Source organism: Triturus cristatus, chromosome 5_1, assembly GCF_964204655.1.
Source record: "Triturus cristatus chromosome 5_1, aTriCri1.1, whole genome shotgun sequence".
Lineage (NCBI taxonomy): Eukaryota > Metazoa > Chordata > Amphibia > Caudata > Salamandridae > Triturus > Triturus cristatus.
This window is the reverse complement of record NC_140587.1, coordinates 450,688,152-450,832,330: the sequence shown is the minus strand read 5'-3', so window position 1 is coordinate 450,832,330 and position 144,179 is coordinate 450,688,152. Positions and strand designations below refer to the sequence as shown.

General features: G+C 46.5%; 1 protein-coding gene across 1 annotated transcript; it reads right to left on the bottom strand.

Annotated features, from left to right (window-relative positions):
* Positions 1-29,348: 29,348 nt before the first annotated feature.
* RBM12B (RNA binding motif protein 12B) lies at positions 29,349-92,489 on the bottom strand. The gene is made up of 3 exons (XM_085605280.1): positions 92,356-92,489; positions 32,457-32,496; positions 29,349-31,909 (listed from the first exon to the last, which is right to left on the bottom strand). The coding sequence occupies exon 3, from the start codon at positions 31,882-31,884 to the stop codon at positions 29,875-29,877; it is 2,010 nt and encodes a 669-aa protein (XP_085461406.1). The 5' UTR covers positions 31,885-31,909; positions 32,457-32,496; positions 92,356-92,489; the 3' UTR covers positions 29,349-29,874.
* Between the last annotated feature and the right edge of the window lie 51,690 nt (positions 92,490-144,179).

Below are 144,179 nucleotides of genomic sequence, written 5' to 3'. Positions count from 1 at the left end.
GCAAGACAATCCATCTGGAAAGGGTGCGCTTGTGCACCGCTCTGCCTTTGCTGCAGCCAACGAAGCCCACGAAGAGCTGGTCGTCCACTCGAAAGTCTTTAGTCCTATCAAGGTAGAAGCTCACCGCCCTCTTAGGGTCCAAGCGGTGAAGCCGCTCCTCCTTGGAAGGGAGAGGATAGAAGGTAGGAAGGTTAATGGACTGCCACAGATGGAAAGGAGTTACACCTTAGGCAGAAAAGCAGCCCTGGTCCCGAGTACCATTCTTTCAGCACGAATGGTCAAGAACGGGGGTTTTGAACACAGACATTGAAAAACCGTTTATAAAGACAATAGTCTTAAAGGGACACTTTTGTAAGGGCTCGAAGGGAGAACCCATCAGATAAGTTAAGACAAGATTTAAGACCCATTGAGGCACAATAAAAGGAGTAGGAGGAAACTTGTTTGTAAGGCCTTTCAGAAATCGTAAAAGAATAGGAGATTTGAACAAGGACGTCTGATCCGGCAAGCAAAGGAAAGCCGACAAGGCCGAAAGATATCCCTTTACAGTGGCTATAGCAAAGCCTTGCTGAGCAAGAGACAAAGCAAACTGAAGAATGTCAGATAAACGAGCCCTCAAAGGGTCAATAGACTTCGCTCCGCACCAAAAAACAAATTTAGACCACCTACAAGAATAGATAGATTTGGTGGAATGACGTCTGGCAGACAAAATTACATCTACCACATCTGGCGGGAGAGAATAAGAATTCAGGTTGCCCTGTTCAATCTCCAGGCATGAAGGTGTAAGCTCTGGAGGTGGGGGTGTAGCACCTGCCCCTGCGAGAGGTCTGCCCTGAGAGGGAGACGGACCAGAGGGCACGAGGAGAGGTGGAGAAGATCTGTGTACCACACCCTTCTTGGCCAATCCGGGGCGATCAATATGACTTGGGCCCGGTCCTGGCGAATCTTCCTCAGAAACTGAGGAATCAAGGGTATGGGAGGAAACCTGAAAAGGAGTTGTGAGCTCCAACCCAACTGAAATGCGTCTCCCAAAGCTCCCTGCATCAGATACTGGAGACTGCAGAATGACGGGCAGTGAGCGTTCTCGTGAGTAGCAAACAGGTCCACCCGAGGAGTTCCCCACAGCCGAAAGATGTGCTGAATTACTTCTGGATGAAGCCTCCACTCGTGGTCGGCGGAAAACTGTCGACTGAGACTGTCTGCACGCACGTTCAGAACTCCGGCCAGGTGATTTGTCATCAGACAAATCTGATGATCTTGAACCCAGGACTAGAGGTAGAGCCTCTCTGCAGAGACAATGCGACCCCACTCCTCCCTGCTTGTTGACATACCACATCGCGGTAGTGTTGTCCGTCAGGACTTGAACCGACGGACCGCGAAGGGAAGGGAGGAAGGCCTTGAGCGCCAAACGTATCGCCCGCAATTCCAGAAGGCTGATATGAAGCAACTTTTCCTCTGGAGACCAAAGACCCTTGATCTCCAGATCCCCCAGATGCGCACCCCACCCTAAAGTGGATGCATCCGTTATCACCGTGGCCACCGATGGAGGTAGATGGAAGGGCTTTCCTTGAGACAGATTGCCCTCCACGCTCCACCAAGACAAATCCACCGCAGCTTCTCTGGAGATCCTCACAGACTCCCTGAGATCTCCCTTGTGCTGATACCACTGCCTGCAGAGGCACCACTGGAGTGCCCTCATGTGCCAGCGTGCATGGTTGACAAACAGAATGCAGGAAGCAAACAGACCGAGCAGTCGAAGGACCTTCGGGACTGGAACGACCGCTCCATTGTAAAACAAGGGAATCATTTCCTGTATGTCGAAAATCCTTTGTGGAGGTGGGAATGCCCGACACACAGTAGTGTCCAGTACCGCCCCTATGAACAGGTTGCGCTGAGAGGGCACCAGGTGAGATTTGGGCACGTTTATCGAAAAACCCAATTTGTACAACAGCTGAGTTGTAAACTGCAGATGATGAAGCACCTTCTCTGGCGACTCTGCTTTGATCAGCCAGTCGTCCAAATAGAGGAAAACTGAAATCCCCGACCTTCTGAGATGGGCTGCCACCACTGCCATCACCTTGGTGAAGACTCGAGGTGCAGTAGTAAGACCAAACGGGAGGACCGCAAACTGATAATGTTGCGACCCTACCGTAAACCGGAGATACTTCCTGTGCGACTTCAGGATGGGGAAATACACATCCTGCAAGTCGATCAACACCATCCAGTCCTCCTGATGCAGCGCTTAAGAACCTGCGCATGGGTGAGCATCTTGAACTTCTCTTGCTTCAGAAAAAGATTCAAGATCCTGAGGTCCAGGATTGGACGCAATCTGCCGTCCTTTTTCGGAATCAGAAAATACCCGGAGTAGCATCCCTGACCCCTTTCCGCTCTGGAACCACCTCTATCGCACCTTTTTTCAGTAATGTCAGGACTTCCTCCTGCAGGTGGTCCTCCGGGCAAGCACCTTGGCAAGGAGGGTAATTTGGAGGGAATTTCCGAAAGGGAAGGGCGTACCCATTTTCTACAAGATCTAGAACCCAAAAGGTCTGTAGTAACAGATTCCCAATCTTGTAGAAAATGGTTAAGCCGGCCCCCCACATGACCAGCATGATCCAGAATGGTGGATCTAGAGCTGCTGTGCAGTGGTGGGAGGGGCTGAGGAAGAGGAGGAGGAGGATAGCTGTCGACCTCGAGTACGACCTCGGACTCTGCCTCTGTAGCCCTTCTACAGTGTTCTGCTGCTGCTGCTGCTGGGGCTGTCTGTATGTATGTACGAAAGGACCTTCCAAAGCCCCTGTACCTCCTGAACGAGCACCCAGGCTGTGTTTGCAGGCCCAAAGATTTGGCCGTGACCTTGCTCTCTTTAAATCTTTCAAGTGCAGCATCCGCTTTCTTGCCAAAAAGACCAGAGCCGTCAAAAGGCAAGTCCAGGAGTGTTGCCTGCACATCAGGGGAGAACTCGGATGACTTGAGCCACGCACTCCTTGTGGCAACAGAAGAGCCCATAATCCTTGCGACAGAATCAGCGTTATCCGAGCCACTTTGGATTACCAGACGTACAGCTGCCTGGGTGTCCGACAGTACCTCATTAAAGTTCAGTCTATCTTCCTATGACAGTTTCGGGGCCAGTTTTGCTGAATCCATAAGAGCATGGATATACCGGCCCAAAAGACAGGTGGCATTCGCCGATTTTAAAGCCATACTGGCAGAAGAGAAGACTTTCTTAGCCGACTGGTCTAACTTCTTTGCATCCCGGTCACTCGGGACTTGGGGAAAAGCACCTGTAGATCTCTTGGAACAGGCAGCCTGAACCACCAGACTCTCCAGAGAAGGATGGGATGATAAAAAGTCTGGGTCCCCTGGAGCCGCCCTATACCTCCTTGCAGCAACCTTAGAGACCGCAGGAGCAGAGAAGGGCTTACGCCATACCTCCATTACCGGCTCAATAATGGCATCATTAAAAGGAAGCAAAGGCTCCGATACAGAGGAGGGAGAGTGTAGAACCTCTGTAAGAAGGTTTGGCTTAAACTCTGCGGATGGTAACTGCAGACCCAGAAGCTCATCCGCCTTTTTAATAACAGAGTGGTAGGGAGCCATATCCTTTGAATGAGCATCAGCAGGAGGAGTAATCTCCCATTCAGGCGACAAGTCTAGGCCACTAGCCTCCTTCAATTCTTCAAATAGATCATCTGACTCCATCAGCTCACCTCCTTCCATCTGGTACCTCTGTTCCTCCAGTACCTCCTAGATCTGATCCTCACAGCCGAAGTCAGCGGCACCGTAACCGAATCAGACGGTGCCAGAGACTGCGTCGAGCGCGGATCCAAAGGAACAGCTGGCATCGAACGATGCCGAGTCGGCGCCGAAGGAAGCGGCGTTGATGTCCTCGGCGCCAGTAGATGTCAAGACGGCGTCGCCGGAAACAATGGCATGAAGGGAGCCTGAGGAACTCCCAAACTGAAAGCCATAGGACCCATGGGACCCGAAGGTGCACCAGAGGGGTACAAGCCTCTGGAAAAGACCCCATACATAGCATTAAGATAATGCGTCGGATCTTGACCTGGCCCTGGAAACTATGGATATGGCTCACCGAACTCGGGCCGGTCAGCGCAGACTATGGGATCTGCGGAGCCGAAGGCTCGCCCGGAGCTGGAAGCTCTTCAATTGGAACCAGAGACGAAGCCGGAGATGGAGCCGGCGTCGGAGATGGAGCCGGTGCCGGAGAATGCTCCGGTGAAGCCACAGGAGATGACAGGCCAACAGGAGAATCAGGAAAAGAAACAGGCGAAGGAGATACAAAGTCCTTACGATGTCGAGAAGGTGAGGTCGATCTCAGAGCCGCATCCCTGTCCGAGCGATGTCGCGATCCATGCCTCTTCTTTTTCTTATGCTTCTTGGACTTGGAAGCATGTCCCGAAGTTGACTTCGACCCAGACCTCGATCTTCTCCGACACCTCTTCTCCTTTTTCATCCTGGCGATGAATAATTTGGCTTTTCTCTCCTTCAGAGTCTTTGTGCTCATCTTTCGACAGCAAGGACATCGTGGTCCGATGAAAGGCACCATACACAGTCTTCGTGCGGATCCGTTATCGACATGTGCTTACCGCACTCCCTGCACGGCTTAAAACCAGACTTCGACATTTTCAGCTGCAGACAAGAAGAGAGAGACCAGCAGAAAACAAAGTATCAAACCAAAGCTACAGAGAGAGTCCCGAAAACCGTTAGCGTCGACGGCGCGGAAAAAAGGGAACTGACGTCAACACGCCAACGAGGTCTTCTTATGGATCTGGTGACGTCAGCGGAGTCGCGAGCGGAGCCGTGACTCTGTGACGTAGTCTTCGACCTCATCGGCGTGGACTGCTACAAAAGTTTCCTAAAGTTGCTGGTGCAGGGGATGTTCACAAGGTGAGGAATCCACTGGGATGTATCCATCAGAAAGTACACTGCATCAGTTCTTTGAAAGGGTGTAGTACAAATTGAGAATGACCCAATGAGTACCTTAGGTTACAATATGGATTATCTCAAATAGATCGCAACATAGAATTCTCTGCTCTGAACTAGATGGACTGAGATCTACTGCAGCGGTTAACTTTGCCGGACAAAAGACTGCACTACATTTTTCAGGCAATTCCCAGCAAAAACCCGCCGTTTCAAACTTACAAATGTAACTGTGGCTTACGACTCTCATCTTGAGACTTGATCAAATTCTTCACTGATGTGTTTGAGGAAAGATTTTGCAGCACCATCATTTCAGTGCACAATGTTCTTGAAATGAAGGATTCCTGGCATGAATAAAGTGTGCTTGTATGCCTAATGGGCTGTTCTTGAGTTATGTTGTTATAGGCGATAAATGTATGGAACCAACGAAATGCACATCAGTGAAGGTTAGAACATCGTTAGATTGGTTAAAGCAAAAACAGATTGGGGAAGACTCCTTTATGTCAAGGTTGGCCAAGTGGATCAACCTATGATTGGTTTAAAAGCGTATCAAGCAAGGAGATAACATTTACTCTGTCCGCTCTGGCCCTTCACTATTATCGCTTCACATGAGAGCCAGTGACTTCACTACATTTGAAAAGAAAGCAATCAATGTACCATGAAACCATACAACTTTGCATAGCATATTCTCCATACATCACCTTTCATGACATCCATTAGACGTTGGAGATCGGGGAGCTTGATGGGTTAAAAACACCCTAATGCAGTGCTTCTTAAAACTTTTTAGAACCAGAACCCACTTCTTAGGACGACAAACTTTGAATGGACATGTGGGCTGTTTTCTATTTTAATGTACTAAAGCATCCTATGGTAGCACAATGTCATTTACAGACAGCACGTTTCCCATTGAAATTTGCACAGACAGTTTAACTGATAACTATATTGCGCACACATGATGTGTGGAACAAAATGTATTCTTACCTGTAGGAGTAGTTTTGCAGCTTGAAGAATTATTTGGATTCACATGCTGTGCATTATTCTGCCATATACTGATTGGGTCTGGAATTCACCATTGACTTCGTAGTCCTCTTTTGTGTTGGGTGTTTTTCAGGTTCGTTATTCACTTCTGTTCCTTCATCTCCTGGGATGTGGGGCTGCCTATGAATCCAGAAAATTCCTCAAGCTGCAAACTACTCCAGGTAAGAAACCATTTTGTTTAGCAGTGTTAATCTTTTATATCTTCACATGCTGTGCCTTGATTTGGTAGATTTTTTTTTTATCCTTGTGGAGAATGGCCTGGAGAGGAGTTTGAACTTAATAAATGTTTTAATACTCTGTTCCACTTGCGCTTCCTGGTGCATGTTTGTCTATGCAACAGTGCTCTGTGAACATGTGCACAGATAACCAAGTGGCTACAATGCAAATCTTCTGCAACAGTATCTTTGCCAGAACATCTATTGCTGCTCCCTTATGTGTAGAGGGCGCTCTGTTTTGATTTGTAGTTGTATGTCAGCTGATGTATGACATTTGAATTGTTTGTGTAATCCACCTTGACACTAGAATTTGTTTTCCTTTCCTAACTTATTTTGTCTCCTCCATATAGTACATAAGTATTCTCCTGGCATTTAGCATATGCAGTGCTCTTTCAGCTCGTGTTTTTGGCTCCTGGAAGAATCTTGGGATTTGGATTGTTTGGTTTATGTGAAAACATGAGCTGGCCTTTGGTAGGAAGCGTGGGCCTGTCCTCATGACTATCCTGTCTTTGCGTGTATGGTTTTTGGATTGAGAGCGCTTGCAACTCACTCTTTGAAGAGTGGTCATTGCGATAAGAAAATCAGTCTTTTTTATACAACTAATTTTAACAAGGCTTTGTGAACTGGTTCAAAGGGTTTCATCATTAGTTGCAGTAGCACTACGTGCAAGTTCCAGATTAGTGCTGGCACGCTACATGGTGGGGCTATTAGTTTTGCTCCCTCAGGAATCTTTTGATTAAACTGGTTTGGATGAAACTTCCAACTATGTGACCTCGTGTAGGGCACTTCTGCTGCCAAAAGTACATTTAGTGATGCATATGTTAGTCTGCTGTCTAGTGTGTAAGGTATCGTAGGACTGTAGTGTTCTTTGTATTGTCTTGTAAGAAGTTACATTTGTGGCACTGTCTTGAGAATCTTTCCCATTTAGCAGATTAGAATTTCCTTGTTGTTGGTCTCCTTCATTCATGAAAACTGCCATGGTCTTCTCTGGAAAACCTAGTGTCCAAATATTATGCCGTCAGGAGCCCAGCTGCTAAACTTCGGGATCTTGGCTCTAGATGTAGAACTCTACCCAGTGCATGAAGAGTAGGTCTTGTAACCCCAGTAGTTTCTGCATATTCTGAGCTATCAGGTCAGAGAACCAGGTTGGTCTTACCCATTGTAGGTATATATGTATGTGTCATCCATGACTGTTTGCATTTGTTGATTTCTAGAACAGTGAGGGGAGGTAGTGGGGATTCAGTTCCCACTCATAGGAGGTGGTTGCCTGTCTGCTCAGTTTGTCTGCTTCTACCTGTTTTTTTTCCAGATAGTTGTATCATTGTTCTATAGATTTGTCTCTGTATAGCCCACCTCCAGATCTCTTGTGCTGGTTTAGAAAGGATTTTGTACCTCACTACTTGTTGAGACAAAACATTGTTCCTGTATTGTTTGGATTAGTGAGGTTTTTCGCCACAGCCGTTTCCGAAAGGCTTTTAAGGCTACAGTTTTTAGTTCTAGTACATTTGTGTTGCACTGCTTTCTGTACTTTCCATATTCCTCTAATTTTGCATCTCCCTATACAAGCACCCCAACCCATATGCAAGTCATCAGTGGTAATGGTTACTCTGGGAGTTGGAGGAAAGAACGGTCTTCCAGTCGCTATAATCGCTCTGTTCCACCATGCCATCTCCTCTTGTACTCTTTGTGTGACAACCACTAGATCTTCCCAACTCCCAGTGGCTTGTGACTATTGAATTTAAACCTATAGGGAATGATGGTGGCCAAGAGAAATGCAGCCAAACTACGGAGGTCGCTCGTACCACCTGCACTGAACACATGGGAAAAAGACATGGATTGGTGCATGGTAATGGAAAAAACGGTGTATGTGTCGCGAGGCTTCCCAAGAAATGGCTGCCGATTTGGGGTAAACGTAACACATACAGGGAATATTTGTTAACCCCACCCAGGCAACAAGACACTCTGAACTAGACATAGAATGACAACAGAGTAGATAGTAATTACAATAGACAAACAGATAGAAATGTGATGCAAGAATCAATGGATCATGTGGTCATAGTATTGTTTGGGATTGTATTTGGAATGTATTTAAGAGGTCATCAATAAAAAGAATTTAAAATAAAATAAAAATTGTACCTATACCTGAATTTGTCTCCTTAGTAGCCTTGCATATGGTAGGAGAGGTATGCAGGAGGCCTTTTCCCCCAACAATCCCCAATGTCAGACTGGCCCTTCTGGCATTGGTGAGTTTCCTGCAGTAATGATAGTGTCCTTTTCTCAAAGGGGTTAGCTTTTGCCTCTGTTAAGTTGATTCTTGCTCCTAGAAACAGCTTCTCTTGTTCTGGTTTGGGAGATGATTTATTTATTTATTGAAAACCCCAGAATGCGGAACAATGATATTACTGTGTTTATGTGGTCTTTGCACTTGTGTAGGGAGTTTGCTTTCACTAGCCAGTCATCTAAGTAAGGATATACATGTATCCCTTGCCTTCTTAGATGCATTGTCACTGCTCCCAGGCACTTTAACACTGGGTGTTGATTTTATTTAGAAAGCCAGCACTTTGAATTGATCGTGCGTTTCCTCCACCACAAATCGCAAGTATTTTTTGTGCCTGCAATTAATTGGGATGTGTAGATATGCATCCTTTAGATCTGTAGTTGCCATACACTTGTGCTGTAGCTGCAGTATAACATCCTGTCATTTTGTGTTTTTATGAACTGGTTTAAGAAGTGGAGGTCCAGTATAGAACGAAGAGATCGATCTTGCTTTGGTATTAGGAAATAATTAAGTAGTTTTCCTGGTCAATCTAGTCTTTGGGCACTCTTTCTATTGCCTTGTTGTAGCAATCATTTTACTTCTTGTAGTCAAGTTCTTACTTCCTTTGCGGGGACCATTTTCTTTGGTCCTTTTACTGGTGGTTGCTTGATCAGTTCTGTACAATACTTGTACAATGTTGAGTATCCATTTGTATGAACTCATCTTCTTCCACTCCTGGAAGAAATTCTTAACCCCCCCCCCCCCCACAGGTGTTGTGTGTGCAAGGCGATGCTGTTGTATTAAGTCATTTCCTGGTTGGTGCAGCTGACCATCTGTGGTCACGATCTTACTCTTACCCAAAAGTGTTGAATTAGTGGTGTTTGGTACTGCCTTTGTGTTGGGTTTGGCTTGTACTCTGAACCACTTGGTGTGAGGCTCCCTATACCTGAAGGTCTCCTTGTAGGAGTGGATCTTATCCTTATGTTTACCCTGAATTGTAGGGCTCCCATTGACTTGGCTGTGTCATTTTCCTTCTTGATTTGTTGCAGGGTTACATCAACTGCCCTGCCAAAATGTTGCTCCTCATTAAATGGGGTGTTAATTATGTTAGCTTGCACCTCATTCTTGAAGCCAGACACTCTTAGGTAGGTATGTATTCTTAGGGTGGTTCTAGTCATTATCTGTCTACTTGCTGTTTGAGGCATCTAGTGCTGTTCTTAAGCAGGAGTTTGCATTATTTTTCTATTAGGGGCCTGGTTAGGGGGGGGGGGGGGGGGGGGGGGGGAGAGATCCCTGTCCGTATATTCTCTGCTCTTCCCTCAATGGGATGCCTGGATACCTTTAATCAGTTGTGTTTTCTGGTTCTTTGACAAACTTCGGAATAAATCTTTCTTCCTTGCGGTGATAGGAGAGCCTTCAGCAATGCTGGGGAAAAAAAAAAGAATTTGAAGATGTCGACCACGCATGGAAGCTTACAGGGAGGGCGTATGGCAGAAGTAGAGGCTGGATTAGGCACCAAACGGTGAGACAGTCAACACCCAACAACCAAAGGAGGAGGACTACTAATACAAGAGACTTTCAGACACAACCACTAAATGTCACGATAATGTACAGCATGGGAATCCAAAAAAGATTCACACTGCAAAAATGTTTCAGTAAACACTGCTCTAATGAACTCCAGTCCACATACAAAGTTTGACCAGTATTCTAGAGGCTATAAACGGTTAGGGGAGAAACCTATTAGGCTTTCTTTGTTTGCTTACCACATAATCCATCTACAACATAAGTTTGAGATTTTATCAAAAGGTTTTGTACACCTTTACTGGTAACCACTCAGCTTTGCTAATACATAGTTAACATCCAACAGGAAATGGTCTTCAGCATGCAACAAAAGCCTTGCTGGGGGGCGTGGCTAAGCGCCAGCGAAGATGGCCGCTCAAGTGAGAGCTCTGCCGGAGCGACGTCTTCTCCTCCCGAAAATCCGGCCAAAATCACCTTTGAAGTGCGGTTGCGAGACGGGGAAATCCTGGGGGCAATCTGCGGTGCCGGATTCTGTGCTCCTGGGACCTGGAGATGCCTCCTCAGCGGAGATATGGTGGACGGGTTGGGAGGCGCCCGGGAGCAGCGAGGAGGCGGGCAGAGGAGCGCACGTAACACCCTGGCGCAGAGGCCTGCCACGAATCCTGCGGCCTGAACCGAGGGACCCTGTCGGCCCTGCGCCGGACGTGGCGCCTGTGAGTGCCGGGGGACGGGACCAGCTCTCGAGGGTGGGACGCCGCCTTCCCTGGTGCGGCCTGAGTGCGCCTGAAGCAGCGGGCCCGGACAATTGAAACAGCAAGTCTTGATAAGCCGCTGGAGCATAGGCGACAACGAGGTAGCTGGTTCTGTGGCCGGCGCCCGGATGGTGGAGGCAATCGGGGCCCCCGGAGTTGTTTGCTGACCCCTGGAGCCTACGCCATACTGAACTTGCGGTGGTGCGGGCTGCTGAATGAGGGGGAGGATCTGTGCTGCGTGGCTTGGGGGCCCCGCAGGGCCGAGGCGGAGATTGATCTGGACCGCCCCGCGGGACACCTGGGCCTCTCCTTCACGGGCCTCTGAGTGCGCTCCGAAGGCCCGGGACCATGCGGTCCAGTTGCTGGCTGGGACCGTCCACCCCATGAAGACCTGACTAGAGGGCTACGCAACCAGAGATTGATCCCGGCTGCCCCTGAGCTGGAGAGCCAGGTACGGACGGGGCACAATCTGTGTGGGGCGGCTGTCTGCGAGGCGAAATTACTCCAATACGCCCGGGGGCAGCCCCGTTGGTCCGCCTTCAGACTGTCTGCAAGGGTCCAGTTGAAGAAGGGGACCCGAGAAGAGCGCGTCCAACCCCCCGCCCCCCCCTTTTCGTACTGATCGTGGGGCGGCTGTCTGGCGAGGAGGACCTGGTTGGCGCAGGATAGACCTGTAATCCGGAGTGAGGCCTGCCTACAGATACCTACCTGCGACCGAGCGGTGGTTGGCATCGCGGGGCAGCGCAGCTAACCCCAGCGGAGGTGCACCGATCAGCGGCATACGACTGCAGTCTGCTTGCAGGACATTACTGGGCAAGTGGCCTCGATCACGACCTACCCTGGTAGCCGGAGACTTCACGCACAGACCCCATCATGAAGCCTAAGGGGGCGGCGTCCCAAACGAACAAACTGGATAAGTATGCAGTCCCGAGGTCGGCCCCTCGGACAGACCATCATGACCGCCATACATACCCTGGGGACTACCCTCGAGACGAAAATCGATAAAATGTCCATTGAAATGAATCTTTTGCGTACAGACCTCAATAAAACATCGGACAAGGCCAGAATTAATGAGACTGATATCGTGGAACTCAAGGCCTCCACTAAGAAACTTGAACAGAGGGTTAATGAGCCTGTCCATCAACACAGTCAGGTGGCCCTGAAGCTTGAGGATCAGGAAGTGAGGGCCCGGAGGAACAACGTCCGCGTGGTTGGTGTGCCGGAAGGTTCAGAAGGGCCTAGCGTGGACCTATTCCTCGAAGACCTGATCCTTAATAGCCTGAAACCGAAGCGGCTCTCTGCGATGTTCTCCGTCGAATGGGCACACCGCGCACCTAAGCCTAAACCCGGAGGCCCGCCACGAACCATTATCGCAAGGATCCATAACTATAGCGATCGGGACGCCATTCTGCAGGCCGCCAGACAGAAGGGGGACCTACAGTATGAGAATGCGACGGTCAGGTTCTTGCCCGATTTCACGCTTAAGGTGCAACGAGAGTGACTATCGTTTGAAGGGATGAAATCAGCGTTGCGGGAGAGGGGCATCAAATACATGATGTTCTTCCCAGCAAAGCTCAAAGTTCTTGATGGCAGCAGATCCCTCTTCACCACGCCTTCAGAGGTGCAGGACTGGCTGGACAGGGGAGCTTCGCGGCCGTCGCTGCTGGGGATGACTGGGGGGGGGGATGCCCAGACCGTCTCACCGGGGCCCCGAGTCGGCGGGTCAGATGCAGACAAGCTAAGTCAGCACTCGTGGCATTCACGTTCCCACAGTCCGGCCTGGATGGCACCTAGAGATCTCAGAGACACCGGCACTGATGGGAGGGCTTTCTCCCTGGAAGATTACGTACTGACCTGTAATGTATAATTTTTCTTTAAGATATTGGAGGGAGGGCATGCCCGGGACGGTGCTTGCAGTGGACAGTGATCGAAAACAACCGATAGGTGAGCGGGGCAGTACTGCAGGGAACATTGGACTCTCTTCATAACGTGCTTGCATGGGTTGGAAGAGACTCCATGAACATGGGGAGGGGCGCTCATCGGCTGGAGTTGGTGCTAGCGCATGCCCCACTTATCAGTTCTTAAGAGTGGAAGGGAGGGACTTTTTCTCTTTCTGGTTTAGGGCAAAAGGCGCTCTGCTAGTTGGGGATGTGGGTAGTTTTAAACCTACAAGGCAGGGTAGCGGGGAGGGAGGCGGGGGGGCGACAGTTTCTGGGGGGTTTTGGGGTGTTTAGTGATTATCCGGGGTGTGGCGGGGGATTCAGTTGGTCATGTGAGAACGGTCCTTGTGGGGTGGCGCGGTGTTGCATGCCACATGGACAACAGATTTGCATCATCTTTGGGAATGGCTATGAGGTGGGATAAAAGTATCAAAATGCTTAGCTGGAATGTCAATGGGTTGGGGAACAAGCTTAAGAGAAGTTTAGTACTCCAATTCCTCAAAAGGCACCTCCCAGATATTGTCCTCTTGCAGGAAACACACCTCGTCGGGAACACGTGCCAGGCCCTTAACAGATGGGGTTACAAACTGGCCACACAAGCCGGCTTCACATCGGGCTCCCGGGGGGTGGGCATATTGGTGCGCCATAATTTTCCAATGGTAATTGAACACACAAAAACTGACCCGCTGGGCCGCTACGCGGTGCTCACGGGAAAATAGGCAGGACGCACGCTTAACCTGGTGACTGTGTATATTCCACCTGGTCGCCAGACTCAATCCTATCAAGATCTGGGGCAACTCCTTTGCTCCCTCCCTGACAGGCAGCTTTTAGTTGGGGGGAGACTTTAACGCAGTAGTTTCGGGTGACTTAGATAGACACCTGCCGCGGAACATTGCATCGGGCCAAATGTGGCTCTCAAACCTTTTGGAGGCGTATGGGCTGGTGGACCTTTGGCGAATGTGCCACCCCACCCAACTGCAGTATACATTCTTCTCAAGACCACACCACACATTCTCCAGGATAGACTATCTCCTTACTCTCTTGCAGCACGACACTAGGGTTCAGGACGTCAAACACCTGGCAACGGGTATATCGGACCATTCCCCTCTGTGGACGCACCTAACAATCGGGGAACATAGGGTGTGATGTGTGGCACCCATGGTTCATGTGCAACCCTGAAATTAAGAAGGCAAATCACTCGGTCAATAGATCACTAATTCACTGATAACGTAGGGACAGTGGATTCCCCAACTACCCTCTGGGAAGCTTTTAAGACTGTGATGAGGGGGGAAGCCCTCTCAAAAATTGCCGGACAACGTAAGGAGAGGGAGGCACAGATGCTTACCATCAAGCGGGATCTTCTTGCACTGGAGGGAGAAGCGCAGGTGCAGGTGAACTGAATGGCCCAGCATCAAATGCAGTTGAAAGCCGCCGAGTATAAGGCACTAGCCACGGAGGCTGCTAAAAATCTAGCTAGAGACAGGGGAGGCTGGCTATACGACCAAGGGGACAAAGCGGGTAAATTAATCGCCTGGTTGGATAAAAAACAGATGACGCAGAGGGTGGTGGCAGAAATCTGCTCTGAGGGCCCCCCCCCCTAATCGACCCACAAGAGATAATTGGCGAATTTGCCACACATTTCAAAGGAGTGTACAGCAGAGGTTCGGACCGATCAGAAGAGGATTCCGCTGCGCTCCTAGCGGACATCAAGGTGCCCATACTTACTGAAGAGGATCGTGAGACTTTGGATGGCGACCTCACCGTCGCCGAACTGGTCAAAGCTATTAAGGACCTGCGGCCTGGGAGGGCCCTGGGCCCTAACGGCCTACCTATAGAGCTGTACAAGCTCCGACCCGACTGCCTGGGCATGCATCTCAAAAACATGTTTGAAGACAGCAAAGTGTTAGAGAAACTACCAAGGGACCAACGCATCGCCACGCTGGTTGCTATCCCCAAAGAAGGGAAACCTAGAGACCCCTGCTCCTCCTACAGGCAAATATCATTATTGAACGCTGAGCCTAAGATACTGGCTAAGCTCCTTGCAAATAGGATTAATCCGATAATCACCAAACTGGTCCACCCCGACCAATCGGGCTTCATGCCGCACCGCAATACAGCCCTCAACCTGCAACGGCTCCACGGCGTGATGGGCCGCCGCCACCTGATCCAGGAGGATGCGGTGGTGGTATCATTAGATGCCGCTATGGCATTCGATACGCTGGAATGGCCCTATATGATGGCAGTTCTTAAAAGATTGAGCTTTGGTCCCAACTTCGTTGGGTGAGTACGCCTCCTCTATACTGAGCCGTTGGCCCAGGTAGTAGTGAATAACCAGAGCTCTGCAGTTTTCGCACTCGAAAGGGGGACAAGACAGGGCTGCCCCCTCTCACCTTTGCTCTTTGCCCTCTGCCTGGAGCCTCTGGCAGCCTGAATAAGACAGGACCCCTCAATACGAGGACTGCGATGGACGGAGGGATGGGAGGACAGGATTTCACTGTATGCAGACGACATCCTGCTATACCTTGCCTCCCCCTCTAAATCCCTCCGAGTGGCCCCAGACATCTTTACCAGATTTGGGAAAAACTCAGGCTACAGCATCAATTGGGGAAAATCATTGATTTATGTACTGCACGGCGCCCCTACCTCCGTTCCACGTGCTTGCCCGATCCAGATGGCCACGGAAGGGTTCAGGTACCTCTGGATCTTTATCTCCGGTGATGCAAGGTTACGCTTTGAAAATAACCTCAAGCCACCTCTGCAGCGGTTCCAGCGGGATACGGCAATCTGGAAGAAGCTCCCACTGTCGCTGCTGGGTCGTGCGGCTCCGTTTAAGATGATGGCGCTGCCGCGGTTTTTGAACGCACCCCAAAATTATCCGGATCTGGTCCCAAACAAGTACTTCGCAGATATTGAGGCTACTCAGAGAGACCTTCTGTGGAGTGGCGCACCACGCATATCGCTCCCAAAACTTACACTGGGGTGGTACGACGGTGGTATAGCACTTCCGGACATCTGTAAATACTACTGGGCAGCACATCTCTCGGCTATCAATCAGGGCACGTACGGCAGTGGGGATGATCCCGGGTATGGGATGGACAGGTAGCTCATCCCCGGGGGAAACTTCGAGACCGCACTCTATTCAAAGCCTAATAAGTTCCACCTCACGGGGCCTACAAAGCACTTGGTTCAACTCTGGCACATTGTGAGCCAGAAACTAGGCTGGGCTGACAAACTTACAATGGCAACCCCGCTCTGGGTGTCAGAAAGGCTTGGGTCATTGGGTCGCACCAAAGGATTTCGTAATTGGGACCTGATCGGGATATCCCATATAGGGGACCTTTGGGGGTCCGGGGGAATGGTGACCTTTGCCTCCCTATAGCAGTCCCACGAGCTGGCGCAATCAGAGTTTTTCCGGTACATGCAGTTTAGGCACTCTATCCAATCAAACATCCCACCGGGGACAACGCTCCCGGAATCCTCCCCCTTAGAGGATAGGCTGCTTGACGGCTACTTGCCGGAAAGGGCTATCTCCCTAACATACAAAAAACTCGTACACCATGCCCCTGATCCACTGCGCACCCTCAGGAGGAAATGGGAGAAGGACGGCCTGGAAATTGATGAGGAATGGAGGGAAGCACTCTCTTCCCCCAAAGAGGTGGCGATATCGGCAAAGTTGCGGCTGATACAGCTCAAAATATTACAGTCTCAGGCACCAGGCTAATGTTGATGGGGAGGAGTGCAGATGGGCTCTGCCGGCCACGATGTGGGGAGAGGGGGACATTTCTTCATATAGTATGGGAATGCCCGCGAATTCAAGCATACTGGGCAAAAGTGCATGATTGTATGAGCGAGGTTTGGGGGGTAAAATTGCGGCCTGAAGCTAAGTGATGCCTCCTGAACATATGGGAGCCCACGGACCTGCCCGTAAAAGGCAAATTGTGGGCAACACTGGTGCTGGTAATTGCAAAACGGAACATAGTGCGCCTATGGGGAGCAGGAACACCCCCATTGATTAGCGCATGGAAGAAGGACATGGACTGGTGTGTGCTGCAAGAGAAGACAGTATATGTTTCGAGGGGGTGCCCCGGGAAGTGGGTAGCGGTCTGGTCTTGCTGGAATGCATATCGCGGTAACCTATGCGAACCTCCCATGTTCCCCCCCCTTGAAGAACTGTTAACGCAATAATGTGCCGATACGGTCTACCCCCGTATGCTGTTCCACATTAAACGACAATAATGTCTGTGAGTCCAGGATGCGACACCAACATCAATAACTGAAAACTGTGCAATGACCAACAAGTTTGTTTGTTAATAAAAAAGATTTGATAAAAAAAAAACAAAAGCCTTGCTGCTAAAAGCAGCAGGTTAGAAGAATATCAAACAAATGCATTTCTTTAAGGTCCAGCGTGCACCAGGATGCGCTACAGGACTCAAGATATAGGACCTAAAAGGCAAGGAAATAATCATTCTGTCCAGTATATCTGAAGTACACAAACCATTTAGGGTTTGTTTGCTGCTATTGATAAGCCATTCCATTGAACACAAGAACTGTCTGTCCATTATCTAATCAATATGGTCACCCTTTCACATACTGAATATAGCAGTCAATTAGCAGTGTGCAAGTCACTTCTGCAGTCGGAAAGGTGCTGCTACACACGTGTGGTTTACACCTCAACATTAAATCCATTTGAGTTAGAAATCTTTTTGCGAAAATCAGCACATTATACAGATCGCAGATTACATCACAGATTTCACAAAAGCATATTTACACACAAATGACTGCAGTGTCTTGTTTTGCAGAGACCATGGCAGTAGACTCAACCTGTACCAAGTTGGCATAAAGGACTGTTTAACAAAAAGATGTGCATCTGTGACAAGACCCGAGGATACACACTAATCCCCACATGACTGGTGCAGTAATGGACTGCTCGCACGTCATTGACGTATGTAACAAGACACATTCTGGGGTACAAGAATACACCTGCCATGACCTAGCCTGTGACACATAGTGAACTTTATAGGTTCCTGGCGAGATGGAGGCTGCCATACTATAGACATGCAATCTGGGAAACGTCCTATCTGACCATGCCCCGTATCATTGGAGTGGGGTGTGGGGTGATACAGGCTAAGGCCTCCCTATGGCATCTCCGTCCAGAGATACTTCGAGAGACCCTGCTCCGGAAAGTGACAACTGGATATTTTGAGACAAACTGGCTATTCACCTCTGATATAGAGCTGGGGCGGGACACGTTAAAAGTGGTGAAACGCTGTGAGTGCCTAGAGAGCTCACGGAGGCAGAGGTGGGTGGTATTTGGGACAGATTGGATTGCCTCACTAAGTGCAAATTCAGCCAACTATTACACCGGGAAGGTGCCAAATCCGGGAGGCTTTGGCGTGGTTACTGAAGCAGGAACGCCTACCCAGCTCATACAGACGCTCGCATCCCCCAACAGAGTGGAGGCACTCACCCGGCTGCAAGATCATTTAGCAGCAGTTAATAAACAAGGCCCATAAATTGACAAGAGCATGGACCGCTACAAAGCTCCAGGCTAATATGGGCTGCCAGTGGGGTTCTATCAGACATTCGCTGATCCTTGGTCGCCACGCTAACTAGATACACTCTGCGAGTCCAGCAGTGCAGGATCCCTGCCACCCTCCATGCAGGAGGGCCAAATAGTCATGCTCCCTGGATCCGCTAGACCTTGGGTAGTATAGTCCCTTATCAATGTTGGAGGTAGACGTAAAAATATTGGCTAAGACCGTGGCAATGTGCCTTGGCCGTGCAGTAAATCACATCCAGATCAGTGTGGTTTTATGGCAGACTGAGGTACACACATGAATCTGTGGCGACTTTCCCAAGTGGTTTGCTTGATGGTAGGTGTCAATGTCCCAGAAGCAGTGGTTGCCTAAGAAATTGAAAAGGCATTCAATACCATAAGCTGGGAGTACCTCTGGGAAGTGCTAGAGAGGATGGGACTGGGTTCATCTCCTGCATCCGGCTGCTTTATAGCCAACCAATGGCACGTGTTCGCAATGGGAGTATTGTATCTGAGGTCATCCCTATAGAAAGGGTCAGGAGGCATGGGTGTCTGCTGTCCCTGCTACTGTTCACTATGGAGCCCTTAGCGATACAATATGCCCAGGTGGGACAATGCGTATGCACGCCATCTCCTTATACATCGACAACACATTGCTCTATGTTTGCCACCCAGAGAGGTCAGTGCCTGCACTCAGAGGTGCTATCCTTCTTTAGGATGGCCTTGAGCTTACATGTTAATCGCCAGAAGTCAGTTCTTTTCCCCGCTGGACGGATTAGTTGCGAAAGATGCTACCGCTCTCCCGGTGACAAAACTCCAGTGGCAGTGTGACCCCTTTGACTATTTGGGTATACAGCTGGTCGTCCACACAGTTGAGGCAAACTATGCACTCAACATGGGAGCAGTCCTTCGGGTGTGGATGCTTCTGTATGATTCTGGAACCACCTCCCTCTTTCTATTACGGGGAGAGGGACCCTAAGCAAAATGGTTCTGCTCCTGCATTACCTATACGTCTTACAACACTCCATTTTCTGCATTCCACGTACCACTTTTACTACTATCAATAGTCTCCTGGTGTGGGCCGGCAGATGCAGTAGGGTGAAGTTAGAGGTGTTTAAGCTAAACAGTTTAGAGGTCTTCGCACCTCTGCCTCTATTATTTTGCAGGATTATTGCAGTATGTGGCACAGTGGTGCGCAGAGGGTCCAAACACCGAAAAGGCTTTATTAGTGCAGTGGGGAAAAAGTTCAGACTTCCCTGAGGTGCCCGATGTGATCACAGGTCACCTCCACTTACCCATTCATAGCTCAGCAGATCGCAAGAGTTTGGGAGCGGGCAGTTATTTTGGTGCTCAGCAGGGCCCCATACAGCTTCCCCTTTGCTGGCTCCACAGCTTCTATAGGATACAGAATGTGATGGACCTTACACTGTGGTATGCAGGGGGATGCTTGATGGCTGGAGATCTCTATTTTAATTGCACCTTCCTCTCACTTGAGGATGCGAGGGAGCACCATCAACCACCACTGGGTCACTGCTCCTCGTGGCGTTTGGGACGTTGAAGTCACAGATAGGTGCCATCCAGGCACACAGATGTCAGTTACTTATCACTTTTTCCACAACAGAAGCACAGGGCCGTGAAATGACTGTCAAAATTATGGCCCTGAAAAGGGAGCAAACACAGCCCTATAAACGAGTCCGCAGAGTGGGGAGGCATGGGTGGGCAAGTAAGGAATCTGCTGCTAGATATCATCTCTTCCAGATAACGAGTTACCGAAGGTAATTAACTTGTTCATCTGATAGAGACCTCTAGCTGCAGACTCCTTACCTTTGAATAGATACCCAAGCCATACTTCCTGGTGGTGGGCTGCAGACAAATTACTAGACTAGAAAGTCTAGAAGGATCAAATAGGCGAAATGCCCATACCAGCAGACCCAACTGTCCAGGCAGTAGTGTTTAGCAAACATGGGCAGCAAAGCACATGTTACAGACCGGCAGATGTCCACAACTAGCACTCCGCGAGCCAACGCCGTGGTCGCAGACTTCTCGCTGGTGGAATGGACTTGTAAGCCCTCCAGTGGCTGCTTCTTAGCCAGGGCGCAGCAGCTTTTAATAAAGATAACAAGCCAGCACAAAATGGTTTATTTCGGCACTGGCCAAACTTTTTTTTCTCTCCTACATGACCCATGAAGAGTTAGTTGTCTACCCGGAACTCTTTCGTGCAATCAAGGAAGAAAGCAACTCTCTTTTTGGGTTTGGACAATGGGGACGCTCCTCTTCCATAAAAGGATGCAGAGGAACAAAAAAAGGTGGGAAATGTGGCCTAGATGGAATGGGGTCACCACTTGAGGAAGCAAAGAGACTCTGGCGTGCAGCACAACCTTATCCGGGAATGTCATTAGATAAGGAGGCTTGGATGATAAAGCCTGCAGCTCACTGATCTTCTTGGCAGATGAAATATCTACAAGGAAGATTGTTTTGATGGTAAGCAGCCAGAAGGAACAATTATGAAGTGGCTCAAAAGGAGCACTTATGAGGAAAGTGAGAACCAGATTGAGATCCCACTGGGGCATATTAAAGGGTGTAGGGGGAAACATATGTGTAAGCCCTTCCAGGAACCTATTTACGATAGGGTACATTAAAAACGAGGGTTGGTCAGACAGCCGCAGGAAAGCAGAGCAGAAAGATTACCCTTGTGAGTGCCCAGAGTAGAGCCCTGCTGGGCAAGGGTAAAAGTGAAGAGAAAAGCTGTACAAGCAAGATTCAGGCTGATCCAATTCTGTATTCTACACAGGTCATATGCCTCAAGGACGGTGCAGAATCGTATCGGTCACTGTACGTCAGCGCAGTGTATTAGGGGCTGTGGCGAGATAGGAACTTTTCCCACATATTGTGAGCCTGCCCCAAGATTCAAACATTCTGGATTGGCTTGGCTCGAGTGATGACAATGGTAGTGGGGGAGCAGGTTCCAGTAGATGTGAGATGGCATACCCTCGGGGTGACAGGTGAAATTGTATGGCCTAAATGGGCCATGACATGGCTTGCCCTAGCAGGAGTGGTGGCAAAGCGCAACATCGCCCGAGCATGGGGTGCCAGTGCAGCCCACAAGGTAGACTCCTGGGACAACCAATTTGGATTTGTGCTAACGGGCTGAGCAGACAGTATACCAGAGTAGGGGAGGCCCTCGTAAATGGGAAAAGATATGGGGGGCCTGGTGAAGCTACAGAACTGGGCAGCTCCTAGTCTAATTAAGAGCCTCCGGCATGTTAGGGGTCAAATTGTATGATTGTACCCTATGTCAGATTGATTGGGTGGGCAGGCCACTGGGACGTTTTAATTGTGGTAATGTTACAAATCTGTATATGCCAAACTCACACCATGTATACTGTAATTTTTTTCTGAAGCATTTGTGTTTTTCCTTTTCTTGGTTAATAAAAAAAATATATTTTTTAAAAAAATGGAGAAAAATATCAGAGGCAGAAAGAGGATCAATAGACCTTTCTGTACAATATTAATTTTTTTTTGCTGAAGGCAGGAGTATACCGTTGTGGTGGATGGTCGCCTGGTCACCTAGATAACCTCACAGACTTGGAGAGGAAGGTCAACTTTCGCCGTTCAATCTTCACATAAGGAGGAGACTTGACAGGTTTGGGTGGAGGACCCCACCCTGCTGCTGTGACAGACGATCCTACTGAACAGGCTGCCTGATCAGAGGATCGATGCTCATTCGAAGAAGCTATGGATACCCGACTCTGTGCACAGTCCGTAGCCACAAGATTGACTTGGAACCAGTCGTTCTTGATCTTCTTCAGAACTCTGGGCAGAGTGGTATGGGCAGAAAGGCGTACAGGAGGCCTGAGCTCCACTCACCGCGTAAAGCATCACTAAGCAATGGTCACCTTGCAAACTCCAACGCACACGCATCCGAAGAGCCACCGCCGGAGGCAGATCCTTCTCCTACCTGGCGGCCAAGACATGGAACTCCCTCCCCATCCACCTTCGGCTGACCCAGGACCACCTCGCCTTCAGGAGACAACTCAAGACCTGGCTGTTCGAGCAGTAGCGGACCCCTTCCCCCAAGCGCCTTGAGACCCTTCCGGGTGAGTAGCACGCTATACAAGTGTTATGATTGATTGATTGGCAACATTGCTGCCAACGTGCGTTCCCTCTGGAGGCGAACAGATCTAACCAAGGCTCTCCCCACTGCAGCAAGAAAGCTTGCGCCACCTCAGACTGGAGACACCCTTCTCGATTTGATAGGCATCAATGGCTGAGTTAGTCCTCCCGGTAATCAGAGAACCTACTAGGTGTTGAACCACCAGGGTCACGGCCTGCTGTTCCAGCCATACCCAGAGGCGCAGGGCCTCTTGACAAAGGGTCCACGACCCCCAGACTGCCCGGCTTTTTGCAGTACCACATGGCGGTCGTGTTATCTGAACACCTGCAGCACCTTCCCCTTGACAGGGAAGAAAGGCTTTCAATGCTAGTCGGATCGCCCAAAGCTTCAACAAGTTGAAGTAGAGCCTCGAGTCCACCCGAGACTAAAGTCCTATGATCTCCACCGCTCCCAGATGGGCGTCCCATCCCAGGAGAGATGCCACTATTGTGAGCTCTGGCTCAATCGCTATTCGTTAACCACCACAGCAGGTCTTTTGCAGTTCCCTCTTAGATCTGGACCATATCGGAGAGATTTCCTTGGTGCTGTGCCTACTGAAACTTAAGGTCTCACTGCAGAACCCGCATACACCACCTGGAATGACTTACCAACAAGATGCACAAGACCATGAGTCCCAGCAGCCTCAGTCATACTCACCGAAACCAGGACAGGCTAAAACATCAGTATCATAACCTGAATAGCCTAGACTTGCTACTCTGGAGGATAGGCCCAGAACTGCACAGTCTAGAACAGCTCTGATGAGTGTCTTGAGAAGGGTAGGAGTGACTTTAGCATGTTTATAGTGAAACAAAGCAAATGCAGGAAGTCCACCATAGTCGGGAGGTGGGAAACGACAGTCTGGGGCCCAGGACACCTTCAACATGGCCATTGAGGTAGGAGAAGACTGACCCCCCAAGCCTGTGCAGATGAGCTGAAACCACGGCAATCACTGAGGTGCGCTGGTATAGCCAAAGGGTAGCACAGTGAGCTGAAAGTGCTCCAGGCATACCTTGACTGCAGGTAACTGGATGGGGGAATGTGAAAATATGCATCAAAATAGCAGTAATAGTAACCACTGCCTACTTCTGTAATCGGAACCCTCTCTATAGCCCCCTTGATCAGGAGAGCTATGACTTCCTCACTGAGCAAAACAGGATTATTCTCCACCAGCCGTTCTTGAGATGGGAGGAAGGAGGGAAAGATAGAAAGGGGGGGCGGTAACCATCCCGAATGATCTGAAAGACCAATTTGTCCGATGTAATAGACTGCCATTGGAGGAGATGTTGATTTCTCCACCGAACTAGACACCAATGGTCTTGCAGAACTAAATTAGGAAGGCTTAGCGCCTGCAGCTACCAGGGAGTAGGTGGAGGACTATTTCTGTCTACCATTTCCATGAAATCGTAATGTACCGCGTCCACGTCCTCGCACACCGTGGCTAGTCTGTGCAGAACGGAGGATGGGGTATGGCTGACGCAGTTGAAAACCCCTTCCGTTGCCACGAATAGGGCGAAAGGAAGACTGGAATGAGGAGTCACTGAGAGGCCTAGTGACCTGGCCATAGCTTGGGAGTCCTCAAAGCGCTACAGCCTTTCACTCTGAAAAGACGACTCCCATCGATGGGCATATACATAAGGATGGCCAGGAGATCACCCAAGAACCCATATGTTCTCAGCCAGGCATGGCGCTGTAAGGCCACAGTCAACGAAACTGCTCTACCCAGCGAGTCAGTCATATCCAAACCACAGCTAATGGTGAACTTTGCTGCATCTCTCCCATCTTTCACTGCCTGGGAAAGAACAGCCTGGGCCTCCTCAGGGACCTGTGGCAGCACTTGCGCAATGGTTTCTTAAAGGGTGTGCAGTGGTCGGGTGTTGGCTGAGGAAACCTGGATCACCTGGTGGTCCTGTTCACAAGCGCCCTTGTGCTAGGCTTGGACCACGCACCTAGAAAGACATCTGTCAGTACCTCATTAAAGGGCAAAAGGAGTTCAAATGAGGATGCCCTAAGGCTGAAGCACCTCGGTCAAAAATTAGTCTTGCCCTGCACTTAAGGAAGCTCCAGTCCAAGGACATCTGACCTCTTGACCACCATAGCATAAGATGCCCCCTACTCCGTAGCCACAGCAGGTACACTGATCCGCGACGGTGTAAGCACAATATTTTGGAGTCATGGATTCCTCTTGCATAGAATTGCCACCTATATGATTCAGAGGAGTTCTCAAACTAGAATAATCTTCCCAGCTTCTAATCTACACATCCAACTGCCCATGTGGATCCATTCTCATATTGTACTAATAGAGAACCACCTCAGGCGTACCATCCTTTAGGTGTTTCCAATCATTATTACTTTGTCCTGATGATGACCCCACTATGAATAACTGTATGGGGTTGAAATGTTATTATACCAATGAACAGTTTAATTTGTTTTGGAGCATATCACTGTTTCAGAATGTAAATCTACCACCAATGTATCCATATCAGTCACTATTCTTTTACATATATTGTATTCACCTATTTCACTTTCACTCTGCCGTTGCAATATTGATAGCACCAGTTTACAGTGAAAAGCCCTAAAAAGAAAATGTTACCCCCATCTTGGATTTTAACAGTAAGTAATTGACAAAAATGTATCCTTTTCCCTCAAAACCAATCTTTTGGATGGTTATTAAGCATTACAGAGATAGTTTAGGTTTACGCATATTTTTAGCGGCCCTGGCTATAGGATCTGAAATGGATCGAATCGCTGTCCAACTTTTAGAATACTCACACGCAATTAGCATACAAAGTTTAAAAAAAAAAATACACAAAATGAATGAAATGGAAGTAATTAACGCGGTCAATAATATCCTGTGTTTAACAGCCCTGCTATAGTCTATTAAATTTGCAAAATGTGCTACATAAATGGTCACATCTGATTTCAGTAGCCATCATATTCCAGATTGAAACAAACCAATGACAACTTTCCAAAACACAATCAGCATGTGGCATCATCAGTCCCCAGTAAAACTATTTATACGAATCCACATGATAGGAACTCCTTGGCCAAGTCCCATTAAGTGTGCTGGATAAGCACCCAAGATCATACATTTTCCTCCATCCCTCGATAGCATGTCGTATAGATGTCTGAAAATGCTGAAAGCGAAAGTTCTCCATGAAGAGAAAGTAAAATCCAGACACTGCACGAGCAGTCAGAGCCACCTTTAAAGAGCCCAATCAGAACTGGTGCTTCTCCCACAACAGAGACTGGAAAAATAAAGGAATATAAATAAAAAAAAATAAAAAACAAAAAAGGGGGCTCACAAATTGCTTAAGAACATTCCTTTGTGCTATATTCAAAGACGCTGAAATAAATAAAAATAAAGGGTGACAAATAGGAAAGCAAATAAACATATAAAGTTGGAACACCACACATGCTCAGGACCGGAACATGAAAAATAAAAATGTAACAGATATCAGACAAGAAATATTTTGCAGAGTTCAATAATGGTAGGCAAGCATACAATTTTGCTGCAGGATTCAGGAAATCATAATTACATTAATATTTTGCCATAAAGAATAAGCCAAACTTGCCATGTTAACATATGGCACTGTAAACATTCTGTAACCCACCCCAGTAAACATATCCTCATTAAAGGAAGACTCGAAGATGACAATACTGCATTTTCTCGAAAGGCAATTTAGGTGAGAAGTGCGAAAGGACAATAATAAAATAAACACTGAACTGCAGATTGGTCCAAAAATCCCAGCAACTGATTGTTGAGGCCCTGAAACGAACGATAGCCAACCATTAAAAACTACCCGAGAAATAATGGTCAGGAAAGCCAAACCATGTTATCTTGACCGCTTAAATATCCATGAAGGGTTGCTGTACAATCTTCAAAGGCATGTTATCCAGCTATTTTACCCGAAAAGCAAAGGATGTCCAATATTAACTGACAAGGGATCGAGAAACATGGACGTTTTAAATCTGAAGGGCTCCTCCAAGTAGAAATTGGACTCTTGAAAACCTCAGACATATTCCGACACCTAAGCGCGCTCCAGCATAAATCGCAAGTTTAAAGAAACCGCAGATCCAACGCAATTTTTAAGTGGCATTTCTTCAAATTACTAGTCAGTCTTCTGAGAAGTTTCTGATCCACAGGAACCCACTTCAACGCTTTTGATGAGAACAGAAAGAAGCTCCTTTACGTTGAACATTTGTCTCTCCATCACGAAAATTCGGCACTAGGTCCGTTCACTGCCCACAAAACCTCATTAACTTACCTCATTATCAGCCACACCTATAACCTCAATCAAGTTGACTGTGGCAGCTACTAGCAACAATGAGGCAAGCCAATAGCCAAGCCTGCATATATTGCGGCTTCTATCCTTCAACCCAGCTATGCAAGAAATCAACACAGGTGTCAAGAACCTAATAGCCTACTTAAAACCGCTCAATTCCAAGCAAGATATCAGAATGTAATATTAGAGGGGACTCTGACAGTTTGTAGGGGAAAGCATCCTGGCTCCACGATAGTCAATGCAAGTGCTGGCAGCCAGTGGCACCAAAATCAGTCTTTACACACATCCCAAAGAACTTTCTCCTGCCCTTGAAGCAAGCCAACCAGCTGAGCAAATCCACATATGAATCAGGTGGACAAATAATGATTTCCCACATAAGACTTTAGGAGGAGAGTAATTTCCAAACCAATATTGTACTCAACAGATGAGCACTTTCGCAGACTGTAAAGATATCTGATGCAAATGTATACATATGGTGCACAGTTTCCACCAGTGATCGGCGAATTCAACTATCATTCAGGTCTCCAGGTACTTTGAACCTGTTTGATGAAGGATTTTTTTTCTGTGTTAACGAATCAAAAACCAGGAGTTCTGAATTAGACCAGAACTATATAATCCACAGCTGTTCCCTTGGCTGCAAGCCCAGGAGGTGCCGACTCACACTGGGCCATTTTAAAGTCAAGAGGTTGTGAACCATTTTCAATGTTGGCTTGTCTTTAATTTTTGGCTGAAGAAGCAAGCTTTTGAGCCCTTCGGGCTCTTCACTCCTCCTTTCTACACTGTCATAGTCCATTCACTGATGAAGTAAAACTAAACCTCTTTAGGAAAATCTTCCTTTTTCTCGATTCTAATCACCAATAATACTTTCAGAGGGATTTTGGCTCTCCCAAGTTTGGACAGCTTCAATAAGGTTTTGGTTGGTCTAACCAAGAAGCAGCTCCAATGTACATTGAACAAGGGGGGCAACCTCACTCCAACCTGAAGCAGCATGACCATAGTGTTCAGGCTATTTACTAGCTCCCGGCAATAAAGCACATTTTACAAAAGTTTCTTTGCATCATCCGCATGGGTTTCTGGGAAAAGCGGTATCTATCTCTAGAACGTTACATCCACTATGAACTTTCGAGTTGGACTTCCTTGATCAAGCAAACAAATTTGAGGTGAGAGAAACACAGAAGAGGAACAACATGCCCACGATGCCGAGCCATGAAAAAACCTGACCCAAACTACTGTAATAACCAAATGATCAGAAATTCATGAGAGCTTAAAGCATGCTCTTAAAGGTCTTCCACCAACAATTCCCTGTACAGGACCACCAGGCTCTGTGCCAGTCCTACTGGCGGACTAATCAAAAATGACACTCCTCTACAACTAATTTATGCCGAAAAGAAGAATTGTATATTGAAGAGCAGTTGCACAAACAATTCCACTTCTCCATGCTGGCACTATAACAGCAGCAACCCAAAGCCTACTGTTAATGAGTTTACTTGGGCTGGTAAAGCCAAATTTCCCTGAGGCAAGAACCTGGAGGAGAAAAAAAAAAAACCTGTAGCGGCAGTTTCACTCAAATCTTGCCAGCATTGCCGATGCCCTAATGGCAACCAGCGCAGCAGACATCAGCCCTTTCTCAACTCAATGAGAAGATAAAATCAGCTTTAAACATAAGCCATTTTCAAAACTACCGCCCCAGGCAAAAATGCCACCAATGGTAAAACTGTGTAAATGCTTACCAAAACAGAACTAAAAGGGGGCCTTCTTCCACTGCATCCGCAAATCTTAAGAGAGCCAACATTTGAATGCCTGCAATGGGTGCTCAAGACTGTCAAAAATAGCCATCGCCACTATCCATCTGATTGAAGTGCACCAAAAGGCTTCACACTAAAAGCAGATTAAATCAATATAATCATTCTCTGCGTTTCAGAATTGTTATCACGCAGCAAAGGAGAAACGTTTTCCAACAAGAAAGTCAGAGGGATCCGAAGCAAATTGCACGCACTGGGCAGATGGCAGGAAAACCAATGCTCTGTACAACTCTGGTACAGCCTCTACGCAAGATTGTTTGACAAAAAATTAAGGGGTGGGGAAAACCTTCAAAGTTGTATGTAGACGTCCACTTTTCAAACAAAGTTGTGAACAAACACTGCACCATGACAATACTTCTAAGGGTGGGACAGATCAGGACTCATGAACTTGCTCAAGGTTGAATATGTTCCTGCCTGTTGCTAAGGGGTATGGTCGAGACATTTGAAAACGTCAATATGTCTCACAGGCTATCATATCAAAAGTGATATTTTCCATAGTGCCAGTAATCCAACAATGTAATCATTTGTTGGGCAGGGATTGTCAAAAGTGCACTCTTTCCGCAACATGCTGGGGCGAGTAATATAAAAAATTAAAAAAAACAGAAGAGACATGGTCCATTTAGGACGAGTGTTGTTCGTTGCCTTAACCCCATTTCACGTGAAGGGAACAAAATTTGACTTGTCTGCAGTTGGAGAATAATGAAGTCCTTAAGACATTTACAAAGCTGACAACTAATGCAAAAGCCAAACTGCAGATATTGTTAAAAGAAGAGAAACAGCAGCTGGCTTTAATGAAATGACCAAAGAGTGCATTAGCCACCTACATACAAATAGGCGCTTAATAGCTAAAAAAGGAAGATGTATGCGGACTTTCTAAAGGCTTCTTTTGAAGAAGAAAACAGACCAGTCGTTGAAGTGTGAGCCTGTGTCACATTTTACTTTTGGGAAATAAACCAGTAGAATTAACAGGAGTCACTTACTTTGTTACAGATGCTCCTGTATATTACACAAAACATAACATACATTGATAAAAAAAAAATACTGCAATGCATTCAAATCTATCCCAAGTAAAAAATAAACTGCTACAAAGTAGTAAAATGGTCTAGGTTTTTGTTTTTTTTAATAAACTTGGCCAATCAGCATACCATCTTAAACAATTAAAAAGTAAAACTGTATCAAAATGTTGAGCTTCACTAATAATGCAACAGCTAAAAGTGACTCAGCCAGAAATTGGGCTGAGGAGTACACATGAATTGGTCATAAAGGACAGTGCTGATATTTACAGTTGAGTTCAATTTGCATGAAACTGAGACAGCAAACAATTTGCTGTAGAGAACGTGCACTATTCAAAAAACTAGAAACAGTAACTTAAAAAAAAGCCAGTTAAACGAAAATTAGAAGTGCATCTTACAGCACCAATACTGGGACATTCAGTCATTCTTTTATGGATGCATAAATTCAGTCTCACTAAGCAAGCTTAAGTTAACTTTACGTGGCCCAATAGGTCTTTCATTTAGTTCGCGAATAGCAGCAATAGCTTCTTTATAACTTTCGACTGCAAGAATTGCAATTCCAGTTGGCAAACCTTGTTTTGTGTACGCTATGGTTACAGAATCGGGTATCACTCTATAACCATAAAAGAAATCTAAGATTTCATTAACTGTAACTGTGTAAGGAACATTCTTCAATCTTATTTTTGTTGCTCCGCCAGCAAAATCACCAATGCCCTGATTGGTGAACCTTTCTTCAGGAAACTTGCCCACTCGTGCCCTGCCAAACGTGTCTGCTTCAACTAAATTCATGGGTGGTCGGGGACTTCTAAAATGATCAGCTGGAGCATTAAAGGCTTCTGGACCACTCCTGAAATCGGGGCCACGTAAATCAACAGAATGCAAATATTCCTTTCCACCGTAAGGTGCCGGAGTGTGGTCTTGACCCTTGGATTTGAGTCCTGAAAAAGCCTTCAGACCAAACTCCTCCATTTGTTTTGAAGAGATACGTTTCAAAAGGACCTCTGTTCCCAAAAATCGACGTCTGTCCAGACATTCAGCATTCTTTGCCAGTTCTTCAGAAGAAAATTTCACCAATGCTTCTCCGAGCCCCACGCCTTTGTCATCAGTTAACAGGTAAATGTCATCTTCATGCACATTAAAGCCGACAAAGAACTTCTGCACTTCAGGCTTGGTCACATCAAAGGGAAAGTTTCTTGTGTATATACAGATTCTTGAGCCAGGATATTCATCAAAACGTGTTTCTGGCAAATTCGCTTCTCCTTGCCTTTGTTTAGCATCAGCCCGTCTCCTCTCGAAAGCTTCAAAATCTTCAATCATTTCCAACATAGACTTCCTAGAAATGGCATATATATATACTCGTTGCTCATTGAACATTTCCTTGTGAAACCCAAGAGCTCTTTTATAGTCTGACTCATTCTTAAACAAGACAAACGCATCCATTGTATTGTGTTTTGTGGTTATAATTTTGATTTGGGTATCTGTCAAATCGAAACTTTTAAAGAACTTTCTTATAGATCTCTTCTCCGTTTGTACAGGCAAATTTTTCATGTGAATGTAAAACTCCAGACTAGAGGGTGAATGAGATCGCCTCTGCTGTTTCCTCGGAGGGGAATGCGAACCTGTATGATGTTTGGCATAAAGGTCTCTCGGTGGTGTCCTCTCTCTACTTCTAATGCGAGAAGGCTTTGGGCGATTTGTTGCAAGCCCACCAGAATGTATCCACTGTTCTTCAGTGGATGGCCTTACTTTTACAAATCTTGCACCTATATACTCATTATTGCGCTTCAGTCCTTCAAAAGCATCTTTATTTGTAGCAAATTTCACTATTCCACTGCCATTTCTACGACCATCTGGGTGTCTAAGTAGCATAATGTCATCAACATGAAGACCTTGAAAGAAGGTACGTACTTCCTCTTCAGTAACCGTGTAAGGCATTCCTGCTAGATGCACATACTGAAGACTCTTTGAAGTGAAGGTCTTAGTTTCTGCTACATTGCCACCATAATTCATTTTAGATGCACTAGTGTTAATGGGGCGTGTACCATTGGTATCAATTCCCATCTCTTGACGACTTGGATAGTCAGTTGAATGTACTCCTTTTCTCATGGCAGTGACAGCATTTGAAGGAGTCCCGGCTCCAGCTGTACTGGATCCCCTGTGCATTCCTTTGTCACCTTTTCGATTTGATTCTACGGTGTGCTGCATTTCGGCCTTACTGCTAAGAAACAGTTGTATTGTGGATTTCTTGATGAACCCTCCAGTACGACCCATAGCACGCCTTGCATCTTCGTCTGTTGCAAATATAATGAAAGCTTCACCACGTTCGCCACCAATAATATGAACCCCTCCATCAGGAATATGCAATCCAGCGAAGAAATGACGAATATCTGCAGAACCCGCAACAACAGGAAGTCCCTGTAAACGGATGACTACAGCCATGTTGAGTGTAAACAGTGAAAAACACCTGCAGATAAGAAAAAGGCACATGAAAGTACACATCTTTAGTAATAATACTTTATATTAATAATACATTTGAACAATTCAGATTTTTAGAATAAGCTACATTTAAAATGGATCGGTTTAAAACATTGCTTTGGAAAGACATTTCAAAAGCTACAAGTCTGATTCAAAGAAACACTTGTGCCACTAAGAATTTTGCAATATGCAGAACACTGTTTCAAGTTTTAAAACAATTTCCCTATTTTAAAATGGGCTGCAACGCTCAATGTCTCGACACACACGTGAACATTTTAGAAAAGCGCAGACTCCGAGATATCAAATTAGGATTGTCCAAAAAAGGTTTTTAAAGAAAGCAGAAGCAAAGCTGGATTAACAAAGGTCATATTCTTGTTGCTCGTATATGGCCATATCTCAAAAACTTAGACCCAAGTGAAATTTTTAAAAGAAAACAGTAGAAAAGTAATTTGTCATGCGTAACTGTTCGAAAAAGTAGTAAGTACATCAGACATTCAGGAAACCACTTAACACCTTACCTTGATTAAAAAGCTTACCTTGATTTGAGGAGCTAGTAATCCTGTAAAACCAAATTTACTGCAAATAAATGGAAAATGAAATCAATGCCCAATAGATACATTATCATGAAAATAACTTTAAATCTCTACCTTTGAAACACTCTCCCATGACCAATATTTAGAAATGTAAGAGAAAAAAATAATAAAGTCATTGCAAATCCATTCTATTTAATGAAAAAGGGTAGATATGGAGATTAATGCTTCTTTAATAAAAGCTTAAAATCACCCACCACCTTTACAACATTTTAGCAAATTAAGTTTTTGAATGTCATTTAATATACTGGTTTAAAATAACAATGCCATAGCAGGCCATAAGAAAAGAGGTTGTGTATACACATTACTGAACATAAATAAAACCCCTTCGAAAGATTTCTGGACCCTGGTTGGTCCATTCATGGTCACAAGTCTCATCAATCATCAGCACTAATTCCATAGGGGTACTGTGTTCTGAGAAAATGGGAGTAAAGGTGTCAAAAACGATAGAAAACACACAACACTATAGCTCAACACAAAAAACACACAATTCAGCACATTCATTGAAAACGCAGCACAACACATTAAGACACAACTAAGTAGGTGGTGGAGCAGAGGTGGTGGACGCACCCCAAAGGAGCTCTGCAAGGTGTTTAAATATCCTGCATCATACTACCACAAAAACAAAGGTTTTTGCCTGAACTGACCCTCTGCCTGACAGGAAAGTTCTACTGCAGGAACCAATCTGCTGGTAGAATTATCTTTGACCTGCATGACCCTCCTTGCAGTCTAGACCGTATCTGAAGCCCAACCTCCTCCTGAAGTACAGACGCGATGGGCCCCCCAAATGCACTTTCCTGGTCAGGAGCTGGGGAAACCTCAGGACTAGATGGCTTAGTCAGTGCCGACAGGGGACCAGCTCTCTAAAATAATGGCAACCCTGCGAGGATAGGAATGTGCAGGCGAGAGCAGGGTGACTCCATGAAGGGGGTAAAATTGTTTCTCCACACTATTGAAAGGGCCCACAGACGCAGGTGAAATCCCTCTCTTTATAAGACTGGTTGCAGTACATGCTAGTCCCCAGGGCCCTAAGGAAGAATGCCAGAGTGTCAAGCATGAGGTGTTGGCCAGCTGCAAAGAAGGAAAATGTTGGTAGTGTTAGGTGACTTAAAAGTGAGGCCAAAAACAAAACAGCCGCTCACAGGGCAGCCCTTGAGTAACCGATCTTACTGGCTCAGTACTGTGAAGAATCCCGCACCCCTCCCAACCCCATCCCTATGATCAACACCGGGCCAGATCAGCAGGAGATGGGAGGCTAGGGACTATTGGAGACCTTCTAGGTCGAGGTCTCTGTGGGGGCTCTTTGCTGAGCTAATGAGGGGGGAAAATTCTTATGCCTCCTTCATGAGTGGATCAGCTGACAGCAGCACTCCTACTGAGGTTCGGGCAGATGTGGGCAGCAGAGAGGAGGTGGACCAGTCTTACGTGGGGAGTGACTGAACCAGTCAGAGGATATAGGAGTGATAGCTGCAGACTGGATGCAAGAGGAGAGCACCATTGGTTCATTCTTTGAGGGCCTAGGCTGGCCTTAGAAAAAGGCCTTGAGTCAGACCAACAATCAACTGGCCTAACCAGAAGGGTCCTCCCTCCACCCTGAACTAGTACTCTAAGGTAGAATAGATTTAACAAGCAGAATGGGGTGCTTGGCCAGTTGGCTTAGCGCTCCCACACTGGGGGAGACTTCCAGTCAGAAGGCGAGTACCTAAACAGTGACTGCTCGTGTCACCAGCAGAGAAGCATGCAGCTATCGAACACAAAGGCAGGTGGATTAAACAAATGGAACTCACTCAAGGAGAAAGCCAGGTTATACAAGCAGCACAACATTGAGAAACAATAAGTCAACTTAATGGCAGCTGCAGAGGAATGGCTCCCCCACATAGTGAGTGGGTGGCCCAAACTTGTAGCTACACCACATTCGACAGAAACCTACATCCAAACTGGTCCTCGCAACACCAAGGCATGGATGCCTGTACCCCAGGTGAGCCTCATTGTGCACTGCTAAAGGCCATGAATTTATAGAAGTTGGATATAGTATATCATAAAAAGATAGGGAAAAACACTGAATACGAGTTTATGGTGGTCTTTAGTCAACACCTCGAAGAAGGTTTAAAATGAATTACCTCTGAAATTCCCCAGGTATGCCTAGCTCCACAAACCACACCTTGCGTACCAAACGCAATGTTTAAGACTTCACAATTTTTGTAATAACAATTTCATACCACATCTTTTTATAACGCAAAGATCATACTATATTCACAGTTGTGTAAAAACACAATATTACAGACTACCCACTCCCCAGTTTATATGAGGCATGGTTTAGAAGATTTTTCAGCGAACTACTACAGCACTGTTCTATTGACAATCATTACATTTAGGACAGTATGATCCTGTGGTTTAAGTTAGTGGTAGTAAAGTATTATAAATCGTTCACTAATCATTTACAAAAATGTGCTGCATCATACAAACTGCTTTTAAAACAAACGCTGGCACAGCCAATAGGTGTCGCTTTGCTAATGTTTTTTAGCATTACTTCTTCCGCTTTCCACAGCCCTCTGATCTTCAGTTCGCCCCATGTGTGCTCCCCAGCTGTGGTGATCTTAACAGTAGGAGTTGGTTGCGTGAAAAGTCTGCCCACTGGTATGATATTCCGCCAGACCACCCAAATCCCCTCTCCCCGCCCCTCCCCCCCCACACACACACCAGTTGCCTGGGACCCCTCATTTTGGATCCACTCGTTTTCTCATGTGTAGTCTTGCGTATGGTAAAAGGGGAATGCATGAGGCAATCATGGCCATTTTCTCCACAGTCCTCACTTGCAGAGATGGACACTTGCAGCAGAGGCAAGCCTGTTCTGTTATTGCCTCATTCCTCTTGAAGGTAGAGAAAGCTCTTGCCTCTATGTGGATTGTTGCTCTCAGGAAGATTTTACCTTTCTGACTTAATGGACTACTTTTCTAGGTTGATTGTGAACCCTAGTCTGTGAAGGGTATCTAGGACTATCATGTTGCGCCTCCTGCATTGAAAAATAACTTACTTTAACTAGCCAGTGGCCTAGAAACATGTGAATATTCTTTAGGTCTCGCCTAGCTATTACGTTTATCGCTATGCGAGACTATAGTAAGAGGGGCATTTCAAAGTGCTCCCAAAAGTGGATTGCATGGCGAGCACACGCACAATCACGTGCATCGTGCCGCCATGCAATCCGTTTGGGGAAGTGCTTCAGCCCACTGGCGCGTGCACGTGTAGCCACAGCCTCGGCATCATACTTCAAAGGGTCCGCTCCCCCGCCTGGAATGCGCTTCCCTGCCCCCGCATCATCAAGGTACTTTACGAGTGCGCAGAGTTTCATTCTAAGCGCGAGAGATTATTCTCTGAAGCCGAGCAGTAGGCTACTGGTGTTCCAATTCAGCTCAACTCACTTTAACAGAGCTGGTCGATGGCACGGTTCTTCCTGAATGTGTTTAATGTCTGCTTCTATTTCTCCTGGGCTTTTCGAAAATTGTTTTCTTAGTTTCCTCATTTTCTCTGAGACCTGTTAAGATATTTGAACATGCAGTGAACTCTGCGAATGTGGTGGTATAGTAGTTCTCAGTGACAAAGAGCCCCTGCTCTGCATAAGGCTTTCGAATATCCATGAGCTGCTAGTGTCTCGGCCTCTTAACACACTGTTTCCTGTAACTGGGAATACATTCCAGCATTTGCTTTTTGTCATAGTTCTGTCTTTTTTTTGACTTTATCACTTTGATGTCCCCTTTGAATTTGCTGTGCGCTCTCTTCATATTCCCCTTACTCTTGCGCCGAGTACTTGTATGGTATAAGTTGTGCATAATAAGTAAATAAATGCAAACACATGCCATCACGGCACTGTTGCTTGCAGCACCATTGAAATGGAGGTTGTACTTTAATGCCATTTCAGTTTACTTTTCTTGCGAGTAAAGAATATTTTGAATTTCTGTCATTATCTTGCAAGGTAGGGTAATGAGAGTTTTATTAGAATGTATCAATTGGAGTGTCATTTTCATCATTGAATAGCTTTAGCCCGTCTTCAGCTATTTGAGTTTCAAAGACCACCTTGGAACTGCTTCTTGATCCTAAAAGCGAATCGCATGAGTCCTCTACGCACTTAGTTGACTCAGACTGATGAAAGCAAAGAGTGCCTTATTTTCTTTAGTTGCTAATCACAGGCGCGGTTTACATGCAAACCTTGTGCCTGGATTCAGTTCACTAGAGCACACACTGCATTCCCCCACACAGTGCTTCTGTTGACACACCTCACTAAGCACTAAGAAGAGCCCCCCTATTTCCCTCCCTGCTCCATTAAGGAGCCCTGCCCCTACCTTTGTTGGCCTCGCTCTGCTTTCACTTCCGCTCTTTTCTTTCTCGCCAGTTTCCTGAAAAAGGAATTGTGAGGGATGCAACTGTATTACATCCAAGTATTTTAATCGGACAGTTGCCTTTATCTGCTCACATTAGCATACTTTAATTTTTCAGACGTTGCACAAAGGTACGTTGTCCAATTTAAAAGGGCGTTCCGCGCTGTATATTTGTACAATTGTATAGGTTTTTAGAGAGGTGTTGAGTGACTGCGAAAGCCCCTGCCATTAGACGTCCCCCCAACCCTGCCACCCCGCCCGCCCCCACCTCTTTGCCACAGCCTCACGCCCCTTGGACACCCCTCCAACTCACGCAAATAACAATGCCTTTTATTTTTGTTTTCGTTATTAAAACAAATACAAAAACAAAACTAAAAGCCATTGTCATTTACAAGGCCAATAGCTCAAACTTGCGTCAATGCGAGACCTATTGCATTGCAAATGCTGGTTTAGGTAGGTAGCAACTGTGCTAACTTGATTCAGAAAGGGAGCACTCAGACGATGATGAACCATAGGTACCTTTTGTGCTAACGGATCACTGGGATGTGTAGGTAGACCTATTTTGGGCCAATGGTTGCCATGTAGCCCTTTTCACGCAGTAGTAGGATGACCTACTGCAGCATGGTCATTTTGAATTTTCATTAACTAGTTTAGGAATCGGAGGTCTAGAATTGATCATAAGAGACCGGTCTGGTTTTAGGATGAGGAAATGTGATGAGAAGCTTCCTTAGTTGATTTCTGTTCCGGGTACTCTACTGCCGTTTATTGTATGAGATCCTGCAATCTGCGTTGCATTCAACATCTCTCCTCTTCAGTGTGATCTTTTCCTTGGTCTGCCCCCCGGGCAGGGTCTTTAGAAGTTCTATGCAATTCTCATGTTGGACGATGTGGAGGATCTGTTTGTCTAGCATGGCCCGTCTCCACTCCTGAAGGAAGCCCTCTATTCTGCCTCGACTGTGTGGTGAGGCGGTTAATAAGGGGGTGGAGAGGAGGGGGGACAGGGGTCACTTGATTGAGAAGCAGCCTCCTAAGGAGGCCTGTCCTCTTCCTCTGCCCTGAAAGGCTGATTGGGTTTGCCACTGTTTTGTTGATGGCTGCCCTGCATTGTTGCAGGATTCCTATGACGGTATGCTCTAAAAAGGTGTCCTTCCAGTTGGACGCTTAGTATGGTAATTCCCTCCACTTGTGGCCTTGAAACTGCAATGCTCCCACGACCTTGGCATTGCCTTTTTTCAGTTGTTGCAGCATGGGTATTGGTAATGCTTCCCTGCAACTCACTCCTGAACCCAGATACCCACGGCCAGGCGTGCCTCTTCAGGGTTGTGCCTGTGACAATCCGTTAACTGGCTGTGGCGTCAAGGGCAGACTTCAGGCATTTTTTGGCAACTGTCTACCCCTCTTCCACTAGGGCAGCTACCAGGCTTTGGAACAGCTCAGGGAGAGGTTTCATTAGTTGTCCCATTTTTACGCTGTGTTGGTGGGCGTATTAATATAGGAGGGCATTGGAGTATGCGATTCTCCACGGTTTAGCTGCATCACTCTAGATTTTGCGCCCCACCATTAATACGGTCTTGCTTTTTAATTGGAGGCGAGCTTGTGGAGATAGATAGTATGCCCCTTTTTGCTGTGGCCACGATTATGGAATCTACCACAGCATTTCCCTGGACGTACTGTGGGTCCTTGGAGGAGTGCTTATATTTCTTAATGACCTCTGAAGACTTGTTGGCTCACTGAAAGACTTTCCTCTCCGATCCAGAATGCTGGGGCGCATAAGGATGTACTGGCTTCTGCTTTGCAAGAGCACAAGTGTTTCAAGGACAATGCAAGTCTGTGCATCCTAGAGTTGGACCGCCATCCATACCGGTCTGTTGGCTTTTTTTTTCTTCAAACCCGTTTGATTTTTAGAGTTAGCTGTGCTTGCATACATGCATAACATTTGCTTGACTTTACAGGAGATTAACAGTGATGGTGCACACCAAATGATGATTACAGCCATGTTTTCATATTTGATCATGCAATGTGCCACATCAGTGAAGTTGCCAATAACTATGTGCAGATTCAGATAGGCTTTACATTTGTTAAGTTTACCAATTAGACAATTTGTGTAACAGATTTAAACATGAACAAGAACCTCTGAGCATTCTAGTACAATTTTGTTTCATCACATGAAATAAGTTGTCTATGGCTTACAGTTCCCCCTTGGACTTACACAATACTACAGTAACGAAGCAGATGTGTGCGAGACTGCACATGCAGCTCGCTGCTGTCGGATTTATACGGTTGATTTAATACAGAGAGGGGCGGAAACAACTCTCCTGCAGTGAGCAGGACATTTGTTGCTAATATGGTATATTTAGTTTGTGATTGGGTATTGCATGCATTATGGTATGGGCAGTTACCACTGGGCCTACTCCAGAAATGCCTCCCCCAACCCTAGGGGCCATAGGGGGCGGGTGTATGGGGAGGTAGGTGAGGCTACACAGCGGGCCTACCGCGTCTCAAGGTAAGTCACCAGCTGCGACCTATCGTGAATGGTGACTCCAGGGGAGGTAGGGGCTGGGGACCCATCCCGCCTTCCAGTGACCGGGGTGAGGGAATCATATCGCCCGACCCATGTCGTTTTTATTCGTGGGCAAGAAGATTTAATGTCTATTTTGTCCAACAGACATGTAGACATTAAATCATGTAAAGAGGCTGTGGGCACTCTGAAGCTCACAGCCACTCATACAAGCTTGCCGAGAGCCTTTGGAGGCCTCCGATTGGCTAGCAGCCCATGACTTCACTGGGCTCTAGCCAGTGATTGGCTGGGGAGTGAATCGTCACTCAGTCTCAGCAATCAATCGAACTTCGGGACCGTCGCGAGCGAGGCAATTACATTTCTGAGGTAAAATTAAGCACTGCCATAGCGCCCGCCACCACTGCTAGTGTTATTTTGCCCGGCGTGCATACAAATTGCACTGAAATATTGTAATAGAACTTGTCTGCCTGCTGACGGACAGTCTCTAATGCGGCGTCATTGTGGCTGCAGAAAGTGCGGGCTGTCATCGCTGCTATTGCCGACTGCGCACGTTTCTATTGGAATGCAGAGTGGATTAAAACTCCCTTTCATACCAGATGTCTGACACAGATCGGGCAATTTCTCTCACAAATGGGCGATATCTATCCCATTTGTGTGAGAAAATGCTCAATTGGCCAGTGCCTATTTTTCGGGCTTAATTTAGCCCGTTGTGCGCATTTTTTATTTAAGCTGCAGCGGCTCCTCAGCGTTGTCGCTGCAGTTTATCTTTCATAATTGTAAAAGGACACAACTGTTCCCGTGACATGGGCACTGCACATATCAAGGTGCATCACATTAGTGCCTGGACTTCATCTGAGGGGGTTAAAAATACATTTGATTTTCGAAAGCGAAAGTAGTTCTGATGCTGAAGGCTTTACGTAATGCTCATTGTGACCAGGATTAGAAATAAGTATTTCTGCTGAAGAACGCTCCCTCCATCTATAAATAGCTCTGCAATGCACTTCAGTTTTACCTCAAATAGCTGCAAATGCACGTTCACGTTATATTTAATCATAGTGCAGGATTCTTTTGGTCATGGTTATCTCTACAGTCTTACTTGAATCTTATGTTTGTGATGACGGTCCGTTATTTGTGATATGTCTGCATGCTCTGGGATAGTCCAGTATTCTAGATGGGTGTGGCTGTTGGCGACAGATGTTCATTTTTAGTGATGATTTTTTTTTTTGTTCATTTTTAGTGATGATTTTTTTTTTTTCAGCAGTGTGTTAAGTAAGTACTGGTTGCAATTAGTTGTGACATTGTGCAACATCCTGTTTGAGTGCCGAGTTTATTTACAGTAGTTTGTTATCTGCTATTTGTGATGTTGCAGAATTCTTGACGGTCCGGAACTATTTAGATAGGCTTTGTGAAAGAGAACCTGGCTTGCTAAATTAAAAGAATTGCTTCCATGCTTAAATTGTGTGATCTTAGGCAAATATTTTATTTCACCAAAACTAACATTTTCTTCATAATTAAGGCTCCTTGTTTTCAGTTTTTACTGATTTTTACAGATAAATACAGACCGAAAACCATTTATTTTCTTATCTGTATTTATTTTCAAGTGTGAATAAAAACGGAAATTGGGTGCTTTTGGAGTGATTCTAAATACACTCACTTTTTCATTATTGCCAGGCCAATAACTGTGTGGATTGATAGGTCAAGGGGTTAAAAGGAATTTTAGCAAAGAGGCTTAAACAGCAGTAGATATGCACAAGGCTGATTCTGAAATGTGCCATATTTTCACATAAGTGCATTGATTTACCTTCTGCATGTGTTCATATCACTGAAACCTGGCAAGCATTAAAGCGTGACTGCATATTTATTGGTTTAAGAAATGCAGAAATATACCAGTTTCAGCTTTGTTTTTTACACGAAACTCATAATAAATATGGATAAATACAGATAAAGTTGACAAAAAATAAATATGGATATATACAGACAGAAATGTCCCAAAAATACCATATCATAACTGTTAAAGAATTGCTAATATGAGTCTTACAGCATCCTGCCATGCAAGATCATTTATTGTTGTATTTCTATATGTTTGGATAAAAGGAATAATATTGCTTGTCAAGTTTTTCTTAAGCATTATAATTGCACAGCATTTAAATGGTTTACTGATTTTAATAAAACAAAAATATATTAATGTTTCTCGGTCAGCCGGAGCCCCTATGTTACATGTGGGACGGGAGTAGGAGGGACAAGTGGATTTTCTAGGACATGTAGATCTCAGTTGCATTTTGTCCCTTGGACAAGTAGATTTGGAAAATTCCAGACCCCTGCAGTGACCTGTGAAACCTTTGCGATACAGCCTCCCACTGTGTTGCAATAGGTATGTTCTTTACACTGAGCACTCTGCCCTCTGCTCTTGCCCATACTGATTGACTCAACGCTGCAATTAAAGGGGGTCCGATTGTTTTACACTTTTTGGATATCAAGCGTTTTGCAGTTAACATGCCGTGATGAACAAGTTACTTACCTTCGGTAACGATGTATCTGTAAGAAACATTAGTTAGTTAGATTTCTCACCTTAGAATATCCCCAGGCGTCAGACTGGATCCGGAAGATTTTTCGTCAGCAATAACCCTTGCGCGTCGCTAGGCGTCGTCTGCGGCTCCGTGCGCCGGGATGACGTCGGAGTACTTAGACGCCGTCCTCGCGCGCTGACGTCAGTTCTTGTGCATAGCCTTCCGCGCCAGGAACGCAGAGCCATGCAAAGACCGACACTGGTGCCAAAAATAAAATCTAGGGGCCTGAAAAGGATAACCTTAACCCTAGATGTCAGTTTGCAGAACGGGGAGGATGGGTGGGTCGGTGAGGAATCCAACTAACTAATGTTTCTTACAGATACATCGTTACCGAAGGTAAGTAACTTGTTCATCTGAAAGAAACACGTTAGTTAGATTCCTCACCTTAGAATAGATACCCAAGCAATACCATCCCCGGTGGTGGGTCTGCGAACCAAGATCACACCAGAAAGTCCTGGAGGACAGAACGGCCAAAGAAGCCATCCCTCCGGACTTGGCTGTCAAGGCAATAATGCCTGGCAAACGTGTGTAGCGAAGCCCGCGTTGCCGCCTGACAGATGTCCTGCAAAGGGACACCCCGTCCCAAAGCAGTAGTAGCCGCAGTGGCCCGAGTAGAATGGGCGCGCAGCCCAGCAGGAGGGTCCTTTTTTGCCAAGGAATAACAAATTTTGATGCACAAAACGACCCACCGAGAGATGGTCCGTTTGTGCACAGCTTTCCCCTTCTTAGCACCCACGTATCCAACGAAAAGTTGGTCGTCCACCCGGAACTGCTTTGTGCGGTCCAAATAAAAGGAGCGCACACGTTTTGGGTCCAGACGGTGGAGCCTCTCTTCCTCTTTGGAAGGATGCGGAGGCGGAAAGAAGGTGGGCAAGGTGACAGACTGCCCAAGATGAAATGGAGTCACCACTTTCGGAAGAAAGGAGGGACGAGGCCGAAGGACAACCTTGTCCGGATGAACAGACAGAAAAGGAGGCTTTGAAGATAAAGCCTGGACCTCACTCACCCGTCTAGCCGAGGTGATGGCTACCAGAAAAGCAGTCTTAAGAGTCAGAAGACGAAGGGGACAATTGAAGAGGCTCGAAGGGAGCGCACATCAGGAATGTCAAGACAAGATTCAAGTCCCACTGAGGCATTACAAACGGGACAGGAGGGAACGTGTGAGTAATGCCCTTTAGAAAGCGTGCAACTACAGGGGACTTGAAAAGAGAAGGCTGATCAGGAAGCCGCAAGAAGGCAGAGATGGCAACAAGATAACCTTTCAGGGTGCCGGGCCAAAGAAAGAAGAAAGAGGAGAACCTCAGAAAGAGGGGCGGAAAGGGGATCCACAGCCTTTGCTGTGCACCATGCCACAAATTTGTTCCACCGGCAGGCGTATACCGTCTTTGTGGAGGGACGCCTGGCTGCCAGAATGATATCACAGACTTCAGGAGGCAAGTCAAATGGCATCAACTGCCGCCGCTCAATCTCCACGCATGGAGGTGGAGGCTGGACAGGTTCGGGTGGAGGACCGTCCCCTGCTGCTGCGACAGAAGATCCTCCCGAAGAGGCAGACGTATCGGAGGATCGGTCAACATACTGAGTAGCTCGGGATACCAGTACCTTCGTGCCCAGTCCGGAGCCACCAAGATGACTTGGGCCCGGTCGCGCCTGATCTTCTTCAGCACTCTGGGCAGAAGTGGTATAGGCGTACAACAGACCGCAACTCCACTCGTGACGAAAAGCGTCGCCGAGCGAGTGCCGCCTTGGAAATTCCAACGCGCAGAACTGCTGACATTGCGCGTTCTCTTCGGTGGCTTATAGATCTAACCAAGGCTCTCCCGACTGCTGAAAGAGACCTTGCGCCACTTCGGAGTTCAGACGCCATTCGTGATCCATCATGCACCGGCGGCTGAGTTAGTCTGCTCTGGCGTCTGCTCTGGCGTTCAGAGAGATGTTGAACCACTAGGGTGACGCCCTGGTGTTCCAGCCACGTCCAGAGGCGCAGAGCCGACAAAGGGTCCACGACCCCACCCCTCCCTGTTTTTTGCAATACCACATGGCGGTGGTGTTGTCCGTGAACACCTGCACGACACTGCCCCTGACAGAGGGAAGGAAGGCTTTCAGTGCAAGCCGGATCGCTCTCAACTCCAACAGGTTGATGTGGAGACGAGACTCCGCCGGAGACCAGAGGCCTCTGATCTCCGGCTCTCCCATATGGCCACCCCATCCCAGGAGGGACGCATCCGTCACTACGACATGCTCCGGTTGGGGAAGGGAGAGGCTTCTGCCCATGACCCAATCGCGGTCCGTGAGCCACCACTGCAACTGCTGTGCAGTGCCCTCCGAGATAAAGACATGGTCGGACAGGTTGCCGTGATGCTGGGCCCACTGAAACTTCAGGTCCCACTGCAGAGCCCGCATGCGCCGCCTGGCGTGATGCACTAGTAGGATGCAGGAGGCCATCAGCCCCAGAAGCCGCAACACTAGCCTGACCGAAACCCAGGATAGAGGCCGAAAGATGGGAATCAGGGCCTGTATATCCCGGACCCGCTGTTCCGGTGGATAGACCCGGAACTGCGCCGAATCGAGAACCGCTCCGATGAAAAGGAGCTTCTGAGAGGGACTCGGGTGTGACTTCGGCACGTTGATGGAAAACCCCAGCAAATGCAGGAGATCCGCCGTAGTCTGGAGGTGGGAGACGACTGCCCGGGGCGAGCCCGCCTTCAACAACCAGTCGTCGAGATAGGGGAAGACTGGAACCCCTGATCTGCGCAGATGAGCTGCGACCACCGCCATCACTTTCGTGAACACCCGAGGGGCACTGGTGAGACCGAAGGGGAGCACGGTAAACTGAAAGTGCTCTGGGCCCACCGTGAACCGCAGGTAACGCCGGTAGGCCAGCAGGACGGGGATGTGGAAATATGCGTCCTGCAAGTCCAACGCTACCATCCAGTCTCCGGGGTCTAGGGCAGCTAGAACCTGAGCCAAGGTCAACATCTTGAACCTTTCCTTCCGGAGGAAGGCATTGACGTTCCGGAGGTCCAAGATAGGGCGTAGGCCCCCTTTGCCCTTCTTGGGAACCAGAAAGTAGTGGGAACAACAACCACGTCCCACTTCTGGACTCGGAACGCGCTCAACGGCCCCCTTGGCCAAGAGGGCGGAAACTTCCTCGTGGAGAAGATTCAAATGATCCCCCGAGATACGGTGGTGCTGCGGTGGCATGGCTGGAGGGGTCGTCTCGAAGGGGAGGGAGTAGCCCCTTCGGACGATTTGCAGCACCCGCCTGTCCGATGTGATGGACCGCCAGTGGAGCAGGTGATGGCGAACTCTGCCGCCCACTGGCGTGGAATGGGCCTGAAAGCTCGGACTAGGAAGGTTTTGAGGCGGATGCTGCCGGGGTAGATGTGGACTGACCTAGTCGTCCTCCAGAACCGCCTTGGCGGACACCACGTCCGCGACCGCGCACAGGTTGATTCTGCGGCTGGTGGCTAGGCGTACGTGAGGAGGCACCCCTTCCTTGGCCACGAAAGGGGCGAAAGGCGGAAGTTTGCGACCGCGGGGCCGAGAGGCCCAAGGACTTGGCCGTAGCCCGGGAGTCCTTAAAGCGATTCAGCGCACTGTCCGCTTTCTCGCCAAAAAGGCGAGTGCCATCAAAGGGCATGTCCATGAGAGAGCTCTGGACATCACCCGAAAATGACGTGGACCGCAGCCAGGCGTGACGTCTAAGCGCCACTGAGGTCGAAATCGCCCTACCCAGCGAGTCCGTGGTGTCAAGCCCACATCTTATAGCATGTCGCGCGGCATCCCTCCCATCGGCCAGAGCCTGGGTAAGTCGTATCCGGACCTCCTCCGGACACAGGGGCAGCGCGTCCTCCACCGCATCCCACAGAGAGTGGGAATAACGGTCCAAGAGACAAGCGGTGTTCAAAGACCGCAGGCCCAAACTAAGGGAAGAGAACAGCTTCTTGCCAAACTGCTCTAGTCTCTTGGAATCCCGGTCCGGCGGGGCGGTCGGGAAAGAGGATTGGGAGGTGGAGGCCTGGATAACCAGGCTCTCAGGGGTAGGGTGCTGGGACAGAAAACTGGGGTCGCCCGGAGCAGGGCGGTGGCGCATGGCGACGTTCCTGTCCACAGGAGGAACTGTGGAGGGCTTGGACCAGGTGCCCTGTAGAACGTCAGTGAGGGCCTCATTGAACGGCAGCAGAGGCTCAGTGGAGCTTGCTGCAGACTGAAGCACCTCAGTGAGGACATTCGTCCTCACAGCCACGGCAGGTAGCTCGAGCCCAAGGGCTGCGGCCGCCTTGCGCAGCACCACGGAGAAAGCAGCACCCTCCTCCAAAGCCACAGTCGGAGGAGAGATGAATCCAGTGTCTGGCGAGGTATCCAGACCACTGGCCTCCCCCAGTTCATCTGCCCAGTCCTGGGACAGTTGGGCCTGAGCGGCCATAGGATCCTCGGATCCCTCCCAGTAGTCCCCATCATCCGACTCCTGGTGTAGAGGAGAAAGTAACGGAGCCGGGCGGTAGACAAAATGTGTCTCTAGCGGCGTCGATCTCGGCGTCCATCGACGCCGGACCGGCGCCGGGCCCGGAGCGGGACTGAACTGGGGCACGACGTCGAGCGGAGTCGACGTCGGCGTCGGGGGTGGAACCTGTGTCGACGCCGGCGGAGGAGGCGTGACAAGGTTGACCGGCGTCGACGGGGACTCGAGAACGGGTCCCTCGGGCGCTTGCGGCGTCGAGGCCGGAGCCGTCAACAGCGCCGGGGCCACCGGCAGGCAAGGCAGCCCAGTCGGGCCCGCGGGGCCCGAAGGCACGCCAGCGGGCGCCGACGGCGGAGCCAGGTTCCTCATGGCCGAGAGGAAGGCACTGACTTTCGCCGGCGTCGCGTCAGTCCCAGGGACCGGAGGGTATGGGGACGGGCGCGGCGCCTGCGGCTCCGCCGGAGCCGCGGGGGTGGAACCACCCTGACCCTCGACCGAGTCGCGCGACCGGCGAGGTGAGTCCGAAGAGCGGTGTCGCCTCTTGGACTTCTTGGAATGCTTCGACTTACCCGAAGACTTGGATCCCGACGACCGATGGTGACGTCGGCTGCGGCTCCGCGACCGATCCTTGGACCTCCTCCTGGACCGGGATCGAGAGGCGCGCAGAGCCGAGTGGCGAATCTCGAGAAGCTTACGGGACCGCTCCCGTCTAGCCTTCGAGGTCAGGGCCTTGCAGTCCGAACAAGACTCCGCGTCGTGATCGAGGCCCAAGCAGTAAAGACACCGGCGGTGATGGTCCGTAACCGACAATCGGTTACAGTCCGTACAGGCTTTAAACCCAGGCATCCTACCGGCACCGGTGTAGAGACACGATCAAAAAGGATCAAAAAAGTTAGTCAAAAATTGACTAAAGGGGTAGCTCTCCCGGATCTGCGTTTACTGGCGCGGAAAAAAGAAGAACTGACGTCAGCGCGCGAGGGCGGCGTCTAAGTACTCAGACGACGTCATCCCGGCGCACGACGCCGACGACGGACGCGGAGCCGCAGACGACGCCTAGCGACGCGCAAGGGGTATTGCTGACGAAAAATCTTCCGGATCCAGTCTGACGCCTGGGGATATTCTAAGGTGAGGAATCTAACTAACGTGTTTCTTTCAGATCTAAAAAGCGGGAAATGGCTTTTAGCTTCTTGCTTCTAGGATAGGGGTGCAGTATACATTCCTCCCAAGTGTGCGCCAGCTGGTGATTAGTGGCTACCGTCCGGGCATCACAGACTTATTTCAGTATGCATGCAAGGATGAGCAGGCCCCACAGCATGTGTAACAGGTCGGTTCCTAGGTGCTTACATCTGGGGCATGGCCAGTCTGCCCTCCCATGGTACTTATTGATTTTTTTCCAGGGGTGAGATAGGCCCTCTGGAGTATATAGTGCTGTGTAAGTCTCAAGCGTGACTTACGGGGAATGTATCTTGGGCTAAGCAGTGCCTCTGACCATTCCCTGTTGGCCTCCCATTTCTAATGGGCGTCACTGTTGCATAGGTGTAAGAGTACGCAAATCCCTGAAGTATATCAGAATATTGTCCGTTTACCGTGACACTGCATGTGTGATGTCACCCAGGGGAATATCCCACTCCATAGTCTGTTTTCTGAGCATTTCAGCCAATGGCTCCACTGCCAAGCAACAGTGGAGACAGGGGACACCCCTGTCGGGTACCACGTCCGATCGGTTTGGGTTCAAAGGGGACACTGTGGCATAATCCACTCTAACCGTAAAAGTTACTCTAAAAGCTTGTGTGTAAGAAATTACAAAAGGGAGAGAGCAGGTGCCTTGGGTAGCAATGAACTACTTGCTTTGAAATTTTGCACACTATTAACAATGAAAGTGTGTCACCGGCAACTGTTTGGGGTCAGGTAGCCAAAGTGCACAAACCAGTGTGCATTCTACACTATCAGCACATGGGGGGGGTGTAGATAGACTACATCAAAGTTTGGAGCCTAACAATGCAGCTCGAAAGTCAAATGTTGTTGAAAAAGTAGCCATTTGTTCTATTCGGCATCATTTAAAGCTTGTTTTGTATTCATAGCTAATTTTCCAGATTCACAGATAACTTTTGTAGTTTCAGTAGACTGTAATCTGTAACCTTGAGGCAAACAAGTGTTCAGAGAAAATCAATGGTTGAGAATGTGGCTAGATTGAAAGATCGTCACTCTCCTGAATACATTCCTCCAACAACCAAAAAATACTTTCCTTGTTGGAGATGTAGAGCCTGTGTCCAAAGAGGAGTACGAAATGACAGTCATATGTACTTTCCACAGTGTCCTTCTAAACATGTCCAAGTGTGTCCACATGTTTTGAACTATACCATACACAACTCAAGTACTGGGAGCAACCATGAGAGTTAAAGACAACTGACAATATGGTCTGTATTGCTACACATTTTCTGTTTTGACATCACGCTGACAATTGTTTGACATGTTTACCAATACTTGCTATGCATGCAAACATTTTCTACCAATAGATAGGTTATTTTAAAATTGGGGGGAAAAAAACCACATTGAACTTACGTTGCTCTCTTTAGTTACTCATTTTTGCGCTTCGCATGTGCAATAGGTTTATTCTGGGAGAGTTTTAGGAATTCAAGTGGCATGGAGCTTTAAGGGGACGTTGAAGTTACGGTTTGCTTGCAGTATAGGGTAGAGGTTGGCTGGCAGGGTGCAGTGGCGGTTGACTGGCGTGTTTGCAGTTGTGGTTGTCTGATAAGTGTGCTTTTGTAGCGACTTACTGATGGAGTGTTTGAACTTGGCTGATGTTTGGGTGATTGGTTTGATGCGAGCGTTATACTAATTTGGGTCCGCAGCGGGCAGTGTGAATGGCTGTATGTGATCAATGAAAGACGCGTGAATGGCCTGTAAAGTGAATGCTTCCATCACTAGATTAGCTCACGAGCTGCAAGTTATAGGTTCAATATTTAGAAATTATAATTAACTTATTAACCCTTTTGGTACGTGCATCGGCCAATGGTCAACACATGCGCTACCTCTCTGGTGCGGGAAACTACCACTGGCTGACACTGGGGAGGGCCTCCAAAAATTCTGCAGTAAAAAGCACCTTTGCATCGGAGATTTTATTTTAAGCCCCCAGGGAGACGCAGAATTACTACCACAGCTCTCCCCGCCCGAGAGAGATCGCACTTTTGTCTAGTGGCAGTTTTGACTTCATAAAGCAGAGGGTCTGCTGCAAACAACAGATATGCATTTTATGTGAATAGCTAAGTAGATCATTAAAGCTTTAAAACAAATTAAATTGGGGGCGTGGTTAAGATGGCGGATGAGTAGGACGTGCCTACTCGCTTCTCCACCCCCCACCTGCGAGTACCTCTGATGCATGAAGTCGGGCTGAGAGGGCTAGCCAGCGTGGGCCGCGCTGCACCATCACCTGGGGGGCCCCCGAGGACTGGGGCCGCAGGGCAGAGTACTGGGAGAGATAGCTCAGCGGAGCGAGCTTAAGGCTTGGGCAGGATAGCGTCCGCCTTCGGAGTTAGTTGTGGAACTATAGATCTACCCTCACTGAACAAGGAAGCAGCACACCAGCTGTCACGGGGCAGGAGACTTGAATCGGCTGTCCCCTGGTCGGCTCAGGCTGTTTTTAACACCGCTACAGAGGGAAATGCAGACTCATCGCCATGGCGTCTAACAAGCCTAAGAAAGAACGGACAGTCTAGGATCTTCTCAGATCTGGTGCAGGAAGCACCGGGACTCTTTCATCCTTTCCGGGCAGCTCTGCAGACATGGAGGCAGGAAACGTCGATAGCCCGGTAACGCGCTTTTCTGGAGTCCCTTTATGCCTCCTTGAAAGATGACCATCACACCATGAAAAAAGAACCCTGGAGCTGCGGGAAGAGCGGAAAGACTTGGATTCAGTGGGGGATAGAGTCGACACACTCGAGACACAGGAGACAACGAGAGACTAGGAGGTCGAACAGCTAAAACAAGAGGTCCTCTGCCTGCAAGATCAGAAGTTGGACCTCCAAGCACATGCGGAGGACCTCGAAAACCGCTCCTGGAGCGGATCCGGGCAAGACATCGAAGCTTTCGTGGAGAACTCTTCCGCTTCATCCTTGGGGCCCCGCCCGAGCTGCAGATCTAGCTGGACAGAACCCAGGGTGTGGGTGCGAAGAGAACTGCTACGGCCCCCACTCCGGACATACTGGCATGTGTGCATGACTTTCAACTCAAAGAAAAGGTCCTCCGAGAGGCTCGGGACAAGCACCCAATCTAATTACGATCAGTTAAGCCCCTTCTCTTCCAGGATTTAGCAGCATCCACCCTACAAAAAAGAAAGGAGTTCAGGCCTATCACCTCCCAACTGTGTTCTAAGGACATATCCTACTCCTGGGGTCACCCTTTCCGCTTGATCTTTAAATGGGATGGCTCTTTGGTTCAAACCTGTTCACTACAAAAAGCCAAGTAGCAGCTTGGTCTCATAAATGATGACCTGATCTAGCCTTCACAAAAAGGGTCTAGACGACGCACTCCTGGACTCGACGGCTGGAAAAGAGTCGGCTGCTACCCACTTCGCCTCCGACCAGATCCAGAGACTATTGCGAAAGACCGGCAAGGGGTTATTCCCTCCCTGGAAGATGATTTAGCCAGTGCGGACTAGACTCAGAAGGGTCATGCTGCATTGCTGGGGGAGGCAGAGCAGATGCTTCCATTTGGCTGTTCACAGGTTGTCACTGCATGGGGCCTGGGTGGGGAGGCGGGTTGGATACTGCTAATCATAGGGGGAGACCTTAACCTTGTCCTTGACACGGAGATGGACAGATCGACTCAGCGCTACGGGCAGACAGGGGCCCTTTCTAAAAGAGGGAGACTGTTACTAACTGAAGCCGGGCTGTAGGACATTTGGAGGTCCCGACATCAGTCATCTAGAGAATATACATTCTATTCCCACCCCCCACAAGACATATTCCAGAATTGAGAATATATTGACAAGTAATAGAATGTCCCAACAAACTCAGCAGATTGAGATTCTTCCTTGCTCTCTTTCAGACACTTGGCAGTGCATACATCTCCTGCCCTCTCTCGCCCACGCCCCACCCGCCGGCTGTGGAGTCGGAGGGAGACAGTACTACAGCGCCCCACGGTGGTTCAGCATATTACAAAGTCTATAGTAGACTATCTTGCAATCAACAATACACCAGACACCCCTATTGCTATTTTAGGGGATGCATTGAAGGCGGTTATTAGAGGAGAATTTTTAGCTATCTTCGCGAATGATAACAAAACCAGCTGAGAAGGCAGAATTGGAGCGCATACACCAAAGGACAGGAGCCCCCACGGTTTGGAGGCAGCTGACAGCAGTGAGGGCACAATTAGCGGGTCTCGATATTAATAGGGTGGGTCACGCGGCCATAGCACACATTTTACTCCTAGGGTGACAAGTGTGGGAGACTCTTAGCAAATAAATTGCGGGCTCAGTTACAATCGACCTCTATATCCATGGTTCTGGATCATTCGGGGCAGGAGCGAGCCACAGATCACGGCATTGTAAACAGTTTGACAATATTACGGGTTCCTATACGAAGTGCAGGAACTCCCTGTAGAGGCTCTGGCGCAGTACCTACAGGGAGTGCAAACCTCCAGGCTGGTTCCTAGTCAGGTGGAGGACCTTGAGTCCCCAATTAGGTTGGAGGAAGTTATATCTGCAATATCTAAACTAAAACCACTCAAATCCCCAGGCCCAGATGGCTTCTCTTACAATTTTTATAAAACCTTTTGTGCTACAGTGGCCCCTTTGCGCGTGAGAGTTTTTAACTCGATTGGGTCAACATCTCCCATGCCACATACAATGCTGGAAGCGCTGGTCACAGTAATACCCAAACCGGGGAAGGACAAGCAGAACTATGCATCTTATCGCCCCATCTCTCTCCTTAATGTGGATCTTGAAATATTTAAAGGAATCCTAGCACAGAGACTCTCCCCCTGCCTTCCTGGGTTAATTGATCCAGACCAATCAGGTTTTATATAAGATCACCAGTGCTCCGATAATACCAAACGCCTGCTACATACAACAGACAAGTCCGAACGCTTCCAAGATGAGCGCATGTTTGTATCAGTGGACTCCGAGAAGGCATTTGATAAGATGCATCGGCCCTATCTCAAGCAACCCTACATAATTTTGGACTTCCAGATGGATGTATAAACTGAGTTTTTGGCAGTTACACCTAGCCGGGTGCTCTGGTCCGGGTAAATGGAGCACTCTTGGCCCCCTTCTTCATCCAACAAGGGACAAGGCAGGGATGGCCTCTCTCGCCACTCTGATTTCCTCTTTACATGGAGCCCATGGCCGAAAGAGTTCATGATGACTTCTTAATATCTGGGGTACGGTTTGGAGATCACCAAAATGTAAATAGTTATTTTTAATGCGGAGGCTGTGGCCACCCTCGAACAGCCTGAGCAGTCGCTTCCCGCCTTATTGGCGGAGCTGGAGCGCTTTGCACAAGCGTCAGGTTTCAAGGTTAACGTCAGCAAGTCCCAGGCTCTCGGCCGGACTCTCAGACCAACAATGTTGGCGTCACTCCAGATAAAGTATCATCTACAATGGGCCTCAGGATCATATCCCTTACCTAGGTCTACAACTTACAGCTAGTATACAGTCCTCTGTCTCCCTAAACAATACAGCTGCGATAGACCAGTGACTGCCTATGCAGATCGTACTCACTCTCCTGGCTGGGTAGGATTGCAGCAATTAAGATGACTATCTCGCCCCCCCAAAAAGATATAGAGGATATATATATATTTCCAAATACCACTCCAAAGCGCTTCTCGGCACCATGAAAGAGAGACGGACACCTTCTTCTTTGTTTTAAACTGCAGCCGCAGTGACGAATTTATTTAAAGTGCATATGAAACGGGAAGACGCGTTTCGGCCAACTGGGTTGAGAAAATATATATATATATATATATATATATATATATATATACATATACACATAGACATACACTTCATTTTGAGGGATCACCGCACCCGATGGAGGACTTGCAGTCCCGAATTTACAGGAATATTACTGGGCAGTTCAGCTACGAGCTTTGGTTGAATGGTCCAGGCCGGAATCAGAGAAGCACTGGCTGTTCATGGACAGGGCACTAGCTCAGCAACCATTATGGGAGGGGGAATTCCCTTTCTCACTAAAGCAGACAGACCTCGTAATCTGTATCTTTCAAAGGTCACACATTCCACTTTAGTGTCCTGGGATTGGGTTGCTACCACACAGGGCCTCACGACATTCCCATCTCCGATTATGCCCATAGTCAATAGCCCAGATTATACCCTGGGCTTGGATACTTATGCCTTCGCATGGGGGTCAAAGGAAGGCTGCCCATCAATAGGTCACTTCTTTGACTTGGAAGGGCCATTGTCCTTTAGCGACCTGAGGGAGCAGCATGGTCTCACAGACTTTAGCGACCTGAGGGAGCAGCACTGTCTCCCAGAGCTAGAGCGCTACCGTTATCACCAGATTAGACATTGGGTATTGCAATCTGAGATTCGGGAGGAGGGGTGGGAGGGTTAAGGGGGAGCAGAGAGACCGCTAACAACCTTTGAAAAGTGGCTACTAAATAGAGATTCAGACGCCCGATTGACAACTGATCTTTATAAGTTCATCCAGAGTAGCCCCAACAACCAGAAATCTCCCGGACACTGTGGGAGGGGGAGCTGGGTAGGGTGTTATCACAGAGGGAATGCCAGCATATTTATTACTGGGCCCGCCACTCTGCGCGCAGTGTTAGTATAGAAAGGTGGCAAGGTGAATTAACACTGTCTTTGTCTTTACTAGTGTCTTTGGAGAGCCTGCCGATTTTGGAAAGGCAAGGTAAGGTGACTTTGTCATGAACTGTTGCACACATCACTAACACACACACCCACCCACGCTTTCAAATCAACAAACTATCTGCCTTCTACGTAGGATAGTGTTTTAGAAGGAAGGTTTTAGGCAGATTCTGAACTCAAGAGCGGAGTGGTGCACCACCAGTTTATGTAGAGAAAGTTGTTTTCAATAAATATTATAGTCTTTGTAGAGCTGTCTAAACAGTCCTTTATTGCAAAAATCTGAATATAGGAAATTGTCAGCCAATGCGTTTCGTTCATAACAATGAACTTCTTCAGGGCATAAGTATACGTGTCGTCTGAGTTGTAGTGAACATGTACAGAGGAGCTGCGAGGGCCTCCTTGATAAGGGCTTGTATGCGGCCGAATCTGTTCGAGCATATAAGGAGCAGCCGTCAGCTCTGTCGGAGCCACAAGACCCGACAGAGCTGACGGCTGCTAATACTTATTAAAAACCACTTTCTCTACATAAACGGGTGGTGCACCACTCCAATCTTGGGTTCAGAATATCTCTGCGTTGCAGTTAGCACCAAACAACAGCAGGTGCTGGAGTAGCCTGTGCACACCGAACCTGATTAACTATTGATCTTTACACAAAGTGAACTCAGCAGGGGAAGTGCGGTCAGTGTGTCCGCCGTTGTCCGCCTCTGTAATCTGCAGGAAGGTTTTAGGCACTAGCAGAGATGGCGTCTCGTTGGATGAATGCTGCACACAACCTAAAACTGTTTCTGGAGTCAAACTCTGAGGCAGGATCAAAAACCGAGACAGCAGATACTGAGACAGCATCTGAGGGAAAGGACAATGAAGCACAATCTGGGAGTGATTTTTCAGTCGGCGCAGTTCCATCCAACGACTCATCTTCCAGCGATTTTGAGGGAGACTGACATTCGTGCTGTCCCTTCGCAAGCACAGTCTGTGCAGTGGGACAACAGCAGCAGGTTTGACCAACCCAGAGAGCAAGCACGTGCGGGGGGCAAGCAAAGACTGAGTGCTCGCTTGTCAGCGTCCCAATTTAGTTCAGCCCCAGATTCCGCCTTTCACTGATGACGCTTGATGTAAAATCGATGGGGCTAATATTTTGCTAATAAATTAACTACGTCCATCTCTTTTTGGATGTTGACTTCCCTGATGAAATTGAGCAACAAACAAATTTGCATGCCGAACAACTTCTGAGGGAGCAAGGAGACACTCTCGGGCCTCATTCTAGGACAAACAAGTGGACTCCCACTTTATTAGGGGAGTTGAAGATATTTTTGGGCCTTACACTCAAAATGGGGGTAGTGCATAACCAACCTTGCTGGCCTACTGGTCTACTCACACGGTTTAGGTAACCCCATCTTCGCACCATACAGGAGCAGAGATCCTTTTTTGCTATTGCAACGCATGCGGCATTTCAATAACATTTGTGCTGCATTGCCCCGGAACCATCCAGACCATGACAGGTTGTTCAAAAGTCCACCCGTCATGGAACATTTTTCTGCCAGGTTTCCAGAGGTTTATATTCTTGGAAAGAATAAAGCGATCGAAGAGTCCTTGGATCCTGTATAAAGGAGTGGCTGCTGTTCAGGCAGTACATTGCGAGCAAATGAGCTCACTGTGGCATCAAGAAATAAATGCTGTGTGAGACCTTGACTGGCTATGTGTACAGCTTGAGAGCGTATACAGGGAAGGACTCCACTCTAAACTCTGTAGGTTGCTCTCCCATACTAGGGGGGAGGGGGGGGTCACAGGAAAGATTGTATGGGAGTTAGTGCAGATACTCCTTCACAAAGGTTATAACTTTTATGTGGACAATTTCTATACGGAAGTAGAGCTGTTCAGTGAGCTCTACAAAGCTAGCACTGTGGCCTGCGGTAAAATTGGTTGCTGGGGCAAAGGATTCCAGAAGGAGCTTGGTTGCAAGAAGCTCCAGAAATCCCAGAGCACTGCGTTGCATTACAATGAACTGCTCGAAGTTCTCAGATAGGCGTGACGTGTACGTGCTCACTACAATTCATGATAAGAGCACTTCCAACATTTGCCTTACATTTGTGTGGGTTCACTGCGCCGGCACAAATTATCTACCACCCAGCGTTCCCCTTGGTCTCCCTAGTAAAAAGATACCTCACTTGGGAGGGCTGTGACAGGAAAGGGCCAAAAATGTTAAGATATTTAGGGGATATTAAAGAGTTGATAAGCACAATTATTTTTTACACGGTTTTAGGCTGACTCTGCTTTTGGCACCCACACAAGTGAGGTATAATTTTACTTGGGAGATCGAGGGGAACGCCGGGTGGTAAGAAATTTGTGCCAACACGGTGATGCTACACAAATTTAAGGAAATTTAGATTTTTTAAAGCAAAATTTGAGATTTGCCGGGGATTCTGGGTGGGAAAATATTGGGGGATCCACGCAAGCCACACCTCCGTGGGCTCCCCCAGGTGCCTAGTTTTCAGATATGTCTAGGTTTTGCAGGTTTCCCTCGATACCTGCAGAGCCCGGGATTAAAAACGCAGGCAACTCCCTCGAAAAACCAGGTCTTTTTGTGATTGATAATTCTGAAGTCTGCACAGTACGTTTGGGGCCCTTCCTGGTCGTGGGCACTAGGCCTACCCACACAAGTGAAGTACCACTTTTATCGGGATACTTGGGGAATGCTGGGTGGGTGGAGGTGTGTGGCTCGCCGCAGATTCCACAACTTTCCATCACAGAAATGTGAGGATAATGTATTTTTTGACAAAGTTTGAGGTTTGCAAGGAATTCTGGATAACAACCTGGTGAGAGCCACACAAGTCACCTCATCTTGGGTGTCTAATTTTAAAAAATGTACAGGTTTGCTAGGTTTCCCCAAGTGCCAGCTGAGCTGGGCTCCAAAATCCACAGATAGGTACATAGCAAAAAAAGGTCTGTCTTTACTGGAAGAATGTGGAATGTCCACATTGCGTTCTGGGCAGTTTCCAGTCGTGGGCACAAGGCGTACCCACACAAGTGAGGTACCATTAAGGGGGGGGGGGGGGGGGGGGGGGGAATCAAGTATTATTACCAACTGAGTTTCAATGCATTTCTGCCTTCCAAATGTAAGGCAGTGTATGAAGAAAGCCATTGTGAAAAATGCCCTCTAATTCACATACTAGTATGGGTACCCACAAATTCGAAGATGTGCAAATAAGCACTTCTCCTAAACTCCATATGTTGTTCCTGTTTCGGAAATATAGTTTTAATACCTATTTTTCACTCTTTATATTTTACCAAATGAATTGCTGTATACCCAGTACACAATGAAAAACTGCAAGGCGCAGCTCAGTTATTGGCTCTGGGCACTTCGGGTTCTGGGTGAACCTACAAGATTTATATATTTCCCAAACCATAAGGGTCCAGCGGATGCAACGGTATATTGCTTTTAATAATCTGCCATACTAAATAGGCTATGTCCCACTAAAACGTCAAAACTGTGCAGAAAAAGTTGGTTTTCTAGCAAACATCTGCCTGTTCCTGAAAGCTGGGAAGATGATGATTTTAGCACCACAAACCTTTCGTTAATACCATTTGCAGGGGGGGGAAACTCTTAAGCAATTTTTCCACCAAAAACCCAAAATGTAGCTGTTTTTTGGCCAATTTCTCGATCCCCTCCAGGAGAATCTACAAGCCCTGGGTGCCGATTTTAGAATGCCCAGGATGTTTGGGGGAAAAAAGGACGCAAATTTAGCATGGATACCTTATGTGGAAAAAAATTTATGAAGCCCTAAGCACAAACCACCGCTTACAAATCCCAATCTTAGCCGGATATCATGCACTGTCCTCAGAGTCCTCTGAGCAAACATTCTGTAACTGCAGGGAGGCACAAATTTCCTACCACCCTGCGTATGTCTATCGATAGTTTTGGGATGAGTCAAAGGAGTGAGGAGGTAAGAATTTAGATGAGGGAAGAAATTAGATGAGTTGTTAGGGAGATCATAGTATTAAAATTGGCTTTGGAGAAATCCAAGGAGGGATAGAGAAGGGAAGAGTCTGGAAAGGGTTATTTTGGAGATCATAGTAGCAGATGCCCTTCATGCGCTAGGAATCTGACTTTCTTTCACAATATAAATTACAATTTTGGAGTTTCTCTGCTTTTCTACTTTCTCTGCACTTAGTAATGTTTCAATACATTACATTTTGCAGGTAATTAGGAGTCAAAATATCAAGTATCACCACTATTCTGCTGCTAGGAATCCCTTTTGGGTATCACGAACTACTAGCCAGATAACCCTTCACCAGAAATCTGCTTTCAAAATGCAGGAGAAACAATTAAGACATTCAATTAGGTAACAACAAAGACCATGGATACAAAAGAAAAATTGCAATATGCCAGTGGATCAAACAACTCAGTGTGGAGGAGAAGCCTATGCATGAACAGCTTGCAGACGAAAATACAGGTTATGGTGAGCCAATCTTGAGGGCATACCCCATGAGCGACTGGGATCTGCCCTTTGCATGTAGAGACAGTAAAAGTTATCTCTGGGTGCGGCTTGACTGGGGGCTCTATGTGGCACACTAGATCTTAGCAGCTGTAAATGAAACACACAGCAAGATAGGGACCATCCATTGCCCACAGACAAGCCCCCGCATTGGAGTGACTATCAACTTTGCTTTATCATGGCTTAATTTCTGAAGTGTAGTCTATGCTGGAGATAAGAAAAAAACCGTCTCTAAGGTATACGAAATCAAGAAGCTAGTCTCTGCTTGAACCTAATCAAATTTGCCCACTTCAACCTGGCTCTGAAAGAGCTGCACTGCTTCCCAGTGGTTATAAACAACTGGCAACAGGCTACATACCAGAATTTCCTATGGAAGCCGACAGTGCACTACATACCTGTACATACTTTTTGGCCAGGCAACACAAATCTGATCACCTTAAGGGTCATTCAAAGGTACATTATACTTGTAAGTTCTTTCCAGGGTACAATAAGGGTTTAGAGCAGGGCTTGGGATGCTATAGCAGTGTCTTAATTTGTACAATCAGCAAATATACCATAGTCAAGCGTAGCCCCATTACCTCCCTATGCATTTGACAGTGTGGTCAGGTCCAAGCTATGGGCTACGCTGAAATACTTAGGGGTAGAAAAGACTGGTGTCTTTTTTTTTTTTTAGAGCACTCCATTATGACCTTGCTGCCTCTGTCGGATATGGGGAAACACAATGTTTTCTCACCCATAATGCCAAGCCACACAACTGGGGTACAGTTTTTATTGGGACGAGTGTGGCCCAATCGATTTTGGAAGATTATTTCACAAACATGCAAGGAGTGATTTAGGCTAAAGTTTGAAGTTTGCAAGTCATTGTGAACCCAAAATGTTGCGGGGTTCAGTGTGAGGCCCATCACCCCTGAACTCCATTGGGTGTATAATTTTCAAAAACGTGGGCTTGGTAGGTGTTAGGCCAGCCCACTCACCCACACTAGTAAGATACCATTTTTATTGGGAATACGTGAAGAGGGTGAGGAGCTGACTGGTAGGAAACATGTGGCTCCCCTCAATTTCAAGACATTTCTCATAAAAATAGGAAGTAAAGGTGTGTTTTTAGCTAAGGTTCAAGATTTCTGGATAGGTAACCGGTGACAGCCACATAAGTCACACCACAAATGACTCCGCATGGTGTCTAGTTTTTGTGATATTTGTGCGTTTGGTAAGCTTACTTAAGTGTCCACTGAGCCTGGTCCCAAAATCAAAAGCTAACCACATTGCAAAAACAAAAGAACATTAAAAAGACACCATTAAAAAAAGAAAAGTTGGTTTTGAGTGGGTATAAGCTATCTATCTGTCATTGTGTTTTAGGCCCTATTCTGTTGTGGGGTCAAGGCCTACTCACACAAGTGGGGTACCATTTGTAGCAGGAGAGGTGGGGGGGGGGGCGGTGATGACAAGTGTGGCAGGAAATTTGTGGATCCCTGCAGATTCCAGAACTTTTCCCTACAGAAATCAGGAAAATGTGTGTTTTAAGCCAAGGTTTGAGGTTTGCAAGGGCTTCTGGGTAAGAAACCATTGTGAGAAGGTAGGTCCTTGTGCTAGCTCTCCTCAACACTGCCTGTTGCTTCAGTGTTCCCCTGCCTGACGCCGCTTAGCCAATCCCGCCAGTGTGACAGCTCTGCTGTTTTAACTGTATCGACTCCTACTGTATTGCCATGGTATCTTTATTATATCTTTGTCTGCCAGTCAAATGTGTCCATTCTTATTTATTTTATATCCTGTGTACACCTATCAGCCCCTTTGCGTTACTGTTACTTTGTCTTCTGTTGTAATTTGCATTTTGTTTCAGTGAGCCGTCTCGCCTTGCACTCGCTTTCCCGCTGTTTCGCAACTCCCACTTCTTTGGCAACCAGCGCCCCACCCTGCTTCCAGGACCTACTCGATAGGGACCACAGCGCTTGCGTGTCAAAGGCAAGTCTGTCTGCACCCGTCCGCCCCTCGACCACACCAGGAACCCTGACCCTCCTGCCTTCCACAGATATTCCACCGCCAAACTCCGAACCCTGGACACTGAAAGCCGAAACAATGACTGCTGCCTCACAACACCTCAAACAACAGTAAGACCTTTCACTTGCTGGCACTGTTGCTTATCCTTCAACTTTGGACCTCCAGCCAATGCAGAAACCACCACCACACTCACTGCACAGACCACAACCACCCCATAACCACTACACTGCCTCCTGCTCAACTCTTAATCATTCTGCAAGCATGCCACCGAAATCTGGGACGTCACCGCTCGGACGCCATCTTTATCGGAGACCTGGATCAACGCCGCTTTCTACAGCAGACATCACCACTGCCACCCCAACGGCTACAAGATGGTTCATGAGACCACACCAACAAACACAGAGGTATTATCTCCATCTCCACAAAAACCATCCACTGCACCACCATGGAAGAAAACCCCACACTAATCATGGAACACCAACTTCCAACTGCATACAGACAGCAGAACTACCATCAGAGGAACACTGGCCTATAGACCCACCCCAGGACCTCTCCCGGCTTCTGCAAACGCATCCCCAACATTAGCGCCATTGACTCCAAACACTACATCTTCGGCAACCTCAATTTCCACGTTGATGACCTCACCACCACCAACCTCCTGGAAAGCATGAGCAATATCGACCTCAAACTGATCACCGTCTCACACAGCATAGGACACACGCTCAACCTCATCTTTACTGCCAGCGATACAACCACATACTCACACAGGCCTACAACGCCATCATCCATTTAACCATCACAGGATCCCCAGACACGAACCCCAAGCCTCTTAGCTCCTCCTATCTCAACTGCAGCAAAATGACAGAACCAGTGGACTGACGCACACACCACCACCCAGCCTGAACCCGCTACCAACCTCACACAGCCTGTCAAGAAACTCTCCTCCTGGATCACCAATTGCACCCACAGTCGCCCCAATCAAGCCCTCCCAGGGCAATCAACCTCAGAGCTGGGTTGGAGTCTCAGCAAGGACGCGCAACATCCTGTGATTCTGGGCAGATCACCTATTCTCCCTGTGCCTAACAAAATTAATGTGCCCTCATGTAATGCAACTGATGCTCGTGTAAAGCGCTCCGATACCTTCGGGTCAAGTTCGTGGTATAAAAAAAAAAAAAAAAATTCATTGAACCCTTTTGATGCTTGTGACGGAGCGGTTTCGTCATGCGCGTCGGTCGCGCTGTGCGCATGACGGAACCGCTCCGTCAAGGCCCCGCCCCGCACAAGAACCCTTCAGCACAGCGCGGTAATCCACGCCGCACTGAATGGGTTAAAAAAAAAAATAATTTAAAATGACAAATGAAAAAAAATCAAAACCGAAAACAACAACACAAATGATCTACCAAACAGGCCAGCTGGTACACTTCAGAACTCAGAACATTGAAACGTTAACTGCAAGCGTCTGGAAAGGACCCCCTAGACTTAACCACCCTCAAGACAGCCCTCATCAATTACCACTAACGCCTTCAATCAAAGTAGGCTGGAGAGTTCTGCAGAGTGCCAGCCACTAAGAACACCATCAACTCATCCCAAGAACTCTGCGGTACCCTGGCGGACTTCTTCCACAGCAAGACAACCACCTACAAAAACTTCAAACCCACCGACCTCTAAAACCTCCATGCTCCCACCGCTGACAACTCCAGCCACCAGCTCACCACATGGAACAAGCTCACTACAGCCGTCATGAACTCCGTCCACTCTGGAGTACCCACAGACACTTGTCCCCACTTCAACCTTGGAAGCAAGAAAATCAGCAACAAACTCACTTCCATCCATCAACACCGCTACCTTCTCCGGCAAATGCAAACGCACAGATGTCAAACCCTTTAAAAAAAAAAAGCCTCCGCCGACCCCAGGAGCCACCATTTCTCCACTCCGTTTTCTCACCGTAGTCCTTAAGAAGGCCTTTAACCAATAACTCACACTACACCTAGAGAACAACAATCTGCTGGACACCATCCATTCCGGCTACCGCTCCAACCATAGCACCGGAACCGCCCCGATTGCTGCCACGGACTACATCAAAACCGTCAAAGACAGTGGAGAAACAGCAACCCTAATCCTCCTCGGCATCTCAGCAGCATTGAACACCAGATCCCAACACACCCTGATCAAGAGACTTCATAGGACACACTCAAACGGAACGTCTCCATCCTCAAAAGAAGAACTCCGATAATCTGCCTTTCACCTCGAAACCCAAGAGCATTATCTGCGGCAAGATGGCCGCACTACCGTGAGGCTTCTGCAGCCCGGGGGAAATATTGTCCATAACCCTGCTCCACCTGGCCCCACCATAAATTGACTGACACAAGATCATTGGTACCGACGTGCGGGGAGCCGATTAAAACTTTTAAGGGCTAGGAGCAGAATTGTGAACGCCTGATTTTTCTATTGCTCCACAGCTGGCCGTGAGGCAGAGATGGCGACCTGATGGCTGCCCGATGCAGCAAGGGGATCTCGCTTAGCCCCAAGGAGTGGTGATGTACGCTGCTGGTCACAGACCCCCCCCCCCCCCATGCTACTTCCTGCTGTGGCTGGGGCATGACTGCGGCCTTAAACTGCGGGTCCCACTGCCACCGCATAGAAGAGACCGACTGCTGCTGGCCACCTGAGTTTGTGGTCAGCAGTGACTGCTTAATGAGGAGGAAGACGAGTGGTTCCTAGGGCTGTGAAAGCGACGCTGGAGCTGTAGGTGAGGATCCGATGGCAGCGTCGCAGTGGAGGCGGCGGTCTGATGCACGCTCCACCAGGCACTTCAAGGTATGTGCAAGGGCTGAGGCACATTGCTGGGGAGGTCCTGTGCCCCAGAATATCACCAAACACAATGACAAGCGGCAACTAGTGGAAGCAAACAAAGAACAAATCGCTGTAGCTACGAGGACTTCACCCCAGACTACAAGTGGGCCCTCCTCGAACATTTGCTGACCAACAAGATACTGAGTGCCCTGACCCTACCAGCGACAGTGGCACTGTTCACCCCTCACCTACTCAGGGTGACATGGTGGGGCAAATTATACTAGAACAACCACGGGTGCTTCTGAGGCCCCAACCCAGATACTGCGCGCCATTGGCTGTTTGGGCTTGACTGGCAGAGATCACATGGGCCCTGATCTGCTGGCACGCTCGTAGAGTGGGACGGGATTGAAGTGGAGTAGGACGCCGACTACAGCCCCTCTGATACCATTGATCTGCTGCGGTGCCGCATTACTGCTGAGTGGGCTGCTGTGAGCTGGTGCGACACATCTACACTGCACTAATTGCGGTGCCCATTACCAAAGTGCCTGAAAACATGCTGACGAATCTGCAGAGTAGTAGCAGGTCGACATACCTGCCCCTCCTGGTCACAACACAGGGAAAGCAGATGGACAAAAATGCAAGCTGCCGTTTGAGGCCTGCCAATCTGCTCACACCCCTGCTAGTGGCGCAGACCAAACTGAAGTGGACAAATCACTTGTGGAGGGCTCCACTGGGGCAGCAAAGACGCTGCTTATCACAATGCAACAAAGCCTCACACCCATTGAATCAAAAAAGGAAACTATTCGCACCAGAATAGACTCCATTACGCATAAGCTGAATAAACAGAACAAATGTCTAACTGAAGAGGAGCAACACATTTCTGTGGTCAAAGACACAGTTTGGAACTGAAGTCCTTCATATCATAGCCGCGAAAAACAAAGGCCGCTAAGTCTGGTCCAAGAGAAAACTGGAAATTCCGGATCCAGCTGCTACGAAGGCTCACACTTATGAAATTCAAACCTGACTACTGTGGAAGCAAGTGCTTTGCACAGAAATGCATATTCTATTCAGCTCAATCTATGTTAATTAGCTACGCAGAAAAGAGATTACGTTCAAATTTCACTTGAGAAGTTATTCATCTTTTTTAACTATAACATTTTTATTAAGTTTAAGTTCCATCAGCAATCATCCTTCATTTCGAGTTATCACAGTCTACTTCAGGTGTCTCCAACCAATCCCTTTGGAGCTGCCAGTAGCTCCCAGACACCTTCAGAGTAGCTCACTGCCACGAGTTTGTTTTGAAGCGAGTGCTGGGTCGCATTTTCCATTTAAAATTATGGGAAAGCTGTATTTATTTTACATTATCAGAATGCAGATAGAAAAGCCTGATAATGAGCAGTGCCCAATCAGATTTATGATCCAGGCTGGGGCATAGAGGTGAAGAACCAAAGCACTGAGGTACTCTTAAATGTGCTTGTCAACTCAATATTGGAACATGAAAAAGTGATATTTCTTAATGCTTTTAAAGGGGAGAAAATATTAATGATTAAGTTAACTCTTAATATTAATTGTATCCCATTTCAAAGTGTTGTATTTATAAATAAATAGTGGGCCTCTTGCTCCCACCGTGCCATATGTATAACTGAAAAATACAGTAATTTTAAGTGGGATAAATTTCAAATGCAGAAAAACGTTCCATACATTGCACATTTTGCAGAACATTTTAAATTTCTCCCACTTAAAAAATGGTTGTCTGTTTGTGCTATACACGTAACAGTTCCACATATGGGTAAAGGTATGTCCTGTGCTACAAGTACATACGACACAGGCTGAGTCAGACTACACACATATATCCCATTCATTTGCACAATACATCCCAAAGATTACGCTCTTGCCAACAAACGGCTGCCCTGTCATACTGCTCCTAGTCGAAGTATTTTTTCATCCCATAGTTTCTGGCTCTATGGACATTAGGCTTAAAGTAAATGGAGCTGGACGTGTGGACGTCTGGTAACAATGCACTGGCCCACTTCATACATGGTTAATATAGATCACATCACAAGTGCTGGTGTAGCTAATTACAACATAATACCTCCAACCAACTAAACCTTCCCACCTAGTCCTTCCCCAGGAGATTCACACCAAAATATTTGTTACATAATGTACTTTCTAGAAAATATCTGGGAACAATAGATATGTTCTTCATGATAAGCATAAACACTTTTTTTCCGAAAATGGTTCAGCGGCACGAGAATCCAGCATATGCCAGGCCTACGGGGCTTTAACTCCTAAGGTAGGCTAAGCGCTTTTAAACATTGGGGTATGTATCCGAGGGCGATCCTTTCAATAAAAATTGTAAGCTGGTATGCCAGATTGAACTGAAATCCTCACCATGTCTATTATGTTGCATGTAAATTTTTCCATAGCCATATGGTCCAGAGTATATTCCGCCAATCAGATGTCCGGGCGGGGGTGGGGAGGGTCTTTTTTCCTCCAGATAGCCAACACTATTATTTGCAGCTCCCAAGCAGTTCCAATAAGGTTATTGTTAGGTCGAGCCTAGCGCAGCGCGCATACGCCGTTCTAGGAAAGGGCCTCTTGGAATCACTCCAGACTTTCCTAAAACTCGTGCGTGTGGCTTTAGATTTTCCAAACATTCCATGGCCTTTGTGTGTGGCTTTCAATAATGAAAGCACGCAAATGGCCAAAGACTGGTGCATGTCCCGCCTTTACTCAAAACGTTCATTCCCATGGCCTAGGGGTCTTGAGAGCGACCAACAGCACTCATTGTGCCAGCTGCATTCCTCCCTTATCGTGGCTCATGTCACTAATTAAACAAAGCGCGGCCGCGCTGGTTCAAACTTTGTTTTTCCTGCCTCTCCTCTCTCCCACACCACCATGTATTACAGCTCCTTTTAATATGTTTCTCTGTGTACTACACCAAGCATATTCTGCAAAACTACTTACACCTCCCAAAGGTGAGACCTATTGGCTATGCAAATGCTTGTTTTTGGATTGGTAGTGCATATCTACTATCTGTACCCAAAAGGCCAGGAATGTAAAGGACTCTGGGATTGGGTAACCCAGCACAGTTCTCATCGCCGAAAAGAAGTCATTCCAGAACAATTTTGGACCACCAAATATGAAACAACTCTCTCAAATGGCCACAATCCGTCCAACCGCTTACTGTGGGAAGGAGTCTATACAGTTTTGTGGCGTATAGGAAGGGCATCTGGAATTATGAGACTGGCTATTTTCTCATAATCATAGCTTTGCCACATCATCTGCTGCATAACCTGAAGAGTTTAACAAAAAATGTTTTGGTTTCTGGTTCAAAAGTTACTGAAAAACGCTGCGACACGAGTTGCTGTATAGTGTAAGGCCGGTCACCTTTCTATAGCTTATTGCTGTGTCTGGGTGTTAAAACTGCTACTAGTGAACGGAAACCAATGCCCAGACAGTGTTAACAAGTTGAATAATGACAATTTATACTATCCCAAAATGTGTTGCATAATTTGCTTTTTCTTGCCGCATAATTGGCCCTTCTCCTGCAGCATAATTCAAGTGGTCCAGAGTATAGGTACCAATCATATGCAAGTTTGTAATGTGGTTCTTCCTAAAACACCAATGCTTTGTAGAGGGATCACCATAGTTGATCCTACTGCGCCTCAGTAAGCCATCATCTATTCCATTTTTCTTTGCAGAGATGGTTTGTGTCTGCAGTGGTATCTTTCAGGAGTTGATAGAAAGTGAAGATGATCCCCTGTGGAGTTAAGTAAAAAGGTAAAAAAAAATTTTTTAAAAAAAGACTCAATGAAGCTCAGTTCTCAAATACATAATTTAACCATCTAAACAGGTCTTTCTTCAACCAGGATTTATAAAAGCATGGCTAATCATCTGATAGGTTATCCAGGCGCTTGCCGGTCCCAGAGGCTTAAACGAACAGCCAGGTCTTGAGGGGCATTTAGAATCCTGGAAGTGAGGCGACGATCCGGAGGTGCATGGTGTGGCTGTTCCAGGTCTTTGCTGCATTGTGGGAGAAGGAGCATCCTCCAAATCTGCTTCGGAAGATGCAGGGAGTATGGGCAAGTGAAAGGGAGACGAAGTGTAGTCTTCGACGGTTGGTGAAAGTTCAGGTTAATGTATGCAGGTCCTTGGTTGTGCAGAGTTTTGTGCGAGTCTGTCAGCAGCTTGAATTGGCAGCTCTTCTGTACGGGGAACCAGCGGAGTTGCCAGAGGTAGGGTGTGATGTGGGTCCGTCGGGGGAAGGCAGAGGATGTCTAGCTATGGTGTTCTGTATGGTCTAAAGTCTCTGTAGGACGTGTACAGCGATTCCTACATAGAGGGCGTCGCTGCAGTCCAGTTGGCTGCTGATGAGGGCCTTTGTCACAGTGTGTATATTGTGTAGTGGTAGCCATTTGAAGATCTTACGTAGCATGCGCAGAGTGAGGAAGCAGGTGAAGGAGACTGCACTGATCTGCGATTTCATAGTGAGCTTGTTGCCAATGATTATTCCAAGGTTTCTGACGGAGTGAGTGGGTGCAGGTCCTCGGTGTGAGGGCCACCAGGACTCATTCTGTATGTTGCTGCTGTTTCCAAAGATCAGTACTTCAATTTTGGCTGTGTTCAGCTGTAGGCAGTTCTTCATCCAGTCGGCATTTGTCATGCATCTTTGGAAGTTGGTTCTGGTGGTGGGGTAGTCTGTGAGTGAGAGGATGAGTTTGGTGTAGTCTGGGTAGAAAATTATGCTGTGACCATGGGATCTCACTAGGTTGGTCAGCAGGGTCATATATGCGTTGAAGAGCGTGGGGCTGAGGGATGAGCGTAGGGGACACCGCAGGTAATCTCCTATGGTTCAGAGGTTAAAAGTGGGTAGTGGATCCTCTGGGTTCTTCTAGTGAGGAAGGTGATCCATCTGAGCGTGTCCCCTTGGATACCAATGTGGTGGGATACAATGTCGAAGGATCAAAACTGCTGTTTCTCCTCGGTCGAGGAGAGTTTGGTTGTTGTCAGTGGCTGCAATCAGGGCCAGTTTGGTGCTGTGAATGCTGCCGACGCCGGATTAGGATGCGTCGAGTAGCCGATTCTGCTCCAGGAGGGTCATGAGTTGATTGTTGATCTTTTCCAGTACCGTCGCTGGGAATGGGAGAATAGAGATTGGCTGGTAGATTTTGAGTTTGCTGGGGCTAGCAGAGGTTTTTTTTTTAGCTTTGTTTTTAGTAGAGGTCTGAAAGCGGCATGTTTCCAGGCTCCTGCAAATGTTGTGATGGTGACAGAGGTGTTGCATAGGGTGACGAGTTTCTGGACAACCGTTTGGTTTGCGAGGTTGAAGATGTGGTGCAGGCATGGGTCTGTGGGAGCTCACGAGTGAACGGTTTTCATGGTGGAGGTAGTGTCCTGGGAGGAGAGAATGTTTCAGGTGGTCAGTGTGTGGTTCGTGTTGGCTGCGGTGGTGGGGTAACTGTCTAGTAGTCCATATGTATGGGTTGGGGTTTGAAGCTTGTGTGAATGGGTGCAATCTTGCTGTGGAAGAAGTAGGCAAGGTTGTCACACAGCTCCTGTAGGGTATGATGATGTTTTCGCTGGCAGTCAGGTTGGAAAATTCCTTAACGATGTTGAAACGTTCCTTGGTATTGTTGGTGATTGTTTAGATTTGTGTGGCAAGGCCTGTCTTCTCTGTTGCCCTCAGCAGGCAGTGGTCTTGAAGGCTGCCCTATCTGAGGGTTATTTGGTGGCGCATCATCTCCTCTCCAACTGTTTTCTGAGCCGTTTCGCTGTTTTGAGTTCTTGGGTGTACCAGGTGGCTTTTTGGAGGCTTTCCTCTAGATGTTGATCTTGATGGGAATTACGCTATCTACACATTTGGTGGTTCAGGCGTTAACGTTTTTCACTCCCTGTTCGAGGTTGATGGCGGTACTAGGGTTGGAGGATGTTGAGGGCGTTCACCCAGCTGGTCTGATTTTGTTTCACTTCCAGTGGGGGGGTTTTGGTAATCTTGGGGGCAACGGTGCGGGGGCTGAAGATGCTGAAACAGAAGATGGAGTGATGGGTCCATGTCAGTTCTGTGACATGGATGTATTGGACGCAGTTGCTGGAGGTGCTAACAGGTCCAGCGTGTGTCCTGCTGTGTGTGTAGTGTCGTGGGCGACCTGAGTCAATCCAAGGCTGCTCACACTGTCGAGGTGGTGTGCAGTGCTTTTATCGTTGGGGTAGATTGGAAATTTAGGTCGCAGAGGAAAGAATGGTCCTTGGAGTCTGACTAGGGAGCGCAATGAAATCTGCGGTGTTGTTGCAGAGGCTGGAGCTTGGGCCTGGGGATCAGTATGCGAGGGTGCCTCTGATGGTGGTCTTGTCGTCCGTGTGGAGCTTGAAGTTGAAATGTTCAATAGGGGTAGGGGTGGTGTAGGTGGTAATGGCATCCTCTATGGTCTCTGTTGATGATGGCTGTTCTTCCTGGCTAGTTGGTGCGGTACTGGTGAGTGATTTTATATCAATCGGGGAGCTCTGTGGCAAAGTTGGGGTTGAGCCAGGTCTCAGTGAGGAAGACCATGTCAAGTGTGAGGGTGGCGATAAGGTTGCATCATTCTCTGGAGTGCTTGTATAGTAAGCGTGTGTTGAGAAGGGAGCATGCAAGTTGGTGTTTTTGTTCTTGTGGTGTGTTTGGGGTGGGACTGTCGGTCGGCTGGTATGTGTGCAGTGGCAGGTGAAGAGGCAGTGTGGGCAGGTGAAAGGTCCTACCGTAGAGCACAAAACAAACATTAGCTTGTAGGTGCCTCATATATTTGAATTGATGGAGAGGATGAATGGCTAAGAGCACAGCCTGACAGTTAAGAGCTAACAATACATTATATTGTTTATCACTCCCAGATCTTGCAGAGTACTGCAAATTAGACAACGCAAACCAATCATAGTAAGCACAAAACGCACTGTTTAAGTCCCTGAGAAATGCTAATCTGCCCACTTTCTGTTATAGCTGGCAGCGTTCACCTTTGACAAATACAAAACAAGCATTTGCAATGCAATAGGTCTTGCATTTGCAAAAGTTTGACCTATTGGCGATGCAAATGATAATGTCTTAACAATAAAAAAAAAAGAACAGAGTTCAATGGAATTTGCTTTAAACAAATGCCTGGAAGGATCCACCTTATACACCTTAAAATAATCAACACCAACCACCTTGCCCTTCTGTAGAAAAAAAGCTGGAAAAAAACAATTTTGCCTCAGCCACTGGCCCACCACCTTGAATGCATGGTTTACCAATCCAACCCTGCTTAGGAGGGAAAATAAAGTGAAGTGCTGGAGTAGGCAGAGAAGCACACATAGAAGACAAGTGGAAAACTAACATGCACACTCATGAAGCGCTTTAAAAGAAAAAAAAAAAAAAAAGAATTGCCGAAAAATTATCACTTATTTGAAAACAGAAGGTGTGAATCAAAAAGTTAAAAATACACAGCAGTGCTTGATCGGGGTGGGGGATTGGGGGGTGGGGAGGAACAAAGACAAGATGAACGGGTTAAAAAGCAAATAAGGTGAGTGAACAGAAAGGAGCACATGTGAATGACTACAACACAAAGCCAATCAATCAATCGTAAGGTCGGCTTCGACCTTATAACCACAACTGTCAGGCAAGAATTATCTAGAAACCACACTTAAAAGCACCATCTCTGTTCATGTGATCTCCATGTTAATAGAAACACAACAAAAGGAGGCAAACAGTAGGAAAGGATTAGTTTATCACAATGTATATCTAAAAGCAAAATCTATGCTGATTAGAGAGCACTGTGATTTACATTACCAAGGCAAGTTCTGAAAACGCAATCAAATATGAAACATGTTAGAACAAGAAGCAGGCCCTTCTGGGCTGCTACTTAAAAGGCACTATCATAGTCCATCAATTGTCCATGTTCACTGCACATGCGTAGACGCAAATGCGGAAAGTGCAGGAATCAATACAAAGTAATAGTGAAATGCGTGTGACATAGAGAGCACTGCTCTGGGTGTTACTGAAACGTATTGTGAAAACCCAATCTATTGTTGCACATATGATGGCCATAAGCAGGTCCTTCACAGCGGGTCTGGTAGCTACAGAGACTCCTGTCCAGAAGTCTAACTGGAGCAGAAATCGTACTAAAAAGCAGTTTGTTTGTACGCCGACTTCTGTGGCCTATAAAATAGCATTGCTAGGGGTGAAAGGAGAGCAAGTCCACAGGTTACCAGAAACCATGTAGATGACTAACCTGCTTTCTGAATAATTTTGCATATCGCCAAATTTGCCTCGGATTTATTTCCTCTCAGGAAGGACGTCCACATGCTATATATAGTGTCTCTTCTAAGACTTCAAAGCCCTATATCTTTTTGCTGTCCTGGAGGAGGTTTGTGTTTGGTTACATTTGTTGCTGTGTGAATTTACAAAGTAGTGGCATTTCGGCCGAGTGTCACACACAAGAAGAGCTTCAAGATAACACCATGATGTAAATGTAATTGTGAATTCCATGCTGATTATAAAGCACTGCAGTTTACAGTACAGTGGTGCGCTTTCAAACCGTAATCTAAAACTAAACATGCAGCGCCCAGAAGCAGGCCCTTCATAGCTCCTAGGATTAGGCAGAACTCGCCCTTAAGACACCATCTCTTTGCATCCAATCTTCATGTTCATCCGTTCATCCTGTTAATTGAAAAGCACTAATAATAAGTGGCCGGGTGGGCTGAAAGTGCTCTTAGTTAATATCATGATGTATAATTACAAGTTAGATTCATGCTAATTAGAAAGCACTACAGTTTACAATACTGAGGCGTGTTGTGAAAGCTAAATCTAATAGTAAACATGCCGTGCTCTGTAGCAGGCCCTTCATAGTTGTTAATGCAGTTTTCTTTATGAGACTCATCATGAAAATACAGTGGTATATTAAGATTGTTAGGTGTTCACAACCCCGCCCTGGAACCAAAGCCAACAAGAAAAACAAGCAAGGTCCAGGGTGCAGACAGAGCGGCCCAGGGCCGTAGCCAGCAGGTCTGGGGCCCTCTTACAAAGAAGGAAATACCCCAGGCTGCACAGTAGTGCGACAGCTAAGAACCACCGACGTTAACTAGTTTTATTTCTTCCAGTTTGGAGAGAGCATATTTAGGTCTGTACTTAAGAGCTAACGGGAATTCTGAGGAGGTACCGATACATCTGGTCCACGGGCTGACAAGAGTCGCGTTTCAACATCACTTTTGGCGTAAATTTTAAGTGCGCCAGTAGGACATGGCGTGGAAACATTTGAGAGTACATGCGTCTTAAGTTTTCCGGATCAATACGCAAGCAGCTCATTCAAAACGAGCTTTTTTTAAGCATTCTGGGAATTGTAGTCCGCTTATAGAAAGAACTACAATTGCCAGAATGCAAATTAAATCTACGAAATCGGCCAAGGGTCGGCGCGGTGCCATGGCGACTGACCTGTAAAGAGTTACCGCAGGCCTGGAGCGTGATCCGGAAGGAGACCGTGTTTTCCGCACCGAGGGACGTGTACCTGCACAGAGCGGTCCCCAGCTTAAGGTCAGCTGCCTGGACCAGCTTGCCCGTACCGAACAGATCCCGCTGCACAGCGACCACCATACTGGCCTCCTTACATCGCACAGACACCGGCTGCACGGGGGCAGAGCTCGGCTCCCTGCCAGACTCCACGGGTTATTGAAGAACACCCCTGGAGCCGCCGGGCCGCTCCTTGCCAGGCCCAGCTGAGACCAGCCTCCTACGGAAGACTCCCCCCAGGAACTAGCGCAGAATCCCTCATACGCCAAGCACAGGAACACAACCCCTGGGAGCACACTCTGTCCCATGCTGGCGGCGCGAGGCACTAACAGACCGAGCTTTCGGACAGAGTAGGGCCTGCCTTTCACCCAGCTTTATAGCGCAGCCCTCACCTGGCGCCAATTCACATGCGCCCAGGTCACCCACGGCCCTTGTAGTTCCAGGTCACAGTAAGGATCTCGACTCTCGAGCTGAGAAACACTGAAAGTAAAGTGTTGTCTCCAAAAGTAATTGACAGTGGGAATCGAGACGATGTCTTTCATGAAGAAAGATTACATATTAGCTAACACTTGAACAATTACCACCAATAACAGATGCTGTTCACCAAACCCTCTGTGGAGATTTCCAGTCCCAGCCGACCGGTTACAACAAGCCAGGCGGAGCGTGGCGCGCGCTTGGGGGGCGGGGGAGCGGACCCTTTTGACGTGCTCTCAAAAACCAGATTGGATGGCGGCGCGATGCGCGCGATTGTGCGCGTGCTAGCCATGCAATCCGCTTTTTGGGAGCACTTTTGAAACCCGTATTCTATAGTCTCGCTTTGCAATCGCTTACGCGATAGCAAGGCGAGACCTAAAAATCTATACGGACTACCTTTCTTTAAATAAAAAAATTAAGTATTCCAGACGGAATTCACATTTTAAATTTCAAGTTATAAAATGTTAAATTTTGACTAGCTCTAATCCCGTCCATTTCCTGATTTTAAAAAACTGCAATGTTGGCAAGGCATCTTGTGCACTTCAAGTGCGCGTTACTGTGCACTTTTTTGCTCGTGAGATATATTCTGTGACTGTTTGTTGTAATTTAATGTACACTTGCACATGGAGCGGACACTGGCAAGGATTCGATTGGCAACTGACAGTTGCTGTAGGATCTGAGCCAGAATGACACTGCATACTGCGGGTGATGCCAAGAGTGGAAATAAAACAAATTCTCTTAAACATCTGTGTGTTGGTTTTACTTACTACATTTGAAAGCGATTAAACATCACCCATCAGCACACCCACGTAGTTTTTCAACTGCTTTGTTTGGTGGATTTCTGCTGTTGAGCAATTTAAGGGCAGCTGCCGGAGTGACCAGCGACATACTCTGATAGACTGTGTCAGCTGTTAGGATCGTGGAGCTGCGTCCCTGGTCAGTAAATCTTGGAGCTGCGAACTGGGTGCTTATAGTAGACTGAGGATTGCAGAACAGTATTTTGCGCTTTCACAGGAGCTTGGAGGCGTTATTCTGTGTTGGATACGGCGCATACACAGCTCTACTCTACAGACATGTCTCTACTTGCACTAACATCTTCATCTCGTGCGTGAGGGTCAGTCATAAATTGCTGAAGGGTGATTGTCCATGTCCTTACACCGGCGTGGTGGCCATATTTTAGCCACCACAATTATTTTCTGGTCGCAGCTTTTACCATAGCCCTTGTACATCTGTTGGTTTTGGTTGGGGTGGCATCTGCTCCAGATAGAATACTCTGCAGCGAGTAGTCAACTTTCCTTTTGTCAAACTCTGGGGTCATCAGGTGGGATATGGCACTTTATACAACATGGCAACCCCACATCAAATCACCACCACCATTTCTCAATAAGCCAGGTAAACTGGCTATTAAATGGCTGCAATGGTTTAGGCTGTTTGAGAACCATATGGTAGTCATTGACGCAAATGGATACAATCTAGCACGCAAGTTTGCTATGTTCGTTGGGAGCCTATGGCAAGCAGTGCAGCAGATTTTTGATAGTCTACCACCTGTATCGTCTCCTTAAGCACAGTCCGGTGATAGGTAGTGGAATGTATATTTAGAGGCAATAGCAAACTGAGGAAACAATTTTCAGATGAGACTAACATTATGTTAGAACATAATTTTTACAAACACAAATGGGTGATGAAAATATGGAGGAATACATTTCAGCTCTCAGGATATCGACAACTACGTGTGGATTTGATCGTATGTTGGACGACTATATTAGGGATCAATTTGTATTCAACTGTTCGTCAAGGAAAATTCAAGGGAGATTACTGAGCTGCAGAAACCAAGCTCTCTCTGAAGTTACTGATTTGCTAAGTATTGGAAGGTCAGCTATTTCCATCAAAGTCATGCACACGGTGGCTATATGGCCATCCTATGAACCCAGCATATAGGTTAGAAAGATATCAGACGGGACGAGAGGGTTATCTTGGGGCCCTATACACCAAGGGCCATAAAGAAAGGTATTTGGGCCCTATGGCTCAAACGATCACCATCTGGCATCAGGCAACTAAGCGTCTGGGCGGGAGTATTGACTAAAGCCACACCCTTATGGTCTTCTGAACAGCTAGGGATGCTTAGTCACCATATGGGTTTTGACAAATGGGATACCATTGGAATATCCACCATAGGAGATCTCAAACACAAAAGTAAGATTCTCACATTCAAAGACTTGCAAGTGAAACACGAGCTAGCACAAGGGGAGGTATTTAGATATCTACAGGTTCGCCATGCTATTAAAACAGCACTCCCGACTTAACACTACCAGAATTGTCTCCCTTAGAGGACCGGTTATTGTCGGAACCCATCCTAGACAAAGCCATTTCACTCACATATCGTAAATTGTGTAATAATTTGCCAGACCCCTTCCACACTCTCAGAAGCCGCTGGCAGGCAGATTTAGGACCTATTGACGATGACTGTCAGGCGGCATTAATGTCCCTAAGAGAGGCAGCCATAAACCATCGCTTTAGATTGATTCAACTGAAAGTTCTGCATCGTACATACCTCACTAGAGTGATCCTAGCTAGAATGGGAACAAGGCAGGACGCATTAGGTCTGCGTGGATGTAACCAAGAGCCACATTTTATCATATTCTTTGGGACTGCCCCCATATAAGACCCCTGTGGGAGAAGGCCACAGAGAAGTTGGGAGATGCGCTGGGGAAACAGATTACATTGACGCCACTGACGGGGATTCAAAATATTTGGGAGGCCACTGACTTAACGGACATAGACCAGCAATTAGCCACCCTAGGCTACACATTGGTGAAGAGAGGAATCGCTATGAAGTGGGGAGCAGCAACTCGATCATGGAAAATAAGCTGAGTAGCAGAAATGGACAGATGTACGATTGCTGAAAAGAGGTCTATAAATCCAGAGGCTGTCCCAAAAAATGGGGAGGACGGAATGCCTATCGAGGGGAATTGTGTATTCCGCCAACTGTAGAAATGGAAATGTCAAGAATCATGAACATGAACAGATGATCTCACATAACGTATATGATAAATGTTGACATATAAATGCCTTATAACGGAATACACGCCTCTGTAAATCTGAATGTGACAGTTTGGCTTTAATGAAAAATGCTAACCAAAACAAAAAGTGATGCATACGGAATCCAGCGCTGGTGTCAATGTATCTTCTGCAGACTTAGATCAGGAAGAATCACTGTGTCGTAAGCACGAAAGGGAAAACATCAAAATTTATGATTGTCAGCATTTGTGTTACAAACGTGGATCTAAAAGCCACAGGTGCAATTTTGGTGGGTGCCCAGCTGTTTAGAGAACGTTGCGGAGCTTGAAAAAGAGAGTTTAGGACATTTTCAGAATGTTTGCAGGAGTAACAAAAAGCAGTTAAGAGTAAGAGTTGTTGATGTAGAAGACGATACATTGTTCGGATTCTCTCAGTAATGTGGCTCCAACTCTTGACCGACGATAAAACCAAAATTGTTAAAAGATTATGTACTGCCATCATTGACGTTTCTTTAAAGGTCATGGCCGACTCGGGGTCAGCTATAATTATCTTAAGAGACACAACCTTTTATGAGACCTGGGAAAAAATGTTTCAGTTGTCACAGTCTGTTGTAAGTCCCAAAGCGCTTGGGAAGAAAGACATTGAGATGGTTGGTTTTTTTTTTATAATTTTAACAAAAATACAATGTTCAGACAGAGACCAACACAAAGGTATATGTAACCGTAAAAGGGAAGAACATAATTGGTTGGAAAGACTTGTCATGTATGGGCCTGTATCTAGTTCCGGGGGCTGAGAACCAGAGATGGTTCGAGATTTGCCAGCATGTCATGTGGATTGTGGGAATGGGTCAGGTAATGCAATTCTGTCAATTTCTGGCTGTATTTAGATATCGGAATGGGTTGGTAAAAGGTGTGGAACATCACACTTGGTTAACACCTGACCAATGCCGCACAGCGGTTTTTCAGTGATGAAAGCCAACCATTTAAAATGAAACTCAGAAAAGACTGAAATCTTACCTTTGGGGCAAGGGAACACCTTCTCTCCCAGTTTATGGAGGCCATCCGATAGCCCCCCTCTCACAAATACAGTAAAGGTAGCCAGAAATCTGGGAATCAAATTTGACACAACGCCATCTTTCCACCAGCAATCATTAGCAGTAACTGGGATACTATAAAAACTCAAAAAAGTTTCTTGATTTGCTCCCCATCGCAGCCAGACAAGCAGTTGCAGTGGCCCTAATCACATCAAGATTGGACTACTGCAACAGCCTCTATGCAGGTGCCAACAAGTCGGTCCTATATAAACTCCAGATGGTACAACACGTAGCTGCCTGCCTAGTACTAAAACAGCCCAGGAGATCATCTGCATCGGCTGCCCTGGAAGCATTACACTGGCTACCAATCCATAATAGAATCCTGTTCAAGATCCTGATAATCACTTTCAGAATCTTTCACTCCTCAGGTCCTCACTACCTCAGGTTTGCGCGCTATGTCCTCATCGTACCCTTAGAACATCTAACGCCAATCTGCTAAAACCCCCAGCCTTTAGATACGTCTCAAAAGGGGGGAAAAATTTATCGCAGTGACCGGCTCCAAAGCATGGAACCAATTCCCCAACCACCTTCGTCTTATCCAATAAGTAACGCTCTTTAGGAAGGCCCTAAAAACTCGGATCTTTCTAGCCTCTGACACACTATGCAGAGCAATTATTTAATTCATTCCTTTCACCCTCAGGTACCCAGTTTCAAGCTAGGAATCCGCTTAGCACCATGATGCTCCCTGGAGTGATAGTTGCGCTCTATAAATGTTCGCTAACATAACCGGTAGAACACAAAGTACGACCTATCCCCATAAGTGTCAGGTTAAGAATTTAAGGACACGTTACAAAGCTTGTGCACACAAGGGATCATTCAGCCTACAGATTTGTAACAGTGGGTGGCGCCCATAGTCGAGGCACATAAAGAATCATGAGAAATCAGACTTTGTGCTGGCTTGCATGCCTTAAAAAGAAATAGTATCATGGACTACCTAGAATTTACGAGTTGATGGCAAATCTCATGGGAGCCATGTGAGTTTCCCTGATCGATTTCAGATCAGCTTATCACCAGGTGTCGGTAACTTTTGAATCCCAGGAATTGATTACCTTTGTTACCCCCTTTGGTGGCTATAAGCTTTTGAGACTACCATTCAGACTGGCTTCAGCAGCCAGTGTGTTCCAGAAACATATGGACACATTGTGCCAAGGGGGTACAAGTATATCAAGACAACATCCTAATATATGCAGACTCTGGAAGAACATAATGGGATTTTGAAGTAAGTGCTATCTATTTTGGATACAATAGGCATAACAGAGCTGATAATTGTAAGCTTGCAGTGAATGAGTTGGAATATTTAAGACACAGTGTCGAATACTGTCATGAAACCCACATTTTCAGTCTTGTGGGCTATTAGGGATGCCAAAGCACCCACAAAGACACTCTACGATAGTTTCTTGTATTAGTGGAGTACTATGCACGTTTCGTTCCTAGTTCTGCTCAAGAGGTTTACTCTGCTTAGGAGGGGCCAAGAGTTTAAGCCATGGGTACTTGGAGAAATTTTCCCAGGGGCCGCAAAGTTTGGTCTAAGGTGTGACCAAGGGCTGCACAGATGCCAGCGGGGGTGTAAAGTGGGTGCAGGGGAAGCAAAGCATGTATATCTAGTGGCTGTCTAAAAATAAAGGTGTTCCTAAAGTTAGGGGCCTAGTTAATTCCTTTCCCTAACCGTAATTAAGCTTTAAATAAGTGTATGCTGTACAATTAAGTTTTTTTCATGTTAGTGCTGAGTCGAGTAAACGGCAGCCCAGTGCTGCTGCTGCACAGGGGGCTGCATGTAAAGGTCAGAAGGGCCGCATGCGGCCCCCGGGACGTACTTTGAGTATCACTGGTTTAAACAGTCTAATGATTTAGAGAAGGTTTTTGGCAAAGTAAAATGAGGTAATTATAACAGCGGAAGCTTTGCGTGCATTCCATAAGTGTTGCACTTCACTTAGAATGGTGGATGCCAGCAAGCATGGATTGAGTGCTGCCCTCAGCCAGAAGGTGGGTGGCCAAGGACAGACAGTAGCGTTTGCCTTAGGGCACTCAAACACTTTGAATATCAATATAGTAAGATTGAACAAAGGAGGCACTTGCATGGGCAGAGCAAAACTTTTCATTTGGGAAAGCATATTTGAATTATATACAGATCACAAACCATTTGTTCATAAACTTACCAAGGTTAGTAGCAATAACAAGCTAGACTCACAAGATAAGTATCTAAGCTACAAGTATACAACTTTTAGATCAAACGCATCCCGAGAGGGAAGAACTTCTGAGACAATTGTTTATTCAGAATGCTTATGGAAGGTGATGGCGATTTGTATGTGGATGATGTCGAGTGTGTAGCTTTGGTGGATGCTATATCCAGTTGAGTCGGTAATAACTTAAACGGAATTGAATGGAGTCTTGCAGGAAAGATTCAAAATTAACAAAAGGGAGTGAATATATTACTCACGAATGACCAGAAACCAGACGGTAGACGACTTATCTGTGGAGAACAGTTTTTTTCCGCCAACTGATTTGCATGGTGCAATCATAAGTAAAGCACACTATGGTCATCTTGACACCACAAAGGCTAGCATGAAGGTGAAAAAACATTATTGGTGGCCAGTTACACCCGTTTGAGTAGAAGGAAAAAAGTTGGTTTAGACCAGAGGTCTTCTATCTGTGGAGTGTGAACCCCCGTGAGGCCGTGGAGTCATGGGAATGGAGGCGCACATTTCTCCGCCTCTTCAGCTGAAGTGTCATTCAGGGAGTATCCTGTGCCGTAAAATCGGAAGCCTGGCAGACAGCTAAACACGCCTTTCTGCTTGCCTGAAAGAAATGAAAATGTGCACAGACTGAATCTGCAATTGTAAAGGGAAATCTGTAAAGGATGCTTGAGAGCCGGTACGGGCTCAAATTGATTGAATCACTTGAAGATTCTTTATGAGTGGTAGTGCCAAGAGTTAGCAACTGAGCTGTGAAGTGCGTGCTTTCGTCATTGTATTTGCTATAGCACTTACTATCCCTGTGGAGGTGTTGAGAACAGTCACCAAAAAAATAATTGCGTTTGAAAAATCTATATTTTGGAAGCACTGTTTTATCGTAAAACTTTCTGCGCATTTTGCAGCAGCCTATTTCATACTGTGAGCAATGCAAGTATAAAATAGTGACATATTCACACTGCTTTCTGTCACAGGTGTGACTTCGTAGCACTAAAGTCACGAGTCCCCACTGCACCTGCCAAGATTTATTTCTGTGGCTCTCTTGTTGCACCGCTGTAGTGCATCGACTAAAAAAGGTTTCATAATGTTCTATAGTGCATTTCCCATGGAGTAGCAACTTTTTATAGTTATTTTTCATATAAGCTTATGCATATGTAGCTACCCGACGGAAAAGGACCTAAAAAATGTACAAAATAGTTTTAGCCACTTCTTTGATCACGCCCCATGTTTAGACTTTCAAGGTTCTCCAGCCCCCTTCACCCCCCCCAAAAATATGATTGACGTTAACAACAGCAGCAAACTAATATAACCTAGAGTCTGTTTTTGCTAAAATAGAAGCATCTGTTTTCAGAATATTACAAATAAAAACCTTTTTAGAAAAACAGTGTCAGAGAAGATTAAGGGACCACTTCCTCCCGTGGAATTAAACAAAGCATCCTATTTGGACCTTTAAGTTCGTCATTAATGTTTTTAACTACTATGTTTTAATTATGATGAATGATGTTCAGCAATCTCCAGTTCCATGCAGCTGTAAAAACCAAGCCGTCAGCATCCTATGAAATATAGTATGGTTCTCCTTGAATGCCTTGCACTAAAGTTGCAGCCAATGCATTACAGCCATTATTCCCAGGGCCACTGGAAATATAAGATTGTGTGGCTGCTGCGATTTTGGCATAATTATAGATTCACCGCTTTTGCCACATAATCCATCATCTGCTGCATAATCTAACAAAAAAACATTTTTTAATTACTCAAACAGTAGCTGGACTGGTCACCTTTTTGTTGCTTATTGCTATATTTGGGTGTTAAACTGGTACTAATGAGGTACAACACAGATTGAATGTTTCTCTGGAGAGAAACAAGCACACCCGTCACAGTTTAAACAAGCATTTGCAATGCAATAGGTCTCGCAGTTACGCGAGTTTAAGCTATTGGCATTGTAAATAACAATGCCTTTTATTTGTGTTTTTAAAAAGAAAACAAAAATAAAAGGCATTGTTATTTGCAATGTCAATAGCTCAAACTTGCGTAAATGCGAGACCTATTGCATGGCAAATGCTTGCTCTACCCAGGCAGTCTGTTTCCAAATTATTATAAAATCGGAAAAAGCTGAAATGTCTTCTTTTGAGTGTCTCAAGCTGCCAGTTATGGTTGCCAAGAGCTACAGGGAAAGACAGAATGAAAAGTTTAACGAAATGTGTTGTAATGGATCTAAAGTAGCTTCAGGAGCCTTTGAATGATTGAACCAACGAATGAGTGAATGAATAAGTTGATTTGTAAAGCGCTAACATCAGCCCCAAGGGCGTCCCGACGCTAATTGCAACACAATATTAATGTTTTCAGGTGCATATGTTATTTCAGTTCTTAGCACGTTGACTTCCCAGACACTGAAAGGTGAACATACATTTGAAAATTAAATACATGTAGGAATTTACTAGTTGTATCTTAATTTTGTCATAAAAATGGATGCCTGCCAATACGAGAAACATAACAAGCCACTGTATTTTCCGGCAGGTTGCTGATAACTATGAAAATGTAAGATTGGTCAGATATGTAAAGTTTAGATTTCAAAATTTAATAAAGATTAAAAAGAAAAATAAGGATTTACAGTGTGCAGTGTCTGTGCTGTGGAGTGGAGTAAAGTTACATGGAGTAGGGTAGAAAGGAGGGGCACAGAGTAGAGTGGGGTGGCGTACTGTTGAGCATGCATGATGTGGTAGTGCACCGCCATTACACTAAAACCATAAATACATTCCCACGTGTAGTTTTACTGATAAAACTATACAGCGCGCAGGGCAGCATTAGAGTCAGCCACCTGTGGAACAGCGGGTCCTTGGTGAAGTTCTAAAGTAATTAAAAGAGTGTAGGTATTAAAAATGGTCCTGCAGGTCTGGGGCCGGGTCAGTCAGCCTCTTGTCAAGTTAAGGATGTCTTCACGCTCTAAGCAAACGAGAAAATAACATTGGGGCCTTTGCATCTAAAAGGTCTGGCAGGTCAGCCATATGTCAAGACAGGGTCTTGAAAAGGCACTTTAAGAAATAAAAAAAATGCACCCTTGGGTAGCTGAGGAGGCCCGGAAGCGCTAGGTCAAACCTTGGGGGGGGGGGGATTGGGGAAGAGTCACGCCACTACCATTGGCGACTGGCAGGCGTGGTCACACTCCCTGTCAGCTCATATACTCCACTATTTACAAGAGTGGTTTATTGTTGCTTCAGAGACGAGTCCGGGTGGCGGCCCGCTTCCTCAAAACAAACCATTCTTTCCACTGGCACGGACACACCCCGCCATGACGCTCACCAGCCTACGTACGGATTTCTCACCACATCGTCTGTGTTTATCTGCGTACCGTACAAGCCTACATGCAGGGTTTTTCCCCACCAAAAGCTATCGCATCCTTAGGCCTGGGCAGTTAGGAACGGTTGCTAGGGACAGCAGAGTGCATTATCAGCCCCGGCAATTGCCGCGCTAATAATACTTTGCTATGCATAGTTCGGATAGAGACACCTCTGCTAAAAAGAGCACACGCATTTTGACAGAAGAATACGGTCTTGTGGCAGTGCCGGGAAGGGACTTCAAGAGTCCTTGCACAAGTTGTGCTCCTGAACGAGGGGGCACATGTTAAATGATTGTGCAATGCACTTCCCTGGGCACTGATGGACAGCCAGGCCTATCCTGTCTGCATCTCTCTGTACCGAACCACCGTGCCCATCTCACCACCTGCAGGTTAGAGCAAAGCATAACTTGTGGTAACACTTTGCTGTTTGACCCAATTTTACCAGCTTAATTACCACCAGCCTGTTGACAGGGGTAAAGGTGGTTCTTTCGTATTTTATCACATTAGTGTTGGCGCGAGAGCACGCACCACAGCAAGCCATGTGGTTTCAATTATCGCGCCCGGGTACGATAATTGAAACCACATGGCGGCTGAGCAGGTAACCGCCACCAATAGGCCATGGGCGGAGCAATGCGCCCGCCTTTGGCCAATTGCGTGTGATCTTTGTTAAAAAGACGCACGCAAAGGCCAATAGCGTAGGACAAAAGAAAAAGCACACACACACGAGTGTGTGCAGATTTCAAAAGCCCTTACATAAAGTCTTCACCAGAACAGCGCATGCGCACTGTTACAGGCTCGACCTAAAAAGGGTTACCATCTGAATAAGTTGTGTCAAATTATGTTTTGTTTGTGAGAATTAAGGTACCATTGTGAGTTTAGGGAATTCTTTCTGGGCCATTTTTTTTTTTGTATAATCTGTTAGGTAAGCCTCTACACAACCAGTCACCCACAAAACTTTTATTTGCTAAACATTATTTAATATTATTTCCCCACCATGAAAATGATTTGCCGTGGGAATTGGGGTCGTTTATGGTGGTCAATGAAGAGGAGTTCTAGGTTCCAAATATTTTTGTCAGGACGGGGTCCTTACGCCTAAAAAATAAAATGTTGAAGGCCTCTGGTTTAGACTTTTCAGAACCATATGCAGTATTGCCCTAAGGTATGAGGTATTTAATTCTAGCTGTTGACTATTACTCAAATGGATATAAGTTTGTTGGGCCACTGGACATGGATATGAGCAATGAGTTGGAGTAAAAATTTTAACAGGAGGCGCTTCCAGGTTCATTGTCATAGACAATGTCACCCAATTCGTATCAGAAAGGGTGTGCAAGTTCATGCTTATGCAAGACATATTTCATCTCAAAGTTGCAGAATACTCTCCCACTTCAAATGGTCTAGTGGACCTTGGCAATGACGCCATGAAAGAAGGCATACAGACAGCCATCGCTTCAGGGATGGGTGTAAGTGATTTCACTGAACGTGTGGAATTATAATACATCACCACACTGTACCGTGGGGGGTTACGCCATGTTCTCTATTAGGGGGCAGTGAAGACCATCAGGGTCGAATGAGAAGAAAAATGTGACCAAAAGTGATATGTACAGTACAGAAGTAGTATCTTCTACGGTTGCCAAGAAACAGATTATGACAAATAAATTTGCCATGAATTGTGGTTGAAGTGGTTATGGACTTGTCAGTTGGCGATTGGATGTTAATTAATCATGAAACCCCTCAAAGTAAGGAAAGTCTAAGTTTTCCATGCCAGTACAAGTCAAGTCAATAAAGTAAGCAAAGGCGCTGAATTTATTGTAGGAAAAGGTTGGTGGAACAAGAGAAAACTAGTGAAAGTTACACTTGAACAAGCCAACATCGCGCAACAGAAGAAGTTTTCCATGGATAACCAAGACTGGGCGCATCGTCTGCCATATGACGTGTGAATGCAGCCACCATTTCTGGAAGTGCGAGTAGTTAAAAAGTGTGACCTTCAGGACCTGTTCATGCGGACGTTAGTCACATTGGTACTGGAAATGTGAGGGGTTCACGAATCAGGAAGGTCCCTAAAAAAAATTATTTTATTAGGTATTAAGTAATAGACCTGTAAAGTTTTTTGGGTTTTTGTTTTTTATTGTTTTTGGGTTGGTGGGTGTAATGTTGGCAAGGCATCTTCTGCACTTTCAGCGCGCGTTACTATGCACCGTTTAGCTCATGAGATGTATACTCTTAAGTGTTGTGAATTAATATATACTTGCAATTTTATCAAAACGGTTACTCTATAGAACCACTTCATTTCTACAATGCATATATATGGTAGAGGACAGATGTTTCTGATGCCCAAAAACAGGAGGAGGCACATGGTCACATATGGTTTGTGATTGCCCCAAAATTGAAAATCTATGGGAAGAAATTGAAAAATATCTTAGAAGTACCATTGGCCAAATCTATAGCTATTGAGAATGATATTGCAGTTTTGGGATGCTCTCCAAATCTAACATTGAATAATATGCAAGAAGAACGCCTAGTGGCAAGATCTTTAATTTTACAAAATTGGCTAAGTAAAAATGTACCTTCATTCTAAGAATGGAGGGCAAAACTGTAAATTCAAAGAACTAGAAATGCGGTATGCACTCAGAACAGGATCTCTTAGGAAGTTTGAGAAACGCTGGGGCCCAATAGGAAATCAATAAAGAACAAGCATTTGCAATGCAATAGGTCTCGCATTTGCAAGAGTTTGAGCTATTGGCATTGTAAATGACAGTACCTTTTATTTAGGTTTTGAAAACCTGCAAGCGGTGCCTAAACACAACACACACTTTGTACTTATAATCATTGCTTACGAGAAGTAAGGCTGGCAGTAGAAGAGGCGCCGTTACTGCCCGCCTTGCTTCTCGTAAGCAACAACTATAAGTACAAAGTGTTTAGGCACCGCTTGCAGGTTTTCAAAACCTAAATAAAAGGTACTGTCATTTACAATGCCAATAGCTCAAACTCTTGCAAATGCGAGACCTATTGCATTGCAAATGCTTGTTTCATTACATGTTTCATGGTAAAGGAGTAGCCAGTGGGACATGCTTTAATGAAATAAACTGCATTTTGGCCATGCAATGCAAGTAAGCAACTTTTGCAAATGCCTGTGTACATTACTTATGTTGGAACATTAGAGCCAGATATTTTAGCTTTGCCCATGCTTATTTTTTGTTGCAAATGAAGCACGGAAGCCTGGGAGGGATTAGCCAAACTCGAAAGTATGTGCAGGTTGGGCCATAATGAAAATGCATCTCTGTACTGGTTCTGTTGCAACTTTAAATGTTTAATCTTTTTAATAGATGCCTTAGCTTGGACATTGTTCATTTGTCAGTATCTGCGGAATTTCGTAATTAGATGCCACATGAATTCTGATTCTATAGATCTACCTTCCGATTAATTAACATTTTTAAGTTGCTAGTCACTCAATAATTAATCATATAATCATGGTTCATGTTTTTAAAACATTAAATAATATGTATAAATAAAAGTATTCATGTTTAGCATAGTAGGGTGGTGGGGTGTCTCCCTGCTAATCTGAGAGTCCTGTTTTCGCTGCCGTAATTGTTTTGTGTTTATGGTGTCATGGTGGTTGGCGCAAGCGTGCCTCTTCTCCTTGCAATGTGTCATTGCTGCCAGTGTATTTCTGCTATAGGTCTGGAGACGAGCCCATCTCCGAGATCACTGTACGAACTTGCTACTCCAAGAAGTTTTGTGTTTGTTCATGGTGTGTGTCTGCTAGTTTATTTTGTGACCGAGTATGATTTTGGGTGCGTGTTTGTGACGGTTTAGAGCGAGAGTGTGCGCGAGCGAGAGTGTGCGCGAGCGAGAGTGTGCGCGAGCGAGAGTGTGCGTGTGTAATGAGGGGTGTCGGTGCTTGTGTGGAAGTGCCAGTGCTCGGGACGGCTGCTCTTTTGCTGGGGCGTTACAGGGGCAGAGTCGGGGCAAGAGTAGGCTTGACTGTCCTTCAGAGATTGGCGTTAAGCAAGGAACGCCGGGCTCGAGGAGTTGGTTTTACCCTCGTTTACTTATGTAAACATGAGAAGGGGAGGGGGTGTGGTCCGTCGGCTGCGCTGCCGACTTTGGTGCAGGAAACCAGGGTTCGAGCCTCGAGGTCGCGTCCACATCCTGTGATTCTGGGCTAATCACTTAATCTCCCTGTGCCTGAATATGTATGTAAATACGGTGGTCATGTACAGAGCTCCAATATCTTCGGGTCGAGTTTGCGCTATATCAAAGATGCAAAAAAAAAAAAAAAGTCAAACGGTCGGGAGAAGAGCGCGCTGTTTAAACAAAACACGCACTAATGGAGAGTTCAACAAGCTGAGAACAGCTGTCTGCAGGGCTGTTTATCGCTCTTAGGCAGTGCGAGGGACTCGCCTTTCAACAGCTGGTCACGTTACATGATAGGAAACAGACAAAGAGATTGTACATGGATTACAGAGCAACCTCTGCTAAACAAGCGCACGCGCATTGCACTGCAGCGGGATAGAGGCGCGGTGGGGTGCACCCCCGAGTGGTGTGCACGCGCTCCGTTTAGGAGTCAGGCAGCAAGCAACACCATAAAACTATTCATACCAGTTATAAATTGTTTCTTCAACAACTGTCTCTGCACTCAAAAGCTAGGTCTAAATCTATCAAAACCAGTAAAAACATTTGATAAAACCCTGGACACATCACTGTTAAAGTGTATTTCAACATAAAAAATATTAAACTGCTTTGGGGCCACAATGAGGTTTGAAGCTGCTGTGCCCTAGAATATCTAAATCTAATAGAGCGACAACACTCAAAATACGGTTTATTTGATTGTAGAGGTAAAATAAACAGCCATTGACGAAGCCAACACATCTGGCTTGCACTGTGTGACGAGATCAGCGCACTAACCAGAGAACAGCTGAGAAAGGAGGACGCGCGTCACAGGAGGCAATAGACTGCAGTAAAGTGAAAGCAAATTTGTGCACGCTTGGCGGGGGAGCGGATCCTTTGAAGTACGATGCCAAACGGATTGCACGGCGGCACGTGATTGTGCGCGTACTCACCATGCAATCCGCTTTTGGGAGCCCCTTACTAGAATCTCGCATATCGATTGCTATCGCAATAGCTAGGCGAGACCTAAAAAAAGACTTGGGTAATATAAGCAGCCGTACAACATCTGGTCTGAAAAAGTAGTTTGATATGGATGTATGTGTTAAGTTTAATTCCATATTGAGTGCATGCACGTCACTTATACTAGTCTACTGTGGAATAGGGAACTATGCAACATCCGACTATAGAATATGTGCTTTTTTAAGTATGTTAAGTCTACTGTTTATAGAAGGTTGTACCCAAGTATTCTTGAAGGGCTGCTAAATGTAATTTTTATTGAGCACGTATGCACACTGCACTTTATTTAGTTTTTTATGCATAAGTGTCTATATTGTACCATGATCTGAACTCTCAATAAACAAGCATTTGCAATGCAACAGGTCTCGCATCGGTTAGAGTTGGAGTTATTGGCATTGTAATCACAAAATTGCTTAATGTTTGTTCCAGGTTAACTCACTACACAACTAACACAATGGGCTAATGTAGTAACAGCAAAAGCCCCATGAAAATTTGGGAAGCTACACACTTAAAATAAAACGCAAGTAAAAGCGCCAAGAAGATCTGAAAAGGCACTTTGAAAAGAAAGAACCGCCGCGATGTGTTGAAAGAGAGCAAGATGAAAATGAAGCCAGCGAACTGAAAACAACCAAGAAATAACGGGCAGATGCAGCTAAGGCTCCTTCCAGTCTGCCCACTTCCTGTTCGCAATCTAAATAAAGGTTTTACGGACATGAAAGAGATGGCAGCATGGTCGTTACAAACCACAACGCTTTGTTTTTAGAATAATTCAGGACGAACAGTAGATGGTGCCATAGATAGGATTTAGAAACTAACCTCTGAAACAGTAAAAACAAGAACAACAAGCAGGAAGTGGGATAAGGGAGGGGGTAGGGGAGAGAGGCAATGCAGGCTGGCAAATGGTGAGCACTTTTCGCGCGAAAGTGAAAGAAAACGAATGCTTTCAGGCTGCCAAATGGTGCGCGCGCCCGGAGCACATGCACTGTAGTTGGCGGCCTGAAATGCACTCGTTTCCACTTCCAAAAGTCGCAAGTCGCTTACTATAAGTCTCGCTAAAGCGCTGTCTCAGGCGAGACCTAAAAAAACAAGCATTTGCAATGCAATAGGTCTCGCATTTTTTTAGAGTTAGAGTTATTGGCGTTGTAATGGAAATGTATTTTACTTATGTGAGAGCAAGTGCGAAAATGATAGAAAGGGAGAGCGAGTTGCTACATAGAGATAGTTAGAGTTATCTGCGTATACAAGTGTGAGGTAGAGTGAAGAGAGAGAGAAAGAGAATGAGATAGAGATTGAAAAGAGAGTTAGAGAAAGGTAGAGTTACATGCTGGAGGCCGGGGATACTTGTAAAAAGCATAGTCAGGGTGAAGCTGCTCCCAAAGCTACGGATATATATTTTGGTGTCACGTTGTGTTGTCATACTTTATATATTTATTATTGCAATGCCAAAACAATCTATGGACGCATCATGGTGGTCCATGTAGGTTATGTATTTGTTGTTCAGGTTTAGAAGACTCATGTAGGCTTCATGTTATTAAATGCGTTAATGCACTTAACTTTCACAGATCAGTAAGCATAATGGTGTTGCTCATTAAAAATTCTGACGGGGACCAGGTATTGCTTGGATATGCAGGTTCCCAAGTCCATTTGAGTTGCTGCGGTATATGTGTGCGTCCCTGCGGCATCAGACTTTTGTGATGTGGATATAAGAGCGGCAGAAACAGCGGGACAATGTAAGAGGCGCGGGGGTCAAAGAGGACAGATGGATGTAAAAGGGACAGACCAGCAAAAATAAGTGGCGGCCCAGTGTGATGACGTATGCACGTGTATGCCTTGCCTTTTTTTTTTTTTTATTATTTACGATTTCAAGATGTCGAATGTCACCTTTAGCAGTCAATTTATTTTTGAAAAAGACAGGTAATTTCTGATGTATATGTTTCCCTCGTCTTCATTTTGCTTGCAACAAAGTGTCACCCATAATCGCTGAATGCCACTCAGAATTAAAGTGAAGTTATGAAAATGTCATACACAAGCAATATGAAACCTTGGCATCTATGCGTCTCCGCTGATGCGGTCTGAAGGTGGTGGGGGGGGCTGTTGCAGCCTCTCTGCTGATGCTGTCTAAAGGCGGGGTGGGGGGCAGAACACAGCTGGGCTGCGAGGCCTCTCTGCTGATGCTGTCCGAAGGTGGTGGTTGAGGGGGCAGAAGAGGGCTGTGCTGCGTGGCCTCTCTGCTGATACTGTCCGAAGGCAGCATGGGAGGGGGGCAAGCAGAAGGCTGAGCTACAGAGTCCTCTCAGCCGATGCCATCTGGGAGGGGGAGGCTGACTCGGGACTGTTGTGGCCTTTCTGCTCACGCTGTTCAAGGGGAGGTTGGAAACACAGCGGGCTGTGTGACAGGCGAAAGTGAAAGACGAGTGCTTTCAGGCTGCCAAATGGTGCGCGCGCCCGGCACACATGCACAGTAGTTGGCGGCCTGAAAGCACTCGTTTGCACTTCCAAAAGTGCTTACTATAAGTCTCGCCAGAACAGCGCTAAAGCGCTGTCTCAGGCGAGACCTAAAAAACAGCTAAAGATTCTACTGATAAACACTTGGACCAGATACGAGGAAATTATAAAGAAATAAGTTGCGATGATACAAACCTGTATTGCTTGCCTGCAGTACATTGCCATAATTCCAATTACGCCAAATAGCGAGCAGAAATCGTAGCTGCTTAGCATGAAATAACGGGGGTCAATGAAGCAATCTGTGCAAAACTTCGTGTAGCTCATTAGCTTGCCAAAGACAGCCACAACACAAAGAAAGAAAAATAGATTGCACTAAAGTGCACGAAATTTTAGCCAGCGGAAAGGTAAAGTAAAACCTCTTGGTTTACCAAATCGTGATTCTGCAGTGTGCAGCCTAAATGTTGATATGCAGTCTTCCCTAAAGGGATTACAGTACAATGAGTATGCCGACAGGTAATAATACCAAACAATGGCCATGGAGTCTGTGACAAGAATTTTATGCACAGCTTAGTCAAAGTCAAACTTTGAATTGTGGCTTCTAATGCAGGATAGTTTAATTGCGCTTTATATTTCTTCTCATTTTATTGCATATATTCTAACTTTATTTGAGTAAATAAGATCGAGCCCTATTCTAAAACAGAAGAAAGCCATTAAGCAAAATGTTTAAGTCTGGCATGTATGGGTGACAGAGCGCTCAAGTTTTGAAAATTATTGGAAGTGACAACTAATCATCGAATCTTAGGAACTCACAGAAAGAGGCGTCACATTGATATTGTTCATTAGGCAGGATCAGGCAGTTTAACGGTAAAACAAACAAAATGAAAGTAAAATTAAAAGTCCACCCCCAAAAGCTCAATAAGAAAGGATGACAAAAGTTGCGAGGCGACTCTCCTATATCTCCAAGTCTGGCTGCCCCACAGGTGATACAGCTTATGGGAGCCATTATGTCCACAGCAGACATTTAGAAAGACGTGCATTTAAAGATCAAGTCCTAGTCCTTCCAAATACGTGACATTTTGCTTGCTGAACTAGACCGCCAATCCACGTTTGGGAGCCCTAGTCTCCTATATCTCCAAGTCTGGCTGCCCCACAGGTGATACAGCTTATGGGAGCCATTATGTCCACAGCAGACTTTTAGAAAGACGTGCATTTAAAGATCAAGTCCTAGTCCTTCCAAATACGTGACATTTTGCCTGCTGAACTAGACCGCCAATCCACATTTGGGAGCCCTAGTCTAAATAAGGAAGACTGCATGTATATGGGGTGACAACCCTATACAATAACACGTATACAATTGAAGGCGCAATCCCAACCCTTAAAAGGGAGTCCTTTGCTAACCCCAGAGCCAACAAATATGCGGAGTTGTACCCTGCTGCTTACAAGGTCAGTCACTATAAACATACAGCCTGAACTAAGAAAACGAAGCTGGTATGGAGACTGTTCCAGACTTTACGACGTCGACTACGGCTACTTTTTCTTCACCACGCAGACATACGACAACATCTACCTCCCTCCTCCACCTCTCGACAGGCTAATTCACCCGCCCGAGATGGTCCCGCACTCACCGCTTCCAGCCGCCTCAGATCTCCCTAACGTACAATGCGACAAAATGGCGCCACCACAGGACGCGCGAGAGCACCCCTCGTTTGCTCCTTTCTACACAGAAAGCAAATGGCGACTCACCAGCCGCGATGCAGACTGGGAGCGTCCGATTTCTTTTTTGTTTTTTTCCGTTTAAAACTTTATGAACAAAATCATCAATGCACAAAATCAATTGCAGTATGAAAGAGGCTTAGAACGGCAAAAAAGAAACTAACGTTCCATTAACGAATATTTCCCGCAAATTGTAACCTACTCAGGCTATCTAAATTTAGATTTTCTTTTGGCAACATGAGATTTTTCACATGCACCCAATCACCAACTTTGATCTCATCCAGGGCCGGACTGGGAACCAAAACCGGCCCTGGCAAAGTGCTCGGCCGCCCCCCTCTCCCCCTTGCGGGGGGTTGGGATGCCACCGAGCCCTTTGCCAGGGCCGGTTTTAAGCAGAGTTTGTTACAGGGCCGATTTTGCAGCTATGCTGCAACAAGCATTTGCAATGCAATAGGTCTCGCATTTGCAAGAGTTTGAGCTATTGGCATTATAAAAGATAATGCCTTTTTAGGTCTCGCTGAGCCCAGCGCATGCGCTGGCTCGAAGAGACATTTTGTATGTGGGAATTTCAAAGTGCTGCTGGCTGGCCTAACGCTTGCGTTCACGCGATCGTGCATGCGCGCAGCCGGCCGCCAGCAGCACTTTGAAAACTCGTGCGTCATCGCGATCACTTTCGCTTTCAGAGCGATCGCTTTCTCTTTCAGAGCGATCGCGATCGTGATGACGCACGCTTTCAATGCTTGTTTTCGTCAGGTGTAGGGTCGCGTTTGACCCGACTCTAGAAATGCTTACATGCGCATGCTTTCAATGCTTGTTTTCTTCAGGTGTAGGGTCGCGTTTGACCCGACTCTAATGCTAACATGTCATGCCCTGCTTTGTATGTGCCCGCAACGACGACACACTGCCACAAGCATTGGACGCACGGACTGGAAAGAGTGCTACGCTCACTGACTCCGTAAAACTGCACAGCTTAATACGTTAATTGTAGTGGGTTCTCAGCATGTGGTTTTCGTTCCTTGCCTGTGTTTGTGCTCGCTCTGCTCTGCTATCCTGCAGCCAGCCCGTGATCCCCAGGGTCAGCCTGAAGTCACATTACGAGTTGCTGGCGCCAGCATCGGGCTTGAGTACCGCAACTTCTTCGCCTCCAGGAGAGTTGTCCCCTGGGCGCAGAGGGGGATATTCTCCCCGGGCAGGTCCATTGCCGAGATGCGGTGGTTTGTGGACTGCTTTCGACGGGTATAGAGTATATCCGGAGCTTACGGTGCGAAATTTGCAAACGTGTACGTTAGCTACAACTGAATGACTCGAATATAAGATCCTTCTTCTGCACACCTTCATTGGTTTACACCGTTTATAGCGCCTCGGCGGCCACCGTTTCATGAGGTAGAAAGAACACTCGTTTCTAATATGCAAAGTTGTCTCTGTCATAACTGATGCGATCATATCAGCGAGAAGAGTGACTTTAAGGAAAGTGACAAAAACTCAGCGTAAAGTGCCCCTTAGACTATTCAGCCCGTCTATGTTATTTCACCAGTGACCCGTGTCAGATAGAAGGGCACATCCACAAGCTTTAGCAGGTGGATTCGTGAATGGCCTGGCAGGCGCATCTCCTTCGACTCAGAAATTTTCAAATATATTATTTTGCGAAATCCTTGCAATATTTCTCTCACCGCAGGACAAATAGAAAATGCATCAGTGATTGTCTGTCACACTGAGGAGAAACAGACAATGTACTCCTTCCTACCTCTCTGAAATTTGGCAAGGTTAGAGGACACATTTCTACAACATTTTCTCCAGGCAAAAACGAAGGCTGATGTGTTTTTGTCAGTTTTTGGTTATGGTTTTTATAGAAATGGAGCACACAGACTGAGTTCCAGCTGTTTATATTTCATTATTGCAAACTGTCAGAGAATGTGAGTCGCCGAGTGACCCGCACATGCTAGTGTCTTGATTACATTTCGTACACCCAGGAATTCTGCTTGAAATTTGTGTTGATTAATGAAAAATTAGCTGGTGGAGGTGCGGGGGGTGGAGGGCGTATTTGCTGTGGAGTGCATCCCACAGAATACAGATTTGTTGTCAAATATTGCTCTGGTTGGTTTGCCTCACGTTTCTTTACTCGCCATACCATTTAAGTTACTTGATATTCAATGCACTAATAATTTGGGGAATTCAAAACCCTTATGTAGAATAGACTCCGCCCCCTTTTCCTCTGATGACAGAGTTGGGGCTATTCTGTTGGGCCTGAGCTAGTGAAGGAGGTGTGCTGCTGTAGGGCTTCTCCAAATGCACAGTGATTTATAAGATGCCCTGAGCCCACTGTAGTGTGCCCGTAAGTCCATCTGGCTCACCGTGCGCACATTTGCAAGGTTCCTAAGTGCGCCTAGTTACAGATTTGTCACGCTTCCATTAATTCAGGGCTTCGTAGGTCTTGACGTGTTTTTTTCTAATACTTTATGACACTAGAGAATTCCCCATTGAATGAAGGCTCTTCAAGGCCATTCATTACGTCGAGGATAATGGATGCATTATGATTCGACCAGCCTTGCCTACCAACGTCATCGGAATCACACACTTCAGGGCTGAAGGTCTTGTTTACAGAAATGCTACAATACAGAGATTTTTTGCGGAAAAAAAGGGTTACTAGTGTGTGTTATGGTTCAAGGTTCTCATGTACAGGACAATTAAAACTGTAGAACTGGGAGATGACCTGTCATGAAGGCAGACACTCAAACAGTAATTTTTTTTTTACTTAAAACCTAATAGCATATTTCTTTCGCCTGTGGGGGTTTGTTGAAGCCACAGTCTGTCAGCAGCACCATACTGTAAAATCAGTGCCCTGGTTTTTGTCCTGATGCCTAGAAGGGGCATATTATATAACATACTGCAAAGTGCCATTGTGCACAGGCTGTGTCCCGATACAAAAATGCATGCTGGCTCTTGCATCAGCGCAGTGTTTGTGTGCTTCTACCCATGACAGCAAGAAGCAGAGTCTAGTTGTTGCAAGTTCATCTGCTGCTCTTTCAACTTTTGGCTCTGGCTTCCCTGGCCCGTGAGGGGAGACTTGACTTCATAGCCAATAGGTCTCGCCTTTGGGACCTTATAAGTGCTTAGCCATGCAACAGTTGATGTTGTTGCACCAAGGATATTGTGCTGCATAACTAAATACTTATATAACTTATAACTAAATACTTATAAGGTCCCAAAAGCGAGACCTATTGGCCATGCCAATGCTTGTATTTATGTGTTTTGAAAACCTGCAAGTGGAGCGTAAACACGCACTTTGTACTTATAGTCCATTCTTACAAGAAGCAAGACTGACAGTAAAAGAGGCGCAGTTACTGCCAGCTTTGATTCTTGTAAGCAAGGACTATAAGTACAAAGGGCATGTTTATGTACCGCTAGCAGGTTTTCAAAACACAAATAAAAGGTATTGACATTTACAATGCCAATAGCTCAAACTCTCACGAGACCAATTGCATTGAAAATGCTTGCTATTGTGGCCCTCAGCACGGTGTGATCAATCCTTGTTTAGACATCTGTCCTAAAAATATATTTCCTGAATACTATATCACAACCTCCACAAAAACTCAATCTCCATCTACCAAATCTGAGGCAAGTCTATTGGCGAGAGGTGTGCCCTCATGAGGATTTATGGGCTGTAAAGTAATGTCATGAACTCAAGTCAGCCCTCCTGGACCAGGACTACCACAAATGGGTTGTTACAACAACCTGTATAGATGAAGCAAGTCGTAGCCACTTTTAGAGCACATTAATGGACTATAGAGTGCCGCATGTTACCAACTCAAAGACAGCTTCGTTGCGTTACGAAGCAGAGATTCCCCAATCTCAGAACAGGTCCACAAAGATCTATTTGTTTGGAGCTTATAATCATTGAAAATGCTTAAGCCAGGGTCCCCAGCTTCCTGCAATGACTCCGTGTGGGTCCCTGGATTTCACTAATAAATAATCGGGGCTCCATGGAAGTCAAGTTAAGAACCTCTGCTGTAATCTACTGCAGCGGACCAAATGCCAAGCCCTGTGTAAAATAATCATGCCTTGGCAAGTGTTTTCCTTATAAATGAAAATAATTATTAAAATCCTGCCAGTTTGCAGATTGAAACTATCTGGAAACTTAAGCCATCTAATTTATAAAGCTAGAAAATAAAGAATTCCATGTACTATTTTGAAATACATTTAGATATGCTCTTCCTCCAGTATCTTGAAAGGTTTCTACTTTAAAAAAAAACACACGGGCAAATGCAATAGCTTGGCACTTTTCATAAAGGCAAGGCCTATTGGTTTTGGCTGTACTAGTTTTCTTTTTTTAATCAAAGTCTGACCCAATTTGAATGCAAAAAAAAGGTATTAAAAAAATGTGAATAAGAAAGCAAGGATCGCAAGGGTGAGATAAGGAGACATGTAGTGTGTGGGGGCAGAAGAAAGAGGTATGAGTGGAATGTATACTAGGCAGCCCTGGTATTAATCATCCCTGCCATTCGACAGCACCAGATGGGCACCTAAACTAACGTTTGAGCGCATGCACTTCCAGATTAAACACTGCAATTATTCCAAAAGTCACCCATGCACGACTGTCCGAATGGGGGCTCAGGAACCCTACCACCCTCCTAGGAGCGCCACTGCGATAGACCATGGATTCTGTAATTTTAGGTCTAGCCTGACAGTTGTTAAGTGTCTCACTTACATTGTGCCATTGCTCACAACATACATCACAGGCATTACAATTGCCACTGCTGACCTATCTGGGATGTCAATTTGCGGATCACATCTACTTCAAAGGCGGGGGGAGGGGGGTCTTAATTTGCTATTTTTAGGCCTTGATTTTCTGATCACCTGGCTACTATTAAGGCAACAATAACAGGTTGGCAAGGTCAGGTAAACACTTGTTGAAATTCTTAAGGAGGTGGTCAATTATATTGTAAACTAAAGGAAAAACAATTGTAAAGTTGAACACCTGCAATGGTATTATGCCGTCTGATCCCATTCTTGTTTTCCAGCATTAAGCACCTTGGGAGCAGTTTCATTAGGGCACTACAAATACCAGAATGCTTTGTGTTGCATGAAAACCCATGCCTGGATATAGTCATCAAGACATGGGGTTGGTCGATGGCTAGCACACTGACATCAAAGTTGCTCTGCAGACTTGGTACTGAAGCAGGGAGGGGCGAGTTAACACGGACCCACACAACACAACACAAAAATAAGTTTTTTTTTTTTTTAAATCACAGCAACCTCATATTAAGAGGCAGTCTGCACCCTGACAGAAATAGGTTTACAATTCTCAGCAGAAAGCCCCAGATCTACAGAGCTATGCTGCTGAAGCGCGCTCCCTGAAAAGTGTCCATTTTTGTGACGGTTTTTAGTCTCTCCTGCATCTGTTGAATGAAAATAAGAGCCGGTCTGAAAAATCGAGAGCTGATGGACCCGAGCAGCCACCGGCTCAAATTAACCACCAGGTCCCACCTGCAGCCACCAGCTCAGTCTTGTCTAAACCAGAGAGATTACTGTAAGAACCAGAAAAATACATGTCATCCGTGCACCGCACAACCTGTCTGCCTGATGTCACCACAAATCATTTTTTACACATTTACTCACACCGTGACAAGTACTTCTGACGATCTACTAGCTGGGAGCCCATGGATTACAATTAGAGCATGTTTTAGACTAACACACCCAGAACAACGGGCAGAGATGCATGTGCTCTGGATAAGCACCTCAGCAGGGGCTAGATGGCAATAACAACTGGCAATTAAATGTACTGCATATTATATGGATAAACAAAGAATCACTAAAGCTGTCAGTGACGAAGGCACATCTGGAAGTACACTTAACATGTTTCAGAATAATTCTCTATATTCCTACCTACCTCACATTTAATGTAAGAGCAAAACCATATTGGATACTTTATTAAAAAAAGGCCACATAATTAAGTTGTAGAAAGAGTAAGAACAAAATTGTCAAATGTTTACAAAAGGGCATAATAAAACAAAAGATAGTGAAAACACAAATATAGTAAATTAGGTAAGTGAAAGATGTGTGTAAGGCAATGAGAATAGGAACATGACGAAATCGGAAAAATGAGAAAAACCAAAGAAAAAAGAATTATCAAAAGTAAAAAAAGGATCTGCAAATCACCCGAAGAATTGGCATAGCTTATTCAATAGATCTGTCACGTCGCAAATCAATTTCACAAAAGTAGCGTCCTTACTCCGGGATATATCTAGTGTGCAATTAAATCACAGGACAAATTCCAGGAGAGAGAGAGAGAGACACACATATCGGTAATCCAGTAAATCAACAAGGAAGTTATCATTATCAGCATGTACAATTGTAGTCATCGTGTATGTGCAGTATTTATACCGAACATTTTCCAAAGAGGAGAAACATCACTAACCAGATATGGCTATATGGTCGTCATTAATCTAAACTAACTGCAAATAAGACATTATGTTTCGAGAACAAATAGATCGCAATCGTATACCGTAGGGCGCCTCATGAGTAAGCACACCAAGTACTCCATCACACATAAATGCACTACATATTTTTTTTTTTTAAAACCTTTATTACAATTTCAAAAAGATACAAGTATGGGCCTACAACCAACAGGCCGGCCGCTAAACGCAGTGTAAACATAGGCACAACTTAACATGCACATCAATGAAGCAACAAAAGAGCTACTAAAGTGCTAATCATCGCAGTCAGCCACAGCCGCAGTCCCTAAACAAACAGGAAAGGTTTCATATTTTTGAAAAACAGAAAACATCAAACTCACAAGGCAGAGGAAGTTAATGGCAGAAACATGTGCTCCTCGTATCGAGGGAGTAAACCAACCCGGGTAGACAGAGGGGGGGGAGGGGGGCAAGGCAGAAGCGACAAAGTCGCATGTCACAGGAGCATACAGGAATGCGGGGGCTAGGGAGACAGAGCGGCGTCAATCTCACGCGTCTGGGGCGGGGCACAAATACCTCCACGATAGGAGTTCCAGGGACCCCACACCTTAATCCACTTCCCAGGCTTGCCTCTCGCCACATACACCGTTTTCTCTCTAAACATACACCAGTCCATGTGTTCCCTCCACTCGGAGACCGTTGGCGGCCTCTGGGAGCCCCACAGTTGTGCGATGTCACGCTTCGCTATCATGTAGCCTAGGGTCACCCATTGCGTCTGCGTCACATTGTAATCAGTCGGCTCCCGGACATTCAGCAAGCATCTACGCGCCTCCGGCAATAAGGCAACATGCGTGACTTCTTCCAACACCGCATGCACTCTGCACCAAAACCGAGTCACCTCCGGACACTCCCACAAGATATGGAGAAAAGTCCCCAGTAGCCCACAGCCTCGCTTACACAAACCATCCACCGAATACCCCATACGCATCAGGCCGGGCCCCGTGACGTACACTCTATGCAGTATCTTAAGCTGGACGAACCGCAATCGGGCCGGGATAGCCACCTCTTTCGGGGAGGCCACCGCTGACACCCAATCCTCGTCGTCCAGTTCTATACCGTCAGCGATCCATGTCTCCCGCAATGAGGCCAGCAAACCCATTCGATCATTGATAAGCTTTTTATAAATCAACGAAATGGTGCTATCCGGCACATAGCCGTCCAATATTCTGTCTTCCAACGGGGAATGCTCCGGAATAGCCGCCACGTCTGAGAACACAGAACACAAGGCATGATGAACTTGAACATACCGATAGTATTCCCTATCATTCAACTGGTATTCTGTTTTCAGCATGTCGAACGTCTTGAATTTCCCTTTCGTCCAGAGATCCCCCACCGTGCTGATACCAATCGTATCCCACTTCTCGAAGCCTTTCGTAGTATACAGACAACCCAAACGCTGGGACGCGTACAATGGCGTAGCCCGAGTCAAGCGATCCCTCCACCCCATCGCCGCATTTGCTGCATGCCACACCTGCACTGCGACCCGCGTCGGGCCCGTCAACCGCGCATCAAGGGACCCCGAGTATAGTGCTCGATTATAGTCTCCGCCTGGCAGTAGCAATTTGTCCATCTCAAAAGCCGGGTTCAAAGCAGGGCCATACATCCCGTGATTGACGGCAGCCAACTGGGAGGCCCAGTAATATCGCTTAATGTCAGGGAGGGCGACCCCCCCGTCATACCACGGTAGGGTCAGTTTAGCAAGAGCAATCCGCGGCCGTCCATCCCAAAACAATCGACACTGGAGACACTCCACCTCCCGAAAATAACGGGCCGGCACTACGTCCATAGTATTTTGCAGGGCGTACAAAAAACGTGGTAGCGACATCATTTTGAACAATGCTGCCCGGCCGAGCGGGGAGAGCGGCAGCCGCCGCCAACCCGCCACATCTGCCCTTAGGCGCTGAAGGGGGGGGAGAAGATTCCGTTCATACCGGGCCACCGGATCCAGGGTTATAAAGATACCCAAATACGTGAACCCTGACTCCGCAATCTGGATAGGGCACCCCCGCGGAAGGGGGGGGGCCTCCCCGGAGAGAACGTATACGCAAGACTTAGCCCAGTTAATTACCAATCCGGAGTTGCGACCAAAGGAGCTCAACACATCCACCAATACAATGAGCGATTTACGCGGAGATGCAAGATACAAGAGGATATCATCCGCATATAGGGAAACACGATCCTCGTACTCCGGCGTCCATCTAAGGCCACGTATCGAGGGGTGCCACCGCAACCATTCCGCAAGGGGCTCCAAGCAAAGCGCAAAGAGAAGAGGCGATAGTGGACATCCCTGTCGGGTGCCCCTACCCAAAACAAAGGGAGCCGACACCCGTCCGTTGACCACTACCTGTGCCAGTGGGTTATCATAAAGCAATTTCACCCAACCGATAAACCCCGGGCCGAACCCAAACTTCGGCAACGCCGCCCAGATGTATGGCCATTCCAAGGTGTCGAATGCCATGGTAGCGTCCAAGGACGCCAAGATGGCCGGCTCACGAATGAATGGGGCGCGAGCAAGGACGCCATGCAGTCGCCGCAGGTTCAAAGCGGTATTGCGATGGGGTATAAAACCGGATTGATCCTGATGAATCAGGTCGCCCACAACCCGGATCAGGCGATTGGCCAGTACCTTGGCGAGGATTTTGGGCTCCGCGTTTAACAAAGAGATAGGCCTGTAAGAAGTACACCGATCCCGCGGCTTCCCTTCCTTGTGGATAACAACAATAGTAGCAAGACGTTGGTCAGAAGGGAGGGAGCCCGCCGCCTGAGCCTCAAGGAACATGTCCCGGAGATACGGGGCAATCGCATCTGGGCGCAGCTTATACAATTCGATGGGAAGTCCGTTAGGACCCATGGCCTTACCCGAGGCAATGGAACGAATGGCCAAAGCAATCTCATCTGGCGATAGGGCCGCATCCATCAATATTTTATCCTCATCAGATAGGGAAGGCAGAGTAATATCTCGAAGCAGCAGTCGAGAGTCTTCCTCCGATCGCTCTGAGACCGGAGAGTAGACCCCGTGAAAATACTCCGCAAAGCAATCAACAATGTCACCGGGGTCCGTCACACGCACACCATCCACCCTCTCAATCTCTGGCACCACTCGACTCGCTCTTTCCTTCTTATCCAACCAGGCAATCAACTTCCCGGCCTTATCACCCATATCGTACAATCGCCCCTGTTGCTCCCTGCTCATACTCCTAGCAGATTCAGTAACCAGCGCCTTATAGTCGGCCTGCTTAAGCTCCAGCACATGCAATCTGTCATCCGTAACACCTTGCTCCAACTCACTCTCCAACTCAGTGATCTCATTTTCTAGCCGAACAACCTCCTGCGCCTCGCATTTTTTGGTATGGGAAATGAGAGATAGGGCCTGGCCCCGGAGCACCGTCTTAAAGGCCTCCCAAAGGGAGATGGCGGAAGACACCGACCCCACGTTATCATTAAAATAGTGTTCCAAAGACTTAACCAGGTCTGCACGGATCGTGGGGTTTCGTAGGTACCAGGGGTTGATCGGCGCCACCCTCCCCTCCGCCCCCAAGGCGATATCTAGGTGTAGCAAAAGAGGGGAGTGATCAGATATACCACGTGCCAAGTGTCGCACTTCCCCGATCATCCCAGCTTGGGCCGCAGGCACTAGCATATAGTCAAGCCTCGAAAGACTACCGTGGGCCCCAGAGTGGAAGGTATATTGCGCCTGTCCAGGATGTTTCAACCGCCAGCAGTCTATCAGTCCCAGGGTATCCAGAAAGCCCCCCAGCCAGTTCTGGGCCCGAGGGAGGTCCCTAGGGGGGTGTCGATCTTCAACTCCGGAGACCACAGCGTTAAAATCCCCCCCCAAGACCAAAACCCCCCCCCGGAAGCCCAAGTAGCAGGCGCCCCAAATCAGCAAAGGTGGCCGTCTGCAGGCCCGGCGGCACGTAGACCGCGACCAGCGAAATCAATCTACCCTCCCACCTCCCCACCAGCGCAGTGTAGCGCCCTCTGTCGTCATGGAGCACCTCATCCACCACCAACGGGAGAGAGGTCCTGACTAAAATGCCCACTCCCCTCGAGCCAGAGGTGAAACCAGAATGGGCCAGGAGGCGATATCCTCGTCTGTTCATGGCATGAAAAGAGTTCCTTATGAGGTGCGTTTCCTGCAAGAACACAATATCAGGCGAAATACGTTTCAAGAACTGCAGGACTACCCCCCGCTTTATCCTGTCCCCCAGCCCATTCACATTCCAGGAAAGAAGTCTCAGTCCCCTACCCCCCATCCCTCCCAATACAAAATATCCCCCTCCCGGGGAGCACAATCATAATAGCACAGCGAAAAATATTACCCCGCCTTGTGAAACAAACAAACAAACCCCAACCCCCCCCCCATCAACCCCAACAAAACTCCCCCCTCCCTGCACCCCTGCGTGAGCCCGATCAGCCCCCCCAACATGCAGTGTGCCTGTCGCCCCAATATGGAAAAAGGACAAGAAAAAACCCCAGAAGGAGGAAAGGGCCCCAGCAAGCCCCCCGCAACCTCCAAATACCACGGGGCAAATCGTTACAAACTGGAGTCCAGTGCAGCCACAGGTGCAAAACGTTACCAATACAGTCCATCACCAGGATCACAGTTCCATTCCTACTCCGTCAATCCCTCTCCGCTCTCCGCCATCCGACCCTCCCGATCCCGACTCTTGGGCAGGGCATCCAGCCACTCTCCCACCGCCTCTGGCCGGTCGAAGAAGTGGGAGCGACCATCCAACTCGACCCGCAGCCTAGCCGGGAACAGCATCGCATACTTGAACTCCATGTCTCTCAAGCGCCGTTTGATGGCCGAGAATCCCATCCGTTACCTTTGAACCGCTTGTGTAAAGTCTGGGTAAAAGCTAACATTAGAGTTCTCAAATCGTAATGGCCCAGCCACCCTTGACGCCTGCAGGATAGCGTCTCTATCCCGAAAATTAAAAAGTCGGGCAATGATAGGCCGTGGGGGGGCACCCACCTTGGGCGCACCCCCCGGGATCCTGTGGGCCCGTTCCACAGCGAAGAACTTGCTCAGCCCTTTGGGTGCTAGATGAGTCACCACTAGATCCTCCACAAAAAGATCCACAGCAGACTCCTCCGACCGTTCGGGCACGCCAATAATGCGGACGTTGTTCCGTCTGGCCCTGCCTTCGGAGTCCTCAAGGCGACGCTCGGTCAGGTCACTGGCGAGCTGCAACCTCCGCACCGTCGTCTGCAAGGCGGCCACGTCTACTGTTAGGCTCGACGCTGCTTGGGTCAATGAGGCGACCCGGTCATTGGTTTTCGACAGGTCCGCTCTGACCAAGGTGACATCAATCAGCACCGAGTCCAATTTGTTAGCCAGAGTATCCAATTGCTGGTTCACAGTCACCTTCATCTCCTCAATGGCCCCCATGACATCCAACAGGGTCAATTCGGATGATGCGCCCGAGGCCTCCTCGGGCGGCTCAGGCGATTTACGCGATCCACTAGGGGATCCCTTTGGCTGTGCATAGCGGTCCATATTGTTGGCCTGGGAATAAGCTCCCCTCCGGGTAGATTTGGGTTTCAATTTGTCACCGTCCACTCTCGTCGTCATCGTCAGCAATCAGCAAGGTCAGCACCCTCCAGCACCCGGAGGAAGGCCAGGAGATCCGGGCCGCCAGCTGAAAGTGGCCTGTTTACAGTTCAAGACTAGGCCTTGCACTCCGTGCTTTGCGCAGCTCTCCCAATGTCCCACGCATCAGTCTCGGTAGCTGAACTCGAAACCGAAAGTGAAAGCACGGGGTCCGGGGCAGGTCCAGCCTGGCATGCCGCTGTTGTTCAATTCGCAGCCAGGCACCTCACCAACCCGAGTTCGGCACCAAGGCCGGAGAAGGCCGCAAACTTCAGATCGCCAAAAAACACGTTCCCGGAGTCCAATTTCGATTTGGAAAACGAGTGGCACCTTAGCGCAAGATCATAAACAAAAGCCCATTGAAAAAATCAGGATTATGACAGGATAGACGTGGGAGGTTGCGGAGGCCCTCAGGAGCCACAAGCCTACGCGGCCATCTTGGTTGCGCGCTAGGCTCCAGTGACACTACATATTATTAAAAATAAAAGTCAAATGTGCTTACCGAAATTTTAGAAATGTGATTCTATAGTCTGAAAACAGAGTAGTGTATTGAAGGTCGGAATTATATTATAATGACAACATCCAAGTACCGTGGGTAAGGCTGTGCAGTCCGCTGGACTATCTATGAAAGGCTCACAAAGCCATAGCGTATCGGTGTTGAAGGCAGAATTAATATGGAACCACGCGATGAGCTGGAGAACTGTGAGGGGACTGAGGTTTAGACTGGAAAATAGGCAGGAAAGGGCTAAGCAAGACAAAATCTCCTTAGAAAGCTCGAAGAAAGTGAAAAGTGAAACCAAGGTGACAAATTACCGCATTATTCACCGGTGCTCCGAGGGTCATGTGCACGTGTGAACTAATTTGGCTGAACATTACAATACAGTTAAGAGTGGAAGGAACTATGTAAAACATTCCCAATTCGTGCTCCGATGGTCATGTTAGCGCGTTCCCTGTTGTGGCTGAGATTTACAAAGTATAATAAAAAGTCACGTTTCGGCGGCGAATTAAGGCTCAAGGTGACAAGTGAGCGGCATGCAAAACTAGTAATGGGCCGTGCAAGGTCTAATTACTTCCTTCCTTCCATCCATCCTTCCAGTAGTCAGAATCAGAATCAGAAACAGCTTTATTCGATTTTAAAAACAAAACCATAAAAGCACACATATATAACATTTCATTCCTGGCAAGAAAACAGCAAGCTTTAAAAGTCAAAATATTACCATTTAAAAATAATCTAATTCATGGAGATCCTAAATCTTAAAATAGTTTTAAGGAACATTGACACAGAGGAAATAATAAATTCATCATCTAACATTTGCAATCTGACCAGCGCCACTCTACATTGTCTCAGCCCTAGCTTTTTTAGGACGGGTCGAAGAATACTTTTTCTGGGTTCTGAATAGTATTTACAGAAAAGAATACAATGAAGGGAGGATTGCACAGAAACCTGATCACAGGGACAAGGAATAAGTTCCTTTAGCCAGCAATTCTTCTCAGGGAAGGTGACTAATCTAAAAAAGATATCTGCCCTGAAGCGAGACAATAACATTCGGGAAAAGCAACTAGGGACTAGATTCAGATACGGTTGAATGCCTTGGTTTTTAATAAGTAAATGGTTGGCCATAACAGAGCTCTTGCATTTCTCTAACAACCAGCGTTTCTCTGTTAAATAATGCAGGCAGATTTGCTTGAGCTTCTTTCTTGAAATGCCCATCATGCTATCCGGAGAGTCGAAAAATTCGGAATGACCCATCTCCGCAAAGAAATTTCTTAAGTAGTTAAGCCATGGAATTTTCGAGACTCCATCAAGACCTAAACAATCCTTGATTAAATCCCTGTTCAGGCCTGTCTCAATTCCAGACCAGACTTTATGCCACAACAAAATTGGCTCTAGTTTAATAAGGTCCGCGATGTATGGTACGCCCAACTCTTGGTGACAAACATAAGAGGAGGTAGACCCAGGCACTGCCAATAAGTAACGTAGAAAAACATTCTGGCAGGTCTGGATGCTTGGGGTATTCACTATCCCCCAGATTCCTGCGCCATATAATGCTATGGATACGCATTTAGACCTATAAATGTCAAGCAAGACTGGTACTGGCCGGCCTCCTACCTTATTGGAAAAGTGTTTAACAGCCCCTATTGCTCGCGAAAATGCTAGTTTTCGTGATTCACCTGCTGCTGCCCAAGTTCCCTTTTTTTCAAAGTTAATACCTAAATACGAAAAAGTATTTACAGTCTCGATTTTTGTGTTAGATAAGAATATATTACAGTTAAGGTTCTTCTTTTTTGTGCAGCTCATATTAAAAGTTTTGCTTATGTTAATCTTTAGGCCTCTGCTACCCATGTACTCTGAAAAATTACTGAGTGATCTCTGAAGGCCGATTTGGGTCCGGGCCATTATTACAGCATCGTCTGCATATAAAAGAATGGGGATGTAGGAGTTGCCAATTTTTGGGTAATCTTGCTTATCTTCCAGGAGGTGAGACGCGACTGAGTTGATATATAAAATAAACAAAAAATGAGCTAAAATACAGCCTTGTCTCACGCCCTTTCCAATAGGGAATTTGGAGGTGCATTCCCCCTTGTCCCCGAAACGTACCCTAGCGCCTGCCTCCCAATATAATTCTCTGATAAATATTAGGAGGTTTGAGTCCACTCCCATATCCTGCATAGTTAGCCAAAGTTTGTTATGATTAATGCAGTCGAAAGCCGAGCTTAAGTCGACAAATGTAAGAAATAAGTTCTCATTTTTGGCCTCGACGTATTTGGCAACTAGGAGTGCTAGGTTCAATCCTTGCTCTACTGTTCCCAAACCTTCCCTAAAACCATATTGAAACTGAGAGAGGATACCTGTATCATCGGCCCATGTTTGTAGTTTATTTAGTATGACTCTCCCCGCGATCTTCATGAGAGAATCAAGTAAGGAGATCGGTCTGTAGCATTTAGGTGTATTACGATCGCCTTTCTTGAAAATAGGAACCACAATAGCTTCCTGCCAGGTCAGTGGGAAACCCACTTTAGTAAAGCTGTTAAGAACATTAGTTAAAAGTGGAGCCCATAGCTCGTTATTAGCCTTAAAAATGTCCACGGGTATTCCATCCGGACCCGGGGCCTTTCCCGCTGGGCTCTTGTTGATAGCTGTCAGAAGTTCCTCCATAGAAAAATCAACATTAATTGGAAAGTGAGCTACATCCTGGGTTCCTAGATTTAACCCCCTTTCTATCTCTACCTGGAGGTCTTCTGTGTAAAGCTCCCGGAAATAACTCACCCATGTCTCTTCCGAAATAGCTATTTCAATGGTGACTGTTACATCATTAGTAAAAAAAGGAGCATTCACCGCTTTCCAGAAGGCAATGTTATTTTTAGAATGACATGCTTCCCGAAGAGTAGACCAAGCTTCCTGTTTGATTTGTTTCTTCCTTTTTTTGACTGCCTGTTGGTAGGCAATTCTAGCGGATCTGACTTCGACCATTATCCTAGGGTCTCTTTTTAGTTGGGCCATTAAATGAGCATGGGTCTTGCTACACTCTCTGTCAAACCATCTCTTAGTTTTATTCATCCCAGGATGCAAAGGTTTCGTAAGTAACTTTCTGATTTCCTCTGAAATTTTAAGAAAAGCATCGCTGACTTTAGAAGGATCAACATTCTCTGCGAGGCAGGTGTTGAATTCCACTTCTTTGGAACAAATTAAATTATCAAAGAAGGCCACTGGTTCCACTTTGTCCCATTTTAGGGTATAACCATTCTTCTTAGCGAGTTCCAGTCTAAAATCATATAGATTCTGGACCGTAGAAGCAGTGTTGTTTTTCCCCCTCGGTATAACAAGGGACATACTAAGTGGTAGGTGGTCACTCATTGCTACCTCGCGAGTTTCGAACGCAAGGATGTAATGAAAATATCGTTTAGATATTAGCATAAAGTCAATGGTTGATTTACAGCCCCGTCCAATGAATGTAGGATTAAACGGGACTGAAGGAGAACATAGTTCGTTTACGAAGCCCAGGTCCAGTGAGAAAAGTGTGTCATTTAGGTGGTTTCCCAGAGTAGTATGGGAGAAATGTGTCGTAGAAGCACCGTCCGTCTCTCCCAGGCCACATATATCTTGGTCACTAAATGGACAGAGGAAGTGGTTAAAGTCACCAGTCCAAATCACACAGTTATCAGAGGGTTCTTTTTCATCTAATTTTTTGAGGGTCTCATTTAGTTCTTTAAAGGTCGAGGCCCATAGTTCTTTCTGGATGTTGTTGTAAAAGTTTATCAAGATTATATGTTGCTTGCCCCCCCATGTTATATGCAAAATGTGATAAAAAACAGAATCAGAAAAGAAAGAAATCTTAGTTTCTTTTAAACAATTAGAGACATAAGTACATAAACCCCCTTTATTTCTCCCTCTTGAGGTATGTATTGCCGGCGTGTGGTAAGTGCGGTATCCATTCATATGGATGGGATCTACCGACCAACATTCCTGGAGGCAAATAATCGAAAACTGTTTTATAAAAGAGATACAGTTTGGATCACCTAACCTGGAAGACAGCCCTGCCACGTTCCAAGAAAGGAGTGTGAGGGCATGACCTATGTCGCCCTCTGGCGGCATAGGCACGGTAGAAGTTGCACAGGAAACCACACTTGCAGAGATTCCATTACTTAGCGATGTAAGGTGATCTGTTATCCCTTCACCCACGGTATTAAAAAGAATGGTTTCAGGTTTCTCCACTGGGAAAGTTGGCAATTGTGCGGGCCGTAAGTTAGACGATGAAATTGACACGTCGCCAACTGTGATTACCTCTGCAAGTTCGGGTGCGTAAAGATTTGGGGGTAGTCAATCGACCATGTCTAGGCAACTATACCTATTTGACCTTGGAAAAGTCTCCAGCCAGCCTTGATCAATTAGGGCCGGCCTGCCTCTTTCAAGGTTAATATTTGTGTTGCCCCTCCCTACCTGCTCCCAAATACTGTTGTTTACTTGGTAGGGATAGAAATAGTTAAGGGGTAGTGGGGTGATGTTTGAGTTGGACCGAAAGGGTTTTGTCTGCTGGATGTATTTTGCGGCCTGCATGTCCTTAAAATTAACAACTATGCAATCCCCCGGTATATCTTTACTCCTTCTACCCAGCCAGCTAACTCTCCGAACAAACAGAATTTTGGTATGGATATAGGGAGGGAGTGGTCGGTTGGTATTGAGCCAATGCATCGTTTTATTCTTCAGCTCAAAGTATGTCTCAGGGGATTTTCCTTCCAAACCAGGTACCCCCGTCAGTATAATGACATAAGGTGAGGATTCAGGTGGAAGGTCTAAGATGGGTAACTTAAGGCCATCACCATGGGTGGAATCGGGTCTATTTTCTGTCATGTTTGTGTCCTGTGCGATAACATTTTTAGCTTTTACATTGGCATCAGTAGATTTCTGCAGGGGTTTTACTCCTACGTGTGAGTTTTTGATACCGCTAGTACTTGGAGAGTTTTCTGCACAAACTGTGTCTTCACAATTATCCCGGGATAATCCCAGGTGCCGATTCAAAGAGGGCAAGGACAAAGAGGGAAGACTTTTCTCTTTAGGATCACTTGCAGAGTTGGCACGAAGAGGATGGGAATGTTCACGAAGCTCGCTAATCAAAGCTGTCTTCAAAGATTGATTGAATTCAAGATTAGTAGAGACAGTCTGTTCTAAGTTATTAAGACGCTCCTCAATCTTGATAAGTCTGTCCAAGATCGGGCGGGTTGTATGTTCAAAGACTTCCCTAATTTTAAAATAAAAACCATCATCCAGTTGCCTGGTTGGATCTAAAGTAACTTCGATCAAGGAATGGTCAACGGCACCCAGAATATTATTAGGTGCAGGCTTCGTGCTATTGGATTTGGTCGATCTAGGTTGACTCCCCTTTTTTACTCGCGGGGCAGCTTTGTGTTTAGGTTTGGTTCCTAAATTTGGGGCTGAGGAGGGAGGAAGGGAAATAGGCTCAGAGGTTGCGTGTATTTGTGCGCGGGTGGATACGCCTTCTGATTGGTTAGTAGCAACATCGGTCAAGGTAATTAAAGGCCTGGTTGTGCTTCTAGCATCTTTACCCCTCTTTCTTTCCAAGGTTAAATCCGTACTGATATCAGCACTTTCGGCCTCACTAATCATACAATCAGTTATAGTAGGTTTTGTAATGTTTCCCCCGGGTGTAACAGATAAAGCAATTTTCCCTAGGGATGAACGTTTGGTTGTAAGAGGATCTAGAGAGAGACGGCGCTCAGTAAGATCTATTTCTCGTTCTAGTAAATTAGCAGCTCTTACAATAAAATTATTCAGCGTTCCTGCCATGGTTAAACCAGGTACGGTACTTTTGATCCTGGACATTCCTCCTACCGATATCAGTATAAATACCTCAATCGATTATGGTACCACAATACCAGGGGGGAGTGGCCCAGCCCAGTGTCTCCAGTCCCGCTAGCACGTACAGACAGGGGACTAGTCTCGAAGAAAAATCCGGAGGGAGGCGTGGCCAGGAAGAGCAACCAGGTGTGCTGGGTGAGGATGACAGAAGGCACCCTGGTCCTCGCAGTCCCGGAGTTCAATGCCCCCACAGAGTAGATTAGAATTTCCTAACAGACAGTTACTAATCGAAAGGCAAGACTAGGTGAATCCGATATCATACAATGGGGGGGCAATGCGCAAATCAATAGCAACGCAGGTGGGTGCTGGCAACACTTACAGTTCTATAGATGTCAGAGGGTATGCCCAGCCCGGCCTCCTCCGGTCCTTGACGGGCAAGGATGGGCCCGCCCTAGACCCGGGCTGCGCCCGGGCGCCGCCCGCGCGCGTCCCGCGATGCGGAGCTCCGGTGATGCAGATAAGGGGCCCAGGCGCCGCCTGATGACACAAACGGCGTGCGCCTGGGTCGGAGCTTTCTGGGAAGTGAAGTTCCTGCTCCCCCGTATGCCGTTTCCCTCACGGCGATGCAAATTTAGGCGGCGGCCGGCTTAAGGGCTTTACAGCTGATGAGGTGAGTTTTATTCCTGCTACAGCCGTTCCCCTCACGGCGCAAGTGGTGTGAATCCTCAGTCCAGGAGCGTCCCGCGCTGCGGGGCACCGGTGATGCAGATAAGGGGCCCAGGCGCCGCCTGATGACGCAAACGGCGTGCGCCTGGGTCGAAGCTTTCTGGGAAGTGAAGTTCCTGCTCCCCCGTATGCCGTTTCCCTCACGGCGATGCGAATTTAGGGGGCGGCCGGCTTAAGGGCTTTACAGCTGATGAGGTGAGTTTTATTCCTGCTACAGCCGTTCCCCTCACGGCGCGAGTGGTGTGAATCCTCAGTCCAGGAGCGTCCCCTTCCAGTAGTCTAAGCAACGTGGTCTCTGCAGTCCCGGGAAAAACTGAGTTCCGACTCAGAGCCGGGCTTGAATAAATGATCTCTAACCTAACGTGAGAAGCGGCTGGTATCATCAGAGTGATGACATCCAAAGGGACAAAGAAGAGTTACTATGGGCCCGATTCACAGAACTAACTTAAGACAAAATCCTAAACTTACTACCATTTTGGTATTCACAGAAGGTACTTACTCATTTTGGTATTCACAGAAGGCACTTACTCATTTCGGTATTCACAGAAGTTAGGAGTCCTAACTTTAGGACTCCTAAATGCCTTCTGTGAATACCGAAAGTCTTAAAATTAGGATTTTTCTCACTTTAGTAGTAGTATTGTTAGGACTCCTAACTTTAGGACTCCTAAATGCCTTCTGTGAATACCGAAAGTCTTAAAATTAGGATTTTTCTCAATTTAGTAGTAGTAAAGTTAGGACTCCTAACTTTAGAACTCCTAAATGCCTTCTGTGAATACCGAAAGCCTTAAAATTAGGATTTTTCTCAGTTTAGGAGTAGTAAAGTTAGGACTCCTAACTTTAGGACTCCTAAACTGAGAAAAATCCTAACTTTAAGACTTTCGGTGTTCACAGAAGGCATTTAGGAGTCCTAAAGTTAGGACTCCTAACTTCTGTGAATACCGAAATGAGTAAGTACCTTCTGTGAATACCAAAATGAGTAAGTGCCTTCTGTGAATACCAAAATGGTAGTAAGTTTAGGATTTTGTCTTAAGTTAGTTCTGTGAATCGGGCCCTATATGTTTATCAAACCGGTAAGATAAGGTGATGAAAAGAGAAATTATAAAGGCATGTAAATAGGATAAAAGCAAACCGTCAGTTCAGGCGAAGGAAAGAACAAGACAAGCCCGGGTGGCGAGCGCGCTTGGCGGGGGCGGGGGAGCGCATTCCAGGCGGGGGAGCGGACCCTTTGAAGTGCTCCTAAAAAGCAGATTGCATGGCGGCACGATGCGCGTGATTGTGCGCGTGCTAGCCATGCAATCCGCTTTTTGGGAGCACTTTTTTACCCCCTTACAATAGTCTCGCTTTGCGATCGCTTACGCGATAGCAAGGTCGAGACCTAAAAACGACCCTGTAACAAAAACGGCTCTCAGGGGCCCAAAACCGGCCCCCACCCTTGCGGCGCACCGGGGGATTGCCCGGTGCCCGCTACGGCCAGTCCGGCCCTGATCTCATCTCTGCCTTCCTGGTTGTTCGAGCTGTGTCCAATGCTCGCCAGGGATGTACCTTTTTTAAATGCTTTTTAGCTGATTTTATGATGCCATTGTTTTTTGTTCAGATAACTGCTGCTTAGGATATTTTAATCCCTGCTTATATCGCACAGGGCACTTCAGGTCAAACAGGATTACTTTAGAAGCCATCCCAGAGTCATTGGATGATCAGCCAAATACTTTAGAAGTCATTTTCACATCATCAGACATCATCAAGCTCTTGAAGTCATCAGCAAGTTTGTAGCGTCGCGCTCCAGTCTTCACGTCTACGTGATGACGTAGAGTGCAACGGCCATTTTGGGTGCCGATTATTAGGCGCCGAGCCCGCGAACGCGTCAGACGTTCCCCGGCGCTCTCCCTCTAATGTTCGATGTATATGGAATAAACCTATACTTACCTGCAATCTAAATGTGTATGGGCTGTGCGTCCAACCCCAGAGCACCACACTACAAATGGCGACGAGGGTGGGATTCATGAAGGAGAAGACCGAGAAGAGCACGAACAGCAGATACAGGTGCTCAGGAAGCATCGTGATCGACCCCACACAGGTACAACTAGAGGTAGAGCGCGGCAGAGGGGACGCCTGTGCCTTTAGCAACACACGCACGGAGGAACACACATCGCGCCCGCAGGGAGCAAACCCCTAGCAACGCCAGTAAGCGGTCCAGACCACGAGGCAGGGACAAAGCGCGCCAGGCAGTCCAAGGGGAGAAGTAGAGTCACCAAGGGGAAGTGCGGAAATGTGCGCCCAACCATCCTCACTCACAACGCCGATCCCCTTCCTACCCAAACCGGGAGAACCGTGGATGAAATGGGAGGACTGGAGAGAATACTTTATGAACAATTTGGAAGCTCTGGAGGACGAGTCTGGAGAAGCATTCCCCAGCAAAAGGAGGAAGAGGATCTTGCTGCACAACCTGGGACCGGAAGGGATCAGAGTATTTCAGAATATAGTCCGCCACGCCGAGGCAGGCGGCAGATGACGACGTGTTCCAGCACGCTATAGACGACTTAAACAAGCACTACAGGCCCGCGGTATGCACGTCCATAGACAGATATAACTTCCAACAACGGTAGCAAGCAGAAGGGGAGTCCATAGATGAATACGTAGCAGCGTTAAGGAAATTGGCAGTCACGTGTAAGTTCGGCACATTACATGATGAATTCATCAAGGACCAAATAGTCATGCACACCACCAACTCGACGATACAGGACAAATTATGGGTTAACGGAGAGGCGACACTTAAAGAATGATAGCCAAGGTAAAAAAGGCGGAGCTATCGAAGAGATGTGCAGAAGCGGCGAAAAAAGAGGCTGCCCCTAGGCCCATGGTGAATACTGTCACGGAAGCAGAACCACCGGAGAGAGACAGGGGGGCAACGGGGGACACAAGGACAGAGACCAAATGGACGCCCAGACCGGCTCCGGCAAGGTAACCGGGCTCCGAGGGCAAGAACATGTGCTACAGGTGCGGCAGTTTGTCACACCCAGCGTACGACAAGCGATGTCCGGCCTTCAAAGCCAAATGCATGTTTTGTGGGATAATAGGGCATTATGAGAAGGTATGTTGCCGCAAGCAAAAAAGAATAGCCGTCAAATATGTCGCACAAGAAGAGGAGGAAGAAGGAGAAAATGAAGAAGACGACGACAGTGTGCTGTGCATAGACGAACACGTGCTGGGCATAAATTGCAACCGCTCAAAGAAACCACAATGTGACCTAGTGATTGGAGGTGTTCCAATACAGATGGTAGCTGATTCAGGATCCCCCTACACCATAATACAACGCAATGTGTGGGATGAACACTTCAAGAACCTCCTAGGTGACCATCTGGAGCCCCCAGACATTCGCCGAGTCACTTTCACAGGAGACCCTATCCCCATGGTGGGATACCGCCGTCTGAAATTTGAATTCAAGGAACGACATGCCAGGTGCAAATTATATGTGGCTGAAAAGAGCCCATCGGTTCTAGGATGGATAGACCAAGGAGATCTAGGTACACAGTTGAACCCAGGTGGTATCACACAAGTCTTAATGACTAGCGATGCACAGCGGCCAGAAGCAGGAAAGCTGAAGGTAGAGTTTCCCAACATGTTTGGAGGCAAAGTTGGCAAACTAACAAAATTCACACACAGGATTGAGCTCAAAACGGATGCCAAACCAGTGTGCCACAAAGTGAGGAACATCTCACCGGCAATGAGAGAACAGGTGCAACAAGAACATTACAGACTGGAAGAAAACGGCATCATAGAACCGATAACGAGTGCCGAATGGTTGGCTCCATTGGTAGTTGCCATGAAACCGAATGGAAAAATACGTCTATGTGTGGACCTGAGGGAGTTGAACAAAAACATCATAGTAGAACGGTGTCCCCTGCCCAGAATAGACGAGATGCTAGCAAAAACCAAAGGAGTGAAGTGGTTCTCGACCATCGATCTCACGTCAGCCTTCCACCAGATCCCACTACACTCCACCTGCAGGAAGTTAACATCCTTCATAACTCCCTTCGGGTGCTATCAGTTTCGCAGGATGCCATTTGGACTGGCCTCGGCGGCAGCCGTGTTTCAAAAACTAATGCATAAATTATTTCATGAAGTAGAAGGTGTACAGTACTTTCAAGACAACATCCTGGTGATGGGCATGGACAAAGCAGACCATGATGCCAAGTTGTCCAAAGTTCTACAAGTCCTGGAACGCAACGGACTCACGGCAGAATGGGACAAGTGCCGGTTTGGTATGACGTCGGTCACGTACTTGGGGCATGTGATCAGCGACCAAGGCATCACACCTAAACAGTCCAACGTCAAGGCGATATGTGAAGCACCACCGCCAAGGTCCAAGGAGGAAGTCAGGTCGTTCCTAGGCATGGCCGAGTTCTATAGGAAATTCGTACAGCACTTCGCTACGAAGACACACCACTTGCGACAACTTCTAAGAGACAAGACCAAATTCGAGTGGACTAAGGAAACACAAGAGGAGTTCCACAGGATAAAGACGGACATCAGCACGGCCATACCTCTGTGTGGACATGATCCGCAAGCCAGATCGGTATTGACGACAGACGCCAGCGAGCGGGGCCTGGGAGCAGTCCTAATGCAGGAGTTGAAAGGAGGTGAACTGTCCACCCTCAGCTTCACTTCCCGATCGCTGTCACCCACGGAACAGAAGTACAGCGTAATAGAAAAGGAAATGTTGGCAGTAGTCTGGGCCATGGAAAAGTTCCGCCAGTTCCTATGGGGCACGAGATTCAAGCTGAGAACAGACCACAAGCCCCTGATCAAAGTCCTCACATCGTAAGGACATGCCACGGCGACACACCGCATCGCGAAGATGACGTTGAAATTATTAGACTATAGATGTGATGTGGAACACATCCCGGGACAAAGGAACAAAGTAGCTGACTACCTCAGTCGAGCGTCAGCCATGGATGAAGCTCCAAGGACGTACGAAGAGGAGGATACTAAAGTGGTGTTCATGGAAGATCATGAACGCGTGATCAGTGAACAAGAGTGGAAAGAAGCGTACGAAACCGACACAGACATAGAGGCAGTCAAGCAATGCATAATAAGGGGATGGCCGGAAAAGAGGCATATGGAGGCGGCGCTCAGGAAATTCTTCGAAGTGAGAGAAGAGTTGTCAGTTTGCGACCAAGGGATCTTCCTGAGGAGAGGAGAGAAAGTAGTTCCCCCCAACAAGTTGATCCCACATCTTCTGGCTCTCAGCCACGAGGGCCACCTGGGCATCGTAAAGACTAAGATGAGGGCGAAGCAGATGTACTGGTGGCCGGAGATGGATAACCAGATAGAAAGGCACGTGCAAGAGTGTTGCCAATGCCAAAGAGCGGACAAGTCTCAGAGGCTGATGCGACCACCACTAGGGAAGTTTGACAACCCAGAGAACCCATGGGAGGACCTATCAATAGACATCCTGGGTCCGATATTGGATGGCCAGGGAGTCCAGAAATATGTGTTAGTACTGGTAGATCGGTACTCCAAGTGGCCGGAGGTGGACGTACAAGAAGACATGGACACGGACAAAATATTGAAGTTCCTAACGGCCGTTTTCCTCAGAGAAGGTATACCACGCTCCCTCCTAAGTGACAATGGACCCCAATTTGTATCAGAGAAGTGGAACGCCTACATGGGAAGGAATGGCATTAAGGTTAAACACACATCGATATACCATCCGGCAGGAAATGGACTAGCCGAAAGGTTTAACTGAGTCATTATGGGGTCCGTACAGTCAGCGATTGGGACTGGAAAGGACTGGGAGAAGGAATTGAAGAGCATGTTGTGGGCGTATAGGATTACACCAACCAGCACGGGATACACCCCCTTCCAGATCCTAAGGGGTAGAGACCCCTTCACGAAAGACAATGTAGCCTGGAAGGAGCGCACCATCCCGAGCAAGTGGTCCCCCGCCGTAGTACACCATAATCTAGAAAAAGTACAGAGAATATACACGGAACACTACAACAAAAGAAGAAATGTCAAGAAGACGGAGCTAGAGAGAGGAGAATGGGTTCGAGTCAAACTAGCCCAGTTAAGGAGGAAAGGGGACAGCAAATTCAGCGCACCCTTGCAGGTGGAAGAAGTTTATAACCGGTCAGCCCTACTGAGCGATGGGGAGGTGTGGTCACAGGACAGGATGTCCAAGTGCAATAAGATCATGCAATGGAACGGAAGAGAAAGAGGACAAGTGATACCTCCCCGGACTCATGGAACTGAAACCAACCCGGTGGACGCAACCACAGGCAGCACCGGAGAAGGGGGAAGAGATGCAGAAGCAGAAAGGGGGAGTGATCTGAGTGCCTCGGAAATCTTGGAAATCTACAGTAGATCTCCCAACATGGGAGTTTCCCCAAGTACTGAAGGTGGAGAAGCGAGAAGCTACCAAGAGGGTACCGAGAACACTCCAGGCACCCCGGTGAGACGCACCCGTACCGGAAGGACAGTGATGAGACCGTCGAAGCTTAGAGACTTTGAGATGGGAGACGGAAGGGAGTCTGCACGCAAGTAGAAGTATCTTTTAAAAAAAATGTTATCTGTAAAGAAAGGAGATATGTAGCGTCGCGCTCTAGTCTTCATGTCTACGTGATGACGTAGAGCGCGGCGGCCATTTTGGGTGCCGATTATTAGGCGCTGAGCGCGCGAACGCGTCGGACATTCCCCGGCGCTCTCCCTCTAATGTTCGATGTATATGGAATAAACCTATACTTACCCGCAATCTAAATGTGTATGGGCTGTGCTTTCAACCCCAGAGCACCACACTACAAAGTTTCCCTGATGATTTGAGGAGGACTTGAAAATGACTATCTGATTACTTCAGAAGCTGCGATCTTCCTGATGATTTTAGGATGGCTTTGAAATGAGTATTTAATTACTTCACTTGACTTGTTCATTTCTGAGGATTTTAAGTTTATTTGAAAATGAGTCTCAGATTACTTTTCAAGCACTGACAAAGAAAATGCGTTCCTGATTTACACATGATGCGCTGTTTATTTTATGATTGTAACGTTTTCTTTTGTTTTATTTAAAAATGTTCAGCATTCAAATTATTGCAGAATTGTGTATCAATTACTGCACATCCAACCCTATTTAGATATCGGATTAATTATACATTACATAAGGTATCAAGTACCTGCTGAGGCACATTATGTGCATATCGCTAGGTCTAAATAGAGGACCTAGGTTGGAGTCCGAATCCCTGTTAATTCTGCACTCCTGAAGCTAAAGAAAGCCTGAGGTATCATTAACCCTGGCAGTGCAGAATTAACTCTCCCTATAGCAGGCAATCATAATGAGAACCATAATGAAAAAGAGGTTTCAAAAAATAAAATATCCCCCTTAAACTGTGCAACAATCTAACACACACCTCAGCAGATCCTTGAACACACTCATCCCCCACACACAATACTCCACACACCTGGAGGAAATTGGGCATCATAAACAGAGTGCATCCCGATTTTCACAAAAACCACAGTTTTTAGATTTGGGACGCATACTTTGCACCTGATTTTAAACTCATAGCAGCACTTAAAATTAGCCTGTGTTTTCTAGAAGACAGGGTTCTAGTATTCAAAGGAAAATAACAGGCTGTGCGGAGCACCTGACCGGAAACCCTCGCTAATTCCCCTATGTGTATGCAATTATCTAGCATAATAGCAACATTTAAAGCGTTTATATTCACCCAGTGATGTAATCTGGCGCAACTTACAATTACATCACAAAAGCACATATATCATGCAATATTCAAATTTTTCTAACATTAATATGCATACATATATTAGTATACAAATTAGTTTTAACCATGCAAATGCAGATCCCTCGTGTAATTCTTTTATTATTATAATTGGTGAGTTATCACTTCAAACAAATTAATAATATTACAATTAATAGGTTATTTGGATTAATGTAAACATGCAGAAATGGGGGGGTATACAAAATTTTGAATCACCCGCTCCATCAATCCCCCATTTGGTGATTTTATCACCACACCATCAAAATTTTGTATTTCGGAGGAGGAGCTTCGCGCGCATCCAAGATGGTCGCGTGAGCACAGGGCTCCCCGGACCCTTGCCGCTCCTCGCAACTTATCCTGACATTATCCTGGTTTTTTGGACGGATTCTGGAAGATGAACCTTGGCTGAATCCATAACTCTTTTCAAACCGTAAATCGGACCTGGGAGCCCTGAAATACAGCGTCTTGCACTTCGGAGGCCCACCTGGAAGCTGTGCCCGGTGCTTTGGTGAACTGTGGGGCCGGGGAGTAGTTGAACAACAACGGCATTGGAGCCTTGCCAATGACCGTGCCCCCACTTTCAGTTTCGCTTTTGCACTTTTGCATGGCCTGATCGAGGAGCTACTTCGCTCGGCTGGGTCGTCCTCCGGCCTTTGCTCTGGACTGATTTGTGCCTTTTTCTCGAACTCTTCCGAGTGGGCTCTCGGACAGTCTGTGTCTGATCTGCTGGCACCCCTTTGCTATCGGTCCGGGCGGACCCCACCGATGAGCATCGCTCAAGATGGCGGGCAAGGGGGATCCCGAGAAACGGAGGACCAAGACATCCCAGCGTGGGGGACCAGTCCAGAGTAACATCATGGATCGTTATACCCAGGGTAAAGGATCCCCCGGGCCAGCAACTGCCGTCACGGAGGACTCCGGTGGGGGCCCGTCCCTCCCCACGGAATTGTCGCTGCAGGACGTTATGGGCGCCATCAACGGCATAAGGGAGACCATCGCCCAACAGTACGAGGCTCTGGCCCGTAAAATCGACACAGTTGCCATTGATGTCACATTAATTCGGGCGGATCTCTCTAAGACTAACGAGAGGGTTCAATCGCTGGACTCGAGGACATCCACTCTTGTTACGGATGTATCAGACCTCCAGGCAACTCTTGGCGATCTAAAGTCTGCAAACGACACGATGTCCCGGCGGCTGGAGGATTTCGAAGGTCGGGCACGACGCAACAATATCCGTGTCATAGGTGTACCGGAGACTTCCGACAATCGTCCGGTGGACCTCATGGTCGAAGATCTCATCCTTAATCATCTTGCTCCTTCAGGCCTGAGCAAGTTCTTCGCCGTGGAGCGTGCCCATCGTGTCCCGGGCGGTAGGCCTCGACCAGGAGCTCCCCCGAGGCCTATCATTGCAAAACTTTTTCATTACAGAGATCGGGATGCGATCCTGCAGGCCTCGAGGGTGCACGGCCCAGTTAAATATGAGAATTCATCCGTTAACTTCTTCCCGGACTTCACCCAACTCGTTCAGAAACAGAGAATGGGCTTTCAGGGGGTGAAGCGCCGTCTTCGAGATCTGGAAATCAAATACTCTATGCTTTTCCCTGCCAGGCTTCGTGTGGAATATGAAGATCGGACTATCTTTTTTGAACGCCCTGACACCGTGAGTGACTGGTTGGATTCTCTGCCGGACCGGGGCGAACGACCCGGGCGTACTGGCGGTGCCGAGGGCGGTGGGCCTCTGCAGGAATGATTCTTGGTCCTCCACTTTGACATTTCCTTCTGCGCTCAGCCAGGTTCTACTTCAATTGTATATTTTGTCTATTAATGTTTCGTCTGGGTGCGGGCGGGGACGGGTCCCTTTCCTCCTCTAGGGTCTTTTTGTAGCATGGGATTGTTAGGGCGACAGGCACACTGCAAGTTGGGGAGGCTGTATAGTCCGCAGGGGTGCAGGGTGGGGGGAGTTGCAATGGTATGGGGGTGGGAGGGTGGCAGTGGCTGTTGGGTGGTGTGTTTTTTTCTTTTCAAGGCGGTGTGTTTGTTTCCATTTAGTTTCAGGTGTCTGGCTGCGTGCCCGGGGACTCCAGCTTCTTGTGTTGGGATGGGGGGGTACGGGTTGAAACTGATGTCTTGGAACGTCAACGGATTGGGGGACCGTATCAAACGTGGGGTTGTGTTGCAATATTTGTGTCAATTGACCCCTGATGTGGTATTTCTTCAAGAGACGCACTTGGTGGGCAATGTATGTCATGCTATGAACAGGGGGGGCTACCGACTGGTTGCACACTCTGGCTTCACCACTGGATCCAGAGGGGTGGGCATCTTGCTGCGATCTTCCCTCCCGCTTGAGATTGACAAAGTCACTCTTGATGATAGAGGGCGCTATGCGTCCTTGACTGGACGGTGGGAGGGGCAGACTCTTTCATTGGTTTCGGTCTATGTTCCCCCGGGCCTCCAGACCTCCACTTTCTCTGATGTGGGTCGTATGTTACTTGAACTTCCTGATAGTCTCTTGCTTGTGGGTGGGGATTTTAATTCCGTGATTTCTGGCGAGTTGGATCGTTACCCTCCCAGAGCCCTCTCTGCCGCCCAGGCGTGGCTCGGCGGGTTCTTGGACACTTTCGGTCTAGTGGACTGCTGGAGGTTGATACATCCGACACAGAGTCAGTACACATTCCACTCCGGGGCCCACGGGAGTCTCTCCAGACTAGATTATTTTCTTATGCCCGCGGCCCAGACCACCCGGGTCCGGGAGGTTAAGCACCTGGCCCGGGGCATTTCCGATCATTCCCCATTGTGGCTCCTCTTCGATACCGGGATGCGATCCGCTGGGCGGATCGCCCCCATTAACCCATGGTACTTGCATGACCCCAAGATTCGCAAGGGTCTCATTAAGTCGCTTGATCAGTATTTTCTTGAGAATGAGGGGTCCGTCTTGTCCTCAGTGTCCCTGTGGGAGGCTTTCAAAACGGTTCTTCGCGGACACGCCCTATCCCTGATCGTGGAGGCCAAGAAAGCTAAGAACGGGGAGGTGGTTGCGTTGGAGGCTGAGATATCGGGGTTGGAGGCTGCCTTGGAGACGGGTGTCACTCAGGACGGGCTCCACGCCCTCAGCCTGAAGCAGTTCGAATATAAGTCCCTTGTTACAGATGCTGCTCGGACAATGTATAGGGAACAGCAGGGTAGACTGTATGATGCTGGGGATAAGGTGGGTAAATTGATTGCTTGGCTTGATAAGAAGGAGAGAGTGAATCGAGTGGTCCCCGTGCTTCAGACGTCGGAGGGAGTGAGTGTGACTGACCCTGGTGAGATTGTGGAGTGTTTTGCAGACTACTACTGTGCTGTGTACTCCCCGGTGTCGGCTAGAGATGAGGCTGACTCTCGTCACTTGTTGAGGGATATTGCTTTGCCCTGCTTGTCGGTGGATGAGCGTGAGCAGATGGATGCCCCACTATCGGTCGACGAGATTGCTACCGCGATTCGCTCCCTTCGCTCAGGCAAGGCTCTGGGCCCCAACGGACTTCCGATTGAACTCTATAAACTGCAACCGGATAAAATTGCGCCATTTCTCCGTCGTATGTTCTCGGAGTCGCTTGAACTTGGTTCTCTCCCTGATGACCAACGTCTGGCCACTATAGTCGTAATTCCCTAGGACGGTAAGCCTCGGGACAGTTGCGCCTCGTACAGACCTATTTCTCTGTTGAACGCAGAGCCGAAAATCCTTGCCAAGGTTCTTGCGAACCGCCTGCTTACTGTTATTTGCGATCTGGTGCATCCGGACCAATCCGGTTTTATCCCGCACCGGAATACGGCCCTTAACTTGCGGCGCCTACATGGCGTACTTGCAAGGGCGGAATATCTTTCAGAGCCGGCCATCTTGGTTTCCTTGGACGCCACGATGGCCTTTGATACGATAGAATGGCCGTATCTTTGGGCCACCCTGGCAAAGTTTGGCTTCGGGGCGGGATTTAATAATTGGGTTAAACTCTTATACGCTGCTCCGCTGGCACAGGTTGTCGTTAATGGGAGGGTTTCCCGGCCTTTCGTTCTTGGGAGGGGCACTAGGCAGGGGTGTCCGTTGTCTCCCCTGCTCTTCGCGTTGGCTTTGGAACCGCTCGCTGCTTGGCTTCGTTGGGAACCGTCGATAAGAGGGATCCAGTGGGCCCCTGGCTTCGAGGATCGTGTTTCGTTGTACGCGGACGACATTCTCTTGTACCTCACCTCACCACGTAAGTCACTCAATGTGCTCTTTGACATCCTCACTTCCTTCGGCAAGAACTCTGGTTTGATCATTAACTGGTCCAAATCTTGTGTCTATGCTATATCCGGTGGCTTTCCTCTCTTGCCTTCTCGTTTTCCCATTAAGGCGTCCCACTCCGGCTTTACGTACCTGGGGGTGTACGTCTCATTGGACCCGGCGGTCCGCTACGAGCGTAATCTCCTCTCTCCACTTCGGAGATTGAGGTTAGACGTGGCCCGTTGGCGTCAGCTTCCCTTGTCTCCCCTCGGTCGTGCGGCACTTTTTAAAATGATGTCTCTTCCCCGATTCCTTTACGCACTTCAGAACTCCTTTGATATTATTCCGGCAGCCTACTTCCGGGAAGTGGAGAGCTTACAAAGGAGACTTGTTTGGGACGGTCGTGCACGTATTGCTCTTGCAAAACTGACTCTCCCCTGGTACGACGGGGGCATCGCGCTCCCGGACATCAGGAGGTACTATTGGGCTTCCCAGCTATCTGCTATTAACCATGCAACGTACGCACCTGGTCCTAATCCGGCTTTCGAAATGGATAGATTTTTGTTGCCTGGCGGCAACTTTAACAGAGCGCTTTACTCTCGATCGGCTGGGAGGAACTTAACCGGTCCCACTAAGATTGCAGTACGCTTGTGGGAGACTGCGAATGTGGCCATGGGCTGGAATGATCGTTTGACGGGTGCGACCCCCTTGTTTGCGTCTGAAAGATTGGGAAGCCTTTGGACGACGAAGGGATTCGAGCGTTGGGACACGATTGGCATCAGCAGAGTAGGTGACCTTTGGGTGAAGGGTGCGGTCAAATCCTTCGCTGCGCTGCAGAGTGAGTACGAATTGAGTGAGAGGGAGTTCTTTCGGTACGTTCAGGTTCGGCACGCTTTGCTCTCGGCCGTCGGGGCTGAGACTGCAGTCCCTGTGTCTTCGCCACTCGAGGACCGCATACTCGACGGTCACTTGCCCGACAGTACTATTTCCCTTATCTATAAAAAACTAATAAACGTTCGGGCGGATCTCCTCGTGCGTCTTCGGGAGGCGTGGATCCGGGATGGGGTGGAACTGGATGATGAGGATTGGCAGTCTGCGCTGTCCTCCCCTAAGGAGGTGGCCATACCCGCGCGTCTCCGTCTTGTCCAGCTTAAAATTCTCCATCGTGTTTACGTGACGGGCCCTCGTTTAGTTCTGATGGGTTTTTCTGAAGACGGCCTCTGTAGGCGCGGCTGTGGGCTCAGCGCCACTTTTCTCCATGTTCTTTGGGAGTGCGGTGAGGTGGCGGAGTATTGGCGTCGGGTGCATGCTGTCATGGAATGTGTCACTGGGGTCGCTCTGTTGCCTGAGGTTCGCCGATGTTTGCTGAACGTGTGGGAGCCTAATGACTATAATGCGGCTCAGACTCGGTGGGCGGCCCTTGGGAACATGGTTGCTAAGAGGGACATTGCACAGCTTTAGGGTTCCCGGCGGCCTCCCACCGTGTCAGTATGGAAGGAGAACATGGATTGGTGCATGTGCAGAGAGAAGACTGTGTATGTGGCTCGGGGTAAGCCGGGGGCGTGGGGTAGAATTTGGGGCCAGTGGAACGCGTACCGAGGGAACATCTGCACACCCCACCTCGTGGACACATCTGATGCTGCCTTGTCCCCCTGCTCCTGAGGTTCCCGGACTATTGCATTTCACCTGTAGATGGTTGTGGCTCTCCCGTCGCCCCCACCTCCCACCCTTGATCATCCTCATTGACCACCCGAGGGTGGAGTAGGTACTGTATGATCCCCCGGCCGTGGTTAGACGCCCTTTTTTTCGATGGTTTCCGCCTTGCTTTTTGGTGTTCTTTTGTTTTTCTTTCTATGTTTGTATTTCTAAAAGTTATGTATCCTGACAACCTCTGAGGTGCACTCGGTAATTTGTTAATTCGGCTGAGCCCCAGGGGGCCTATTTCTTCCTTGATGATGTCGAACATGTATATATTAGCGGCAGGCCCTGGTGGTTGTAGGCCCATGTTTGTATTGAGTTTTTATGTGCAATAAAATTTAATTAAAAAAATAAAAAATAAACATAAATTGTTTTTCTTTTACGGAATTTCAAAGTGATTTCTTGCTTTTATTCATAATTCAGTTTCCCCTCTTTTTGCTGATTTGTACATGCTTTCCTTAAACTCCTCCAATTCTATCTCTTCAAATTCTCTTTCTTATCACCTCTCCTTAAATTTTCTCCTTTTACCTTTTTCTGATTTTTATTCTTTTTATGACAAATACATCCTAATCTAATTACTAATATTATGAAAATTACACATGTTAATGGAAATAATATTTTACCTAAAACGTACTACCTAGTTTTACTAAGAAATCTTTAATAGCTGATATTTTCTTTCCAATCCTTTCCCAAACACCTTCAACCTCCAGTGGTGCAATTTCGTCATGCAATTCTGTAATATTTTTAATATAAATTTTCAAATCTTTACTTTCGTCAGGAATGTAAGTACAACAGTGTTGAACTTTCAGCATTCCACAGACTCTTTTGCCAATATTATATCAAGGGCAAGTCGATTTTGCATTACCATAGCACGCATGGCAACCATTTCAGTGTTTACTAATAAAAATCCTCCAGCGGTGCTTGTGGACAAGCGATCCACTACTGTTGAAAGTCTTCTAATTTTGTTTGCATTAAGAGATATTCCCACTGCGGGTATCAATGCCCCAAAAATGTCACCCACAATTTCTGACCAAGATTCTCTCTTCCTACGTGCTAAATAACTACCTAAACTATGTACACCATCTTCTCCTCTATCCATATGAAAAATCTTTGGAAAAACCAGGCCTACATAACATGTGCCATACCAGTGGTCTGGCAAACGATAATATGCCCTGTTCCCACAAATGAAATATAACCCAGGAAAAACTGGATCTTTTCCTCCTTTAAATACCCATCCACCCATGATTCGGTATGTATCATGGCACTCACTATTACCTACAAAATAATTATCATATGCAGTTTGATTCCTTCTAATGCACAATTTCCCTGTCTGAGGCCAATCTAAAGCCATAGTTGGACTAGCTTCACCTTTCAGATGTTTTTCGATTTCTACATCTCAGACTGTCTTCTCCACCTTTCCGTCAGATGCCTTTCTTTGCATTTTCAGTCTCCTTTATTCATCCATATCTAAAAATATCTTTTCCTCTTTCTTTAAACTGCATGTCAAATTGTTCTTAAATATATATTCAAATGTTAGTTCTTTAGTCTCTAAGAAAAATTCACCTAATACCTTTGCAGGTTTCACCTTGTTTAGCTTGTTAATTGCCGGTACTTGTGAAAATATAGTATCTACATCTGAAAAATAATATTCTAATTTTCCTGTTTGATAAAATAAACTAGCTATTACACAACATGTTATTCCATATGTTACTGGAAGGTGGTGATAAGTCACTCCCTCCGAAACAGAGGCAGGTAACTGCATACAAACGTAGCAGTGCCTTACGTCCATTGTCTTTACATATTCATACAACAATTTTGAAAACACATTATTAGAAAAATCAGTTATAGACCTGTCTTTATGTAAATAGTTTTGATCTATTCTAGTTGGTACTACCTTTTGAATCTTTTCTATATTAGTTTTGTTCTCACTATGTCCTTCTAGTGTATCTATAGTAACTTTGAATAAGATCAGGAGAGCAAGTATGCTCCATAGAAGCATTAATAATCCTGTACAACAACAACACATTTTACACCATCTCTTCAAAAATGTACATCTACCTTTTCTACTATCTATGTTTGCCATCTTTGCTAAGATAGACTGTGTCTTTTGATTATTAGGCGCCGAGCCCGCGAACGCGTCGGACGTTCCCCGGCGCTCTCCCTCTAATGTTCGATGTATATAGAATAAACCTATACTTACCTGCAATCTAAATGTGTATGGGCTGTGCTTCCAACCCCAGAGCACCACACTACAAAGTTTCCCTGATGATTTGAGGAGGACTTGAAAATGACTATCTCATTTCTTCAGAAGCTGCGATCTTCCTGATGATTTTAGGATGGCTTTGAAATGAGTATTTAATTACTTCACTTGACTTGTTCTTTTCTGAGGATTTTAAGTTTATTTGAAAATGAGTCTCAGATTACTTTTCAAGCACTGACAAAGAAAATGCGTTCCTGATTTACACATGATGCGCTGTTTATTTTATGATTGTAACGTTTTCTTTTGTTTTATTTAAAAATGTTCAGCATTCAAATTATTGCAGAATTGTGTATCAATTACTGCACATCCAACCCTATTTAGATATCGGATTAATTATACATTACATAAGGTATCAAGTACCTGCTGAGGCACATTATGTGCATATCGTTACGTCTAAATAGTGGACCTAGGTTGGAGTCCGAATCCCTGTTAACTCTGCACTCCTGAAGCTAAAGGAAGCCTGAGGTATCATTAACCCTGGCAGTGCAGAATTAACTCTCCCTATAGCAGGCAATCATAATGAGAACCATAATGAAAAAGAGGTTTCAAAACATAAAATAACCCCCTTAAACTGTGCAACAATCTAACACACACCTCAGCAGATCCTTGAACACACTCATCCCCCCCACACAATACTCCACACACCCGGAGGAAATTGGGCATCATAAACAGAGTGCATCACGATTTTCACAAAAACCACAGCTTTTAGATTTGGGACGCATACTTTGCACCTGATTTGAAACTCATAGCAGCACTTAAAATTAGCCTGTGTTTTCTAGAAGACAGGGTTCTGTGCAAATGTGTGTTCATGCAACTTGACCAGCAGTTGCAATAGTTCAGCCGGTATGGCCATCTCCTGTAAAACTTCCCACAACTTGGACCTTGGCACCGTATCAAATGCAGACCGTAGATCCACAAAGGCTGCAAAAAGCATACCACCCCCGAGATAGACCTCTTTCCAATATAACAGCATGAACCTAAACGCTTGATCAATGGTTCCAACATGTGACCGGAACCCAGCCTGTAGGGGTGTTAATATGTCTTTTTCTGAGATCCAACTCGTAATACGACCCAATAACAGACAAGCTGTAATTTTTTGAGCCGCATCTATGAGGCTAATCGGCCGTTAATTGGCCGGGGCAGAGCGATCGCCTTTCTTATAGATAGGCAATATCTCTGCCCCGAACCAAGAATCCGGAACCGAAGCTCCTCTAGCCAACGCATTAGCTAGTGTAGTCAAATAAGGGACCCATAGATCCTGCCCCTGTTTGAATAAGTCAGCAGGGATGCAGTCAGGACCCGGTGCTTTGCCACTCGGAAGAGATTTCAAAATTACCTCAACCTCACTGGGGGCAAACACTAAAACCTCAGCATCAATATAAAGGCGTGGCCCACCTTCTGGCGCATCCCTGGACTTAAACTGATTTTCAAAATATCTGACCCACTGATCGGCTTCAACATGATTAGCCGGAGTCATGTCCTGCAGGTTCCTACCCCATTTAAGCAAGTGCCAAAAATAGCACATATTCCTACCATCACATGCCTCATATAAGTCTCTCCAACGTGATTCATCCCAGTTTGACTTTGCTAGTCTTTGGGCAGCTTTGTACGCGGCTTTACAAGACTTAATGAGTACCCGTTGCTTGGATTTGATTGCTGCTATTAGGGCAATACGGGACTCTCTGCAGGCCACGTCAAACCACGAGTTATCCTTCTGACATTTGGGCTTATCAATAACAGGGAGACTTTTGATAAAAAAGATTTTCAGCCCCTCAAAAAGTTCTCTGTGGATGCCCGAGATGATGGTCAGGAGCCCATCCTCAGACTCGCAGCAGGTCAATTTACACATGGCTATATTTATCAAGTTCCTGATAGCTTCCCTAACGGATGCATTAGAGGCAATCTTTGGCCAGCGTACCCTTCTCAGGTCATTAGACAGGATTACTTGAGCATGCACAGAGACATCAATATCAATACTGGGGCCAGTAAAACTACTATCCAATATGGACAGTGTCAGGGGGTTGTGGTCACTTTCTGGCCTATCAATCACTGCCATATCTACGATGGCCGGCCACAGCTCACAATTGACCAAAATATAGTCAATTCTACTTCCACTTCTGCCATTATTAAAAATTAACTTCCCAGTCCTGTCCGATACCGTTCTGCCATTAGTGGCCCTCATCCCCGTTTCAAGGCATAGTCCCTTCACATATAGGGCTGCCTGAGTCCATTTCCCAATAGGAGCCAGTCCCAGCTGGGGAATACCCCATACAGAGTCCTCAGCCTCAGACAGTTTACCATCATCCACCCCCAGGGGTTCAAAACAGGTATTAAAATCACTAGCCACAACCCTGTGACCCACACTCTGTAAAGTGTGGAGTAGTTGGTCTAATAGATAAACTGACGGAGAGCATTTGCCTCCAGGGAGACCCCTCACATAGATAAGCAAATTAAAGCCCCTAGTCGAAGTGACCCTGATAGCCAAAATGTCAGGGTTGTCAATCGGGAGTTCCATGACAGTGATACCCTCACATTGGCGTACCCAGATAGACAAGCCACCCACCGGCCTGCCTCTAGATCCCTTAGAGGCAGGTTTAGAGTAATTCACATACCCTAATCGAAATACGGGACCGACCGCCCAGGTCTCCTGAGAACACCAAATATCTGTTTGATCAACAAAGTCCACCCAATCTGGAACAGCCTGTTTAGATAGCAAGCCGGCAATGTTCCAAGAGGAAATTGTTAAGTTGTGACATGGGGAGAAAAAAATATTCACCACCTGGGCGGACACAATAGGTTGGGTGATAGGAGATATACTAGGAGAGTTTGCGGGTACAGATTGTAGGATTGGGAGATTTTCCTCAGCTTGAACCAGCTGGTTTGTTTGATCAGGTATCTCCCGACAAAAGGCCAGTAAACTCCCACTTTCCCTAGTCCAAGGGGGGTTATAACCATCCCACAGTCAGTCATTTTCCTCTAGAGTGGATAGGGCGGAGAAGCGTTTTTCTTGCGCAAAGGACTGAAAGCCCAGCACTGGGGCACCAGACAAAGCACGTTGCTGCGTTGGTGGCAAGACCCTTCCAGGCCTATAGAAGTAACCAAGGGGTAAAATCATAATCCCATCTTGAAATGGGGCCTGGTGGGAGGCCATTTTCAGTAAGTGTTCTACCAATCTAGGGGAACTGAAACTCAACACCACACAGTCCCCTACCAAGGTCTTCTGGGAGTGGCCAACCCAGGATACCCGCCTAACCATTTTGAATTCTTCAAAAAGAGATTTACGATCCCCAAATTTATTTCCAAGAAAGTACAGAGCTTTATTTTTAAGATTAGACCAATGCTCTCTGGACTTATCTGAAATAGGAGGGACTCTAGCTAGAATAACGGTATACGGTGTTGCTTCTGGGGGGAGATGCAGACTTATGGACGCTTCAGAATCCTCTAAGTTTGGGGCAACCGATCTTGACGTATTCCCCGTAATCTGTTGATTAGGTAACGATCTTCTGGCAATGTTAGGTGGGGACAATGGCCGGGTAATATGAGCACTGGGCATTAGGGGGACCTGTGGATTTCTTGCTTGAGATTGTCCATCTAAAAGACTAGTAGGGACCCCCTCACCAACATGACAAACCCCCTCCTTATTGTACGACACAGGTAATGGAACAGCCATCAACTGTGCACTTCCCAAAGAGGCTTCAATACGATTGAGCCTTTCTACCACCAAGTCTAATTTGTTTAAAACTGGTTGAATGAGAGACACTAGTTGATCCCTGAATAGAGAACACAGGGGCTCAAAACTCTGCTGGGCCACAGGATGCGGAGGATTGGAACTTTCGGGGACAACAGGTTGCACATGAGTTTGGACCACCACAGTTCGAGGGGCAACCCTCGGGGCACTTGACTTATTAGGACCCCGTCCTTTTCTTTTCTTGCATGGAGGTTCACTAACTTTAGTCCCCGCTACCCGTTGATTAGCCCAAGTGGTTACCATGGCAGGGCTGGGAGGGGAACTTACAATTAAAGAGGGAACAGAGAGCCTGGACCTGGGTGACACACTTACTAGACCCAGCGGGGAACAATTACCTGATCGACTAGTTGAAGGGTTATCATGTAATGCTAGAGGCACGACACAAGGCAATACTGAAGCAGGATTCAAAGATAGCCTTCGTTCCACAGCTAAAATTTTATCATTAATAACAGATTCGGCCCTTGTTAAATAATCGTCCAGGGTCCCTGCCAACCTGCCCTCAGCCTTTCTCTTACTCATAATGCTAGATAAAAATACACCACACAACCCAAAAAAATAAAACAATATACACACAAACAAAATGTATGCCCCTAGTAATGCAAGTTGATTCAATAAAAACCTGAAGTAGCTGTATCATCCGGCAAAGTCAGTGGGCGAAAGAGAATGGGCCCAGCCCAGCCTCAACCGGCCACAGACGGGCAAGGACGGGCCCGGGCTTTGCCCGGGCGCGGCCCGCACGCATCCCGCGCTGCGGAGGATTTGCGTGTCTTTTAAGGACCTACGGGCGCCGCCTGATGACCACTAAGGCAGGCGCCCAGAGAGGCCACTGGAATGCTGGGAGGTTGAGTCCTCTTCGGCCGTTTCCCTCACGGCGGTCAAGCGATCACGGGCAGAGTCCCAGGTGCACACCCCTGCGGCCGTTCCCCTCACGGCGGATAGCTGGGTAAGTGGTGCGAATCTGAAGAATTACAAAAGCGCGTCCCGCGCTGCGGAGGATTTGCGTGTCTTTTAAGGACCTACGGGCGCCGCCTGATGACCACTAAGGCAGGCGCCCAGAGAGGCCACTGAAATGCTGGGAGGTTGAGTCCTCTTCGGCCGTTTCCCTCACGGCGGTCAAGCGATCACGGGCAGAGTCCCAGGTGCACACCCCTGCGGCCGTTCCCCTCACGGCGGATAGCTGGGTAAGTGGTGCGAATCTGAAGAATTACAAAAGCGCGTCCCCAGGGTTCTAGTATTCAAAGGAAAATAACAGGCTGTGCGGAGCACCTGACCGGAAACCCTCGCTAATTCCCCTATGTGTATGTAATTATCTAGCATAATAGCAACATTTAAAGCGTTTATATTCACCCAGTGATGTCATCTGGTGCAACTTACAATTACATCACAAAAGCACATATATCATGCAATATTCAAATTTTTCTAACATTAATATGCGTACATATATTACTATACAAATTAGTTTTAACCATGCAAATGCAGATCCCTCGTGTAATTCTTTTATTATTATAATTGGTGAGTTATCACTTCAAACAAATTAATAATATTACAATTAATAGGTTATTCGGATTAATGTAAACATGCAGAAATGGGGGGATATACAAAATTTTGAATTACCCGCTCCATCAATCCCCCCTTTGGTGATTTTATCACCACACCATCAAAATTTTGTATTTCTTTTACGGAATTTCAAAGTGATTTCTTGCTTTTATTCATAATTCAGTTTCCCCTCTTTTTGCTGATTTGTACATGCTTTCCTTAAACTCCTCCAATTCTATCTCTTCAAATTCTCTTTCTTGTTTCTTATCACCTCTCCTTAAATTTTCTCCTTTTACCTTTTTCAGATTTTTATTCTTTTTATGACAAATACATCCTAATCTAATTACTAATATTATGAAAATTACACATGTTAATGGAAATAATATTTTACCTAAAAACGTACTACCTAGTTTTACTAAGAAATCTTTAATAGCTGATATTTTCTTTCCAATCCTTTCCCAAACACCTTCAACCTCCAGTGGTGCAATTTCGTCATGCAATTCTGTAATATTTTTAATATAAATGTTCATATTTTTACTTTCGTCAGGCATGTAAGTACAACAGTGTTGAACTTTCAGCATTCCACAGACTCTTTTGCCAATAATATATCAAGGGCAAGTCGATTTTGCATTACCATAGCACACATGGCAACCATTTCAGTGTTTACTAATAAAAATCCTCCAGTGGTGCTTGTGGACAAGCGATCCACTACTGTTGAAAGTCTTCTAATTTTGTTTGCATTCAGAGATATTCCCACTGCGGGTATCAATGCTCCAAAAATGTCACCCACAATTTCTGACCAAGATTCTCTCTTACTACGTGCTAAATAACTACCTAAACTATGTACACCATCTTCTCCTCTATCCATATGGAAAATCTTTGGAAAAACCAGGCCTATATAACATAACATGTGCCATACCAATGGTCTGGCAAACGATAATATGCCCTGTTCCCACAAATGAAATATAACCCAGGAAAAACTGGATCTTTTCCTCCTTTAAATACCCATCCACCCATGATTCGGTATGTATCATGGCACTCACTATTACCTACAAAATAATTATCATATGCAGTTTGATTCCTTCTAATACACAATTTCCCTGTCTGAGGCCAATCTAAAGCCATAGTTGGACTAGCTTCAACTTTCAGATGTTTTTCGATTTCTACATCTCAGACTGTCTTCTCCACCTTTCCGTCAGATGCCTTTCTTTGCATTTTCAGTCTCCTTTATTCATCCATATCTAAAAATATCTTTTCCTCTTTCTTTAAACTGCATGTCAAATTGTTCTTAAATATATATTCAAATGTTAGTTCTTTAGTCTCTAAGAAAAATTCACCTAATACCTTTGCAGGTTTCACCTTGTTTAGCTTGTTAATTGCCGGTACTTGTGAAAATATAGTATCTACATCTGAAAAATAATATTCTAATTTTCCTGTTTGATAAAATAAACTAGTTATTACACAACATGTTATTCCATATGTTACTGGAAGGTGGTGATAAGTCACTCCCTCCGAAACAGAGGCAGGTAACTGCATACAAACGTAGCAGTGCCTTATGTCCATTGTCTTTACATATTCATACAACAATTTTGAAAACACATTATTAGTTTTGATCTATTCTAGTTGGTACTACCTTTTGAAACTTTTCTATATTAGTTTTGTTCTCACTATGTCCTTCTAGTGTATCTATAGTAACTTTGAATGAGATCAGGAGAGCAAGTATGCTCCATGGAAGCATTAATAATCCTATACAACAACAACACATTTTACACCATCTCTTCAAAAATGTACATCTACCTTTTCTACTATCTATGTTTGCCATCTTTGCTAAGATAGACCGTGTCTTTTGACTTAGCCTCTGCTACTTCACAACTAGTTTTCTAACCCAAAGCTCTAAACACCTACTTGGTTCTACCAGTTTTTGTCTTTTTTCTTTTCCTGTATTTTATGGTCTTTCCATCAGTAGTTTTCTTAACTCATTCAGTTTGGCATTTCATCATCTTTCACTTTTCCTTCGTGATCCGTATACAGAATGTCCTGAACATCCGTTTCTTCTCCAATATCGGACAAGATAACTCTCAGGATTTCCGATTCTATGTCTTCCTCAACCACTTCTGGTACAACCACCTCTGGATTTCCTTGGCTATCCGCCTCTTGTTTCAACTCAGGCAGGGCCACATACCTCCATTCTGGTGATTTATACTTCTTGTTAGGTTTTCTTGTTCTTTTGCTCTCCTTAGTTACAACAGTTTCTTCGTCTTTTGTTTTATCCTGACTTGTCACTTCATTCACCTGTTCAGCCCTTGGTGAATTTACTCGTGTCAGTCGATATCTCAATTTCTTTATTTTATTCGGCCAAACGTTGTCTTTTGCAGCTCTTTTCAATTTACTTCCTTTATTGTTCTTTTCAGCTCTCCAAGCTCTCTTTCTTAGAACTCGACCTTCGTGTATTTCATCTTCGCTTTCCTCTGACTCTGTTTCAACTTGCTTTTTACTCTCAACAGTTTCTTCTTCACCACTTTTTTGTTTTCTTTACTTCTTTCCCTCCTCAAGTCTCCGACACGCAATCTTCCTGCTGACTACTTGTCCCTGCTTCTAACTGGATGTTGGAATTCCCTACACCTTCTCGAGGGTCTTCCGCAATAATCTTTCCCTCTCTCTCTGTATCTGGCACCTGTCCATTTAATGTGTTGTTTCAGGTGGAATTTCTCTCAATCTTTCACCTGGCACTTCCTTTTCATTAATTTATTTTATCGGCTTTTCACTGTCTTTTTCTTTGTTCTTTCCTTGTTCTTTTCTTGGAACATTGTGCTCCTTGTTCGGTTTCTGAGTCTGAACTGGTATCAAACATCTGTAACCTTCTTCTCAGGGAACTACTTCTGGGGACAAATGTTAGACTTGGTACTGTTTCCTCCCTTTCAGGGTTTTCTTTTGCTTTTGGCTCTCCGTACTAGATTCTGATTCATCAAAATACTCTTTTTCTGTGCTGTCTACTGGATTTGGAATTCTCAATGTATGGCTTGCATGGATCCAGTTTTTCAGTCCAGCACACTTTACAGCTGTTGTTGTGGTCAAGATGACTTGTCTTGGTTTTCCCCACCTTGGAACCAAACAGTTTCTTCTTCTGTGGACTTTTATCCTTACCCAGTCCCCTGGGTTCAGATCATGGGCTGGCTTCTTTTCAAGGGTGGTGGTATCCGCTCCAACCTGATGAAACACAGAATGAACTGCGTTAGCCAGGCTTTTACAGTATTCCAACACCATGTCATCAGTTATAGTCATCAGCTTGTTGACTGGTATAAACACGTGACGCATGGCTCATCCCATGATGATTTCATGGGGGCTTAACCCTGTAGTTCTGTCTGGAATTGATCTAATAGTCATGAGTACTAGAGGCAAGACATCAGGCCATTTCATACCCGTGGCTAAACACATTTTCCCTATCCTGTTTTTGATAGTACCATTCATCTGTTCCACCACACCAGAAGCCTCTGGTCGGTAGGCACAATGTAGTTTTTGTCGTACATTCAATGCTTCACAAATCCGTTTTATGGTCTCATTATGGAAATGTCCTCCTCGGTCTGATTCAATGGTCACTGGGAACCCAAATCTAGGGATAAATTCCCTCAAAAGTAATTTTGCCACTGTCATAATTTCTTCTTGTTGGAAATGCCTCTACCCATCTGGAAAACAGACAGACCATAACCAAAACATACCTCAACCTGTTACAGGGAGGCATCTCAATGAAATCCACTAGGCTCACTACTGTCTTTCTTCCAGGATTGTATTGCTGACATATTAGGCATCTCTGACAAAGACTTTCCGCTACAAGTCTGAATCTTGCATTGTACCAGGTCTGCTTAAATGACCTGACCATGGCATCTCTCCCTATGTGTCCCTGACCATGATACATCCGTGCCATGGCAGACATCATGCTATCAGGCATAACTGGTCTTCCATCCCGATAGACCCACACATGATCCTTCTCTCTTGGTGCACATCCTGCTTTTACCCACTGCTTAATTTCCTCATCTCCTGCTTCTTCCTGCAATTGTCTTACTTCTTCCCATGTTCCCACAATGTTAGTAAACATCAAGGAGCAAGAAACCACTTCTCTTTCCTTAGCCCGATTAATGGAATTCTGATTTCGTGCACAATATTGGGCCATATCATTAGCATATTTGTTTCCAGTGGCGATATAATCACCACTGTGACTGTGGGCAGCACACTTTACAACAGCTAATTGCCTAGGCAGCTGTATCGCCAAAAGCAACTTTCCAACCACTTCAGCATTCTTAATGGGAGTTCCACTTGAAGTTAAAAATCCTCTCTGCAGCAATAATTGGCAGAAATCATGCACAACACCTAATCCGTACTGGCTGTCAGTTATTACAGTCACTCTCACACTTTTCCCAATCTTGCATGCTCTCGTCAAAGCGACAAGTTCAGCTACCTGGGCTGATTTTACTCCTTTCAAATAGGATGCTTCCATCACTGATGCAACCGTGCATACCGCATATGCTGCACTCAACACTCCATCATCTGTCCTCAAACAAGACCCATCAACAAACATAACAAAGTCACTTTCCGATAAGGGTACATCTTTTATGTCAGGTCGTGGTTTTGTACAAAAATCAAGTACATCCAGGCAGTCATGATCTGCTTCATCTCTGACCTCCACCTTCTCAGCATCAGGCAGCAATGTTGAAGGGTTCACATTCAAACATCTCACAAGACTTACATTTGTTGCACCTAATATGACCTTTTCATACTTAGTCAGCCGACTATGTGTCATAAATTGAGTACGACGCCTTGTTAAAAGGATCGTCACATCATGAGGTACAAACACTTTCACAGGATATCCCATCACAATTCCCTCACTCTGCTCCAAACTTCGGCATGTAGTTAGTTAGTTAGTTTTTAAATTTGTAATGCGCAACAGCTACCCAAAAAGGGTTTCCCGGCGCAAAGGACCAGAAGTCAGAAACTATGGAATGAGAGAGCGGTAGAAACTTTATCTGTTAAATAGCCAGGTTTTTAAAGACTTACGAAATTTTGTATAGTTTGTCTCGTTCCGGAGTGATGTGGGTAAAGAGTTCCAGGACATAGGGCCGAGGTAAGAAAAGGATCTGCCGCCCATCCGAGCTAATTTGAATCTTGGGATGACAAACCTTGCTTGGGTGGCAGAGCGGAGATTTCGGGAGGGAAGATAAGGACTGACTAAGGACTGAAGATAGCTAGGAGCACAACAAGATTTGATTTTGTGCATATAACTCAGGGCCTTGAACTTAATCCGATTTTTGATTTTAAGCCAATGCAGCTTGCATCGATAAGATGAAATGGAGGCAGTCTTAGGGACTCCACACAGGAGTCTGACTGCCGCGTTTTGTACAGTCTGTAGTCTTTGGATTACAGATTTGTTGGCGCCAAAATAAAGTACATTTCCATAGTCAAGCCTGGATGTAATAAGAGCATTGACTACGGTTTTCCTTGTGGTTTCCGGAAGCATCCAACAGATTATTTTTAACCATTTAAGAAAGGTGAAGCAGGTCGCTGCGACTTTGACAGATTGGGGGTGCATACTAAGTGAGTCGTCGATTGTGATACCCAGGTTACGGACTTGGGGAGAGGGAGAAGGAAGGACACCCATTTCACACGGCCAGTGTTGGGGGTTCCAAAGATCCTTATTTTTTCCTAGTACCAGTATTTCAGTTTTTTCACCGTTTAGTTTGAGAAAATGTTCTTGCATCCAAGAAGCTATTTTACTCAGTCCAATTTTGAGGTTTGAAGGCAAAGTGGTTTTGTGTGAAGAGAGGGAAAAAATGATTTGTGAATCGTCCACATAGGAAAAGAGAGATAGTCCTGAACTCTCAGCTATCACGGCAAGTGGTTTTACATAGAGATTGAATAACAAGGGGCTGAGAATGGACCCCTGTGGTACCCCATGAGCGAAAGAGTGGACTTCAGAGCAGGCTGAATGTGAGAAAACTTGGAAGGTGCGGTTTGAAAGGAAAACAGTCAGCCAGTTTAAAGCGGGTCCGTTTATGCCCAGAGATTTAAGTGTCCTTATTAACACAGTGTGAGACACCGTGTCAAAGGCGGCGCTCAGATCAAGTAAAATGAGCACGACTGTGTCCCCGTTGTCTAGATGGTGACGTAAGCTTTCTGTGACCCCAAGTAGGGTGGTTTCGGTGGAAAACCTGCTCTGAAGCCCGACTGAGAAGGGTGAAGAAGTCAGTGAGTAGTCACATATTGGGTGAGGTGCGAATGGATGTGTCTCTCCAGAATCTTAGAAAAAATCGGGAGCAGGGATATAGGACGGTAATTGCTCAATACGTCTGGGTCAGCATTTGTCTTTTTAAGAAGGGGGTGGATCATGGCATGTTTCCATGTAGATGGAATGGAAGCTTCTTGTAGTGAAGCATTTAAGAGATCCATTATCACAAGTAGAGGGGAAAAACTTAATGGTTTTAATACTGAGATAGGTAGTGGGTCATTTGGAGATCCCGATTTAATATTGTTCAGAAGTGTAGTTAGGCTTTCTATGGTAAGTAAAGGCCAAGTTTCCAGAGAGTGGTCAAGGAGATCAGGTTTCTCAAAATTATTTAGGAGAGGATTTATATCGTCTAAAGGAGGCTGGGGTGTTAAAGCAGTGGAGGAATTTTTAGCCTGTTTCAGCACAATATCTTGATATATTGTGTCGACTTTTTGGATAAAGAAAGTGGCCAAATCATCACATTTAAGTTTAGTTAGTGCAGAAGGTTGTGCTAGAGTTTGGGAGCCTGCAAGTTCCTTAACGGTGTTAAAAAGAGTCTTGGAACAATTAGTTGCATTTTCAATGGTGATGGAAACAAAGTCTGCTCGAGCAAGTTTGCAGAGTTTATGATAATTTTTTAAGGCACTTTTATAATCAGATTTAGATGAAGAAGTGTAATTCTTTCTCCATTTTCTCTCCAAAATTTTACAGTTAGTTTTTTCCGTTTTCAGTGACTCAGTGAACCAGGGGGCTGGTGGTCGATGGTTTCCGAATTTTTTGTTTGTAAGAGGCAGACATGTGTTAATGGCATCCGTAAGCCAGGTGTGCACTGAAGATGATAGTTGGTTTACTTGTTGCGAGGAACATGGTTTATGGGTATCTAAATGAGTGTTAAGAGCAATGATATCTAACTTTTTCCAATTTCTAAATTGCAAAGCGGGCGTGCTGGAAATTGATGAAAGATGTGCTGGAAGTGTTAAGTCAAATTTGACAAGGTAGTGATCGGACCAGCTTGTTGGGATGGCCAAAGAGCAAGAGATCTCTGTTAGATTAGAAAAAATAGGGTCGAGGAGATGCCCTGCTGTATGTGTGGGCCCAGAGTTTAGTAGGTTTAAATTTAAGGAAGCTAAGTCGGAAATAAGATTTGAGCTGCTTTTACATGATTTCTTTTCTAAATGGAGATTAAGGTCTCCTAAAATGGAGAAATTAGCTGATTTCATAGCTAAAGGAGCTATGAGTTCAGCGAAAGTCGAGATCCAAGATACGGAGGAGGAAGGGGGACAATAGACGAGTATACCTGAAAAGGTAAATTTAGGGGAAAGAGTCAGTTTAAAAATAGCAGCTTCACAGTCAGGAAAAGGGAGATGTTCAAAGTCGCATTTGAACTCCTTCTTAAAAATAACAGCTATCCCACCACCCATTTTCAGAGTACGATCTTTCCTCACTATAGCATAATTAATAGGTAATGCAGCAGCAATATCAGGACCTGAACACTCCTGGAGCCAGGTTTAGTGAGGAAAATCGCATCAGGTTGGTCGTTGGATAAAAGATCGAAGATGTCAGATTTATGTTTGGGTAAGGAGCGACAGTTAACGCTGAAAAAAGAGTAAGGGTTATTTTGAGGAGCCAGTGGGTTAGGATTAGATAGTAGGCTTCCGGTTGTTTCATTTAAACTAGGTGAAAAACAAAAACCACAGTTTTCACTGGTGTAGAGAGCTCCTAATAAATGAGCTTTAGTGCAGTTAGGAAGCAGGGGTGTATAAAAGGCCAATAACTGCGCAGATGTGTATTTAAGTATGCTGGGTTTGATCATGGTATCGCCGGTCTGGGTGTGGAGAGACCCTGGGTGGTTTACCGGGCGACCAGGGGTTCTGGCCCTGGGCCCGAGCCAGGCGCGGACAGGCGCAGACGGGCTTGCCTTAGGCGCGCCTTCGGCGCGCCAGCGGCGCACCCGCTACGCGCGTCCGCTGCGCTTCGGGGCCATTATCCAAATTTATGCAGTGTTTTAGCAGCTAGACTGCTAACTACCGTGCACGTTAAGGAAAAGCCCACACTTCCGGTTTTGCGTGCTAAATCCCTCCACAACAAACGGAAGGATCCGTGGTGGACCGGGGATGAGGCTTTTGCCGGTTAAAGTGCATTTGTGCAGGTAAAAATATACAATTTTTAAAATCAGTGAAACAGTTTGTGATTTTTAAAAGTAGTATCCTGAAAACAATTCCTAAAATGACTTTCAGTGACTACAAATGACTACTGTGACTGCAATGTTTAGTAAATCAAACAAATGCGTCCAAACATGAAGCCCTTTAACCAGGCGCTTCGTTTCGCTTCGTTTACCGGCTCCTTAAGACCAGAGTTTGTCCTTCAAAATGCGTCCGCTGCGCTTCGGGGCCAGCATCCAAATTTATGCAGTGTTTTAGCAGCTAGACTGCTAACTACCGTGCGCGTTAAGGAAAAGCCCACACTTCCGGTTTTGCGTGCTAAATCCCTCCACAACAAACGGAAGGATCCGTGGTGGACCGGGGATGACGCTTTTGCCGGTTAAAGTGCGTTTGTGCAGGTAAAAATATACAATTTTTTAAATCAGTGAAACAGTTTGTCATTTTTAAAAGTAGTATCCTGAAAACAATTCCTAAAATGACTTTCAGTGACTACAAATGACTACTGTGACTGCAATGTTTAGTAAATCAAACAAATGCGTCCAAACATGAAGCCCTTTAACCAGGCGCTTCGTTTCGCTTCGTTTACCGGCTCCTTAAGACCAGAGTTTGTCCTTCAAAATGCGTCCGCTGCGCTTCGGGGCCAGCATCCAAATTTATGCAGTGTTTTAGCAGCTAGACTGCTAACTACCGTGTACGTTAAGGAAAAGCCCACACTTCCGGTTTTGCGTGCTAAATCCCTCCACAACAAACGGAAGGATCCATGGTGGACCGGGGATGACGCTTTTGCCGGTTAAAGTGCGTTTGTGCAGGTGAAAATATACAATTTTTAAAATCAGTGAAACAGTTTGTGATTTTTAAAAGTAGTATCCTGAAAACAATTTCTAAAATGACTTTCAGTGACTACAAATGACTACTGTGACTGCAATGTTTAGTAAATCAAACAAATGCGTCCAAACATGAAGCCCTTTAACCAGGCGCTTCGTTTCGCTTCGTTTACCGGCTCCTTAAGACCAGAGTTTGTCCTTCAAAATGCGTCCATAGCAGCTACTGCTTTCAAACACCCAGGTAGGGCGACAGCTACGGGGTCAAGCATTGATGAAAAATATGCAATTGGTATCCACAGTTTTCCATGCTTCTGTATTAGCACAGAGAGTGCACATCCATTTCTCTCACTGCAATACAACTGAAACTCCTTCTCATAGTAAGGCATGCCTAATGCAGGTGCTTCACACAGCCCATCTCTCAATCGTTTAAATGCTGCCAATTTTTCCTTGTTCAAATCAATGGGATCTTTCACATCACTTCTCGTCAGTCGTACCAAAGGTTCTGCGATCAATGAAAAGTTACTAATCCATTGACGACAATATCCAACCATTCCCAGAAACATTCTCACTTCTCTTTGGGTCATGGGTGCTCTCCTTCCTTTTATAATCCTGATTCTGTCTATTGTTATTTTTCTCAGTCCTTATTCAATGTTATGTCCTAAATATTGTACTTCTTTCTTACAAAATTGCAATTTTGAGGGTGACACCTTCAGTCCTCCATCTGCCAAATGATTTAGCAATGCTTTATGAACAAAATCATCAATGCACAAAATCAATTGCAGTATGAAAGAGGCTTAGAACGGCAAAAAAGAAACTAACGTTCCATTAACTAACATTTCCCGCAAATTGTAACCTACTCAGGCTATCTAAATTTAGATTTTCTTTTGGCAACATGAGATTTTTCACATGCACCCAATCACCAACTTTGATCTCATCTCTGCCTTCCTGGTTGTTCGAGCTGTGTCCAATGCTCGCCAGGGATGTACCTTTTTTAAATGCTTTTTAACTGATTTTATGATGCCGTGGTTTATGTTCAGATAACTGCTGCTTAGGATATTTTAATCGCTGCTTATATTGCACAGGGCACTTCAGGTCAAACAGGATTACTTTAGAAGCTATCCCAGAGTCATTGGATGATCAGCCAAATACTTTAGAAGTCATTTTAACATCATCAGACATCATCAAGCTCTTGAAGTCATCAGCAAGTTTGTAGTGTCGCGCTCTAGTCTTCACGTCTACGTGATGACGTAGAGCGCGGCGGCCATTTTGGGTGCCGATTATTAGGCGCCGAGCCCGCGAACGCGTCGGACGTTCCCCGGCGCTCTCCCTCTAATGTTCGATGTATATAGAATAAACCTATACTTACCTGCAATCTAAATGTGTATGGGCTGTGCTTCTAACCCCAGAGCACCACACTACAAATGGCGACGAGGGTGGGATTCATGAAGGAGAAGACCGTGAAGAGCACGAACAGCAGATACAGGTGCTCAGGAAGCATCGTGATCGACCCCACACAGGTACAACTAGAGGGAGAGCGCAGCAGAGGGGACGCCTGTGCCTTTAGCAACACACGCACGGAGGAACACACATCGCGCCCGCAGGGAGCAAACCCCTAGCAACGCCAGCAAGCGGTCCAGACCACGCGGCAGGGACAAAGCGCGCCAGGCAGTCCAAGGGGAGAAGTAGAGTCACCAAGGGGAAGTGCAGAAATGTGCGCCCAACCATCCTCACTCACGACGCCGATCCCCTTCCTACCCAAACCGGGAGAACCGTGGATGAAATGGGAGGACTGGAGAGAATACTTTATGAACTATTTGGAAGCTCTGGAGGACGAGTCTGGAGAAGCATTCCACAGCAAAAGGAGGAAGGGGATCTTGCTGCACAACCTGGGACCGGAAGGGATCAGAGTATTTGAGAATATAGTCCCCACGCCGAGGCAGGCGGCAGATGACGACGTGTTCCAGCACGCTATAGACGACTTAAACAAGCACTACAGGCCTGCGGTATGCACGTCCATAGACAGATATAACTTCCAACAACGGAAGCAAGCAGAAGGGGAGTCCATAGATGAATACGTAGCAGCGTTAAGGAAATTGGCAGTCACGTGTAAGTTCGGCACATTACATGATGAATTCATCAAGGACC

Excerpts from the sequence above, each read along its gene's own strand:
- RBM12B (XM_085605280.1), bottom strand. The coding sequence starts at position 31,884 with ATGGCTGTAGTCATCCGTTTACAGGGACTTCCTGTTGTTGCGGGTTCT.